Raw genomic sequence first — 118,153 nt, 5'->3', positions numbered from 1 at the left:
TGAAGACCGAGAGGTAAATTCCTCTCGGTTCCTGTTGAAGGACGAGCGGTAAATCCCGCTCGGTTAATGTCGAAGGTCGAGAGGTAAAACCCTCTCGGTTAATGTTGAAGACCGAGAGGTAAATTCCTCTCGGTTCCTGTTGAAGGACGAGCGGTAAATCCCGCTCGGTTAATGTCGAAGGTCGAGAGGTAAAACCCTCTCGGTTAATGTTGAAGACCGAGAGGTAAATTCCTCTCGGTTCCTGTTGAAGGACGAGCGGTAAATCCCGCTCGGTTAATGTCGAAGGTCGATAGGTAAAACCCTCTCGGTTAATGTTGAAGACCGAGAGGTAAATTCCTCTCGGTTCCTGTTGAAGGATGAGCGGTAAATCCCGCTCGGTTAATGTCGAAGGTCGAGAGGTAAAACCCTCTCGGTTAATGTTGAAGACCGAGAGGTAAATTCCTCTCGGTTCCTGTTGAAGGACGAGCGGTAAATCCCGCTCGGTTAATGTCGAAGGTCGAGAGGTAAAACCCTCTCGGTTAATGTTGAAGACCGAGAGGTAAATTCCTCTCGGTTCCTGTTGAAGGACGAGCGGTAAATCCCGCTCGGTTAATGTCGAAGGTCGAGAGGTAAAACCCTCTCGGTTAATGTTGAAGACCGAGAGGTAAATTCCTCTCGGTTCCTGTTGAAGGACGAGCGGTAAATCCCGCTCGGTTAATGTCGAAGGTCGAGAGGTAAAACCCTCTCGGTTAATGTTGAAACCGAGAGGTAAATTCCTCTCGGTTCCTGGGGACGGACGAGCGGTAAATCCCGCTCGGTTAATGTCGAAGGTCGAGAGGTAAAACCCTCTCGGTTAATGTTAAAGGGCGAGAGGTCAATCCCTCTCGGTTCATGTTGAAGGGCGAGAGGTAAATCCCTCTCGGTTCATGTTGAAGGGCGAGCGGTAAAATGCCCTCGGTTTGTCTTTACATGGGAAAAGTTCTAAAACGAACTCTCCTCAACCACCAACAGGAGCGGTAGGAGCTCTCCAATACAGCAAAACATAGCCTCCCTCAAACTCATAAGTCCTATAGTTAACCACGGCTAAAGCCGAACGCTTCACTCAGACTTGGGGGCATGATGTATCATATGAAATATTGACTAAGTGGTTACAAACAACTAACCGGATATTCAGGTAATCTATTTATATCTTATTCTTTTTATATTTTATTGGGCTTATATCAGCTTAGGATCCATGAGGTAAATGATAAATACAAAGCCAGGGCCGAAAGCCAGGTACGTTCCACTTACGTATTATTCCCTCTACGCTACTCTCAAATACTCAATAGTGATAATCATTCACTAAATATTCGACCAAGAGCCGAGGCTCTCCAAATCACACGCCTAACTTGAGCGTCGGAGTATCTTTTGTAGGTACATCCTCCCACGTCAAGAAGGAGACCGATCGGTTTGTGCCAACACTGATCGGCCAATAGTAGGAATTTGGAAGCGAGCGAGCTGTCCAGACACGTCAGCAGTTAGTCTCTCGGTCCCAAAAGTGTCTACCAAAACTCCTAATAATTAAAATAAATTATCAAAAATCTATATTGAACAAGAAGAGAAACATCATATCTCAAAATCCAATTTAGAAAGAATCGAATTTGGATATCGATGCTTCTCCTTCAGGATTTTCATATCCGATACAGGTTTTTTATAATATTAACTTTTATATGCCTTTTATTTATGAACATTAAATATATGTTTTATTAGTTTTCTTTTTTATTAAGTTTTTTAGTTTTCCAACACAAATAAAATAATAAACATAAGAGAAATGCTAACTTTAATATATATGATAATAAGGTGATAAATGAGTAATAATAATAATTAATAATATAATTATATAATAATATTCACTAAACTTCATTAATTAGAAAATAAATATAAAATTTGGAAGTGTAGAATGAAAGCCTGAAACTCTTGGAGAGATAGAGTTAAACATCAAAAATTGAAGAGTGTTTCATCCTATACCTCCAAGATCTCATCCTGCACTTTCAAAAATTATATTTTTAACCTTTTAACATCTCATTCTACACCTCCAACTTTTCCAAAATTTTCATTTCAACTTTAATAAATATGTTTTTCATTTTCTTTTCTTTCTTATTAAAAGCATTCTTTACCACTTTAATAATAATTTAATTTAATTTAAAATTTAAATATTATTTAATATAATTTAATATTTTAATAATTATTAAAATATAATTTATATTATAATAATAGTTATATTAAAAACATAAGAATAAAATAACAAAAATAAAAATAAAAGTAATAAAAATAAATAGTAATAATAAATTTGATTTAATATATTTAAATATATTAAAATATTAAATTAAATAATTATTAAATTTTAATTAAAAACCAAAATTTTAAAAACTTCAGATATTAAAATCCATAAAATATGCTAACACTTTTGCTTTTTATTTAAAATTTAAGAAATATTAAATTTAAACAAAAAGTATTATATTATTTATTATATTTTTATGTTTTAATAATTATTAACATATATTTATATTTTTATAATAGTTTTATTAAAAGAATTAAAATAATAATAACTAAAATAAGAATAATAATAATGAAAATAAAAATAACATTTCATCCTGTATTTAAATATATTAAATTGTATTAAAATATTAAATTAAATTCAATAATTATTAAAGTTCGAAGAAAACAAAATTTTGAAAAGACATATTAATCGGATATAGATCCGATAAGTAATGTTTTGGATATCATCCGATGAATAATTGTTTTCAAAAATTTATTTTTATTTAAATTTTAATAATTATTTAATTTAATTTAATATTCTAATATAATTTAAATGTATTTAAATATTTTATTTAATATAATTTTATTTGATTTTAAATAAATAATTGTTTTTAAAATTTTATCTTTTATTTAAGTTTCAATAATTATTTAATTTATTTTAGTATTTTAATATAATTTAATATATTTAAATATATTAAACATTTTATTTAATATATTTTTATTTTTATTATTATTATTTTATTTTTATACTTTTAATATACCTAATATTATAATATAAATGATATTTTAATAATTATTCAAATATAAAATTATATTAAATAATATTTGAATTTTAAATTTAATTATTATTAAACTGGTATAAAGTGTTTTTAATAAGAAAAAGAAGAAAATAAAAATATATTTTTCAAAGTTAAAAATGAAATTTTTAAAAAAGTTAGAAGTGTAAGATAAGAATAAAATGTTAAAAAGTTAAAAATGAAATTTTTGGAATAAAAAATGAAATGTCAGAAATATAGAATGAAACACTCAAAATTGAAATATGTTAGTTTTATGAACTAGTCCCACGTTTTACTTTTAAAAGAGATTAAAGTCAATTCATAGATCATGGACTTAAATGATATCTCTGCATTTGAAAAATCACTCTCATCCTTTTTTGGATAGCCTATAATCATTAAGCCAAATAAGGCTGAAAAAAAAATGCAACAAATTAAATCTATTTAAATATGAAGTATATTTGAACATACAGTGATGTTAGATTCAATAAGTGGATACTGGATAAATAAAATTGAATAAAATGAATAATTATGGTTGAGTTCATATAGCGAGTTGGAATTTTATTGATATCTAATTCAATTTGAATTTATATTTTAATATTTTTAAATTTGTAAATATATTTTAAATTTTATTTTTTTAATATTATAATATTGTGTTAAAATTTAATAGTAGATTGAATAAAATCATAATCCATTATAATAATCATAATGAAAAATTATACCTGTCATTTATTTTAGTTAAAGATTCACTATATTTATGTAGTTTATTAAAAAAACATTCATTAAAAGAATTTGATTTAATATTGCAATTTCTTCTTCCTCCTTCTTTTATTATTTTTTTGGTTTAATCCTTTTCGACATCCCTATTTGTGTAGGAATGTCTCAGATAGGTCCTCGTTTTGTAAAGTGTATCAAAATAGTCCTTAATTTTGAAAATTGAGATCAATTGAGTCCTTCCCGTTAAGTTGACTGGACGGCGTTAAAAAAATTGATGAGTGGGATGCTGAGGTATCCTTTAATTACGAGGTGGCATGGCATCAGAAGAGTCTTGTTGACCAGCTTTGACTGATTCATAACGTGACCAGTGAAGACCTGCCACATGTCAACCCCTTTCCCACCCAAAATTAGGGTTTCAGATAAGGGAAAGGAGGAAACCCAGAAACCCTAGCCGTCAGCCACCTTGAAGCCACCACCGTCAACCTTCAAATCGCCGCTATCCACCATCCCAGAAACGTGAATCGTATCAGCCACCAGAATCGCGATTCCTTCATCCTCCGCCACCAAGCGTGATTCGATCTCCTTCCTCGCAAGCTTCGCCGCAACCTCCCCCAAACCAGAGATGCAAGCCTCTCCGAATCGCGCCTTTTTTTTCGCATCTCGCAGCTGCTTCGCCAAACCTTAGCGCCACAAAACCGCCGTGAAGACGCTGCCATGATCGCAACCACTAACCTTCATCACCCTCGCACCTGTCAGAGAAAACACGCAGAAACCCAATCACAGAGAAAATCAAAATCGCGCAGCTGTTCGAAAGCCATGGCGCGAATCATCTTCTCCTTCGTTCATCTCCACTTGTAACCACAATCAGACCTGCAAACAAACCTAGAAACAGAAGAGAGCCATCTCCATTCGGAAATTCTGGTGCGAGAAGCGGAGAAAGCATTTTCCCATTCTAACGGCGTGTAGGCAGAGGCACAAGGAGAAGCCCTTTCCCATGGTGGCGGTGAAGACTGGTGCCACGATTATGATTGCGGCGGCTTCTGCGAAGATGCAAAGACGACAATGGTGGCCGGTGAGGCTCGAGTTGGCGGCGGTGGTACGGCGGTGGTACGTTGCGTTTTGATTTACAAATTTCACTTTTTTAAATCTAAAAAACTCACCATTAAGCCAGGTCAATGCCACGTCAGTAACATTTCGTCATCTCAGCATCCCACTCATCAATTTTTTTAACGCCGTCCAGCCAACTTAACGGGAAGGACTCAATTGATCTCAATTTTCAAAATTAAGGACCATTTTGATACACTTTACTAAACGAGGACCTATCTGAGACATTCCTACACAAATAGGGATGTCGAAAAGGATTAAACCTTATTTTTTTTCTTCTTTTTTTTCCATCATCATTGTCGTTATAAACTCTTTCTCTTTTTTCTCTTTTCTCTTCTTCTCTTTTGTCTATGATTATTACTACTTCGATTGTTACTATTATTAGTAAGCGAAAAAAGTCCTCGATAAAGAAAAAATACCAAAGACTTACTAACGATAAAAAATCACCGATAAAATGTTTGTCAATAAATTTTACAAATGAATAAAAAACTTGTCAGTAATTACCAATGACCAAAAATTTGTCCATAATTATTCATTGATAATTACTGACATCCTAAATATGTTAGTAACTATTGGTGAGTAAATATTCGTTGATAATTACTGATTGAGTTTTTCCATCAATTCATATCATGATTTGTTCTTCTTCATTGTCCTTCTCTTCCTTTTTTTCTTCTTCCTTTTTTTCTTCTTGCTCTTCTTCTTCTTGCTCTTTCTCCTTTATTATTATTTGTATTGTTGCCACTATGTTCACCACCTTTGGCCCTTCCTCTTCCTTTTTCTATTTTTTTCCTTTCCCTCCTCCTTCTCATTTGTTGTTACCATCAATCGTCATTGACGTTGTCACTATTGTTACTGTTATCATCATCATCATTGATGTCGCGACAATCTTTACCACTATCGTTGTCATTGCTATCATCCTATTCCTTCTCCTCTTTCTTTTTTCTCTTATTCTTCTCACCAATATCTATTTAATTTATAACATATCTCTTGTCTAATTCGGTGGGGAAATTAATGTTCATTTTACTGATAGATTTCTTGATGGAATTTCTCATCCATTGTTGCCACCATCGATGTTGTCACTATCGTTACCGCTATCATCACTGCTATCATTGCCTCCTCCTCCTTTTTCTCTTATTCTTCTCACTAATATATATTTAATTTATAACACATGTCTTGTCTTATTTGGTAGGAAAATTAATGTTCATTTTACTGATAAATTTGTCGATGAAATTTTAAAAACTTGAATTATCGATGAATTTAACTATGTATTTTCAAAATCAATTATCAATAGATTTACTGACAAAATTTCAAAAAGATTTATGAATATATTTTTTATGAATTTTAAAAAAATGATTAAATATATTTTTAGTCAATAAATTTTAACACAAAATTGAATTTATTTGTGTCGCAAACTAGACAATTTGATTTCCAAACATAAATAAATATATATTATTTTTTATCTATACCGAAATAATTTTAAATTAATATAACATTTTGTATATAATTTATTGGAATGAAACTTTTAATTTGATTCGCATCGGATTGGAACGCTTATAAGCCTCTTGGCTTCTGTCTACATCATGCCTCAATCACGTATATAAACGTTATAAGACTTTATCACAACCATAAAATATACATAATTTACAAAACCACAAATTAGACTTTATTATTATCAGATTGTATTTCTCTAGTTTTTTCTGTCCATACGCAGAGAAGCAAATTTCTCAGTTATTTGTTATTGTGAAAATACAAGCTTTTATTTTAAATTATTCAACAACTTAATCACGGATAGCAAAAAGAGAAAAAAAAAACATGTCTTACATGAGTGGTAGTGGAAAATTGAGACTTATTGACAAACGAACCATCGATGGAATTTTGGTTTTAGATGAATCATTCAAACAATGATGGTGATGTACACAGAAGGTAGAAGGGATATTTTTAATGATGTAATGATCTATAATAAGCATTTTCCAGAAAATTAGATATCTATTTGAAGAACAAAAATTAGATATCAAGTAAGACAAAAAAAAATTATCTTTCTTTCAAAGAGAATACATAAGAAATGAAAGTAAATATAATAAATTTGAGTCTAATTTAAAAAAAAAAAACTTATGAAAGTGAGAGATGAATACAATGTGAGAAATTCAAAAGATAATGAAAAAAAAATCTTAATAATATTTTTATTTTCTATTATATTTGATTTTATGTTTTATTATTAATTGTACTTTATAAAAATTAAAAAAATATATAATTTAATTTTCAACAATTTTTAATATATATTATATATAATTTAAAAAATTTCAAAAAGTTTTGAAAATTCTCAATATATATACACATATCATTTTAAAAAATTTCAAAAATATTTGGGGAAGCATGACACCCTGTAACATTCCAAAATATAGTATTTTAACTATAAATGAAAATATCACACATTTAATAAAATAGATCGGTTAAAAAAAGATAGGATTATAAATTAATTTACAGTCATCCAAAATAATCATAAAACAAACTTTATCTACAAGATACTAAGGTCACAACTATAAATAAGAATGGTCGCCTAAACCATCAAAAGGAATCAATACTATTATAGGTATGACTATTAAACTATCTAAGCATAAGGGAAATCTCCATCCAAAGTCTGCTCCAGTGTCACCTCATCACCCTCTGCTCACACCACTGGATGATCATAGCTAAAACATCAAAACCTAAGAAGAATACCAACAAAATACAAAGAAAAAGGTAAGCTAGTAAAACACGACAGTCCATTATATAATTAAGAATTTCATACATGAATCATACTTCACATAAAACTATGCACACATCTTAAACATGCCAAGACCTAAATTGAACTATCCAAATTTAGTATGAATGTCGAGCTATGACGAGTTGTGCACTTGTGGTGGCCTATACTACTTTGCAAAGTTATTACCAATGAGTTTTACCCTACCACACTCAATGTTAGTCTGGACCACGTCTTAGGACATATTGGAAGCACCTAGACTAAGACTTCTTACTACTCTCACCACATGTGTCAATTCTCTCTACTTGAAAATGAATAACCATTAGAGTGTCAAGATAACTCCCAAGATTGAGCTACCCGTATTCATATTAACAACACTTTGATACAACCCTTAAGAATCCTCCTTAGGACTCTTATACATCTCATTCCATTTCAAACCAATGTATCTTTTAAAACCATATACATAAGTAAAAGAATTAAAAAAACACTTAAGAATACAAACTCACTCGCCCAGCTAGAGGCAAAACAACAACCCTCCTAAGCTGAGTGAAATGGCTTGCTTAACCTCTGTAACTTTCTGCCAAAAAATCCAAATACTTGCCCAACTAGCCAATTATGCTCGCTTAGCGAGAGCCAAAATAATAAGCTCTCCAAGCTAAGCGAGCTGGCTCACCTAGCCTTTGGAACTCACTACCAAAACTCCGCTACACTCGTCCAGCTAGCCAATTTTGCTCGCCCAGTCGGACTGTATAATTCTACAGCACTAAAACTACAAACTTAGTACTTCTAAACCATCCAATACCATTTCTAATCACTTTTCCTAACTTCTAACACTCCTAAATTTGATTATAAACAATTTTAGATTTAAAAAAAGTGTATAACCTATCTTAAACTAATAATCAATTGTTTATGACAATGCATTCACTAAAAAAAACCTAAATTCTCAACTTAGAGACCAAAATTGAAATCTATATGTTTAAACTCATTTTTAAGTAGCTTAGGGACTCTAACATGTGAGAAATAACTTACCAATAACTTCTAAACTAACCAAATTGATTCAGAATCTATAACTCAAAATCACACCACTCCAATCCCCTAAAAATGCTCTTAAAATCAACAAAAACCACCACCAAAGTACTACTACCTCTCTTCTAAAACAAATTTCAACCACTTCATAACTCTAACAACCTTCAAATCACATCTAAACAGATTCTAAGACTTTATTTCCTCTTTCTAGCCCTTTAACTCAAAAGAACTCACACCAAAAATGTAAAATTTGCCAATAACAATTACAACTCAACCTAGTTCAATTCTCTGCCACATTAAACCAAATTAAACACCACCAAATATCTCAACAACAGAATTTATCATACAATTAGAGTTTCGCACATAATCATTCAACATCAACTCATGTGATCAAACTCACTTACTCAACAATTCACATTACTAGCATTTTAATCATAAACATCCAATATCTACAACTACACATCCTAATCAATATCAATTTATGCTTTAACAAATTTACCAAGAACAAGATCTAGCTTCCCTTACCTCACAAAGAACTACTACAACTCTAAGAATGTCCAACTATTACTTCAAATGCAAGAAACTCTATAAATGCTTATAAATCACCAAATTATGATCGAAGTGAGTCCTTAAGACCTCAAATTGACAAGCAATTAGGAAAAGGTCACATAATACCCATGCGACAAAGAATCAACATGCATCATTTTAACTTAAGAGCAGAAGGAAAAATGAGTCGAAACCTATTTGTTCAATACTAAGAACTTATCAGATAAGAATGGAGTCGAAATTTTTTTATTATCGAATTATTTTAAATAAAATATTCGATCTCAACTTTTTAAAACACTTATCAATCTTAGTATTTTGTTTTCGAGGTTCTTAACACTAGATCCTAATGACCTGAACTATATCCACATGAAAGATTAATAATATATTACAAAATTTCTAGAGTCACAATTACTCATAAAAGTCACGCAAATATGTTTTCTGTATTTCTATTTTAATAATTTAAAATAGAATATTCTAAATATAATATCTGTTTCTCCCGCTTTCACAATAAAGGTCATTAGTTTTCCTAAAAATTTCTGTAAACTGTGTAGATAATGATTCAATTTTAAGAAGACAGGAACTTTTATCGGAGAGAAAAGAAAAGAAAAGAAAAGAGCATATTTTCTTAGCAGAATCATATCTAGATTTTTGACATGAAAGAAAAAAAAAAAAAAACAAACCACACATATATAAGAGGTTTAGGAGGGTAGAACGTAGTAAGATTGGTGTGGAGTGATTAGTATCCTCAGATTTGATAGCATTTTGTTTGTGTGGAGGAAAAGGAAGAAATGTGGATCCACCACGTGTTGGAACATAAAGGAGTTTTGCAGGATGAGTTGGTTTATTGGGAGCTTCCATGAATTGCAAACGCAAGGAGGAAGCATAGTTTTGAATCTCTTCCTTCCTCCTTCATTGCCTCTCACTATTTTCCTCCTTCTACCCTATCATAGGACCACCACCTTTTACTTTCTCTTTTCTTTTCCTTTCTTTTCCAGAGCCTCTCTCATCCAGGTTTCAATTATTCTCTTTTTTCTTCTTCTCATGCTTCTTTTCACGTCTGCATGCATCATTTAAAGAGCATTGGACTCTAAAGAAAATGTTGTTCCTATAATAATATGTATTCCAGTTTTTATGGAGATTATAAACTGCATATGAGGTTGCACTTATGAATTTTCTGAATTTCTATGTGGGTTTTCTTCGTTTTGCTGATGTGATTCGTGACTTTGTTGTTTTGATTAAAACGTAAAAGCGATATGTTCATTTTCGTTATCCAAGTTTTCAATTGGGTAACACTCTTCAAAAGTCGATACAGGAGAACTGGATTTTGAGCAAAATATTTGTGCACTTGAATTGCAGGCATTATTGTGGTAGACCCTGTGAGAAATATTGTAGAGGGGCCTCTTTCAAAATCCTCTTCCATGGAACTACAGCCGGAATCCCCAACGGTAATTACTCAATCCATGAACTCACCAAATAATGGTTTTTAATGGGTATGAGAGAAATCTGATATTACTTACACCAATCAATCTCAAGATAACACTAATGAAACCTCCCCAATTGTTTCCTCTCAGGGAAGGAATGATTCTCCAGGATCTTCTCCGAGGTTTTCTAAGCATATCATTGACACAGCTGCTCCTATTGAATCTGTCAAAGATGCTGTGTCCAAGTTTGGAGGAAGGGTTGATTGGAAATCCCGTCGAACCCAAAGTCTGGTGGAGGAGGTATATATATATATATATATATATATATATATATATATATATATATATATATATATATATGTATATGTATACTGTTTGAATCGTATTTATACCTTACATTTTCTTTATGGTTTTGAGTTTGTATGAAGCACCATTTGCAAAACCTTGTGTAGGGAAAAATAGAAAACAACTCGTTATCTACCTCACTTGATTCTCATTGCTATGGGTATGATAAACCAGTAGTTTAACCTTTAATATTTCTGACTCAACAGAGAAGCAAGATTCTAGAAGACTTCAGAAGGGAAGAAACTGTTGAGGAATTGGAAAACACCAAGAAGCTCACAGAAGAACTCAGACGCAACTTAGAAACGGTAGAGAGAGATGAGTTTCTGGCAAAGGAAGAGGCTGAACGTGTGCTTCTCAAAATTGAAGAGATGGAGCAGAGCATTGTAAGTGAGGCTAGTATTGAAGCCAAGGCTGAAGTTGAGGCTGAAAAGGCCTTGCTTAAGGAAGCGCTTTCAGAGTTAGAATTCGTTAAGAAAGAACTGGACTCACTGCGCAAGGAGTATGCTTCTATGGTGAGTGGAAGAGATACGGCAATCAACAATGCAGAAGAAACCGTTGCAGCTTCCAATCAGATTGAAAAGGCAGTGCAAGATTTGACTGCTGAGTTGATTGCAACAAAAGAGGCACTAAAATCCTCACGAGCCGCACACTTGGAAGCCGAAGAACAAACACTAGGAGTTGCTGATGAAGAGATTCTCAATTTGAAACAGGAACTTGAACAAGCAGAAGAGGAGCTCCAAAGACTGAATGAGAAAGTTTTCTCAGTCAGGCTTCTTAAATCTAAACTAGAATCAGCTTCCTCTTTATTACTTGATTTGAAAGCTGAAATGGCAACGTACATGGAATCAAAGGACAATGAGGAATGTTACAAACAACAGAAAGAGGAACTTGGGGAACTAAAGAAGAACATAGAGAAAGCAACTTCTGATGTTAAAAGCTTGAGGGAAGCTTGTATGTCACTAAACTCAAAACTAGAAGAAGAGAAGTCAGTTCTGGTTACCCTTAAGCAAAGTGAGGAAATGGCTTCGACTGCAGTTCTGGATCTCCAAACTGAACTGGAGAAGTCCAAGACTGCCGCAATTTTCCTTGAGATGAAAGAGCATGAAGCAAGAGAAATGATGTCTGAGTTGCCCAAGAAACTGCAGAAAGCAGCAGAAGAGGCTGATGAGGCGAAATCACTTGCTCAGGCTGCTGAAGAAGAGCTGCTTGAAGCACAAAAAGAGGTTGAAGAAGTCAAATCCAGATCAATTACATTAGAAAACAGTTTAGTGGCAGCACAGAAGGAGATAGAAGCAGCCAAGGTTGCTGAGATGTTGGCCAGAGATGCAATCTCAGCATTGGAGAAGAGTGAATCAACTAAAAACAGCAATGAGAATAGCTCTTCCTCAATGGTTACACTCACACTAGATGAATACCATGAGCTCAGCACGCAAGCCTATAAGGCCGAGGAACAAGCCAATGCAAGGATAGAAGCTGCTAATGCTCAGATTAAGCTGGCAAGGGAGTGTGAATATAGAAGTTTGGAGAGGTTAGAAGAATTGAATGAGGAATTATCTCTAAGAAAGGAATCTTTGAACATTGCAACTGGGAATGCTGAAAAGGCCGCTGGAGAAAAGTTAGCTGTTGAACATGAACTAAGAACATGGCTGGTTGACCAAGAGTCACCAAAGGAGCACACTGCTGCTGAAATTGAGCCTGTGCATGAGTCATTAAGTCCTAAAGAAGCAGTTCCTTCAAACAGCACTGAAGATGGATCATCCTCGTATAAGAACAAAAAGAAGAAGAAGAAGTCATTGTTTCCTTCAAAGGTTGTAATGTTCTTTGCAAAGAAGAAAACACATCCAACTAAGTGAATCTAATCCTTCAACTGAAGGTAGTACAAAATGTAACTATTCTAATATCTGAACAGGTTGTGTATTGGTTGCTCATTTTGAGAAATTAATTGTATCAAGTTCTTTGGTTTAAAGGAGGAAATAAGATCAATCAATGTCTATATGGTATAGCTTCTCTCTCATTCAATATTTTAATCTTAACTACAAAATTAACATTGTTCTTATAACATTGAATTGATATAAATCAATAAACTAACTCGCTCATACTTAATAATTACAAAGAAAAAGGTACACAGATGAAATTGAGACAACTTATTCTTCTTAATGCAATGAAAAATACATAATAATTTGGTTGTGTTCATGAAAAAGTTAGCTCTAAGAGTGGATTAGTGACATCTACTTTTAATTATGTAGCACATTGTTTCTATCCAACTTAATAGGCATATTAAAGAGTGTGACCCAATAATGCCTCTTTAATGGAAAGAGTCCAAACTTATATTTATTTGGACCATATTTACATATTATAATTAAATATAAGTAGTTTGGTATGTCAGTCATCATTCTTATATTATTATATTATTATTATACTCTCAGGTAAGTATTTTTCAATAGAAACATAGCCCATGACCCAATGTTGATATTGTTAGTTTTAAAGATTTTGTACTTTTTTGGTATTTTAGGAATGGTGGAAAAAAAAGGAAAGCAACAAGACGTGGACAATGAGTACTTATACTTTTAAAGTAATATTTAATTATTTAGAAAAAAAAGGTTATCAAACACTAAGACGATGCTGATTATCACGTTCATACCTTTAAAGCCATATTTAATTATTTAGAAAAAAAATAAAGTTATTAAACACCAGGACAATCTAGATGATCACACGAGTGTTTATACCTTTAAAGCAATATTTAAGACATCTAAAATCATCAATGGTAGAATCATAAAATAGACAAAGGGGTTCTTCTTCTACTCCGAGATGTCGTCGTTGTCAATCCACTAAGAGCCCACCATCACCATCACCACCACAACCACCACCACCACCAAATTCATCTCTCCGAACCACATGCCCTAATTAGCTATTCTCCACAAATGTACAGTATGACAAGTTGTTAGGTTCCTGGGTTTGGAACCTAACAAGAACAAAATCAAAAGATGGGGATAGAAAGAAAGAATGAGTTTTTTGTATTATTCACAGTATAAGAGACCTCTTTACAAGAATGAGTTGGAAGCATAACCTCCCTGGCTGAGGGCATAACCCCTCTCTACAAGCTAAAACGCATCCTAACATTACACCCCGCTTCAGAACAACCTTGTCCTCAAGGTTGGAAACGTGAGATTTGATCTCCTTGCTCTGCTTCATCATCGTGTACTTGGAACCCTTTGGCAACTGCCCTCCAATTCAGGTCTGGAGGTTTGGGTGGTGGCAATTCCTCCTCCAATAACTTCCATTTTTCTTGGATTTTATTAGCTTCCAGCATTCTGGTCACCTCATTTCCAGAATTATAAGCCGTGAGGAAATGGTTTTCGATATCTTTCAAAGCTTCAAAAAGTTCTCTCCCCTCTACATGTGCCTCACGAACGGCAAGACCCTTCTTTCGTTCGCCGGTCCACCTCTTCACAAAATCTGTCCTTCTCTCCCGGGCATTGATTCTTCCATCCACCTTTCCCTCCTCATCCTTCATTCTAATGGTAAGCCCGTTCGACCAATTACTGAGAGACTGTTTGGATTGTAAGACCGTTCGACCTTTGAATGTAATTGTAAGACCGTTCGGCCAATGACTAGGAGACCGTTTTGAGTGTAATACCGTTTGGCCTTTTACTGTAGCTATAAGACCATTCGGTTCCTCCCATCCTCTTCCGTTCAGGTCTGGCAGTCCTCTCCCGTGCGAATCCGGCAGTCCTCTCACGTTCGGATCCAACAGTCCTCTACCTTGCGGTTCTCTTCTCCATATCTTTATGTCATTCGACTCCTCCCTCTTGCATTCAACCGTTCGTTCTTTGATGACCAAAACCGTTCGGTTCCCTGGCTGACCGTGTATATTCTAGATTGACCCCACACTCTTGGCGGCTCCTGATCGGCCTGGGTGATTGGCCTCGGTCCACTCGGCAACTCCCGATCGGCATGGGTTATAGCGATCGGCCTCCGATCGTGTCACCTCACCGCTCGTTCGTCCCCAAGACGGCTGGTCTTCTATGGCCTCGGACCGCTCGACCAATGACTGGTAGACCGTTTTGATTGTACGATCGTTTACGTTCGATGCTGGGATGTATTCTGCGGTTCCCGACTGCTTACTGGTTGCCACCCTTTCAAAGATGGTACCCCCTTTCCGTTCTTCAAATCAGATCACCAGCGCTCTCTTCAACCCTTCCCAAGAATTGTTCTTGGTTTTTTCCCTCCAAAAATGGAACCAATATGCGGCATACCCCTCCATACTGATAAAAGCCAACTGTAATTTCTCGTCTTCGGTCACCTTCTGCTCCTCAAAGAACTTCTCCGTTCTGCTTATCCAAATCAATGGGTCGCCCCCTTCAAAACCCAATAATTCTACTCGTTTCCTCCAATTGGAAGGGTCGTCTTGATTCCTTTCCCCCCTTCCTCCTCTATTTCCCTTGGTTCCTCCGCCGTTGTCATTCACCGACGACTCACTGGCCCCTTGGCGATGGCCGTTTGGTCGCGATTGTGATCCCCTAGTATCTTCAGGATCGCCTGGATATCCTGCCTCATCGCTTCGCAGTTTTGTCTCAAAACTCCCGTTTCATGTCGCAGAACCACCGTGTTAGCCTTCGTCTCCGCCACTGCGATTTCCACCGCCTCCAACTGACCTTCAACCGTCACTACTCTTCCCTCCATCACGCGCGTACGTCACTCCTCCAATTGGGATCCGGAAGTTTCTTGATTACTTCTTGATCCTTCACCCCCACTCCGATCCGGTAGCGTCTCGATACGACAGTTTCTTGAAACGGCAGCTTCTCAAACCGGCACACCCTACTTCGAATCCGACAGTTCTCCCTTGATGATCCGGCTGGTCGGACCAATTTGTTAGGTTCCTGGGCTTGGAACCTAACAAGAACACAATCAAAAGATGGGGACATAAAGAAAGAATGGGTTTTCTGTATTATTCACAGTATAAGAGACCTATTTACAAGAATGAGTTGGGAGCATAACCTCCCTGGCTGAGGGCATAACCCCTCTCTACAAGTTAAAACGCCTGACTTTACACAAAGTATATTTGATCCCCTATACAGAGTTACAAGAGCTTTATTTATAACAGCTCTGACCCACTACCCCTTTTTTTCAACTCACACAACCGACACCCCACACCCTTAACTCTTAAACTCAATCTATCCTATCATCCTAGATCCTAACACAAGTACTATTCCAAATTTTTTGACTGTGACATTATTGAATCGAAATACATTCTTTCAGACTTTTTTGAAGATCAAAATTTTAAGTGCTACAATCTTTTAACAAATATTGGTCCGGTTGATTTTATCACTCATAAATAAACATTATTATCCATAATTAGTCTAAGTTTTCTACAACATGTGTATTTCTGATGATGAAGTAATTCACATTAAAGTCAAAATAGTAAAAATGACAATAACTTAATCATTATTTTATTCTTTAACAAACACACCTTCTCAAGGAGTCTTTTTTGAAGGAAACATGTCTGGTGAGTAGAGAGATGGTTACTCTAGTTTAGATGTTACGACTATGATTTGTAACCTGAATGAAAACATTACAGATAGAATACTTGTTGGCATGATGAAGGTTGACAGTAGAATAATCCATTATATTATTATATTTTACATTTTAGTTCCCTGTTTGACTAACCTTGCACAATTTTTACTTCAAGGAACATTAATTAGGCTAATCTCATCAGACATTGGATGAAAAAGACATTACGGGATAATGCTCCTCTACTACCCAACTCATTAGCATATTTATGGAGCACTTTGAAGTTCCTCTTGATGATGAGTCTTATATACTAGTTAAAAGGTCTTTCAAAATTGGAGTTGAAGTTATCTATTTGTTTGTTTTTGTTAATAACACAGATGGATAGTGGGTTCATAAACGAGATGATGTTTAGCCAATTCATAATGATTGTCCACCATATCTACCCTGGCAAGATACTTCTTCTGTAATGCTGACAAAAATTTCTTCTGTAATGCTGACAAAAATAATAAAAGACATTTGTGATCTTCGAACATTTATTAGGAAGAGATTTGACAACATTGATGCTCGAGTTGCACATCTCGAAGACAACATGAATTATCTACGTCATCACTTTGCGCCATCAAGATCCTATTAAATTTAATTGTATTATGTTTTATTTAGTATTAAGTTTTTGTACTGACTCTTGTAAATTAATAAAGTACCTTTTATATTAGTATGTGAATTTATTTACTTCTATTGGTGTTCTTTTGTTCCCTCTACTTAAAACTTAAATCTTAATCAATTATAACTTAATATAGTAGGTACAAACCACAAATAAAAAATCACTTTATCAACAACTACATAAACTTTATTTTACAAGTTTTTCTCACTGGTAATCATTCCAAATATAATTGTACGATTATAATGTCCAACAATTTGAATTACATACACTGACAATCAATTACATATTGACAATTAATTACAATAAATATGTAATCGATTACACACTGAAGTCATATATTCCACTAACAATTTCAACATTAATAATCGATTACATGTTTTTGTAATCAATTACAAATGTCAAAATATGTCTAGAGGTGTACAACTTCACATTTTAAAATTGTTTAAAACTAAAATTGTTCAACTCTCCACGACTTCTTATTTAAAGTCGCGTGACAACTACATAATTTACTTATAAACATAATTTTAAAAGTTTTTATCTGCTTCGATAATAAAACAATCATATTTGTCTATAAACTTAAAAAAAAAAAATCGAATTTGATAGTGTTACACATTGCTTGAAAGAAAGGGATGAGAAGATTAAAGTAAAATGCAGACCCTGTTACTTCAAGGACCTGGTAATAAGGCACCAACCTTTCGAATCTCAACTTCAGGTTTTCTCTTCCCATTTTCTGTCTCACTTGTTGCTAGTTAGCTTCTCTTACTCACACCTTCATCATTCTTTCTTTATTTGTTTATTTCTGTCACCATCATGTATACGTTTATTATATATATATATATATATATATATATATATATATATATATATATATATATAATACACACACTGACTATTGGTGAATACATTGGTTCATTTGCTTTTTCGGTGGATTCTTCTCACTTTATTATTGCAACGTAGTTATATTTTTGTTTTGAATTGTATCTCCATTCTTTTAAATAATATTTTGTTAATATACTTTTAAACTATTCACTTCTGAATTAGTAGATTAATTAAGGATGGACTCGATTAAATTATTGAAGATAAAATAAAAGTCTACTTACAAAATACTCTCTAACATTTTATTCTCAACCGATCATTAAATGTCGTTAAATAATTAAATAACAAATAAGAATACTCAATTTCAAAATTCACACGTCCTCTTCCAAACATTTTAGTAATATATGGGTACATATTTAATATTAGTTTTTGCAGAATATAGTTGTTTCTTTATTTTATTTTTTCTCTCTCTTATCTACCTTATCATTTAAGTTTTGTATTTTATTTTTAAAATATTACTGAAAATAAAATGAATAAATAATTTATATATTGTATATAAAGAAAATCCAGAGGGGACAGGTAAAATCTGGAAAGACCCGGTTGCAGGTTCATCAATTATAGAGAAACGAAGGGGAAAGAGAGGGAGAGATAATTGAAGATTGAAACTTGGATCTGTGAGAGAGAAGATGGCTTTGAATCCTCAACTCTTTCCTAATGGAATGCCCGTTCCTTTCGTCAACGAGATGTTTGTGCTGGCCAGAGACGGTGTCGAATTCGATATCGATAAGATTCCTGCCTCTGGGTTAGTTACTCACCGTTTCTTCGATTTTCCATTTGTTTATTTATATATTTCTTCGCTTTCGAATTGTTTCTTCATTCATTTTTTTTGGCAAAGGAATATTTGGGGATTGTCGGTTAATTCCAAGATAGCGGAAAAGAAAAATTAGAGCGGCAATTGTATGATTATAGGAGATTGATATTTCTTCTTTTTATGCTAATATGTGTTAGGTCAGGTTAGGACTCTGCTAACGGGCTATTTGGAACATATGAAATTATTTGCTAATTTTGTTTTGTAGGTGAAAGACCTTCAGGTCCATGTGAAATGTGTTTATTATTTTGTGTGGTTTTTGTGTTTGATATAATTGTTTTTTTTTTCAGAAGTCATGGGGGTCATGTCAAAACCAAAGGAATCGTCTATTTGTCAAATATTCGGATGGTCTTCGTTGCTAAAAGTCCAGATGGGCATTTTACAGCTTTTGATATGCCTTTGGTATGTGTAACTCCTTATGCTGTTTCAGATTGCTAATTCTGTGCAGCCTGGTTTTCATGTTTATTGTTTTTCCTCTTTTACCAAAAGAGTTTTATCCGTTACATCTTGAATGCCATTGTTGTTATGCTAAGATGATTTAATGGACCATTTTCTGTTTTGTTTGTGAATGACTTTATAGCAATCTTTTTCTAGCAGAACCACTTCACTGAATAATTGGGTTTGTATTTTTTTGTGGCTTATGACGTCTGTTATAACTTGTGTGAATTCTGTGATGGTGGAGTTTTAGGCCTGTTGGTTCTCGGGGAATAGCGCATTATCATTGCTTGGGTAGTGCTAACACGCTGAAAACTATGAATGTAGATTTTATTATGTTAGTCTCTCAGATTGGTTGGGACTTGATATATGATGTGGTTATAAGTTTAAAAAATAACTTGATGAGCAAATAATTGTTATTCTTAATTTCTTTTTTGAAGTAAATGTAGATTAGTATAGGTGACATGCGAGCATATTTTAGTAGAGAGAGGATCAGAGAGAAACAACTAGAAGAACTGAGACTTGTTAAAAAGAAAGTTATGCAGTTGAACCATATATATTCCAGAGACCTCTACTCTCCCTTTTGTACCCTCATTTTTATGATTGCGCCATTTCCCTGTACAATTCCCCTTTTAGTATATGAAGAATTTATAATAGAAATTTGACCATAAAACTTGTTGGAATAAGTTAAAATAACTTATCTTTATGGGCTACATACTTCAGGAAGCATATTGTTACATTTGTTATACGTAAGTTCTTTCAAACATCCCTGAAATACAATGACTTGAAATTTGAGATTACGCGTTTTATGTCATGGGTTAGCTGCTTGAAGTTGGATTTTAAGTTACTATCATGAAATTTGAGTGAGTATCTCCATTGGGTTTAATTGGAAATGTGATATTCACTTAATGTCGAACTTCACTAGTGTCAATCTTATTTTAAAGGGAGTTAAGATTAGAAAATTGGGGTAACATGTATATATATTGCTCATCATTTTATTTTTGTATTTGGTTTGTAGATTGTCAAAACATATATATTAATTTAAAACGTGATGTATGCATGCCATTTGTTCTTAATTGATCCTTAGTTCTTCATCAATTATGCAGCTTTACGTCCATGGAGAAAAATTTAACCAGCCAATATTTCACTGCAACAATCTTTCGGGACATGTTGAGCCTGTAAGTAAATAGTTATTTTTTGCTGTACATCTTACTATTTTATTACAAATCAAAATTATGGATCCTAAATCCTGAACTATTTTAATTGCAACAGGTTGTCCCTAATGACCAACACAGAGCACTTTACTCCACACACTCATTTAAGATCATATTCAAAGAGGGTGGATGTGGAACCTTCATTCCCCTTTTCTTCAATTTGATTGCTTCAGTGAGGCAGTATAATCAACACTACAATATGCAGGCACAATCTTACGTGGATCCTTTGCAGGCAGCTCAGACTCCTGTTGATGAGATGATGAGACATGCGTAAGTGAATGATTATGCTTTAAAATTTTAGTCCAAGTTTAAGTTTGTGTAGAGTGTGCACGGTATGATTTATAATGTATAAGCTTTAATAATGATGATTGAAATCATATGCAGGTATGTTGATCCTAATGATCCGACGAAAATATTTCTGCAACAACCCAATTCTGATTCTCAGCTTAGGCGTCGAACATATCAGCCACAGGCAGATGGGGGCCATGTCTGAGTCTGAAGTTACACTGCCATCACTCATCATCGTACTGTGTTTATATGAGCACTGTGTATTAATATCAAAAATAAAATAAAAATCATATGACAGACTAAGTGTGTGCTTGGATGTAAAATTTTATAGAATTAATCTTAGATCAACGTGATTTTATACAATTGATTATAGCTCGAATTGATTTTAGGTGTCATGATTTTTATTTGGATAATAGATACTAGAAGTGATTTTCAGATAATAATATATTTTTAATACTTAAAGAAAATTAAATGAGCGTGTAATTACTATAAGGTATTTTCATTACTATGGATAATTGCTTAGTATGATAATTTGTTATTTTAATATATATATATATATATATATATATATATATATATATATATATATATATATATATATTGACAAATTAACAGAATTGCTCAAAAATTAAATATATTTACATGGATTGATATAGGGATGGTAACGAAGCGGAACAAGATTTACTATCTCGTATTTATTCTTAAAGAAATTATTTTTAAATTCAATGGGTATCATTTTCGTTCTAAGTATATATTTATATATATTTTCATACCGTTTTAATATCAATTAATTAATTTTTGTAAAACAAATAGAAAATTAATATTATTAAATGAAAATAATTTTATTTCTTAATATCGAATACTTATAAAAAAATTATAATTATAAAATACTAAAGAAAATATCAATTAAAATATTTATCAAATAATGTTAATAAAACCTAGTTGATAAAGTTTAAAAATATTTTCAGAAAATATAAAAAGAAAACAAAAAAATTAAATATCTTTACATCAACTTTTAAATTTTAATATAATTTCTTTATTTATATACTAATTAAAATTATAATATAATCACTTGATTAAAATTATACAAAAGAAAAAATTTAAATTAATCATAATTAAAATTAAACATAAATTTTTACCTTTTGAATTTCAATTTGAATGATTATAAAAAATTATGAAAATTAATTAAATTATTATATTATAATAAATAAAATTTATTTATGATTATAGTGATAAAATTACATTTTAAAAATTAAAAATAATTAAATAAAAATATCAAAATAATATTTTATATGATAAAATAAATAATAAATAGAAAAATAATAAAATAAGTGTGCATCTTATAAATAATTAATAGACTATTGTAAAAAATCAATTTAGTCCAATTGTTGAAAGACAATAGAAATTGTTTTAGTTAAACAAAAGCATTTTTCAAATAATGTAAAAATTAATAATAAGAGAATAGGAAAATAATTTTTTTTATATTATTTAATAAATGAAAGGTTTATGCTATATTGAATACTTAAATTAATATTTAAACATTTTCATGCGAAAAAAAAACATATAATAACTAAAAATATAAAAGAAGTAGAGAAATTTTCGGATATACAAATAAAAAAATATTTAATTGATATATTATTTAAAAATAATTGCACAAATAATAAGAAAAAAATATTTAAAACATTGAATGAATTTCATAACAATCTAAAAAATAGTTTGTAATATATATATATATATATATATATATATATATATATATATATATATATATATATAATATGTTACTTGATAAATGATAAGTATTTTAATAATTTAAATGACACGAAAATTAACGTGGAAATAAATATTATAACAATGAGATGAGATGAAAAACATATCTATCTCTAAATATAATTAAAAACAAATTAGATATTATTTATAATCACATTATATCTATATTAAAATAGAAACAAATTTAAACCATATTTACAAAGGGAGATTTATTTGTTATTCCTATAATATATATATCAAATGTAAAGATTGATGTAGTAGTTAAGGAAAATATTGATAATAGGCATGGTTCAGAGTGGTGGCCTGTTCAAATTTAAAAATTTAGTTTAGCTTGTTTGGTTCTTTGCACAGTAAACCTTTGCAGCAACTGCATCCGAGACAGCTCTGTCCATTGAGCAGTGTAAAAGGGTCACCAGCATTTCTTAATGTGAATCTGATGATATCATGTCCCAAGGATGCATCAATAGAAATAACTTGTCAACTATTAACAAACTTTTTTTTTCTGTGGACAAGGATAATATTTTATCTCATAATTTAACCACTGAAATGTATGGTATTTTTTTTTTATATCATATTATTTTACTTCAAACCAAAAGCAAGTCTCAACATTTATATAAGGATGGAAGAAAAAAATAAACATAAACTAATATATTCTACTACTAAAATACTATTTTTTGAATTTCAATAATATATATATATAATAAAACGAAATATTATAGTATTAAAACTTGTGAATAATTTTAATCAAAATAATATTTTCAAACTCATATAGGATTTAATAAAAAGATATCTTATAGTGACAAAATAATATATTATCATGAATTACGTTTTTAAATGAAGCTATTATACTAATTTAAGTATTTTTGCTAAATTATAATTTAATTACAGAAAATAGTCAACATACTTGGATCACATCGTCAACACAATTTAATTTGGAATTAATTTAATTTTGTTAAGATATTTTAAAACTTAAATTGTTATTATATTTATATATTTCTTATTTTTTTATAAATATGACCCTTGTGTTTGACTTTTAAATCGTAGTGGATACGTCCATAAATCTAACGGTTTATATTTTTATTACTTTATAGTTTATTGTTTTGCAATATGATTAGATATGTTAGGTTACATTTTAATTTTAATGAAATTACATATAATATTTTTTCTTCTTATAAATTATGCAGAAACCATATTAATGTATTTTTAAATGATATTAACAAAAATTATTTAAACATTATAAATACATCTAAGGTAAAATTATTTATATTCTTGTTTTGAGTAAAAGAAGTTGCTTTTATAATTAATAAAAGATAAGTAAAACTTAATTTGTGAGAGGAGAATAATAAATAAGTACAATTAATAAAAAATAATACTCAAATAATTGAAAAAAACAGTATAAGAAGAAGAATGAAAGAAGGGCACCAAAATTAAAGGGAGAAGTTTCTCATGAGGCATAACCAGACGACAGAAATAGGCACGCAAATCTAGTCTAGCACAACTTTGTCCTCAAACGTTGTTTATGATGGACGCCGATCCTCTGTCTCAGCCTGAACCTCGTGATTATTTGGAACCTTTCAGGGTTTCAGTTCATCAAATTCTTAACAGAGTCAACCAGGTACTCAATTCCTTCTTCCTATTTTTTTCTTTTTGTTTTGGGCATTTTTCTTTTTCTCATTAGGACTCTGTGAATTAGCTCACCCTAGAAACTTTACTGCAAATGAAATATATCAAACCCTTGCTTTTTGTCTTATTAATTGTGATTTACTATCAGGGTTTTAGTTCAAGTGGGTAGGACTGAAGAGTATGTGAACAACAAGTAGAGAAAATTTTAATTAAAACACATCTAAAGTTTATGCATTTTTTTTTTCATATAACTAATGTAGTGTACGTAAACTAATTGGTTTCATAGAGTGAAGTTAATCAGTACAGATTTTAGAGTGAGGCCTGTACTTGCTGTGGATACTCGATATGTGACAGAAAAAAACAAAGAAGAGACACGATGTCATGGACTTGAGGTAGAAGACAATAATAAGGATAAATGAAATAAATTTTTCCAGTAGTGAATTTTGGTTTTCGTGAGCTAAATTAACTTATGCAAAATCTTTCTCATATTAGCTTCTTCAAAAGCAGACTTTAAGTTATGTATGAACTAGTTTTTAACTTAATAAGAAATTTATTTTCTTTTTTTTTCTCTTAGAAGTGTTTATGGAAAGTATACTCAATCAGACCCTATGCTCACAATGCGCAACCAAAAGCAAAACAACCTGTGAATTGAATTTGTTTCTTCTTCATGATTAAGGCGTGGGGGGTTAAATAGATATATTATCCTTTTGGGTTATCCCCAACACTGCTTGCATGAGGAATTTTCTTTTTTCCCTTTTGTTATGATTTTAATGTGATTTTTATTAAATTAAGTTTCAAATGACTATTATGTAGCCTTTTAATGGCTAGTAGCTGTGGCTTTAATTGATGGGATTTTCTTTTGGGCCTGACTTAGTAATGAGACCACAAGTGAAGCTAATTTGAATTATGACTTTGTTTTGATCAGTTATACAGTTATTTATAGATCAGAATTATTTAATACCCTAGACTCTATGCTTTGTTCTTTCTGCCATTTTTACTAATCTTAACCATAAATTTATAAAGAAGTTGGCTTTCATACTTCCATTACTATTCAGCTGATATGTAAGTGAAGGAATATGTATAACTTTTATATCAATGTTTGATGGTCTAAAGACTCTAAACAGTTTAATATAAATGTTTGGTGCTAAGTTAAAATTTACCGCCTTGGAGTTGTGGGCTTAATGTTAGTTTTTCTTTTTAGTTAAGAAAAATAATCTTATAGTGCCTTGTACAGCTTGAGAAGCAAGTGACTGAGGTTGAACAGTTCTATGAATCCACCGATAACATTCAAGGTAATAATTCTAAAGGTGGCTCACTTGTAAAAGAGAAGGGCAGGGAGAAGCATCCTACTGGCACCAAAAAGCCTATGCAAGATGCATCACATACTGAAGCTGCCGCTGCAAAGAGAATGCAAGAGCTTATGCGCCAGTTTTCCACAATATTGCGTCAGGCAAGCACAAAAATTTTGCAGCATTTTTGTAGTAATCTTTATGAATGTAGTTTTTCCCAAGTCTCCTTATAGTTGGGTTTTCTTTTATAGTTAATGTTATAAAATGTTTTATCCATTTGCGTTGATGTGATGACAAAAGTTAATTTTTAGCTTACCTTTCAAATGAAATGTACTGAACATTTTCAATATTTCTAAAGTCGAACCATGTACTTATGTGGGAATTTGATCCTATTTTTAATGTGAACCACCTAGCTCTTTCTATTACTCTTGAACACTAAATCAAGTATTTGACAGAACATTATTGTGCCATTCAATTCATGTATCTGATCCTGTTTAGTAAGAAAGTATATGGTTGCTTTGAATGAGTGGCCAAGGGGCATTGCCCTTGTTTTTACTTTCTTCAATTACTTCTTATTGTTTACATTTTGATTAACTAGTTATAGTTATACTTGTTGGTTGGATGGGGCTTGTATTGAACTTTATACTGATGGCCTATACTGTTAGAATAATTATTAAGTCTACCTATGATTAGTATAGCAGGGCCTAAAGTAGGTAGTTTTCTTGGGTGTGACCCACCCTCTTACAGTAAGAGCACTGTGGACGTCCTCGACCTCCACGTCCTCCTCCTCTAGTGCCACGTCCTCCTCTTCCTCGCGTGGCAACCATGACAGATGGTTCCATTGTTTCATGAGCTTCCTGAGACTGAGGCACAAGAACACGAAGAAGCCGTGTGGTCAAGCCTTCCAAGGAAGGGACCTCATGACTTGTCAGAAGTTGATCTCTGATGTGATTCAAATCTGGATGCAAAGCACGGAGGATCATCACCATATAATACTTGTCAAGCTTCTTTTTGATATCTTCCGAAGATTCCACTTCCAAGAACATTCTCAATTCTTCCACAGCTGCTTGGGCTTCAGTCATGAAGGAGACCATATCATGGTCTGTCATTTTGAGACAGATGAGCTTGTTTGCGGTATCATAGAGACGTTGAATATCATTAGCATAAATGCTTTGAGCTTTCTTCCAAAAAGTGACATGTCTTGAAGGCTCTAAGAGATATCAAAAATCGGGGTTCCACAGATTGCCACAATAGGACAAACAATTGGAAATCAGCTTGTTTCCATTGTTCAGCTTTGTCAGAAGGTACTTGGCTCCCATCCTGCTCAAGGTGGTTATAATGTCCTTGACCAAGGAACCACATTTCCTCAGCAGCAGACCAAGACCGATAATTCTTTCCGTTTAGCTTTTCGGAAGTGATTGAGGGACTTCCAGAGAAAGAAAGAGCACTTCCAGACGCCATTCTTTGATAAAAACAGGAGAAGGAACCAGAAAAACCGTGAAGAACCAGAAAACCCTGGAGGGTTTCTTAGGGTTTTCTTAAAGGGGAGCTTCTGGACACACCAAAGTTAGATTTTGAGGGTCAGAACGGACAGAGGAGCAGAGGGCGACAACTATGGAGGTGGCGCGGCGACTTTCCGGTGAGCAGAGGGCGGCGCGTGGACAGCACGCGCCTGTTCGCAGCGCACAAAGAGGCTGCGCGTGGCGGAGTGTGGAGGAGAATCAGGCGAGCCCACTGGTGGGGTTGGCTGTCGCGTGAAGAGGCGAACCAGATTCAGTGGTCGCCGGACAGAACAGTGACGGCGGCGAACGGCGGTGGACAGCAGCGGAAGAATGCGAGATGGCGGACAACCAAGTTGAAGAACTTCAAACTGCAGTTGACAACTGCAGATAGTGGCGAGACAACGGCGAACGGCACCGGACAGGTGCAAAAGTGCTGGTGGACAACCCAGGACGGAAACCAGAGCAGGATGAACCTGCTCTGATACCAACTTGAGATCTAAAACAGAGAAAAATAGTTCTAAAGGGCTTAGAAGACCCTTCTCAGTTCTATTATTTATATAGATAAAAATCTGATACAATAGATAGATGGAAGATGAAGAGATTGTCCTAGACTGCTAGGAACAATCATTATAGATAACCCAACACACAACTACCTACTTTAGGCCCTGCTATACTAATCATAGGTAGACTTAATAATTATTCTAACATACTAATTTTTACTTCACCCATATGCACTTGTCATGGTGCTTGCTGATATATCCTGTATAACATCCAAAAGTAAGTCTACTCCTGAATATTTGACTGATTAATTGTAATTAGGATTTCCTCTGTTACACTAAGTCCACAATCTTGTTTTCTTTCCTCCCATTTCATGGTCACACTTTCTCTTAGAAAACAATGCCTAATTCATTGCTTAGAAATCTCCAATTTTCAATTTATGGTTAAAAGATAGTGTCTAGTCTGTACTCAATTTTATTTTATTTATTATGAAGACATTGCTAAAAGGCTGTTTGTTTGTATTTAATTTACTATTACAAGCTTTAGAAATGGCATGTTGATTGATGGTCAAAATGAATTCCCCCTTTTCTGTTAAATATATATTAACCCTACCAAGTTCCTTTGAAAACTCAATAATGATACATTTTGTAGTTTTGCAGATAACTCAGCATAAATGGGCTTGGCCATTCTTGGATCCTGTTGATGTAGAAGGTCTCAAGCTTCATGACTATTATGAGGTAAGGCCTTTTCTTTCTTTTAAAGTTTTTCTCTCTGTTTACCCTATAGTTATATTTTATCTTTTGCCCCACCTATAAGCAAATATGCGTGAGAAATCTTTTTTTCTGAAAAAACGTTTAAATATTGATTTGGTCTCTGTCCAGCAAGTGGTGACGCTGGTTTCACTAATTGACCATATATATCTTTTATAATAATAATATTTTTGCTCCTTGTCTTTGATTATTTTTCTAAAACGAGTTAGCTTAATTTTCTTCCCCTAGGTGATTGATAAGCCCATGGATTTCAGTACAATCAAAAGTAAAATGGAAGCTAAGGAAGGCACAGGATATAATAATGTCCGGGAGATATACGCAGATGTAAGGTTGATATTCAAGAATGCAATGAAATACAACAACGAAAAACATGATGTCCATGTTATGGCAAAGACCTTACTAGAAAAATTTGAGGAAAAATGGTTGCAACTCTTACCTAAAGTTGCTGAAGAGGTAAAATGTTTTCCAATCTAGTTCCTTAATTTTTGAAATGAAGCTTTCTAATCACACATCTTGGGAGAACCATTCTGCAAAAGCTAGTAGTTGTAGTTGGAGAGGTCAGGGCCTTATAAATCCCACACTAAAATTCCATACATTGAATGTGAGACTCAGGTTTATAGCCTTGACACCTACATGAGCTGGTTATGCACTAGCCCTTTGAATAGTTCTGGACAAACCCTATAAGTAGTCCTGTTTCTCCCAAGAACTGTTGATTAGAACTGACTGCCTCATTGTATAATACAAGGATAAAACATGAGGCGGTAGATGTTGATGCTTACACAATGTTATGGGGTAGGTTGTTGGTGCAATGTTGCTTAGGAAATTTTATTTCGTCTACATCCTCTTTGGGTTATTTGTATATTTCTTTTGGATGCACACAATTTCCTTCCTCTTTAATATAATAAATAAATGTCTACTTCATCTTCCTTTTTTTTCTTTGTGATACTTTGATATCATACTCGTACACATCCATGAAATGCTCAAACATAAATAATAGTATTAAATGAGCTTATGAAAATTGTTAGTATTAAGTGGACAACTTTGCGAACTTGCAATGTTTTTAATAGACTTGCTATATCATCCTACGAAGCAGTATCATTAACGGCATTTCTCAACATTTCATTGTTGTCCTAGGATAATAAGCTCTTTCGCACTGTGTGCATCTTTTCATAATCTTTAGCACTAAATCTGCTTATGTGACCCCACCATTTTCTTCATGCAGGTTTTGGGTTATGTTAACATGACCTTGAGTCAAATCTTTGGAAGTTATGATTTTTACATAACTTTGCCATTTTTTTCATATGGTCCTGGATCATGTTCTTCACATAACCTTTTATCTACTCCTAGGAAGTAGAACATTAGGTTCTTCACATGTGTGATCTTCACAACCATTTGTTGAGTCCTAAGAACTTATGTTCTTGGCATAACTTGTTACGTTCCTCATTTGGTCAGTGGAAGTTCTTAACATATCCGTCACATAATCTTGTATTTGTAAAGTAGTATAACTTCATTGGAAAATCTTTCTGCTAATGTTGGTTGTTGTAAACTTTGGATAAAGAAAAGCTATAAGAGAAGTAGTAGAGAAGGCAACGTGACTCGGTTTTTCTGCTGCAGAAGCATATTTTATTTAATCAAATATGACATTTAAATACAATCAAACAACAGAAAAGAAGGATTAGGCTCCATGGTTTTAGGAACTGTTATTGACAATGGGAAAATAAAATCAGAAGCTAACTTCAAATAAAAAACTAACTCACTGACAGCAGAATAACTAATTTGATTTATTCAAACTAATACTTTTACAGAATCTCAGGGGCACATTCTCAACCCTCTTTCTTACTTTGGAGTCTGCAAACTCCCAGCATCTTCCTCAAAAATTCAAAACTTGCAGAGTGAAAAAATCTATATAAACATATCAGCAACTTGATCCTCAGTTTTGCATTAAGTCAGACTTGCATCTCCAATTTATTACACTTCTCTGAAGTAAAATAGCTTGACACTTATGTGCTTTGCCTTCCCATGAAACACAAGATTGTGGGAGATTGAAACAGTTGTTTGATTATTGACAAAAACTTGTGTGCTTTGCTCCTGCTTCAGTTCCAAATCTGCTAGAATATTTCTTAACCTAGCTTGATTTAAAGTTAGAAATTCTGCTAGATATTCAGCTTCTTCTGTGGTTTGAGATATAACCTTTTGCTTCTTTGAACAGCAAGAAAAAGATACCTGAAACCGTACTGAAACAGTACTCTAAACACTCCTCATATCATCCAAGCTACCTGCCCAGTCAGTCAGAAAAGCCAAAGAATTTAAATTCTTCTACCATGTAGTATTTGACTCCATAATTGACAGTTTCATTGATTTATCTTTCTACTCTCTTTGCAGCCTTCAAGTGCAGTTCACTAGCACAGTGCATGTGTCTTCATCTCAAGCTAACAGGAAATAAGATGTCAGGCATTTGTAGATGTAAGACACATTAGGCACCCAATCAAGCTTCTAAAATGAGTTTCATCAGCTTTCTTGGTTCCATCCTCCTTGCAAAAGGAACTGAACAATAGAAAATTTTATAACAAACTGAATTGTATACATTCTTTATTCACTAAACAAATAAGAAGCTTACAAGAGTATTTATAGGTAACTGTTTGCAATAAAAGGTAAGTTGTTAGTAGTAACTAACAGCTTTAGCAGAGTACATACAAAATTTTCTTACAAAATATAACTAAATATACACTCTAACACCCCCACCTCAAACCCAAGGAGAAAATGTTTCAAAAGAAAAACTCTCCAACAAAAGATATAGTTGTTAGTAATTGCTAACAACTCTAAAGAGTACATACAAAACATAACTAGGTATACACTCTAACACTCCTTGGCAAACTTCTGCTTTTGATTCATTGAAGTGTTGATCGATCCACACTCATGCAAATCTTTTTAGAATCTCATTTGCATATTTTTTTTGACAAAACAAGGATCTAGGTCTTTTGAGTGATCTCCATGCCCAAAAATAAGTCATAAGACCAAGATCAGTCTTCTGAAAGATGTATGTCATTTCTTGCTTAAAATCTTCAATTAGTGGTAGGTTGTTTCCTGTGATCCAAGGTAGTCAAAATCAATATCTTACTCAATATTGGAAAGAGAAGTATGGATAGTAAATCAGGAGATCGTAACATAGATCATAATAAGACCCTACAAATTTTCTTGGGCTGGTTGTCATGTGTGGAAGCAGGTGTAGAGGAAGGTGATTGCAAAGGGGCTTGAAGTGGGAGTATTGTTTCCTCTTCATTTTGTTTCCCGTCATATCTCTTTTTGCTTTGTGTTAATGTTTTGAATCTCTAAGGATTGGCATAAAAAATGGGCCATCTGAAATTAATTGTTTTCGTCTCACATTAATCTGGTTTGTTGGGAAATAACAATATTGGTATTGGTGCATATGTTTTTTGTTCTGTTTGGAAATTGACTAAATGTAAAACACTTCCTTTTCCATCTAGTGCTCATCGTGTTCATGTTGATTTGAAATGATTCATAGTGATGTTTAGGTATGTTACCTGTGGCTTCTTATCTGATTATAGGTATTTTGTTACATTTATTAATGAATACAGTTGTTTTATTTGAATATATTTTCTTTGATCCAAATTTGGAAGCCTTGGCTCATTAGTGGGTGGTTGCTCTTCTTTCATCAATCAAGTTACACTCCTCCAATAGATTTTTACTTTCTCCTCAAAGTAATTGATCATTTAAGATGTTTCTGAGATTTCTATAGGGATGACAACTTCAATACCTTAGGTCATTTGAAAAGGTGACTCTCCTAGAGCTGAATGGGGCATTGGTTTTCGTTGTCTGTATATTTTTAAGGAAGGTCCTGTATTGTCCTTTGTCTATATGTCTTCTATCTAAATGGAATTCTTTAATAGAAAAGTGAAATTCTTACAATTTTAGAGGGTACAGTTGTTACAGATGTGACTTTGGTTCTCCACTTCTATGTAATATTACGTTTCTATATTTGCGAATGGTAGGAAAAGAGACAATTAGATGAAGAAGCACAGGCACAGTTGGACATTCAGCTTGCTCAGGAGACAACATATGCCAATAAAGCTAAGGATATAAGCACTGAGGTTGATTATTGTTTGCTAATGTTTTGTTTTTCCAAGCATATCATTAATTTGATGCCTTATAGGAGTACATCAGATATTTTATGTTATCAACTACATATTATTTCAGCTTTATGAGGTCGATATGCAGTTGAAGAGTCTCAAAGAGATGGTGATTCAAAAGTGCAGGTTTGTGTAAAAATCATTTATCATATTTGGTCCGATATATTGCATTTCAGTCTGGAGCTCCAAATGCTTGTTTTATGATAGTATGCAGTATTTTTTTTTTCTGGTCATCTTCCTATGATGTTGAAGGGTATTTTGCATTTTGCTTTCTTTACCGATGTTGGTGACACTGCAGGAAACTGTCTACTCAAGAGAAGAAAATGCTTGGCGTAACTTTAGGCAAATTGTCTTTAGAAAACCTGTATAGGGCATTGGATGTGGTTGCTGAGACTAACCCAATCTTCCAACCTACGGGTGATGAGGTGGACCTTGACTTAGATGCTCAGGTCAATACTATTATTCGATGCTAGTTGACAATGTCAATTTTCTCCTATTTTAAATTTTTTCTGTCCTATCCAATTTAATTTAGTTATTTTGTTAGCATTTTTCTAGTTACACAACATGTTTTCATCATTACACAGAGCGACTACACTCTATGGAGGTTAAAAGCTTTTGTAAAAGATGCACTAGAAGAGCAAGAAAAGATCGATGAGGGTGCAGCTGTTAACCCTAATGATAACCCTGATGACAAGAGAAACAAGAAGAGAAGAGACTCTGGTGATTCTTCAGGCAAGACAAACCCAAAAAGGAAGAAGCTATCTGCATTGTGATTCATTAGTGATACATATAAGGCATTTATTTATTGTGGTTGAGCTGAAGTTGCTGAAGCCAATGAATTGAACAATGCAATAGGAAAATTTTGTAAATCCTTCTATAATTATTTACTGCTATGTAGATGAAAATAAAATTTACAAGTGTGCTTTGTTGGATAGGTCTGCTTTTTGAAGCAGACAAAACTTTTGCAACCCTAATAGATTAGAGTAACGTTATCTTGCCGTTCTGAGGATAATCTCAAGTTTCAGAAAATAATTAAGGCATCTATGCATGTGAATGTGCTGAAGATAATCAACAACTGGCCTGACCTGTTTAATTATGTCCAGAAGCATAGGAATGGATGGAGCAGCTTTGACAAAATCAGGTTCATTTTTTAAATTTTTGGCTGCATGTTAATATTTGTTTGTGTTGTTATGGGATGTAAAATAGGTATACATGTGACTCTGATTGTTTTGTCTAATTATAATTACATTCATTCTAATGCGCAACATTACTCGGAATTTTTTTCTTAGAGTTTATTCATATGATTTCACCAGTCTTGAAGTGTATCAGCATATTGGGGAATTAAGTTTTTAATTCTTGCTAGATCATCCAAAAGGAAAAGAACACACAAAAAATTAGCTTAATATTTTATTTTTTTATCTTTTCTTTTTTTTATTTAACAAAATATAACATTTATTATTTATAATATTTACTCTTAACAACAAAGATGTACATTTTAAAAATCTCTAAAATATGTTTACAATTTATGGATAAATTATTGCAGCTAGATAGAGAAAATGGATACAATGTAGTGATACAATGTATTTTCAAATAGAGAACATTTTATTTGAACTATGACACAGTTATTCAATTCATTCCTTGTTTTGAATGTACACAATCATATGTAGAGAATTTTAAATTATTTTCCGATTTTTATTTGAGCAGTGCTTCAGCTTCTTCGACCTCAACACCACCAATCATATATAAAGTAATGTTGATAGAAGAAAAATGTTTAGAGTTTTGGATTTTAGATTTTTATTTCGATGAAGTGGCCTATTAATTGTTGATGTGGCGTAACAAAAAGGTTCAATGATCAATAAAATCCACAATCTCTATTTTCAAATTATTTGTACTTTTTTTTTATAATTTTTTACCATTAAAAACTAAATAAAACGATATAAAGTAAATATTTTATAAACAAAAGGACTAATATAATTTTTTTCTTCATCACTATCATCATATGAACATACTCTGTTTTACAATTCATTTTTTATTATATTTTAATTTTAATTGAATTGTTTTATCCTTTACTAAATGTTTTTTTATTATGTTATAAAAATATAAATAGGTAATTTTATAAAGATATAAATTGGTAATAACAGAGTTGCACATTGGAAACATGGGTTAAATATGTTTTTAGTCCCTAAACTATCAAGTGAATTTGTTTTTAGTTCCTCTTTTAAACTAAGTTACATTTTGATCCTTCTCTTCAAAGAAACCATAATTTTTGTTCTCCAAACCTAACGGCGTTAAAAAAAGACCAAAGTGGCTAACGGTGGAGTTGCACAATTTTTTTTTCTGACATTGAGTCAGTCTTTCTCAGCTTTTCTCCTTCCCTCTCCCTCGTCACCTTCCTTCCATCTTTCACTCCCTCCATCATCTTCACCAAATCCTCCATCATCTTCTCCAATTCCTCCAAACAAGAAATCCATCACCGCCACCACAATCACCATCTCTGCCTTTCTCAACCCAACATCCCTATTCTATTTACACATGAAAATCTAACATTTTTTATGCTATGATGATCTCTTCAATATTTCTGCTTTATTGGTCATTCTTATCAAATTGAAGAATAAACTGCCCCAAGTTTCCGTTAATGTTAGATACAAAAACATTTGCTTTACAATCACTTGCAGGGAAAGTGAATATTTACTTTTATACTGACTAATCACTTTTCAGTTTTTAGTCAGAACTTTGAAAATAAAAACTAGAAAAGATGCGTCTATCTTTTGTTTTCCCTTAATCCTAAGAGGACAATGTTTATCGAAACCAACAGGCCCATATATTTTTGCCAAAGAAATTATGACTAAGAGCTTATTTCGTGAGATGTTGAACATGAATATTACTTTTAAAATTAGTTTATTTCATGAATTTGGTGAAGCTTATTCTGAGATGATGGTAAAGTACACCTGTATTTGCAGGTCACTGGGTTGTTGTTAGATAACTTAACAAGTTGGGATGCATTGCGTGCTGCTTTACCTGTTGGTACAGTTAGCGGAGCACCGAAGGTAAATTTTAGAACCCTTGCTAATGTAGTTTTTGTCCATCATACGACAGGCACTCGCATTCAGTTATGATATTACGTGTGCTTAATAGATAGAGTTAATTGGGAGGTAGTTATAGCTGAACATTATGTAACTGATTGGATTGTTATAAAACAGGTAAAAGTAATGGAGTTGATTGATGAGTTGGAAGTGGCAAGACGAGGGCATATAGCGGGGGATTTGGAGGCATATCTTTTAATGGCGATATGGACATAGCCCTTGCACTGAGAACCATAGTTTTTCGTACTAATGCTCATTATGATACGATGTACTCGTACAAGGATCATATGAACAAACGCAGAGAATGGGTTGCCCACCTCCAGGCTGGGTCGGGAATCGTTGCTGCAGTGATCCAGCTGATGAGTAGAGAGAGCGCGAGAATAAAGCTGTAGCCCTTGCTTGTGCCATCGATCTTGCAGAATCTTCTTTTGTTAACAAACAATAGTTTCAGTGTGTTTATCATACATGTGGCGGAGGAGGCTGACAAGTTCATCAAGCACCCCTTCTTCCGGAAAATGCTGCACGTGCAAGACCGCAGCTACTTCGACCATCACCACATCACTAACCTCGTTAACAAAGATGCCTATGGCCATACATCCCGTCTTGAAACAAAAGCAATTTCACTCCTTTCATTTTGAGTCTAGGAACAAAATAAGGATGTTGTGTGGGGAGGTTGGGTTAAGAGAGGCAGAGATAGTGATTGCGGTGGCGGTGATGGATTTCTTTGTTTAGAGGATTTGGAGAAGATAATGGAGGATTTGGTGAAGATGATGGGTGGAGTGGAAGATGGAAGGAAGGAGATGAGGGAGAGGGAGGGAGGGAGAAAAGCTGAGAAAGACTGACTCAATATCAGAAAAAAAAAATCGTGCAACTTCACCGTGAGCCACCTCGGCCTTTCTTTAATGTCGTTGGGTTTGGAGGACAAAAATTATGGTTTCTTTAATAAGAAGGATCAAAATGTAGCTTAGTTTGAAAGAGACACTAAAAACAAATTCGCTTGATAATTTAGAGATTAAAAACATATTTGAAATGTTGATTCATTTAGAACTATTATCCTATCAAAACTTTTTACTTTTCCATTGGATTTTCTTAGAAATCATTCTCACTAAATTATTTGGATATATTGCAGCAATAATAAAAAAAGTGGGTGAACTCAATTCATTAATGACGAGAACTTAATATAACAACAATAAACTTATGGTACTCTTGGTCATCAGTCAAAGAGTCTAGGACTAGTATTTACTCCATCTTCCTATTTTAAAAAATGCAATCAATGTGCTCATTCATTCCTCCATGTAAATCAACCTACTTAATTAAACAAATAAATATCTTGAACATTCAAATTATTTTAATATTATTTAATAATATTATAAATTTTAGCATTAATAAAAATGTGAAAATTTTACATGATTAAAAATAATAATAAATTATTACAATAAAAATAATAATAATGATTATTATTGGTAGGTAATATAACAGCCGACCTCTAACTTACTTCAACATTATTACTAATTTTAATTTACAAGTTTCATTTCATATCTAAAAAACGCTCACTCTATATATGTATTTTTAATTTAAATTTAAATTTATAGTGAACCAAACTTATCCTAAAAGTCCCTTTTTGGCCTCTTTAAAATTTAAGAACTATAACTTTGAGAACCAAACTGACAACAACAAAAATTAGAAGGATTAAAATCTAAATTATAAATTTGTAAAGATATGTTAGTCTTAGATGTCAGTCTTATATCAGAAACTCATATTTGAAATATTTATATATTAACATATTATGTATATTTTAAAGTAAATAATAAGACATATACACATAGGTCATGTTTTACTAATTTTTTATTAATAATTTAAATAAATATGTTTTGTGACCTTTCTTTTTAAAGGCATTTTGATGCTGCACAACACACTTTCTTTTTCAATCATAATCATTATGTGAGTGAAGAAACAGAATGATGAGCTCTACCTTCTCTTAAATCTTCTAATATTCACATCACTTTTAAATCTCTTTTCTTTTCTCTTCCTTTTCATTCTATCAAATGCAGCTAGATAATTAGACTCCAACGTCATTCATTCTCAAAGTAATAATATTTTGTACCACATTTTCTTTTTCAAGTATTTCTTAATCAATTTTCATTAGAAAAAAAAGCTAAACAAAATCTATTGATTGTTAAGTTATATCTACATGAAGATCTTGAATATGTGAAATTACTTGACTAAATTATTCTCCAGAACTGACTAAGTAAAGATGTTGTTTTTCTTATACAGATTTTTACTTTTTATTCTTTGAAATGTTTCCCTCAAAGGAATGGAAATAGAAGGAAAGGGAACATGGTGGGTATCACATGCAAGAATAATAATAATAATACAAATGCAAAGTTGAAATAGCAATAGCAACAGAAGCAGCAGCATCTTCTGCATCTCCTTGTTGAGGTGGTTTTCAAAACAAAGGTTTCAGATTCATATCATCATCTCAAGACCAAGATCATAATATATATATATAACAGAAGAACAAGCCCAACATGTCCCCTTTTGATTCTGTTCAGACAACAGCAGAGAGCAGTCACAGCATGAGCACGAGCACTAGTCCAAGTGGTGGTGATGTGCTTCTGAAGTGGGGTCACAGAAAGAGATCAAGGCTCTCCAGGGCTGCCATTGAAGACTCATCATCTTCTGTTCACACCAACATCAGAAGAATCTCTCACTCTGTTCCTCCCAACTTCTCCATGCCGCCGCCGCCACCACCACTTGTTTCTTCTACTGCCTCCAGCGGCAGAGGTAGAAAGCACAGCCCTAGGTATCATCACTCTCATTCTCTATTTACATTCTTAAATAGGTTCAACATATTACCTTCTGTCATAATTAATCATGTCTTGTAAAACCACACATGCGTTTGTGTTTGTGCCTACTTATCTATCTATCTATCTTTCTTGGTATCACTGTTTTTTTGTTTTGATTCAATGGCATTTGAGTTTGGATCAAACTTGTCTGATCTCAACCTTGTTGAAAGTGCCAAAGTGGACTATTTCCCCCTCCCCATTTTTGTCATTCCAAAAATGACCTAATTCTTTGAAACTTTCTTGGATCCCTTATTGTCCCTTGGACTGTACTTTGTTTCCCTTTTATCTCTGACATTGAACATCCATGTTACCAACTGAGATTAGATATAACATTCATATCCAGGCAAAATTTCTGCTTTTTTTATGTCATTCCTTTTCTTATTAACACAACACCTTGCTTCTACTGTTTTCCCAAGAAGGTGACTTTCTTAAAACAGTGTTCAACTTCCACCTATTTGTTTTGGTTTCTGAATCTACATTACAGTGGATCTAAACTTTTGAAGAACTTGATTACTTCTGCTGCTTCAATTTCAAACTAGATAGTCAAGTTTCATGCTAAAAAAAGTTTTTTTTTTCTGTCTGGAGACAGGAATTTGGAAGATCCCTCTTTGGGTGGAAGTGAGTCACCTTCAAGAAACAGTCAGGGGAGTAACCCAGTTGTCTCTAGATCTGCAGCACCAAAACTTTCTTCTTCTGGCATGGAAAGAAGTAGCAGAAGGGTACCTTCTTCTGGATCAGTAAAGTTCCAAAAGCCAAGTGCATTTTCAACAACACAACAAGCCTCTGAGAGAATGAATAATAGTCAAGGAGATTCAGCCTCAGTGCAGTCTGAACAGGAAGCTGGTGTTGCCACTACTCCTGCTTCCTCATCCCTTGCTGCCAATGGAAACAAGGTCAGTGTTGAGGTGATTCAGTGGCCAAGGATATACATAGCTCTCTCAAGAAAGGAGAAAGAAGATGACTTTCTTGCTATGAAAGGGACAAAAATCCCTCAAAGACCAAAGAAGAGAGCAAAGAATGTTGACAGGATTCTGCAGGTATACCAAGAAACACTTGTAATTTGAAAAAACTGAAACAAAATTTAAGAAAAATCTATACATAATTGGTTTCTTTTTCCTCACTTCAGTTCTATGCTTGTCTAATTCATAGAGCAGAACAAATGAAAAATTGATTTCTTGTGATATGATAATTGGTTTACAGTGTTGTTTCCCTGGGATGTGGCTATCAGAACTGACAAAGAGCAGATATGAGGTTAGGGAGAAGAAATCCATAAAGAAGGTATCCAACAATTTTGTTTTAGTTTATGAAATTTCAACCATAAGAATGAAACTGTTGGTGTTTGATAAATCGAGAGACTAAATTTTAAAAATATGATCTTATGATGTTGGATATATCTTGGTTTATTGAGATTGGTGCATTATATGATCTATCATGTTGGATATGCAGCAAAAACGCAGAGGCTTGAAAGGAATGGAAAACTTGGACAGTGAGTCGGAATAGCAGCAGACAGTGATGATCAGATTGCAGAGTGAAAGCTCATGATTTTGTTTTTTTTTTCTCAATGACCATTTTTATTTTTGAATATGTAAATTAGTGACAACCATGGAAGGTAAATTTTGATTTAGTTTATGTAATAAATGCGACAATTACGTTATATTCTTTAATTTTGAGACTATTTTATTTTTTTATCAAATTAATATTAAGAACTGTTTGACACGAATTGTGTTTTAATATTATGTTGTATAATTTTTTTAAGACTTAATATTCGAGTATTTAATTTATCTCTCGATTGGGTTAAAAAAAATCTATATTTAGTATATTTTAAAAAATTGTTAATTTTTATTATTATTTTGATGGACTAAATTGATGGGATAGTATTTCAGTAAAAGACAAAAGATATGAAAAAATGTTGTGCTAAATATTGGAAAGGATTATTTTGTTGTATTGAGGAAGATATATGTTTGAATTCCAATATGATGTGACGTGGCATCTAGAAAACGAGTTAAAACTCTATCTGTCGGATTTCTACTCCACCCAAAAATTCAACACATTTAATATGTTCACGGGGAGTTGGTAGTGGAAGTTCAAAGGATAACAAGATGTTCAAAATGACCATAAAGATTTTCTTTTTTTGGTTTCGTTTAATTTTAATTTAATAGTATATTTTTAACTTTACTAAATTTAATTTATGAAAAAAATAACATCGTGAAAGAGTTTATTTAATAAAAAAAAATAAAGGTTATATAGTCTTTTTTGTATTACTATTGACAAAGGATTACTACAACGTCGTAGAAGTTTGTGGGAAGATGGATTTAAAGTGTAGAGGAATCGGTTTACAAAAAAATGTAAAAGTTAACCTAGTGCAGGGACCAAATTATTAACCTAAACTCTTTAATATTTGAAAACTCCATTAATTTGAATGGGGAGGTAAGATGTTTTTTCCTCCATCCCAATTTTTTTATGGTCATTTTCCATTCTAAAATTTCTGAATGTCAAAAATACATTCCAAAATATGTTTTCCAAACATGTTTTCAGCACAAACTTTCTAAATGGATATAGTATATTTTGGGATAAATTTTTCGAAATATTCCGACATGAAATGTGTTTTGAGAAAAAAAAAAGTTTTCTAAACATATGAAATGTTTTCTAAATTTTTTTCTTTTTTGAAATGAGTTCTTTTAACACTTTCTCTCTTCTTTTTTCTATGTAACAATTGATAACAATGACAACATTAGCATTGGTGGTGTGGCGCAATCCTAAAGGGTTTTTGAGTATTTTTCTTGTATTGTGAGGTGCATGAAGAAATTTGATGGGGGCATGAGGCAATTGTCAATTTCTGAGTGTGAAAAATATATTGTTAAAGTCCATTTCAAAATGAATAAAAAAATATTTTTTTTTATTAAAAATTAATCATATCTTAATGGAGGACATTACAGGTATTTTAAAAAAAATTGTAGATGTATGGTAAAACTGAAGTGCAGGTGAAACGCCCAAATTTATAAAGGCAAGGAAGAAACAATGGACACTGCTTCCTTCACCTCCATGTTTTCTTCCTCACCCCATAATTTTTAAAGTTCCAGCTGTACCCTTATTGGCAGAGGAAATGGATGGGTTTGAACGGATGAAAAGGATGGGGTTGAATGGAAGAAAACGATAGGGTCAAGGGTGTTGCTCCCTCCACCCCCACACATCTCTTCCTCCACCTTTCCTTTACTATTTTGCCCCTCAGTAAAATTTTATTTTTAAAATTGTTGTTTTTTAATTTTATTCATTTATAACATATTTCACTGATAACCTACGTAGTTTCTTGTATGAGTAAAATATTTTTCTACAAAGCTTGGTGATCGTGAAAAGAATTATCAAACAATCTTCTTCTTGTTCTCGGTGCAGTACGTGGTGCAGTGCGTTTATGGTGTAGTGTCCTTGTCGTGGTTCCTCTCCAGGTACGTAGTCATAATCCTTCCAATAATCCTAAACCCTAAATCCTTCCCATACTTCCAATAATCCTTTTAATATCCAAGCCTATAATCCTTGCATGAGCCGCAAAACGTAGTAAAATAAAAACGAAACGTAAAAGGAACACTGCCTATGGACGGATGACATCCTTCAACGGATGTCAACATCCGTTTAAGGCAAAACGGATGTCGACATCCGTTTTAAACGGATGTCGACATCCGTTTTGCCTTAAACGGATGTTGACATCCGTTGAAGGATGTCATCCGTCCATAGGCAGTGTTCCTTTTACGTTTCGTTTTTATTTTATTTGTTTATTTTATTTACAGTAATTTATATTTAAATTTATAATTTTAAATGTTATATATGGTTAGTTTTTAAACGTAATAATTTTGTTAAAATATGAATTTGTTAAAATATGAATTTGTTATAGGTGGAGAAGAAGCTTAACGGAAGAGAGAAAGGTAAACGAAAATGGAAGAGAGGAAGAGGTGCAGAGGGAAGTAAATCAGAAGTTTTAAATAAATTAAAATATTAAAATAATAAAAATAAAAAATTTTAACTTTTGAGGATATAATTGTCATTTTAGAAGGATATAATTGGCATTTTAGAAAATTGGGGAGGTGGAGGAAGAGACGTGTGGGGGTGGAGGGAGTAACACCCTAGGGTCAAATGGAGGAAATTGATGGGTTTAATGGAAGAAAAGAGGGTCGGGATCCATTTATGCTTGCAGCATGGACTTTAAAAAATATCATGAGAGTTGCTTCTTCCACCACCACACATTACTCCCTCCATCTCTCCATTCCCTTTTTGTCCTCAATAATATTTCATTTTTATTTTTTATTTTTTTACTCAACAATCAATCCTTTCGTTAATGGTTCCACCACTGTATCAATGCACCTCCACAACAGTCCACTGATTCCGTTGAATGAAATTCCTTTGGATCTTTTTCTCCCTTTAATTTTTGTTTGCTGAAATTGTGGTGGTGTAGCATGGGGATATTGTGGTGTGTTTGGTTGGAGATAGCATTGATTCGTTGCGGTGCAAAAATGTTCTCTAGTGATTAGAGGCAGTAGCAAAAAAGTTTTGGAGTGGTGCAAGAAAAAGAAGGTGCAAGGGTGGGAGTGCTTCGTCTGGTCGTTGAAGGCGGTCCGCGTTCTTCACAAGTTTTCTGAATATATAAGCCTATCACCGTAACGAATGTGGGTATTCGTTGGAGTCTTAAACGAATGTCAACATTTGTAGACGGATATCGACATTCGTTCAAGGCCAAATGGATATGCTACATCCGTTGAGGCCTGATCGGTTATCTTCTTCCTCTCCACACACAAAAAACGCACAGCGACCAAACATAGAAAATGCACAGGAACCAAACATACATCACACAAGATATTCCAATACATTAAAATTAAAATGAAATATCTATCATGACCAACCTCTCTCGTGGACCCAAAAAATGTACACAGTAGACGCACACACAAAACACCATCATCACATAACCAAGAGACCAAAACGAAGAAGAAAGAACAAATGAAATGGAAATGCTATGGAGAAAAAGGGTTGGGAAGAAACGGATCTGGAGGAGAAAAGGAGTTTGGAACGGATCTGGAGAAGGAGAAAAGTTTGAAAGTGAGAGTTTGGGGAGGTGGGGTTGCGCCACTTTGAGTGAAAATAAGGTAGGCATTTAGGATTTTGATAAAGAGATAAAAAAGTAAAATATTAAAGTAAAATGGATAGTTTTGTAATTAAATTTTTTTTGGAAAGGTATAGGGAGTTGTTGGGATGGTGGAAGGAGCAACTCTCATTGTAATGTATTTTTTCTAAAATACATTTTGAATTTATTTTTAATTTAAAAGTATATTTCAAATTATACAATTTAGAATATATTAATTTTTTAAATTTATTTTAAATTAAGCAATGTAGAATATATTTCTGCATTTGGAAATTTGGAATATTGTTATTTTTCTAAAGGATTAAATATATTTTTAATTATTAAAATTTAGCGTAAAATTGTAATTTGTCTCTATTTAAAATTTTAATATATTTTGGTTTCTACACTTTAAAAAATAAATGGATCTATTATTTTTTTGGATTAAAAAAATTATATCTATTCGTTTTAAAAGTTTGGAGACCAAAATATATTAAAATCTCATACATAATGAATTTTAATTTCACATCAAAATTAAGGAACTAAAAACATATGTAATCCTAAATTGTTTTTATTAAGGGTAAAATGGTATTTACCTTATTTCTCCTTTTTATTTTTTTAATTTTACATAAAGTTTGTGTTATTTAGAAGTCACATTTTAATATCATTATAAGTCTCCTTGGGCACTTTCTTTACTGACGTCATTTTTCTCACATTGACCACATGTGTATATTCTATATGATGACTTTTCCATTTTCTTCTCTCACCAATTCATCGTTTTCACATGATTCTACGTTTATTAACATTTTTACCCTTGAAACAACTTTATCTATAGATAGTAATACGATCCTATCTAGAAAAAATTTATAATTGTTTTTGAATTTGGATTCCTTCTGTAAAATAGATAAGATTAATAAGAGAATACCAAACATATAAAATAGGAATGCAGAATAATAAAAAGATGAATAGATGTCATAATTTAACAAATTCATTAGTCAAGGAATATTCGCCACAAAAATTTCAATCTTTGATTAAAAAAAAAAATGATGTTTTATAATAAGAACCAAGAGAATCTTCTCTTAAATGAAATTAATTTCATAAATTGACCAACCATAGGTGTCTTGTATTTGTCTTTGAGAAATATATAAATAAACTTAAATGTTACAATCATGCAACAGAATGTTCCGGTGTGAACAAAAACTAAGAGGCTTTAATTGATTTGCTTAATAAAATTATGCCTTTTAAAAAATTTTGCTTTTTATAAACTAATTTTAAAACAAAAATTGATTCTTTTTAAATATAACAATAAAGATAAGGAATGTAGGGAAAGAGAAATTTACATTAGTTTTATATTGATTCAAATCAAAAGACTCTACATTCCATTGTTAATCTCTCGAAAGAGGGATTAATCAATCACTAACAAATAACTACAACTTACAATCAGAAAATAAAGATTAAGATAGAAAGCACCTTTCTTGAAGACACAAGAGATGAATAACACTTCTTTTATTTAATATACAAAGGATGAATAACATCCCTTTGACACAAAAAGGATGAACAACACCTCCTTTGACAGACAAAGGATGAACAACTTTCTTAACAACAAAAACACTCAATTACTTAAGATACACTTGGTGAAAGTTTTTGCTCTATCCACACTAAGTTTTTCCAAAGTCCTTTTTCACAAGAGTTTTTCTAATAATCAGAGCTCTAAGTGAAAAGTTAGTTGAAATATAAGGGACTCGTCATCCAACAACATACTTGTCACCAAGCAACTACTCGTTCAATCAGGAAATTTTCCAATCTACAAAACCATAATTAGATGTTCACCAACAAACTTCAAAACTTTAAAAGAAAATTACAATGACTCAAGTATTCTAGAAGTGAACTATAAGCTATAATCATAATTTTTGAGTTTTTAACTTCTTGTATCATCATGAACATTGAAGAGATTTGTTTGTCTTATCTATTACTTATTGATTTTGTTATAAATCCTTTGAATCATCTGTTATATCTCTTTCTATTTTTATTGTGTTGATTTTGGGATAGTCTTATGTCATGTAACCATCATCAACACCAAAGAGTGTAAAAACAAAATTAACTTTTGGGATGTTCAATTTCAAAAGAGATGATAAGCATTAAAGATAGACTTTTTAATTTTTACAAAACTTATAATCCCATCTTGTGATGGTGAACATTTTATATCTCTCACTTGTAGCAATAGGTTTGCCGGGATAATCAAGAAAACATTTGAAGTGGGAATAACAAATTCAGATGACTCGTTAACACGGAATAAGCTTAAGATGCTGATTTCATGGTCTTTTCTGCTCAAATCAACTACGGTAAATAGTTCTGAAAACAGTGACAGATTCCCTAGAGATTGAGGAACTTACGGGTATGCACGATCTTATTCAAAACCCTTTATACGTTAAAATAGTTTATCCAGATCACCTCATTCACATCTTTAAACTTGTATCAACAAATCATAGATACTTTACAGTGAAAGGAAAATTTGATGAATGCCTCAAAAAGAAAGATATTTTGATGCGTGTCCCCAAATACAGATATATAGTACAGCGCATTAAGATGATAAACAATTATACATTTTAATAACTAATTTGTTTGGTCGTTTCTCTTGTATTTGTATCCTATTCTTTTCCATGAATAAATTACAAGCTCCTGGAGCAATGTGCAGAAATAGACCAGCAAGCCCTTGAATACTGAGCGTGAAGGGTTCAGAAGGAGAATCAATCTTCGAGTTGTAAGCATCTGGAACATTCTGCAAACATGCAAAATTGATTCCTTGGTTGGCGATTGTATAGTCCAATAGAGGGCAGAAGCCAAACATCTTCCTCACCAAAGTTCTCCTTTACGAAACTGAGTTGGTACTTGAATCTTTAAGACCCTATAAGCCAGTAAAAAATTTCAGACATAAGTTTAATTATAAAACACAAATAAAAGAAAATTTAGTTAAAAACCATCACAAAAATGTACATAACTAACCAGCCGTTTGAACGATCTATTGAATGAAGTTTTCTTTGAATTCTCAACGTCTGGTTTGGCACGATCAAGAGCCTACAAAACAAGTGCAGTGAAACTCGACACATCATTAAAGGGAAAATGACCACCAACACATATGCCAATGCAGCAGAAGTTCACTTCAACTGTACAAATTTTTCAATGGATAAAATATAGCGTGTGGTATTTTAGTTGGGCCCTAGGATGCCAGTTATATCTTCCAAATTAAGTGCGTTCCTTTGCAACAACCAGAAGCCGGTGTTAGAACAAAATATGAAAAGACAGGGAACATTCCCTGATCATAAAAAGCTTTTCAATGAAGCATATACCTAAACCATTACGTAATATCCAGTATCAAACATATTTTACTGCAATGTCAAACAAAACTGAAGCACTAAAAGATTTTTAGTAATCACAAAGTTAACTTCAATAAGTAAATAAAATGTAAGGGTACCTGAATCAAGGACTCCACACGACGCCGCATACGTGTATGCATAAATCCTTCCGAGCACTGTCACAAATATGCATAACGTAGATCAGGATGCAACATCATTTATGCAGGTTTTGTTAAAAAAAAAAAAGATTACTGGCCAGACAAGTAAGCTTAAGCTTCTCTAACTCTTCCACAATACCCCACTTACAATGGAAGTGATCGAATCTATATTAAACCATATAATCTCTCCATAACTTTCCACCAATGTCCCTCTCTGTTTCTAAATAAAAATTATACTTTAAACAAGTTAAATTAAATGCAAAAGTATTTTTATAGAACAAGAAAATATTTTTTTGGTTTTATTTAAGATCCAATAAAATCCTTCACAGCTAAATATTTCAGAGTAAAATATTTGTTTATCATTTCAAACTATTATTCCTTAAGAGACAAAGATGATAGTTTAAATCCCAAGCTAAATAATGCATAACAATAATAGTTCAGGCAAGAGATGGCAACAACTTCATGATAACAAATTAAGATCAGCAAGTACATTGTCATAACAATACTGAATAATATCTATGCAACTGAAATATTTGGTTTGAAGAAACCCACACCTTAACATGATAGCTAACGTAGGCATGAAAAGTTGACAGATTCCATACTGTACGATCCAATTTATGACCTTCAACATGACGGGGGAAAATAACTGCAGAGTCGACCATATTGCAGTGACATTAGCAAGAGAAAAAAAATCACACACATATACGTTGGGAACCTGACACTAACCAAATGTCACAAATCCTGCATTTGCAGATAATGCATCAGAAGGAACTCCTTTTATTTCCAGTGGAGGAGTAAGAGACCACGAACAAGGAGGGGTATTATGAAGTCCTGCTGTACGCCTGGCTTCCACAAATTCCTAAATTACGAACAAATCTTGAAAATTGAAACCATCAAATCATCCAAGAGTAGCAAAGCACAACACAAGAATGGTTTGCAAAATGCAACAAATTGAGACTTGTATCTCTCTCCCTGCTCTCACTAATCCCTATGACCTTAGATGTGTGATAGCGAAGAAACCATACCTGCAGGAATGAAGTTGCCAGAACAATGTCTATTGAATCGTTGAATCTCATAGGATACACCACAGTCACCTTGTCAGCCTGAAAAAAAAAACGTTTCATCAACTGATTTTTCCATTTTCAAATTAAAAGATTTATTTTTTTTATTTTATCATTTTATTTATTCCCATAGCATATTTGCACAAAACACAAAAAAAAAACACTATTATTTCCTATTTTAACCTTTTAATGGTCATAATTTGATGGCAATTCAATGAAATTTGTAACTTCTAAACTTTGTTTTACCCCATTTGTAATTAATTGAGTTTAATTCAGGGATGTAGTTATTATTATTTTGATCCCTTTTAATTTTTAATTCAGATAGAAGCCAAGCCAAGTAGGTATTAATTCAAGAATATGTGCAACTGTAAATTCGTTGAGCAAATCATAATTCACCATTTGAATTCATTGCAGAGAGATCCTGAAACTTGAAGTAAAAGTGAGGTGGAGAAGATTGTTTCCTTTGGAGCATAAACCTCTAAGTGAATCCCATTTCACTCAGCAAATCTTGTGGAGGAAAATTTTCGGCAAATGAACTTTTGAAGATTCACTCAGTAATTTACAATCCTCTTATTAATGAAATTATAAAACTTGTCAAGTCCCCCTATATTGTAACAGTAACACACAAATAGCATTCATGGGCATGGAAGCCAAGCACTGAGAGATACAAAGAGGCAGAAGAAGACTCTTTAGAGGTTGGGACGCACCCATTGGAGACTCTTTTATTCTCCCTTCTATGATTTGTAATCTTGATTGGTTACTCACCATGAATAACTAATCTACTTTTTGTTGCAATTAAATTTAATAAATCCAAACTCTAATGTATTTATACACATACACACAAGATTTTCTCCACTCATCTTTGTTAGTGATTTATTTAATACTCTTAATGCTTGTTATGTTTGAAAAATCATAACTTGATTCTAGATTTCAAGATTCATAGGAAAAATGATATTTTGTAATGCTTTAAATGGGTCACCTAATGAACCAGATTGCTAGATATAGAGTTTGGTCATTGGTTGCTTATTTTGCAATTCCTAAAGTTGGTTCTTAGGATGATTCAAGAGTGTTAAACTCTAGGTGAGAGAAAAACATGAAGTTGACCTTTCTAAGACAGCATTTATATTGAGAAAAAGGAATTAATACAATAAATAGAGAAAATTTAATATGTTTGAATAACAAAGATATGGGAATAATTAAAAATGTTCCTGATATAACATTTATAATCTAGATATTCTTTTAAATCATAGAAGTTGGATGTGCCTAGCTTGGTACAAATATAATTGATCTTCGGTCCTCTTAGAGACTTGACAAATATGTCAAGTCAGTTTATTATTACTGTTGACAAAGCTAGTGGTGACGTTTCCAAACTCGAATCTTTCTCTTATGAAATGACAATCAAATTCAATATGTTTGCTCCTCTCATGAAAAGCAAGATAGTAGACAATATGTAATGTTGTTTTGTTGTGAAATACAAGGTGCATTTGGGTACTTTCATCAAATTTAAGCTCTTCGAGGAGTTGTTTAACCCATATGAGCTCACAAGTGACTAATGCTATTGCCCTATATTATGCTTTTGCACTTGATCTTACCACAGTACTCTATTTCTTACTTTTCCATGATATTAAATTTACTCCAACAAGAACACCATACCTTGAAGCGGAATGTCTATCACTTGGTGACCCTGTCTAGTATGCATCAAAATATCCATCAATTCAGTATTTCCCTTATTTCCATAAATAAGGCCTTTTCCAGGAGCCTTCTTAGGATTTGTATGGTTGCATCCTAATAGTCTTGACAAGTAGAGCTTAAATATTGATTTACTACAACCACTACAAAAGTGATCTCAAAGCAAGTGATAGTGAGGTAATTTAGATTACTAACTAACCGTATGTATTACCAAGGATCAAAATATAGTCGTCCTTGGTTAGGAATGAGTTTGACACTTGGATCATAGGTGTGTCCATAAGCTTAGTATTTATCACCATGTTTTTCCTATAATGTCAAGAGCATACTTTCTTTGAGATATGACCAAACCATTCTATGACCAAACCATGATCTTTTGATTGAAACTTTTGACCATGATATTGTTTTAGTTGTACAATACCCTTCTTATGAAAGGTCAAGCCGATACAATAGGCATTGCAATCCGAAGAATTTTACTCGGAGAAATAGAGGGAACATGTATCACACGTGTAAAATCAGAGAAAATACCACATCAATATTCTACCATAATAGGTATTGAAGAATTAGTACATGAAATTTTCATGAATTTGAAAGAAATTGTATAGAAAAGTAATATGTATGGAACACAGGATGCATTGATTTCTTTCAAAGGTCCTGATATATAACCACTCAAGACATCATTTTATCACCCTCAGTGGAAATTGTTGAAAATAGACAACATATAACCAATGTCCATAACCTGTTAATTTGTGTATTGAATTAAAAATTGAGAGAAATCGTGGGTATCGGATAAAAACACTAAAAAACTTTCAAGACGGAAGTTATGATATAGATGCTAGATTCATGCCTGTTCGAAATGTAAATTATAGTATTCATTCTTATGTCAATGGGAATGAAAAACAAGAAATACTTTTTCTCGAGATATGGACAAACGGAAGTTTACACTACCTGTGATAACAATATCAACCACATACACAGTGAGACAAATACATGCATGGGGAAAATGACAATAAAACATACACAAAAACACGTGGAGAGATATGAAAGAGGGGATGTTTGGAAATAGAATGGAGTAGGGAACTCTATTTTCAAGTGAAGAAGAATGTATTATGGTACCGAGAAAATAGGTAGTCAAGATAGCATCAAACTAATAATGAACAGGAATATTTGCACCAAGCAATAAGATGCTAGCCGTGTCAACTAGGTGTATGAGGACAAGTAGACTGATGCAAAATTTCATGTTATCTAAGAGTTTAGATAAATTAAAGGAAAAATATTATTTAGCACTATGGTTTTTGTAAGATTTTGATTACCTTTCCAAACTGATTTCAAATTTCATAACGATCTTTCACTAGGTAAATCCAAGTTGTTGACAAACTGGGAGTAGTAGATGATTAGGCTACGCTATTGTTGGATTTCAACCTTAAATATTCATGGTATTCTTCATTAGAGAATTTTGGTTCAGAACCTTTAGATTTAGAAATATTGGTTGTCTTGTAAGGAAAGCCATGTCAAGAGTACCAATTCTCTTGGATGTGGCCCATTTGTTTACAATATATGCATAAAGAATATCCTTTATCACCATGCCTCCTCTAGTGCCGCCATTTCCTTTTCCACGAGCAGAAATCATGACAAAATACTTAGTAAATTCTTGAATATTCATATTCTTAAGAGTTGGAACACGCATGAGTCATGTTATCGAGTTTTCCATAGAAGGAACTTCTTGATAAGTTAAAATTTTATTTGTCAATTTTTTTATCCCATCTAATGAGTCAACTTCCAAGAACATCTTCAGTTCCTCAACCATCGATTGAACTTCACCAATAAAAGACATTATGTCATTATTAGACTACTTAAGAGAGGCCAATTTATTAGCCGAATCATACAGGCTTTGGAAATCATTTGCAAAAATATTACGGGTCTTTTTCCAAAAGGAATTACATGTTTTGAATGACCTTAGTGCCCAAAATGTTGGCCTCTACTAATTGCCAAAGTAGAGCACAAAGCTGAAATAAGTTTTCTTCCACGGTTGAATTTGATTTGGAGGTACCAAACTCCCATCTTCTAAATGATCATGGAAACCTTGGCCAACTCAACTAAAGAATACCAAGATAGATAGTTTTTTCCATTTAAATTTCAAAAGTCATGCAAGGAATTTTGGAAAAAGAGGAGATAGTCCCTGAAAACATGTTGAACAAGGTAAAGGCAAGGACACAATCCATAAATGCAACAAAGAAGAACAAAGGCAACCTAGGCTTTCAAGAGAGAGAAACCTAGGGTTTAAAGGAGAGAAATCGTGATCAACACTAGAAGCCTCACCAAATGGTCCTGGAACTAAGAACAAAAGGGAAAAAAGGGCTCACAGTGCTCCAGCAAGTCAAACAGTGTGGGTCTGAAAAGATTCTGACCACTAGAAGGCAACACATGAGACACGTGTGTCTAGGGCAGCAGCAATAATGGACAGCACGTGATGCCACATTGGACGGGATTCAGATGCTAAACCCTTGGGGCTTGGTTACACATCGGACCTATCATATGAAACGTTGGCGGCAGAAGACTATTTATGCCAATGGAAGCCGCATCGAGTGACCAGATGACAATTCCTTTGTCGGACTGAGATAGGCAAAGTGAGATCAACTCACTCTGATACTAACTTGAGAAAAATATAAAGGAATTAGAATGAATTTGAGAGGGAGTAAATTTCCCTCTCGTAGGATCTCATATTTATAATAAATTTGTATACATCGTATACAATGCATAAGAGGGAAGAATAGAGAATTTGAAAAGATATAACTAGCAATTAGGTACACCACAAAGCACGCAACAACTTTACCACAATTATATCTAAGACTATTTATTTTAACAGTTTTGATACCATCTTAAAAATTAGGTTCATGTTTAACTTAAATCAATAAATCTGGCTTGTGAGGTGAGTGTTATCCCCCACTTATATACATTATTCTGACCTTGTTTCCAGTTAATGTGAGGCTTGGGTTTTTCCAAATAAGATTTTATCCTTTTTAGGATCTGATATGATTTTTCTTTCCTTTATTAGGATCGTAATTGGTGTAAATATTTCAATATTTAAACCTGCCGTTTACCAAATGTAATACAAGGAATGAAATCACTTGTTTCCCTAGTCTTTCAAATCAAATGTGAATTGCCTTCAAAGTTCAAGTTTATTAAATGTGTTTTTTAATTTTCATAGAGAAGCACATTAAATTCGATTATAGGACCTGAGAATTTGTTCACCACAAGTTGCCTTCATAAGATGATATTTAGTTCTTTGCTCCAAAACCAAAGGAAATTCTCACAATTAGAGGAAACTCATCACTCAAATTCAACTTGAGTTTAAGATTTAGAAGATGATGATTGAAGATTCCTATCTAGGAACCTATATTTTCCTTTTATTGATGTTAGCTTGTATCTTTGTTGAAGACACAGATGACATTTTATTGTTAATTATTGTTTATCATTTTTGGAGAATTTATATGTATATACTAAATTACATTAAAAATAAAAATTCCATAACAGTAGTTCTCCCACATCAGCACTTTTCAAGTCTCAGTATATACTGATATCCGGTATTGAAAGCAGTGCTTTCAGTAACAACCTCACTTTTTCCTTAGTATGTATTTTTTTCCTTCTAAGCACACATAGCATGCATATAGGCTTGGCAAGAATATTGAGGAAACAACATTTATTCCTAAAAGAAGTTAATCCTAAATATAGCATGGTTATGGAACTAGTTCTTAATGTAGGAAGAAAAGTGAAAATGAAATATTCCAAGAACCAACAAGGGCTTTAGTAACAGAAAGTTGCCGCAATTATCACACCTGAGGAAAAAGAAAGAAAGACTCATTAGGCCGATGAACAAGGGCAACCAGTGGATCCAGGTCTGGTGCAACAGTCCTTGCAGCAAGATGTTCTAAAACTACTCTCAGTGGTGCACCAAGGACGACCTCTCTTATTGATGCAACTTTTACCATAAAAGCATGTTTTTGATCTGCACAAGTTCAACAATGTTGTAAGAGAACATCAACAACCAAATAATTTAATCAAAATTGCTTTTTCTCTTCATTAAACCAGAATTATCTTTGTTAATATAACAGGAAAATTTGCATAAGCTGACCAATTTCAATAAGTGATGATTAACGAATTCTGAACAATCACCATACATTTTGGGGAGAAAAGCACTCATGTAGCCTTGGAAACTACAACATTAGCATTATTATAATTACTTCTAATAAGTACCAAAGCCCAAATTGATAAAAATATGATTTCGTTAGATTATATAAGGAAATATGATGTGACTTGATTACATCAATAAAGGGATATCTTAGAAAATATTTCTCATAAGTAATTATTGATTTATTCCTTATTACTATACCTCTTCTTTGTCATAAATAAGAATACTCAAGAGTGTACATTACACAACAAATTCATCATATCCTATACTCTTGTTTCTATCTCTCTCAATTAATGTTATCGATACCAAATAATAGAAAATATCAGCAACCCCAAAAATCCTCTATGAAAAGAATATCAGAAGCCATGATGGGTTATAGCGAAAGCATAGCGGAAAAAAAAAGTACAATATATAAATATAGATTAATAAGTAAATGTAGAAATATAATTCCAATGCTAAAACAATAAAAGACAATCATATAATTAATAATAATATAATGTCTAGAAATTTAAATAACAATAAAATCAAATCAAAATACCACCAAATTTAAGTTCCAAACTTAAAATAATATCAAAATATAAGATAAATGTTCTAAATTTCTAATTATATGGTGGATGTTCTTGAATTGCCTCATTTGATTGGCATTAGGGTTGTGGGAAAAAATGATTAAATGCTTAAGATATTGAGAGAATATTCTTGAGTAGAAAAAGAAAAAAAGAAGTTAGGGAGGGAGATAGCACTAAATGAAGAGGAAAATGAAAGAAAAAAAAAATAATAGAGGACTTGTAGTGGAACTAGAGGTGGCTGCAGTAGAAAGACGCCGTGGCAATGGTGGCAGGACATCAACAACGTTGTATAGGAAGATACAAACCTCATCTTACAAGTTAATTTTGAGGTTAAGTTAGATTAAAAGTATACTTAGTCTTATAGTGTTGATTAAGAGGAAACATTTGCTCTATTGACAAAGATGAATACTATTAGAATCATTATTTCATTGGCCGCTTATTTTGATAGGGAATCACAACAACTTGATATGAAAAATGATTTCTTGGGACATTTAAGGAAGAAGTATATATGAAACTTCCTGGTCTATTGAAGAAGGAAATAAAGTGTGCATCTTGAAGAAAGCCTTTTAAGGAGGACTCAAGCAGCTTGGTTTGGTAAACTCCCTCAATTTATGATCTCCACGGGATATCAATAGAATCAAGGTGAGCATACCCTATTCATCAACCATTTCCTAGAAGGTAAATTTACACTACTTTTGGTTTATGTTGATGAGATTATTGTTACAGGAACATGAGAAACAAGTCTTGAAAGAAAAACTTGTTTCTGAGCTTGAAATTAAGGATCTAGGAAAAATGAAGTACTTCCTTGGGATAGAAGTAGGTTACTCAAAGAAAGGCAGGCATCTTCATCTGCCAAAAAAAGTATTTTTTTTATCTTCTCAAAGAAACAAGATTGATTGCAAGGCCACTAGAGCTCCTATAGAACAAAACCATAGAATTGGGAGTGATGAAGGCAATTCTAATGTGAACAAAGGCCCATATCAAAGACTTGTCGGGAAGCTCATTTACTTGCTCACATCAGACCTAATATAGCCTATATTGTGGATGTAGCTAGTCAATTCATGCATGATCTAAGGGAGAGACATTTACAAGTTAGGAAAAGAATCCTTCAATATCTGAAGTCATGTCCACCATGGGGACTATTGTTCAAGAGGAATAGAAAATTGAAAATGGAAGTGTATACTAATTACAGAAGGTCTTTCCACCGAGTGATTTCATGATCTTACATGCAAGCTAGGAATTATAGATATCCATTTACCAACTTGAGGGAGAGTGTAGTTAGTAGGACAGTAAGTGTACTACTAGAAGTTGTTAGATAATGTTAGAAGATTCTAGAGATCTCTTTGTCATCATTACTTTAGGGTTAGAGATCTCCATATATAGAGGTTGATATATTGTTTCAAATCAATCAATTGAATAACAATATCATTTCCTTCAGATTAATCCTTTCATGTGATTCATTTTCCTCAATATAAAAAAAAAAAAAAAAAAAAAAAAAAAAAACATCAATACTATCTCAAAAACACATAGTTTCAGTTCAATGTCTCTCCCTTTGTTGTAGTTAACAAGATGAACCAAAACAAGAAACATAAATATTTAGAATATAGACCCAAAGCATATATGAAACATGACAATATCCCATATGAACTAAATAACCATATTCACTCAGACAACTGCCCACATCCAACTTTTAAATTAAAACAAATAAGTGGTTCAATTATACACTAATTAATATATACAAATACACACACACACAAATATATAATTAAGGTAGGTAAATTTCTGAAGCTAAAAGAGTCAAAATAACATACTAGACCAATGAAAATTTGACACTTGTAATGCATAGAAAAACAGTAGCTTTACTAATTCAGCTTATGAGGAAAGACTCCTCCTAGAAAGGAGGATAGAAAGTTGAGGTGACAGTTTTATACAAAAACTCTTCATACCTTGATTTGCTGGAAGCTTTGACAGATTTATTATTAATGTGAGGTTAAAGCCATCCCTTGGAGGATCAAGAATTTGCACAAGATTACCATATGCAGCTTTTATTGCTTCAAAGGCTCCAAAAGGAAGCCCACGGACAAAAATAGTTTCTGAAGAAGGAGTAGGCAGTGAAACCGATAGCAGCAAAAGATGAGGATTCTTCATTGACACCTACAACCACAGTTGCTTGGTTAATGTGCAACCTAAAACTGTCAAAACTACTTAAATTTAATAAAAACTGTCTAGGGCTAAATTTAACCATACATGTTAAAGAATCAAAAGTGATAATCGATATATTTTCCTGACAATTGTCTCCATAAAAAATGTTACCTGAATATGATATCGAACATCATCAAACTCGACCCAGTGGTGATCCAGTTCAACTCCTTTTTCAAGACTGAAAAAAGTAATCAACATTAAAACTGTGTATATAGTTAAAGTTGAAGTTCACATTTCACAATAATTTGTTAATTGCGAATTAGCATGAAGAAGGGAAACAATAGACCTAGCTGCAAGAAATGCAGTTCAATTGTGGTCTCTTTAGCTGAAAGTGTATATTATATTACCACAAATTGTATAATTAGATGAAACGAAGTCAACAATTACACACTCCACATAAATGTAACAATAGAAAATGTTAAAAAGCTTTGCCAATTACCATCTAGTTTTTTTACATTGAAGAAGGGAAGTAGCTACACTTCATTACATGGAATTTTCTGAACCAGAGTCCCTATTGGATCTCCTTGACTCCAAGCCTATATGCTAGAAGGAAGAATCAAATTTGCAGCAACAAAGTGCCCAGACCACAGTAATCATGTGTGTTTTGACTAAGTCAATTTTTGCAGTGAAAAAGAATCAAGTTTTCATTTAGTGGAATTAATTTTGCGAAAAGTGACATCATTTCATTGTTTGAAGAGTAAAATTGATTCTAGGCATAAAAAGTGATTCCACTTTACCATACAGACAATCAATTCTTACTAGAACCATTTTTGACATATCATTCCCAAATTCAGTTTTTTTAAAACTAAATTTTCAATCTTTCCCACCTTCTGTGCTGAAATTCCAACACAATTTAAATCTGTTATTTCATATTTTACAAAGAAATAACAATAAAGGATTTCATTCTCCATTCTCCACTTTCTTGTCTTAGCAAGGTAGTCTCACTAGTCTTTACGTATTTGTATCCATTAACAATATGAGATTGCTAAAAGGAAAATCAATGAATACGGTGAGTCCAGCATGCCTCCCACCAAGAGAAAATATTTTAAACTCATCGGTTTATCTCATTCAGAAATCAATGGTTGTGATTTTCTTTTATTTTCCTATACTCCTTTTTCTCCCCTATTTCCTGTTACCCCTTTTTAATCTTCTCTTTCTTCCCCACTTCTTCTCCTCTTTCCCCACAGCCCCTTTCCCTCTTCTTCTCAACCAAAACAGCATGCCAATGGCACCCACAACCTCTACAATGTCACTTTCCACCACTGTCACAGCCTCATGGTGGATGTGGACAATGAGTGACATTCCAACACTCACAACAACATACCAAACCCACTGTTCCCTTGTGTTTGCTCTAATACCCAGGTTTTGCCCCATGATGGCAAACCTTCCAAAGGTGTCAATCTCAATGCATTTATCGATGGTTTTGAATTGTTAGAGTTGGAGATACAACAAGCTCACATCCACAAAGCTTGCACTTTAATTGTGCAAGTTGGTTTCTGTCAGGACCTTTTATCAAGACAAATGTGCAAAATAATGGTACAGTAATGGAAGCTTATGCTGCTAATGAAGCTTATTGTGGCATGAAAGGTCAAGCATCAGATGGGACTTTAGAAGAAATGAAGAACAAGAGAAACAATAGAAAAAAGAAAGAGATATAATGGGAATGACAGGGACAAAAAGAAAAAAGTAAAATAAATAAATGAAAATATCATTGTTGGCGTGAGGGAGTGTGTTGGAAGCCCCACATCAACTAGAGATAAGAATAATTTAGAGTATATAAGTGGATGCAAACCTCACCTTACAAACCGGTTTTGTGGGATTGAGTTAAACTTAAAAGTTCACCTCTTAACATGGTATCAGATCTAGGTGAGAGTTTATCCTAGCGATATTTGTTGTTTGTTGGACATATTGTTCAACCCGCTACCAGGCTGCTATCGGACCACCCATTAATGTCTAGTCCCACGCTCGAGATGTATATACCTTGGCGTGAGGATGGTTGTGTTAGAAGTCCTAGATCGATTAGAGATAAAGTCAATTTATAGTATATAAATGGGTGCAACCCTCACCTTACAAGCCGATTTTGTGGGTTGAGTTAGGTTTAAAGTCTACTTCTTAACATGATATCAGAGTCAGGTTAGAGCCTATTGTAGCGATATTTGTTGTTTGTTGGACATATTGTTCCACCCTTATTGTGCCGCTATTGGACCACCCATTAATGTTTAGTCTCATGCTCGAGATGTATATACCTCGGCATGAGGGGTGTGTTAGAAGTCCCACATCAACTATAGATAAGGCCAATTTATAGAATATAAGTGGGTGCAACCCTCAGCTTACAAGCCGGTTTTGTGGGGTTGAGTTAGGCTTAAAGTTCACACCTTAACCATCACAACCACTAACCTCTAAATGAGATGACAGGATAGGTATTAAACACTTATGGTGGGAGACATGTTATACTCCCATCGTAGCCTTCATCAAAAGAAAAATAGATATAACATAAAAACACCAAAGCTCTTTTGTGCCATATGAAATTTCCAAAGAAATTTTTTGGGTGGTTGACATTGTTGTGATGCGTCATCGAATTAATCATTAGTACTATATTTATTGAAAAGGAAAAAAAAAATCTCACTAAGCTTCGTTTCCCTCTCATCAAATTTCCTTACTTGTTAAGTATTCAACTGCACAACTACACCTGTTTTGTTGAGGGTGTGCACCCTTAAACTTCTAAAGTAAGTCCTATATTAGCCATTCTTATTCTCAAAAGTAGGTATCATTGCTTCTCTCCAAATCTCATATCATATTTGGTATTTTCTGCAATTACATTCTGAGTCTGCCTAATTCATTTTGGTGTTCCTTCAAATCTCCACCCCAAGATTGATGCCTTGGACCTGATCAGTAAGGTGTACACTACGAGAAATAAGAGAGTAGTAGAGGGTCAAAACTCAAAGGGAGATTTTTCTTTATAGCCTATTTCTTTTTTTCGCACTCTGAACCAATTTTCTATAAAGCACTTAAGCGGTCTTCCTTGTATGTCTCCATAAAATCCAAATCATCCTGACCATTTTCATGTCAACTTCACCACACCAATATCCCCTTGAAGACATCATTTTTTATCCTATCCTTTCCAGTGTGGAAACAGCCCATCTTAACATTCTCATTTCTAGGTAGAGAACCTAAATTTATAGAAGGCATGGCTTCTAAGTAGAAAAGTACATAGAAGTTAGTGATACTCAAAAAACTAAACTTAGATTCCACTTCTCGCACAACTCTCCTGCTATCTAACCCCAACTCATTGATGAAACTCGGTGTTCTTCTTCCAATGGCAAAACTATAAAGAAACCAGGATTTCAATCACCCTTCTAACCCTCCTTATTCAAGAATTTGTTCATTAATTAATCTCTCTCACATATAGAATCCCTTCAAAAACATTAGAAGAATAGCTCACTTGGTCAGCTTCTCATTTACTATATCATCCTCCCTCGATAGGCAATCCAAAGCCACTAACATTCCCATCCATCACCCAGAAATATCACCCTGGTTAATATATCTGGTTAGCTAAAGAGTGAAATTGCTACCACATGTTTTCAAGTCAAAGAGGAACTCGACCCAGCAGAATCTTTCCAGACTTCAAAAAATCAAACTAAATAGAAATTAGACAAAGGAAAAGAATGTTCCTAAGTAGCACAGACTAAAACTCCATCAACACAAGACACATTCCATTACATACTCCAACATTTATACAAAATAGATTGGATTACCTTCAATCTTACGCTTAACAGTTATCCGGAAAATTATAAGATAATACAAATAGTATTACTAATACAACAGAAAACTGATAAGATAACGTACCTCATGCACATTTGCTATGAAGCTAAAAAGCCCAACCAAAAACCTTAACCTAAATAAACCAAATATCCAGAAGAAAAGGGTGCATTTACAGTAATAGGCATCATCAATTCAAAGATATCGATTTTCAACCCTCCGGAAAGCATTAACCATTGGGTGAAGGGTCACAATTCTTGAATATATCAGTCATATGTCCAACATGCCTTGAACCACTCAACCTTCCTATGATGAAATTCAACTTCAACTTTAAACAACGGTCCGCGAGGATTAGGCTCTGAGAAGCACACTTTTTTGCACAAAGCTTAAACGCTGATGAATGCTTACACATATAACAAAAATAAAACCGACGCAATCACTTATTACTGAGACTCCGCGAACATGAAGTGCTTCCCAATAAGGAAGCCGTCTATGTTTATGTAAATATTCACCTTCGCGCCCTTAACCTCTATGTATCAGACTCTAAAATGATTTGTGGCTATAGAAAAGAAAACGAGCATGTTTAACCCAGCAAGTGTAAGCGAAGAAAAGGAGAAAGAACGTACTTTTGGGCCCGATTCAACAAGGTCTGGAGCAGGAATCTTGAATGAGACTGCAGGAGTATCATGGATCCCTCTCGCGGTGTTGCAAGATCCAAGCGAGGGATTCTTTTCTTCGTGATTGGGATTCAGTTTTGGAGCAGAGCAGAACCAAAATCATGCGTCGTGATGTGATTGATGACGACGATGATTGATTCGGTGATTCAATTGTGCTCTCATGCTGCCATGCCCTATATTAGTTACTACCTTTTCTCTTATGCTATGTAAATATTTTTAAATTCTAACTTCAACTTATTAGACTATCACTAGCTTATATTCATATAAAATAGGAATATAAATACATTGAAAAATACTTCAAAGTAAAGAAAAAATTTAAGTTAACCATTCATTATCATTTTTGAGACCAAAATAGATGAAAATATATTTCAAAAGAAATTAATCTTAATTTAATATAAAATTTAATTTTATATGCGCTTGTTAACCAATTTTTATTTTATTATTATTATTATTATTATTATTATATATATATATATATATATATATATATTAATCCTTGATCTCCAAAATATTTTCCAGAAAGACACCAAGAATAAATTAGGATAGTTAAAATTGTTTATTGGAGAAGTAAAATCAAAATTTTTGTCACACGTTAATCATAAACCCAATTAAGAAATAATTGATGTATCAAATCATTTATAATTTTATATTTTTTTCACACTTTCTTTACATAATCATTGTTTTTAGGTTTAATTGGTCGTTTGGTACTCACCTTCAAGAATGTGTGTCTATTTGATATTCACTTTTTAAAAAATTTTAATTTGATCAAAAACAAAATTTGGGATTCGACAAGGCTGAGAGGACAAGATAAATTAGGATTTAGTTCGCAAAGAAGTGAAAGTTGGTTTGGAGGGAGAGGGTGTACCTGAGGTAGGTTTGGAGGGAGAAGGTTTGCTGATGTTGGTTTTGAGGAAGAGGGTATGCCTAATGTTGGTTTGGAGGGAGAGGGGTCTACTTGATATTGGTTTGAAGGGAGAAGGTGTACCTGGGGTTGGTTTGAAGGGATAAGGTGTACCTGAAGTTGATTTAGATGGAGAGGCTGATTGTCAAGAAGAACTTAATGGAAAGGGAAATTGTCATTGTGAAGAATAAGTTAATGTGCAGAGATATGGCCAGTGTGAGGAGGGTCTCAGTTAGGATGGCTTTTATCTTAGTAGTTGTAATAAGTCTAAACATAATGTTTTGAGTGAAGATGATTTTGTGGATGTTGTATTAATGAAAATGTAGTTGAAGATGAATTATGGTAAGATAATGTTGAAGTTGATATTAGAACTAAGTCATCAATTGGAATGTCATCTTTACATGATAGAGGTTTATCTGACACTAAATGAGAATCTGAAAGTTTAGACAAAGTTGAATTTATTGAGTCATCAGATGAAGATAAAGACCGATATGGGATTTTCTCAATGTCCAAAACTATGGAAGACTATAGATGGGAGCTTGGCACCTACTTCACTGAAAAGGAAGAGTTCGTTGAAGCAATTAGAACTTATGGTGTTCACAGTGGTAGAAAATGAAAGATTTTTAGAAATGACAAACGAAAAGTAGTTGTTAAATGTTGTGGTGCAAAAGGAAAATGTCAATTATATGCTTATTGTGCGTATAAGGCTGCATAGATTACATGGTAGCTAAGGAAAATTATCAACAACCATAGTTGTAGTAGGGAATTTAATGTTCGTCTAATCACTTCAAAGTGGTTAAGTGACAGGTTAGAGGAAACAATAAGATAAAATCTAAATATTAATCTAACTAACCTTCGAAACAAAATTTGTAGGAAATGGAACATTGGTGTGTCTAAGTCTACAACCTTCAGGGGAAAAAATGGCTTACAACAAATTGACAGTTGCTTCCAAGAACAGTTTAAAAGAGTATATAATTATGCAAACGAGCTTCTGAGGTCAAATCATAGATCTACAGTTAAAGTGAATGTGGAAAACAATGAGGACAACCTAATTTTTAAGAGATTATATGTGTGTTTGAAGGTGTTAGATATATTATATTTATTTTATATTTATCTTTTATCTTTAGTTAGTTTGTTATTATTATTTATTTGCATTTGGGCTTAGCCCATATTTTTTCTATTATAAATAGATGACCCTGTGTGTATATTTAACGCAAGGGAGATTAACCTCATACATATTTTTCACTATATTCAACACAGTATCTAGAACCTTATGTTCTTTTGAGAAATTTTTGTTTTGTTTCCTTTGCCATTACATCTGCTGGCGGCGACGCCATCTACCACTAACAGGGACGTTGTCATCTACAGTCGTCGTTTATCACTACCATTACTGGAGTTTCAGTTTTGATCGACGATATCACACGAGATATTCTCGGTCAGGCAACCATCATGTCGTCAACAATGCCTTCATTCGAGTTCTTAAACACTATCAGCGTCTTTTGAAGTTGTGGATCTACTCCCTTTTTCGTCGTGTATGATGGCACGTCTCGCAACGATTTACAGCGTTGAGGTCACTTTTTTTTCTCTTTTAAGTTCATTATGTGTGGTTGCATGTCCCGTCTTCTCTCAAGAAGCTATTAAGAGCATCAATATTGCTTTTCTTCCTTTTTGAGATGTCTTAATTAGAGAATCTTGTATTTTTAAGGTTTCTCTCTCCTATTTATCCATGGCTTCTTCCGCTGATGTCTCTTCTAACCTCTCTTTTGTCACCATTGCGTTTTACCTGTCCATATATGTTTTTTCTCGTGTGGCAAAGATGATCTTTTTCAGTTTATTTATATATGTGGTGGTTATTCAACAATGACATCTTAATCTATTGGGTGTCTACAATGCATTCCTCAATGACGATTTTTAAGAAGATATTTACATGGAGCAACCTCCCAAATTTGTTGCTCAAGGGAAGTCTTCTGGGTTGATATTTTGTATTCTATGTTGTCTTTGCAGATAATTAACAATTTGGTGTCACTCGAGTGTAGAATCTGATATTTTCACTAAGTCTTTATGGATTATATTAGTAATAGGCTTGGTACATACAAATTGTATACACTAGCTTGAGGAAGAGTGTTATTTTTTATTTGTATTTTGGGCTTAATCCATATTTCTTCTATTATAAATAGAGGACTCTATGTATGTATTTAACATAAGGAAAATTAAATTCATATATAGTTTTCTCTCTATTCAATAGAAGGCATGCAAGGATAACTTTATATGTTATAGGCCTATTATTGGTTTAGATAATGTTTTTTTGAAAGGAAAATATGGGAAGAGTTGTTATCAACTATTGTAAGAGACGATGGTGACCAAATGCTTTCTTTGACATATATTGTCGTCGAAGTTGAGAATAAAGAAACATGAACTTGATTTTTAGAATGATTGATTGATAATTTTGGTGGGGTTGAACTATCTTCAAAATTTACATTCATTGCAAACCAACAGAAAGTGAGTTGCATGCTTTTAGTTTTTTATAAATTTATTTTCTTAATTTATCATACTTAAACCATAATATTGTCAATAACTTCTTTTTATCAGCATTACAACAACTTTTACTTTATATGGATGAAAGGTTTTGTTTTTATTAAATATATACAAATTTTATGAAGAAATTCTCTAGAAAAATTATAAATGTCTATTATGGAAGAGAACAACCCACACACACTCTGAAGCGTACAAAACCGTCATGAAAGACATTAAAAAAATTAAATGCAATCATTTTAAAATTTACGATTTAATAATTTTTTAATATTATAATTAAGTCTAATTTTAATGGAAAGAAAATTAATTTAAATTACTTGTAAAAACATAAAAAGCATGAATTGAACTGCAATCAATAATTGCTAAGTTTGTTTTACAATTAGTTAAGAAATAAGTTTTAACCAACAAGTTTTGAGCATATAAAATATAGTTACTTCTCTTTCCATACAATTAAATTCATGTTTAAAATTCAGATACTACTTCTCTTTCTATACGATTCATTTTTCATATTTAAAATCCAGATATTCTATCCTATCTACTCATAATATTTTTCTTTTCTTAATAAAATGTTCTATTTTCAAATATCAATGAAACATATATGTTACATACATTTGTGTTATTCTTTTATAATAATAAAAAGTAATAAAATTATTATTATGGTTATTATTATAATTATAAAATGAAATATAATTTTTTTAATTTTATTCAAAAGAATTTTTAATTGTTTTTCTAAATAATTTTTAATTAAAAATTTAAGTTTAAGAAAATAGTCAAATAAAAGACAATTGAATTTAAAAAGAAATAATTTAAAAGATCATATCGTTAAAATAATTATTTTAATTTAAAAAATTATTCAAAGGATATAATTAGAAAGCATAACCCCCAATAAGAAAAAATCCCCTGAATATAGCAACAGATAGATGATTTTAAATGTATTTAGATTATAAAAGATTAAATTAATCTCTTTAGGAGTTAAAAGGTAAAACTAAGAGAAACGCCATTGAAGTGATGGAAGAAGTTGAAGGTCGGCGAATAAGGAGATTTGTGCCTCAAAGGCTCTCACGCCGCCGTCTTCTCCCACTTCACAGTTCTTCCTCTTCCTCTTCCAACATTTCCAACACGGTTTCTTGCTGGTAAATCACCTTCTTCGATTGTTTCATTTTCCTCCATCTCTGTGCGCATAGAACTTAATTTGTGTAATGTCTAAATGCAGCTATTGCGACTACAAAATCTCCTCATTTAACATACCTCTATTTCTCTTGGGTCGCCGATACTCCAGGTCATATTTTCTGTTCGGCATGCGCGCACGGTTCTGCTTTTTATTCAATATTTCTTACACTTGCTTTGCATGACTTGTGTATCTTATAGGTTTTTCAAAATATGGTTCTCAATTGGGGTTGGCTTTGGCGTCTCTGCGTTATTTGGAGTTTCTGTGGTGAGAATTTTGGTGTTCCTCAATTTTCTTTTTCTTATTAAATGTTTGAGTCGATGGTAAATTAGTTTTGGCAAGGTGCAATACAGCGTCTGGTATTAGTTCTTGAATGGTGGAAATTGTTGTTAAGGTCCTTGAATATACAGTTATTCGAAACTCTAATCAATCCTTGAGTGTGTATTCCATTTGTCAAATTAGTTATCGAGATTTATTACGCGAGGACTAATTTGAGTTGAGCAATGCATATTCTAAGTGCAATTTTCATCATTGAATCACTAGTATGACCAGCCGTACGGTCTTTTTGGATTTTTTTTTCATAGGCACTTCTAAGAAAAAAATGAAATAAACTTTTGCACAAACCCACAAGCTAAATTTAGCTTATGCATAAACTATTTATAAAAGCTCTTTTATACTTGTTTCTCTAATAGATTATCTTTTACTTTGTATGTATTGAGAAGTTTGTCTCTTCTTCTAGAAGTACTTGTGTGAAATTTATTCAGGCTGGTAATCTTTGAGGGACTATTTTGGCTATTTGCTCTGAATATTTTCTTTTTTGGATTTCAATTAATTTGTATAGTACCAAACATGTCCAGATTCTTCTTTGGGAACTAGCCAGAACATTGCAACTCCTTGGTGGCGGCATTAAGCTTGGAAACTTTGCCAGTACCTGGCTGTTTGGTTTACCTCCTTTGGTTGGCAACTTTATTTCTCCTTCCTTTCAAATTTAAATCAGTTTGATATTTGTTTTTTGAATGGAATAACAAAGACAAGGCAAATATGTCAGCACTAAAACACCCACATGGAAAATGTGAATAATCTTTTTCTTTCATGTGCTCAAGAACTTAATAACTGCATCTTATGCAGGTGCCCGGGTTAAGTTTATCACTTGCTGATGTTGGGTACGCTTGTGTTTCTACCATCATATCCGTCTCTGTGCACGAATTTGGTCATGCAGTTGCTGCCACAAGGTTAGTTGTCTTCACATCTTTTGCCTCTGACTAAAACTTAATATTATCATCTATTGTTGTGTTACTGTGTTGATAAACCTTTGGTTTGCTGTCATCTATATTACTTCCTCCTAAAGTATACAAAACATCTTCGTAGTTAGTTATCTTAGGTGAGTGGTTGTTTAAATACTAAATAAGCATTCCTTCTACTGAACTCCTGGTCAAAAGCATTCCTTTTCCGAAACTTTATCTAAAGCTGAAGAAAATCCATGATTTAGATGAACAAAATGAGAAATTCAACTATTTTGTGCATTTTAATTGTAGCAATTATTAAATTAATAATTAATCATTTAACTTAACCTAGTTTTGACAGAGAATTTAGGAGTTTGAAAAATGAAATTCACAAAGTATCTCAATAGTTGTCTAACATACGACTGTCATAATTACTAAATTGTTTCTTAATATTAGAGATATGATTTGATTACATTAAATAGGGAAATTTAATATAACTGACAGGGAAATATTAAAATATTTCCTATTATTGGTTTTGTTTGTTATTATTTTATCTCTTCTTCATTATACCCATGTGTGTACCCAACACGAAATTCATTATAATGTCCTAAAAAACAATTTCTTTATTGTATATTTTATACGTTGAGGCTTTATGAATATATTTTGGGTGCTCCTTATTGCTGTTGAACATATTTTAGCATCAGTTGCAATTGTCATACATGTTTAAATCGTCATCGAGGGTGTATCTCTAATGGTCATTTTAGCTGTAAAGTTTTGTTATTCTTTTATTTAATATGTGACCATGCAAGTACAAGAATTGTATAACCCCGAATTTAGTTTTTGCTTGAAATGATGAAAGCTAGATTCTCATGATTTAACCTTTTCAATGAAAAGCAGTGAGGGAATACAAATAGAATACATTGCCATCTTCATTGCAATACTATTTCCTGGTGCATTGGTTGCCTATGAATTGTTCCAGAATGTGCCTTATTGGACTGGCCTCCGTGTGTATTCTGCTGGCATTTGGCACAATGCAGTTGTAAGTTGAATAGAATAGGATCCGTTGATACTAGTATTAAGGATGGACACTTGAGCTACTTGATAACCTTTTTTTATATGTTCTAGAATTTAAAAAGAAATTGAAAATATATACTTGTTAAAGAAGGGAAAGCAATATGTACAATTTCTTGATTGGTCCAGTTTAATTAAATTTGTCCTATTTCACTAAACTTTTAGCTCATGGCAGTTGCACTAGGTCTAGTTGTTTAAGCTTTTCAGAGTTGATCCTTGCTTGTTGCATCTATGGCCAACTATTATATCATTTTTTATGTTTACAAGTAATAAAATATGATATACCAATCATAAAAAAATCTTTTAAAATCTATGGATCACCACTAAAGTTGCCATCATTCTGCTTCAGTGTTTTTGGAGTTGGTCACTACCCTATGCCATCCAAGGTTTTGGTGATTTCAAGATGTGCCAGTTAAGCTTTTGATTGCCTTTAAATATGGTTCGTTCTGAATTGTCAATAACGCACTCAATTCTAATTGTAAGGGGGAAACCGTTGAGGGAGTCTCTCCCTATTTTCTTGTATCTCTGTTTCTTTTTGTACAGTCTGTTCAGTACCTTTTTCTGATATTTATTTTCAGATTCCGAACAGACTCCTCCAGGTGTTTGAGAGACCTGGTGATGGACTTCTTTAATCAAGAAGTCAAGAAAGCGTGTAAATCACAAGGAAAAGACTCTCACAATGAATAACCTCTTCTTATTCAATGAATGGAAGAATAAAATGTCCCGAAAACAATCAAGGAAGCCTAACCTCCCTCCACTGGACTAAGTTCCAGTAACACTCAACAAACAAAATACAATCTCAATAATCCTGCCCTTTACAACTAACTCCTTATTTATACTCCCCAATACAATCTCAATAATCCTGCCCTTTACAACTAACTCCTTATTTATACTCCCCTTTCCCTCTAACTAACTGCTAACAGAAACTCTCTGCTTCCCGCCGCCTTTATTCTTCCTCACATATACTTTTAGTCCTCTATCACCTGGCCTCTCACTCCCTATTCCACTCCTAAGCAACCCCACTTCTAATTCTTCCTTGTGGTACCTTCTTCCCCTTTCAGTTACGTCTCTAATAAGCTATTTTGTAGACTAGTTTCTGTTACTAATTGATTCAGGCATGCTGAGGCATCTAACATTGAATTAAACCAACTAGGTGAAATTATATACCTGTTAGGTTCCTAGGTAGAGGAACCCAAGAAAACTACTGTAAAACACCAAAGCTCACTGAAAAGATATGGTATTATTGATTCTAGGCACCCATAATAGGATGAATGCCTCCAAGGGACAAAGTTCCCTTCACACAGGATGGTAATGATCCTGTCAACAATTCTCTAGACATCCGAAAACATTTCCTACAAAGAACCCCCACTATATAAAGAAAGACCCACTCAACCTAACAACCCAACTAACAACTAATTTTGTAATCTATTTCCACCTATCATACACATTATATCCTATTATTACACGCCACTGTAGAACAACCTTGTCCTCAAGGTTGGAACAATGAAGCTTTAAGCATGATCTCATGGCTTTAAGCTTTAAGCTTTAAACTTGAACCTACTGGCTACTGTTCGCAAATTCAGGTTTGGAGGCTTGGGTGGTGGTTGATATGAGAGAATTGTTGACTCCTTCTGTTCATTAATGATAAGAACTGCTTCCAACCAAAAGACCTGAAAAACTAGTGACTTCTTGCATGGGTCAAAAATGTACCCTCCTTAGAACCCATTAGATGGGCAAATCCAGGCTCAATATAGTATGGTTTTGAAATCAAGATTAAACCATGTACAGAGACCCGAACCTGTAACATTTTTGAAACACCTGGTTGTCCCTTCTCATTCTCATGGCCAGACCCGGTGTTACGTAGACTAAGGTAAACTTTGCCCGAACTATATTAATTTTGGTTGAGCTGAAACCTACCGAAGTGGTAGTAGACTTCTGAGGGTACAATAGGATAGCTACTTGGGAAGAAAACATCAATAAGGAATAGGCCATCATGATATGGTGTCCCCTCTACCCTAATAATTACTGCCCTAAAAAAATCTATTATTGATTCATAAACGCTAACAAATATTGAATCCGACAAATCCTCCTCCAAAGACTTCCACTCTTGGATTCTTTTAGCCTAATTCTGTGAAATCCCCAAAATTTCATGTGACTTCATCGACATCAACAACACTTTTGGCAACTGCTCCATTATTTCCAACAAAACTTGATTTAACAGTACAACTAGATAGTGGCTGAAAATGAAAAATTTTCTTCGACCACATATCGTTTCTAAATCTAGTTATAGGAAAATGAAATGACGATCCAACCAGATTTGAATGATTCACAGTGTTAATTCCATGTACTGTCAAACTCTCACATAAAATTTCCACACTCCCAATCTGTGTTACTGCTGCCAGAACTCTCACATAACTTGCTTCTCCTGTTCCCTTCAGCTCTCTTTTGTAGAGTTGTTGCCAGATCTTCCCAAGAGAGGTTCTTGGATTTTTGGTGCTAGATCTTGAATCCCTGGACTACATTTTTTTCATTGTTTGGGTGTACTTTTTTTGATCCTTTGGTGTTCTGAACTTCAGAAGCATTTGTTGCCCTTGTTGTTTGACCTTGGGTGTCAGTCCCTTCACATGTGGACAACTCTTCTCCTTCCACCCATGGAAAAATTAGTTCTTCCTCACCCTTCCTAGTTCCATCAATGGCATCCTCTTCTCCTTTCTTCTCCCAATTGATTGAATTTTCTCGTCCACCTAAGGGTTTCTTTGCTTTCTTGATGTCTTGCAGAAGTTCCTCTCTTCTTCCCTTCTTGCTCTGTAAACAGACTTAACTGGGTCGCTCCCTGACACCACTCTTTAAACCCCAGGCCTCAACAATTTTTCTCTCTCCTCATATGGTCTACTACTTTGTGAATATCTTTCTTCCTTCTTTTCTTCATCATTAGCCAAGAACTTTCCTTCTTCAGAGAATTTCTTGCCTTTCTTGATGTTTTACAGACTATCTTTCTCAGCATCCATACCTGTTTTTCCCTTTTTCTCTTTCCTTTCATGACAAATTTCTCACTTCCTTCTGGGCCCTTTCTGTGATTCTTGGATTTCTGCAGCATTTATTTTATTTCTTGGATATTTCTTCTCCATTCTGCTATTACCCTTTTTTATTCGCTGGCCCACCACTCCAAAGTATTGACTCTTCCTTCCATGCTTCCACCACCGCTCCAAAGTATTGACTCTTCTTTCCATGCTTCCACCACTTCTTGATCCGGTAGGTTGGACTAATTTGTTAGATTCCTAGGTAGAGGAACCCAAGAAAACTACTATAAAACACCAAAGCTCATTGAAAAGATATGGTATTATTGATTCTAGGCACCCAGAATAGGAAGAATGCCTCCAAGGGACAAAGTTCCCTTCACACAGGATGGTAATGATCCTGTCAACAATTCTCTAAATATCCAAAAACATTTCTCTGCCTACAAAGGCCCCCACTATATAAAGAAAGACTCACTCAACCTAACAACCCAACTAACAACTAATTTTGTAATCTATTTCCACCTATCATACACATTATATCCTATCAATACCATATAAGTATTATATGATCAACTAAATAATAAACTGACATAAAATCTTTGTAAGATGCTTAGGTAAATTTATATATTAGCATCAAAAGATCATATTGTTCTGCAAAATAAATAATAATAATAATACAAATACGAAATTAACTGAATTAAATAATTTTATATTGATTAAATTTGCTTAGGATGTACCATATAAAACAGAAACTGCATAGAAGTTACCAATCAATATATCACTGACACAGGCTTGGGTTCAATAGTGGTACTTTTGTTAAAATAAAATTGAAATGGTCTTCAATCCAACCATGACTGGCTGTGCGTGGTTCAGATGGTTTGAACCTGGTGTGACAGTTCAATGATCAGTTTTTAAATACTGATTTTAGTTGCTAGACTGAACTGATAAAAGGACTGGCTCACAGTTGAATCAGTTGGCCCGACTAGCCTAGTCCAATTTTCTCAATCGTGATGATATCTATACCATAACTCTAGAATAAATACAACTCATCAAAATCTTGCATGAAAATAATCCTGTATGATGATATTCTAATAGATCTTAAGTAGCGCAATGTGAATTTTGGAAGAAATTTTCTAAAGTTAATTAATTGGTGTAAGTTTCATTTTGTTCTGCATTGGTGTCATTAGATCTTGAGTTTCTATTCTTATAATTTTGGGTGTATCCATGTCTTTAGTTTGATTTTTAATGACCGAGATTGCTAATTTCATTTGTACACCTTCTACAATTTTCTAGTGTTGTGCGGCTTGCGGACTGGCATTATTCTTCTTGCCCTTGATCTTGTTTCCCTTTTACACCAGTGGTCACAATCCCAAGGTACTATTTTTAAAATCATTTTAGGTTTATCATTTTGTTTGGTTCTCATATATCTTGCCCTTTCTTTTTGCATGTTGGTGGCTACATGGGAGCAGGTTTTGAATGTACCCCCAACCTCACCTTTGTCTGGTTATTTAGCTCCTGGTGATGTTATTCTGTCGATAGATGATGTAACCATCAGAAATTCACAAGAATGGTTAAAGCTCAATACGTTGACATATAATGTTAAGCTTAATAATGTAAATCTTTCTCATCGCACTGGAGAATTGGAGACTGTCAATAAAATGAAGGGTTATTGTGTCCCTAGTTTTATGATGGAAGAAATAAAAATCACCAAATGGCTGGGAAATCAACATGTTTGTCCCGGTGAACTTACTGCCTTTGTAAAATTATGCTCCGCTAATGTTACACTTCATGATGGTCAGAATAAAACTGATCTTTTGAACATTGGACGGAGTATGTACTGCATAAATGCTAAAGATGTCGTCAAGCGTAATAGGTGTGGTGATGACAGGGGACTAGCCACATTAAGGGGAGGTGGCTGTACGTGCCTTCAGGTAGACAATTGTTTTAACGTTTATGAACTTACTAATTTATGCCAATGTGTCTACTCTGTTACTTTTACACTATACCTCGACATTTAAGATAATAACTAGCAACTGAATGTTCTTGGATATTTTTCACAGGATGAATTTTGTTTAGCTCCAGTTCAGGAGCCTGGATTGGTGTGGGTTGAGATTGCATATTCAAGTCCTTCTCATGAATGTTTGTCACATGAACAAAACAGATTTCCATTTTCTAAGACTTCCGGCGTTAAGGCAACTAATTGTGGTGGGACTTTTATTTTTGTTGGTGATGTTGTCTCTATGGCACATTCAATTAAGCTAACATCGTATCAGCCTCGATGGGGACCACAAATTGTTGCATACTTTCCAAGTATACTGGAAAGGATATTAATATGGACATTTCATACCTCTCTTGCGCTGGCTCTTTTCAATGCTTTGCCTGTAAGTGATGAACATTTTTCTTCCTTATGTTAGGCATTACCAAGCATATACAAGTAGATATTATCCCTGAATACAAGTTATCAGCTCTATGATGCTTTAGTGTGATATAGAAGACTATCTATAACTTCACCTTTACAGGCTGTTCAATGAAGATAAAAGAGAGGCTAACTAAAAAAAATGAAAAATTTCTGTAGTTGCTAAGCTTTTGAGTAAGTTAATATTAATTATATTTTAGAGTATAATTGACGTTCAGTGGATTATTAGAATACATATACCCTTCTGCATATTGTGATGAATTTAAAGGGTCTGTAGTCTAGTTATAAGTTCGTTGGGTTCTAATTAAATAACACCGTAGTCCTTCTAAAAGGTGTTACTAAAATTGTTAACTGTATGCTCTTTTTGTTGCTTCCAGTGCTGTTTTAAGGATTGTTTTGGGGAGAAAATTAGATCAGATTAATAGATCAGAAAACAACAATAGTCACTTTACTTTTTTAAGTTAGGTTTATTTTTTTTAAGTTAGGTTAAATTAATATGCAATTCAATGAAATATTTGACAATTTTAAATTGATACCTATGTTTTAAAATATTATAAATGGATTCTTAAATGTAAAAATCATTTTTAATTGTGTTGTTTACTACCGTGAAATTAAGGTTTTGCAGGGTTCCCTCAAGCAGAGGACCTAATTGAACATTCTTAAATAGTTCAGGAATTTATTGAAAAATTAAATTAGCTGCATAAAGTGTTTAAATATGTTCAATTAGGTCCCGCTCTCTAGATGGAGTTCTGATGGAACTTAGGGAGGGTCCTCAATAAAATTGATTAATTAGTTCAAATACATACTTACAAACGTTAAGAGAATTATTTAAAAATCTCAAAATAGCCCACCGTCTTACAAATTAATTGGACCATTATGTTAACAGTAAAAAAAGTAAGAATATGAAGGCAGAAATATTCATGTCTGGCCATCTCGCTTTATGTTGCATAGTTTTCACATTTTCTTGAGTAATTACTGTTTAGACAAGGATAACGTGTACTTCATAGCAAAAGATCTAGAGGAAAGGAGCTTGGATTGTATTTATCTCAATCTGCTCATTGTTAATCAAAGAAACTGCTAGTTTTTCTATCTTTTGCTAGTTGACATTTGAAGAAAATGATTTGGTTTGTTTAAACTGCTTTTATTGATGGAATAACCAAGATTGAAAGGAATGTAGAATATGTGAAAGCCTTTTGAAGTTTACTTAGAAGATTCTATTATGCTTCTATTGAATTTCCTCTTATAATGATGATATTATCAGGTCTATCTTCTGGATGGTGAATATATTTTAGATGCAACTTTATCCTACTCTACTTCGCTAAGCTCCAGGAAGAGGAAGAAGGTTCTTAGAGTATGCCTTTTTTGTGGGTCACTTTTTTCTATTATTGTCTGTTTCCGAGAACTACTTCAGTTTTATTTCTTTTAATATCATCATTTATTTAAATTTTTCTTTGATGTGTATGGGAACAGCTCAACACCACCGTGTAAATATTTGGTTCGAAATCTAGATTAACCAACTTTTCACACCCACACTGAAAATCACGTAGCTTTTAACAATTTTATATTCTAATATTTGAATTGTAATTACTAGTTACCGTATTATACTAATTCATAAATATTTTGTCCTGTACTTGAAATTTTCTGACATTTGTGTATGTGTATTTTGGAATCTACAATTAACTTCAAATTTAAAGAATTATAACATGTTTAAGTCTGTTTTTATTTATCAAATATATCGTTATATTACATGTTTATTAGATAGTTTAATGTTACAGGATGGATCAATCTAAAAATGTAACTATACTTTCAATAAAAAATAATTTAGTAAGTATCTCAAATGAAGGTAATTTTTTCATGAATGTATGTATCTTAAGCCTTTAATCTTAAACGTATAAAGTTCAAATTTCACTTATTTATATTCAAAGGTTAATATTTTATAATGACAGTAATGAAATTTGAATTTATCATTTCGTACAAACTATTCAAACTTTTATGGCTTGAGTTTTTTTTCTCAGCTTAGCTGGATGAAGTAACAAAAATCTCTTTTAGCACCTCATAGGAAGGTAAGAGTGATGTATAAGGAGGAAAAAACAATATAATTAAATATTATATTTGTAAGAGTTTTGGTCTTTTTATACCCATCATGGGGTGCATAAAGACATCATGAAGGTGCAGAAAGTCTTTGTTCTAATATTTTGTTGTAATGCTTTTGAACTTATCTGATATAAACTAGACTTCATCTCAAATGTTCTGAATAATTTTCCTCCCATTTTATCCACAAATGCCATCAGGGATTATTCGTTATGACTCTTATTTCTGAAGTTGGTCAATCATCTTTTTGAAATTTCAGAACCAACTTTTTCAATGAAAAATCTTTCTTTTATGTTATCTTCTAATCTTTTCAATGGGAGAATATGATCGATTATATTACCCGCCTATTATAGACTTGACACGAGTGTGGGTTTTCTCTATCAAAGTTGAAGTTGACATTCAACACTCTTTACCACACAACCATGTCTTCATCAAAGCTTAACACAATCACATTTTTACAAATTTAAATATAAGTAAAAAATCTTACATAAATAAATAATAATAATAAAAAAGTTGGATAATATGTAAAAACCACAAAAACTCATAAGTATTAAATTTTAAGATTTTATACTGAAAATAATCTCAAGTCTCTTACATAAACAATTCATAAATATTCAATTTCTCTCCATTCTAATTCAATAAAAAGTTCTATCACACACCAAATCAAGTCAGTCTTATTGTGTAATTGATATAATAACAATAATAATAATAATAATAATAATAATAATAATAATAATAATAATTTTTTGTGTATTGTTTATTAATACTCCTTTTTGAACCTAACGGTACAGAAAACGATGAAAACAAAACTGGTTTAGAAAAAGCAATGTAAGATACTAGAATGAGATGACGTAACAAAAATAGAAGATGAAATAAAAAGGAAGTATACAAGTTTCTTTGGAAATCTCTAGCTTTTGAAAGAGTGTGGACCAAGGATATTGTAGAAATTGAAAAGGTGAAACTCAAAAAAGATTAAAAAAATATGAATTTACAAGGAAAATTTGATCTCAAAGAGTTTCTTTGAAAGAATAGTGTTTGAAAAGAAAAGGAGTGATTGGACATTTCAAAATTTTGTGGATAGGATTTGAAATTAAAATTCAAATTTATATCCTTTCAAAAGTTTGAATTTTTGTGAATTTCAATTTGAATAATTAGATTGAAGTTCAAATTCATGTTTAAGAAAATAGTTATGATGTTTATAAATTAGTTTACTATCAATTTTTATTTTTTAAAACCAATTTTAAATTTTAAAAAATTTAGAAACAAAGATAAATAAATATTATGGATATTAAACATTAAATGTGTGAAAACACAAGAAAAAATGAAGTGAATTTAAAACACTATTAATAATAATAGTACATTTAGTGTGAAACAGCTTTATATAATAAATATAATGGCTAATTAACTATTAATTAGAAATATATAAAATATGGTTTCATACATTATACTCTCCATAAAGTACACTCTCTATGCATATATTAGATAATTTAATTCATAGTTATTAGAACTTTAAAATTAAAAAATGAGAATCATAATTATTGTTTATATAATTTTAAATTAAAATATATATTTTTTTGTTAATCATAAATATTTTGTTACCAATGGACGAAATATTCAAACATTTTAGATGGTAACATGGCATTTTGTTCATTATGGTTTAACTTGAAGTCCATTGATTGTACTGACATAAATTGGAAGAAAATGACATGTGTTTGAATAGATGGAAATTTATAACATATAAGTCAAATATGAAGTAATCAAAAGGAATAAAATTGATTACATATAAAATTGTTAATCTTATGTATCTAAAGCAAATACAAAATAAGTAAAGGACTGAGTAAAATTCAACATAAATGGATGTGAGTATAAGTTAACTTATAATTATTTATATGTGCATGACTTAATATAAGTTTTGAAAGTACAAAATATTTGATTATTTTTATGATATTTAATTTATTTTTTCATGCTCTCCATTAATGTTTTCCTCAAAGATTGACAAAAGTAAACTCAATTATAAACCACGTAGAATACTTAAATATGCACACTTATACATTTGGAACATGAATATACATTCATTTCATTAGTACTAAGCATGTGATAAAGCATTATTCAAGTTAAAGGAAAAGGAAAACTTCTTCGTTTACTGTGTGCTTTAATCTTATATCTTGCTAAAGGAGTACAAGATAAAAACTAAAGTCTGTCTAATATTTTCCTACCAACATAACATTAACACTTTGTTCACTTGAATTGATTTGGGAAGAGTGATAGAATGAATTTGAGATTATTAGAAGATAAATTTTGTTGTTGTTTATTCGAGTGGATTTGGACGTAAGTGAGAGTGGATTTGGAAGTAAATTTTTTTAATTTGTCACATCAATCAAATCCTACACTAATTCCCACATACTTTATTTCCAAATTCACTCTCAGTTACCTCTAAATCAACTCAAATAAACAACAAAAAATTTACCTTCAAATCCTCTCAAATTCATTCAATCAGTCTCTCCCAAATCCATTCAAGTGAACAAAGCCTAAAACTTTCAAAGCAAATATCATTTTGGAATGTAGAAAAAATTTATGAAACCATAAGCGGTTGAATAAAAGTTGTCAAAAAAATTATTAAAAAAACATTTTCCATATTAAAATTCTCTAAAAACTCAATTGTCTATTGAATAATATTCTTCTAATTTCTTTACAACTCATTCCGGAAATAATACATCTATAATGTGTTATCTCTTTAATAATGTGTTGATCACCTAAGAATGTATGTATAATTAATTTCTTCTCCGCCTAATTATTTATTTTACATAATAAACATATACCGAGAGTTCCTAATGCATTGTATAACTAATTTTATGTTAACTTAAAAGATTTATCTACAACTCATCCCCATTAATCTAACATACAGAGAAATAACTCATAATACAATTTAATTGATCCTATTATAAATTATTTCAAATAAAAAATCAATTAAAATTCGAATGTATTTTACTAATAATAATACACTTCCTTAAAAAACGTTTACTACTAATAAATACTTTTAGAAAAAATTAAAAGAATTTTGTTTTCTCTTTCTTTTCTTCTGTTGAAACACAGATAAATTCAGACTTCTATGATTGTTTCAAGTCAAGTCTTGCGTGTAACATTTAAAGTATGAAAATGTTAATCTCATTTAGATATTCTTTACTTTATTCTTCTCCTCTTTCATATATGCTATTTTGTGAGATGTGGAGTTCTTTTTGTTAGTTAATATAAACCATAAATGGCTTTAGGGAGTTTATTCAATGTTTGTGTTAGTAGTGGGTTTTAAGCCTAACTCAACCCCACAAAACCGGCTTGTAAGGTGAGGTTTGCACCTCACTTATATATTATAAATTGGCCTTATCTCTAGTCGATGTGGAACTTCCAACAGTTAGGTTCTTTAGAATTTACATAATCAAATTATTTTATTGAGGCACTAAAATAATGGGATCATGAGAAGGATATCGAACTTTCAATAATTTAAGTTTTAAATGTTTACAAAAAAATCAACAACATTAATCAAAGTCCATGGAACTTCTTGAAGGGCTAATATCCTATCAAGTAAAAATATGTTAGTAAGAGATATTAAAAAACTCACCTAAACTAACTTCAAAGCACCCACTCTAAAAGAACACTCACTTTCACTTATAAACACTTACCAAAATCTAAAAGAAATTTATTTCCCCTCTCTCTTTTGCTATTATTCAAACAAAAACAAATTATATTTATTATCTTAAAATAAAGATAAAATTTCTACATGTATCTAAGATGTCACTTAAACGTTTTATATATTCTGAGCATTGTCACTTTATTTTGTCAAAACTTCGAATCACTAAGTTTATGAATCTTTTTCTTATATTGATAATCATCGGTTCTAATATTATTGATGATTTTTGTTTTTAGTATTTATTATAAGGAGCAATTATATATATAACATAAGTCTAACTTATATAAAGAATATCAATTTTTAACTAAAAATATTAAGATATTGGGTTTATGGATATATTTTTCTTATATATGGTGTTTAAATTGTCTTAAACGTGAAAGTTGAACTCCCACTTAAATTATTTCCAACAAATAGCAATATTTTTAATCCAACATTTTAAGTTTATAAATTTATAATTATTTTTCTTTATGTTATTTTCTTATATATTTTTATTCAATATATAATCTGTTTAATATAAATATATTTCCTTTTTAGTACAATAAAAAAACAGTTTTATTACAACAATTTTAATTTTATTAGTTTTATTTGAATCTATGGTATAATGGATATTATAATCGAGTATGTGTTTGATATCTAATAATTGTCAAATATCTTTAATAAAGGAAAGATTAATGTTAATACATAATTAATCGAAAAAACTATTGAGGATTTCAAATTTTCACAGCAAATAGTAAGATATCGGGTTTATTGTCTACTAACATAATTTTTTCTTTAGTAATAAACATGTGACAATTACTAATAACCAAATCCTTTTAACCATTAAAAAACTTTAAATAAAATTAACAAAATTAAAACTTATATACTAAAATATATTTTTTATTATACTAAAAATAAAATAAATCAATATTCCTTGTATACTATTTACCCATATAAAATTCAACCAAATTTTTACAACAATAAAAATATAATTCAGAAGATATTATATGAACAGAGCATGACACTAATGAATAGACCCAGAACGTGTATTCTGTGAACAATTGAATTATGCTAACTAAAAGACGTGTCTAATCTTAAGTGATTGTACGTGGCTTTGGTAATTGTCAAAGGTTTTAAACAAATAATAACGATACTTTCACAACAATTTTTTTAATAATATTTTAATATCATTTATGTATCATTTTGAAATTGATCTAAAATTATTGCATAATCAATAATAATAATCATAAATATCAGTATATATCAATTACAAGATGATACGTAAATGATATTAACCTAATATTATTAAAGAAATATCGTCAAAAAGAATCGTTATTCTTAAACAAATCAAGAATTTCGGCTAAAAACCATTTTTGAAGGAACAGTATGAGAATATGCAGTGAATGTATCTGACAAAAAGACATTAGGTAACATATTTTGGGAGGCATGGAGACTTGGATGGGCATGATTATCGGAAGGAAGGTTGAAAGAAAGAGAGAGATACGTATTGATGTTTCCGAAGGCAGAGAAGAGAAGGTGTCGGCATGATTCCTGCTATCCTCATCAATGGTCATTGGTCAAATTATACTGCAACATTATTTCCTCTCACATCACCCTCTCTCTATTCTTCTTCTCTATTCTCATTTTTTTTTCATTTTTCTTTAACTGCTAATTATTACAATCAGTATAGATAATAAGTGTGGTAACAATTTCAACCAAAATAAATAACTTTTTATTTTTGTATAAAAAATATCACGGATGTTCCAAACCTTTTAGATTTTGTATATTATAATCAAAATTTATTCGAATTAAATTAGATCAATTTTTATTTTTGTATAAAGTATGTTAATGTAAAATATAAAATTAAAAATGATAAAAAATAAATTTATTTAGATATTTATTTTATTTTAGTGTCTTTTAAATTATTTATTAAAGAAAAAAAGTAACTACACTTTGTCCTATTTTGTAGTAAAATATTATTTTTATAGTATAGTTTTTTTATATACACGTGATAAAAAAAATACAAATGTAATGGTTTAATTTGAAGAGTCTTTTCTTAATATTTAAAAGCAATAATATGTGAGGAGTTTTATGTTAATTTTTATAACATAATGAAAGAATGTCCTCAAATATGAGAATATTTTAATGAGTGAAATATAAAAATGAGACTCGTATCAAATACAATTTCAAAATTATCATTTTTTTAGATAAACATCTAACAAGATTCAAATACCAAATTATGTATTTTTGTTGTATTAGTAACAATAGTAAAACATATAACTTTTACTTATATTATTTTGGCCCTCCAAAATTGTTGGTCAATAACCTCATTTAAATTATAGATAAAACTGACATAGAAAGTAAGAGTGGTGACAATTTCACAATTAAACAGAAGATTTTCTATGGGAGTTATACCTATAATTGACATAAAAAGTGAATGTGTACATTATTTTAAATTAAAAAAAATAGATACTATGTTGGTTGTTCATTATAATCGACATACAATCTTTAATTTTCTTATTTCTCCTTCTTTCTCTTGTCCTACACTTCACTATTTTGGTGGCACATCTCCTCTCTCATACTAACTTTTGTCTTTCCTATAGAGGAAGTGACTTTCGTATTCTCCCTCTCATTCTCGCTTTCACTATGCAAGTTTCTCTCGTTTTAACTCTGGTTAGTCATAAATCCTAATTTGTTATTTTGTTTATTGATTTTGTTATTGGTGTTTATAAGGACAATATCACAATGTGTTTATTGTGTTTGCTATGTCATCGTCAGAGTCTTAGACCTCTTGGATGTGAAGAAAAGGTCGATGAAAACATAAACCTTGCAAATGTGAAGAGATACAAGAAGTGGAGTAGAGCAACGGTGAGTAAAGGTCGAGATAAAACGTGTTACTTATCATTGAATTAGAATTTCATGCAGAATTTAGGAATGAAATGAGAGTGATATTTTCTATGTCAATTATAACATAACTATAATAGAAATAAAAAACTTTCTATACCAACTATATGTATGTATGTTCTAGAACTAATACAAATAACATTTTCTAACTGACATTAAAAGTTTTTGCTACACTAGTGATAAGTGAACTGACTACCATATAAAATTCCAACAAAAGGTTTTAAAATAGTAAAACTCTTTTATGAATATTACGTTAAAATTTTTTGTTAAGTAGTTCTATTTATAAAATAAATAAATATCAATAATTTTTCTTTATTAATGTATTTTAATAAAAACTATTTTAAAATATATGGTAATTTTATGAATAGACAAAAATTTATCAAAATTATTCTCTTATATTTACTAAAAAATTAGATATATTGATTTATGAGTATAAATAACTTTATATTATCATTAAATCATATATTACAATATACAAAATAATTATTTGTTTTATCACCATTTTTCAAACCAAATTTAAAATAACTTGTAATTGCATATGATGGGGAAAAGAATTTTTTCAAAACCATTTAATCGCAAACTGTTATATGTGATAGATTTCATGAACTTTAATAATATATTTTTAACCTATGGTAAGTGTTTTACATGGTTAACCCTAAAGCCGACTATGAATATAAAAGTTTGCATAAAGTAAATATAAATGTATTCCATTATATGTATGAATGAGAGATATTTATGCATGGAATGCAATGAGAGTATTTAGGTAGAATAAGTGGAAAAGTGGGGCCTGGGAGAAGAGACGTAACGTTACATTTGACTAAAGAAAAAGAAAAGAGAGGGAAAGGGAAAGAGATTTGTCGGTGGGGTTAGTGGGCCTGGGCTAGGTTGGGCCCACGGGAAATAAGAGGAGCATGTGGGCGTTACGTGGCAAACTGCCATAACCGACAATAACCGTGACCTTGTCCTTGCCTCGAGTTCCGTGTTGCTTCCTCCTTTGCTTTGGGACCTCCACTTTTTCAGGTGTCACCACCGCATTTCTGTGCTCTCATCATCCATCACTTCCTATCTTTTAACCTCTCTTTTTTAATTACTTTTTAATTTATCTAAATTATATTCTATAACATTCTGCATTTTTGTCGGTTTAAATACGTCTTTTTTTGTTAAATTCCCTGAAGAAAAAAAATGTATCCATGCAAATTTTATAGTTTACTTTTTATTGATGTTAATGCAACACATTTTACGAGTGTAAAAATTTGTTAAACTAACAATGACATTGTGATTTGGTAATCAATTCTTAATGGTGATGATGACAATGTGACATTAAATTTTCATTTGTTGAGCACACTTTTTTTGTTTTTCTGACTAGACTTAATAATAAATGTAATAAATGATTAAAATTAATCAACCATGATTTTTTTTGTTTACAATAAACGGGAAAAAAAACAAAAAATTCATTTAAAATATGGATTTTAGTCCTTCCAAAAAAATGTAATGTGTTCTTAGTTTCTTTATTTATATTAAGAGTAGATAGTTTTGTATTGAGAAGTAAATAGTGTGGTTTTGAATAACCGTTCGAAACTTAAAATATCGTATAAAATTGCAACGAAGATAGTGGGTACGTGTAGCATTTAATATTTAGAGGAATTAAGGATAAATTAGCTTTTCATCTAAATGAAAGATTAAAATATATTTAGGAATTCTGTTCTGGATTGAGTTTCAAAAGCCCACAGCACAAACACTAATCGAGTGGTCCACAATCAAATAACCCAAACTCGCGTAAATAAATCATTAAACAATGGAACGAGAACGGTGTAATCAAAGATAACGGTAACACAGCCTAAAAAATTCACTCATAAATATTATTTAAAAAGAAAAAAAAACTATTCTTAAATAAAAAACAACCGAACTGACAAGTGTGGCTGTTACATGTATTGATGATATTGGATAACCTTATTTAATACAGGATTACATTGAAAAACCCTACGAGGACAAAGTTTGCAATAAAGTTGAGGTCAAGTGGTTACTTAAAAAGTCAATATTTTTGGTAAAAGATTTGACCGACGAAAACACATGTATACAACACACACATGTTGCAGATTTGAAGACTTGAAATCTTGTAAGATTTTTGGATATAATATAAAACGTATTAAAATTTTGAATGTTTTTGTGATAAATAATAATATAATAGATTCAGCGTAGGAGAGAGAAGGTGAGTGATTACGAGAGAAGTTGTGTAAGAGGAAACGTTGATAGATATAAAAAAAAAAGGGATATTATTGTTTTTATACAGCTAACAAAAATTTAGACGTATTTATTTTTTGAATTTTTTGAATTTTTAAATGATGGAAATAGTTTTTAAAAAATATTGTATAGAATTAACAAGACAGGGAGTTGAATGGGTGGTTTTCTTTGTCAGACACAACACAGCACATTAGGTGTAGCTTTCATTCCGACGTAGCGCCACGTGTTTGTTCTCCATTTTTCAATCCTATGAAAGCCCCCTTTTCACGTTTTTTCTTTTCTCATTTAATTCATGACTGCATGCCACGTTAGCATGCCGGGAATTTCTTTTGAAACCTAATCTGTTAAAAAAGGATAATGTTTAAATTTTTGTGTGAGTGTCGTAAATAAAAAAGTATTTTGTGTATGTGCGTTGTGCGTGTATAAATAGAGAAAAATCAGTTAGCTTTCGCGATCTTTGAAAATGTGATGTAGCATAATGATTTTAGGGTATTAGAAAATTGTTTAGCCTGATTTGTTGAAGACTATTACCTTGGTGTGTATGGCGAATGTTGGAAAGATGAAAAAGAAGAAAAGGTTTTGATGGTGCGAATGATAATTATTGGATTTGATTAATGTTTAAAAGGGGAAAGAAAGGAGAGAAGAAAGTTGTTGTGTTGCATAATGGTCCCATTGGGGAAGAAGAGCGTGATATTGGACTTTCTAACTACCATACCTAACCCTTATAAACAGTTCAACACTCTCTTTTGTATTCCTTGGCACACCATGTGGCTTTGTGCTCTGTGGTCCCTTTCACCTCTTCTTCCTTCTCATCCACACGTAAGCTCTACTCACGACACACGCTTTTTTCTCTTTCTTCATTCTCGTTTCCAACATCATCGTAATTGCAACTCATTTAACCATTTTTTCTACTACACACCGCTTTCTTTATTAACTCAATTTCAACTTCTCACTAACTTCCTCTCCTGCTTTTTCCTTTCTCTTTATTCAAAAATACACACATAAAATATATTTTAAGTCTAACTCTTTCTTATAAAATCAAAAATTTCAATCCATTTTTTAAACCTAACTCAACTCCACAATATCGACTTGTAAGGTAAACATTACACCCACTTATATATACTAAATTAATCTTATTTTAGTTGATGTGAGACTTCCAATACACCTCCTTCATGTCGAGATATATATATATATATCGAGTTTGAAACTAAACATTAATGGATGATCCAATAATAGCTCGATAATAAGTGAAACAATATTTCTAACAAACAACAAATATCGTTAGGATAAACTCTAATCTGACTCTGATACCATATTAAGAAATGAACTTTAAATCGATTTTATAGAATTGAATTAAATTTAAAGTTCACTTCTTAACAGAGTGAAATATTAAATTTACCAAATAATAAATTTTATTGAAATAGACTTACTCATAATTCAACAACAAATTTTAGTATGATAAACTCTAATTTATGATTTTGATATTATATTAAAAGAAAATTTTTTAGTTTAATTTAACTTTTCAAAACCAGTTTACAAAATGATATTTATACGAAAGAAAACATGTACGATAAATATGTATAATCTGGTTTATTAATTATGTGTAAAAATATTTTAACCCTAAAGTTAAATGGATGAAGTGGTAGAATGGAAAGAGTGAGGTATTGATGTTTACTAGAATAAGTTTGTTGTTTTGTTGTTGATTTTTTTCATGAGTAGCTACCTACTAATGCCTATGGGCTATGGTTTATAGTCGATAGTTTCTCTGGAGCACATGCAGATGCAGATGCTGATACACCAAACAAAGCCCTAATAAATGCCACTTTTGTCTGAACTCATGGTGGGGGAACACTGTCGTGGTCAAACTTGAGAGTAATAAATTATATATAGTAACAGCAACTATAATGCCTTTTTTCTGTTCCGTAATGTTGGTCTTTCATTGCATCAATTTTAATTAATGTCCACCACAATCAAAGTAAAAAAAAAAAAAAAGAATATTAGTATACGGTAATGGAAGAAGCTTTAGTCAGATCAGATTGTTCTGTTCTTCACGTGATGGCAGTTATCTTCAGAACACACACATGGTAGCATATCTTTCAGGACAAAACCAAATCTTTCTTGTTTTATCAATTTCTCATTTGCCCATCATCATACACAAAATCAAACTCCATTTTCCATACATATGATCATCAAGTTTTCCAAATTTTTATAATCACGTTTAATTATATAATATATGTTCTTATAACGTTTCTTCAACTTATTAATAAGGTACATCTCTTATCTCTCTCTGCATGCCAACGAAATATTTAAATTATTCTATATAATTTAACCAATAAAATATAGAATAGATTATCTTCCTTACTTGAATTAAGTATTTCAAAACAACATTTAACAAAATAGATGTGTTAATAGCAAGTAAAGGAAAAAAAAACAACTCAAGAATATGAATTAATAAGAATGAAACAGAAGAATGTAGCAAGAACATGTAAAACAAAAATGAAAAGATAAAAGTGGACAAGTCTTAGATGGACGAAGAACATGAGACTTAAAGTTGCAAAACTTTCTCCATAATAAGTGTAATGAAAAAACACCACTTTGACTTCTGAGAAATTAAGATAAGTCTAAAGAAGAACATCACTTTCTCAAGTGTTTCAAACTCTTTCAAATTTTCATACATGTCAACGTAAGTGTAGTGTAGCTATTCACAAGCCTCCCATGCTAGCTATATCTATGAAAAAGAAAGAAAATTAAAAGGAAGGATAATTTTAAAAAAAAAACATAGGTCTAGTCCAATTATCAAGATTAATATAATCTTTTCCACACTTATATTCACATTTCATGCATATCACCCGTTCTTTTTCTTCTATCTTTTGATTGAACTTTGATGATCTCATTTGAACTTGATTGGATATTCAACTAAAGCTTAATTACAACCTAAACTACAATTGCTATTTGCATCTAAAACTACAAAGAAATTAAAGGAAACAAATCTAACAATTATTAGTCCAAAATAATAGTTGAGATATAACTCACCATGATGTCCGAGTTTAAAGCACAATGCTAGTCATATATATCTATAAGGTGTTTGATTATAATATTTTTGTGTGATAACCTGATACGTTATCATTTACGAATAATTAGGTTTGAGAGTGTTATTTATTTTACTGGTATTATAGATTCGATCAATTTGATTAGACTATAAAATTGTGAGACATATAAAAAAGAATAAACAGATAACTTACCAAGGAGTCCTACACGTAGAAATTGTAGTTACCATAATTAATAGTGTTTTAAAACTAAGTGATAATCTCACTTAACTAAAAATAAGTTTTTTATTATAAAATGATGGTATAATTAAAATTAATCAGTAATATATCCATGAATATTATTTATAAATAGAATTCAAATTTATTCAATCTAAACAACTAATTAATTATAATATATATTACTTATATTTTATAGTAAATCTGAAAATTTTGAGTATCTGTAAAACTTCTCCCCAAGATTTCAAGTACTTTATATCCATAAGAAAACTATAATCATTATGTCAGCAAGGGTGGTCCCAAACAATATTTTCCTTTAATAACCAACACATACCCCAAAATAGATCAAATAGATTTTAGTAGAGAAACTAGATTAAATATGTGAGCATTCTCATAAAATTAATGCATTATTTATTCAGTATGATCGTATAAAAATGTTTATTAAGCATCTACGTAAGATTGGTTCCGCAGATAATTGCGCCACTGGCTTTGACCATTTCTGCTCAAACAAAATTCGAATTTGGGCCAATTTAAGAAATAATTATTTTAAATAGCCTATTGAAATATTTATTTGATAGCATATGATGACCCTAATTTGGAAGTCACACCACAATTTCTTGTTCTTAGTCGATGTAAAAAAAGACATTATAAAAAGACTTGATACCAAATACATACTAAATTGATTTGTGATGTGAGCCATGAAAATTATTCTAGGAGAGAATCATATGACAGAAAAATTATTCCGAGATAATGAGTTAAAAGAATATATTCTTAAGCCAAAAAGAAGTCAAAAAAGGGCATGCCTCAAAAAATATTGTAATTTTGCCTTTGAATAAGGACATGACTTAGACCCAATGGTCCACCATGTTATACGGATCAAGACATGTTCTATTGTTGTTAAGTGTTACACTCGGTTTAATACAAACATAACCACTTTTAAGAGGCCACTTCAATATAATTAATTATCATATAATAAATAAATAATTAACATTTTTCTCTTCTTATTTATAAAATCATCCTCATGTTACACATTCATCGTATTCATGGTTACAATACTGAGCATATTTTATTCTTCACACTGATAATATATTGTCTGCTTTAAGTCAAAGTCTTACGGATTTGCTTTTGATATTACTCTAAAAGACCTCTTACCAATAGATATATTTTATGTGCATATAGACTCATGTCTATCTCTTATTTTATCTTATGTATAACTTTGTTTGTATGTAAGAGAACTTGTATTTATCACATATACAGCTAATCTTAACAAGTAGATACTCTATGTTAAGGTGAATATATTTGGCTTTGAGTAAAATATTAATTAATCTCTAAATCTTAATTAAGTTATATGTTGTGAGGATAATTAAGTTTAAAAAAAAAATGGGTTATCTTTTCACCTAACGGGTGAGTGATACACGGGACAATATGAAAGATGCAGTTATGCAAATAAGATATATTTATTATAATGTTAATTTTGGTGGTGTTATTATTTAAAGATGGAAGCATGTGGATGATTGACATATCACCAATTCGTAGATCTGAGGTCTCTAAATTTTATATTTTTGTTGAACATGCAAAGTTAGGTCTGCGTTTAACTATGATCACAGTTCCTTCAATAGTGCTGCTACTAAAAATATGTCACAAATTTTATAGTAATAACACATTTTAAATCAAGATTATTATTGGTTTAAATTGATTGAGAATTATAAAATTATTAGTGAAATTTAATAATAAATAAGATTTTGTTTTGTAAATTCTGTGTTCCAGTGGCTTCAAGTAACATGCTTTAGAGTCAGCATATATGCCGACTCTGTGTTTCCTTGCAGCTTGAATGCAAATTACCTACCCGACAACGGTGGGGCACTAACTTCATTGGTCTTTATTTGCTTAAACTGAACACATCAAACTTTAAAATGAAATAATTGATTTTTTTTTTATATAGAAAAGTAGCATGTGAAAATAAATTCAACCCGATTCAACTTATTAATTCTTTAAATTTAAATGAATCTTATTATAGAATCAGTTTCCTTCAATAAGTTAAAATCTATCTCTATTTATATCTATTATAATTTAGTTTTATATGACATTTTAAAAATATTATTTAAGTTGAAAGTATATAATATGAAGAGAAATTCAACGGTCTGTTTTTTCTATGAAATAAATAGTACTATGAAAGCTTGATCTCATTCTCATTTTTTAAAGCTTGTATTTGCTACCATGGTGCATCCTAAGGTGGGTATGAAATGAAGAAGATGGATTGTATAATGTTTGCTTTTCTCTAAAAATATTTAAATGTAAGTCTTATTATCGTGCTCCCATGTGTTATGCACATTTCAACCATGTGAAGTGTAGCATGACTGAAATTATTTAAGTCTTCATTATGTAAATTTATATTTCTATCTTAGAGTTACTATTCTCTTTTTACTTGTAATAGTACGTGTCATTATAATTAGAGCACAACATTATTTTCTATTATATATTAATTTCAAGTTATTATTATAATTAAAAAATAAACTCATTACATTTTTTTTCAATTCTTTTAAATAAGTAATATATGTATTTACAAACATTTTAGTTATTTTTTTATTTCATTCAAATAATTTCATTTTTATTTTTATTTTTTCACCTTCCATCTCTGCATTTTTATTAAAAACTAATATTGTGTTTGTTTTTAAAGAAATACTCTTTTCATATGGAATGAATTTATGAGTCTTCATTTCCTTTTTATTTAAATATGTCCTTTTTTTACTCTCTCAAATCCAAACAAAGCGTAAGAGCGTAATTAATACAAAGAAAAGGGTAGAGAATCTAAAGAAGAAAATTTGTTTGTAAAGGTTGAAGAAGTTTTCACATCATAAAAACAATTGTTATTGGTAAGACAATATTTGCATTCTTTAATTCATTATGATCTTGATTTGTCTTTCATTATTGTTCCCTTAGGTTTGAAAGATTGAGAAAATAATAAATATTTAAATAAAGATATCAAAAGTATCTCACGAAATATTAGATACCTCTAATATTCTAACTTTTTGAAGTATCGAAGAAACTTTATGAAATATTTTAAATTAAGAATAATACCTCTAAAATTGAAGGATGATCATATGTATGATACAAATATAAGTTCTTTGAAAACAACTTTTTATAGAAATTTTAAAAAAATGTTTTGAAATACTCGTATTCTGAAACATGAGATTGTTTCAATTTTAAGAAAATTTGAAAATGAATTTTAAATATTCAATTTTTATAAATGATTATTTTCATGAAATTTTATTTTATGAATGTCAGAACCATTAATCCATGCTGAATGGAATCCATGTGTTAGTGTGAGGGTTTAGAAAATACAGAAAGTGGAAGACATGTGTGTATCTGGTTTGGCCGATCGATTTTTGACGGTAATATATAAGAAAAATTTTCAAACATTGAGTCATTTTTGCATGCACCTCTTCTTTCCAGAATTCTGAGTTTCTCCTCCTCCTTCTCTCTAAAAATCCTCACCTTATCCTTCTTCTGATCATCATCTAGGATGTGTGTGAGTTCTTCCTTGGTGGTAAGAAGTTATTTTCCATCAATCTAGTTGTTGTGTGAAGTGGGTAAGTAAACTCATTCGTTCTTTTTAAGTTTCGGTATTTTCTGGAACATGCAAGCACTGTTCAGCTTGCACGTGTTCTTCATCTATCTTTTTCTGAACCTGTTTCTGTTTTAATCTCTGATTGGTCCCTTTTCACCGATCGGAATCGTAGTGGGTTGCTTTAGAAGTGGTTGTTGGTTAGTTAAAGTTGTTGAAGCTTAGGAAGTGTCTCGTTTATTCAAGGTAAGGGAAGCTAGTGATTTAATTATATTTTTCTGTGTTTGAAGTTGATGTGTGAACGTTTGCATGTATGAATGATGATATGTTTAATTGGATTGTATTCAAATTCTGTGTTTAGCCGAGACTTGTGAACTGGATTGGAGTTCCTATTGTAGAATGTTCGGTCAGTCTGGGTGAGAGAAGAGAGTGTGTGAAAATGTAAGTGGTGAGCAGTGTGTAATAGGTTCAGTGGAATATGTTTGAAATAACTTAGAAATCACGTTTGGAGGGTTAGAAATTAAGAAAAATATTTTGTTTTGGTTTAAGAAGTGTTATTCAGAGATTTGTTTTGTTGACCATTCGGCTGTGTTACGTACTCAGTCATTAACTGGGTTCGGTTTATTGGCAATATTATCTATTTATGACCGTTCGGTCTAATCGCACTGTTATAATATTAAACTAGTGTTCGGTCTGGATAGAGTATATCCAAAAATCTCTAAGTACTCGGTCTAGTATAATATTCGGTATAAGTTTTTTAGAGTTTTCAGTGTAAGTTATGAGTGTGTGGTTTAAACTCTTTGGGTAGGGCTAAGTGTCTAGTAGTTGGTTGCTATGGTGGTCGGTCAATAATAGCGTTCAGACAGTTTCTTTTATTTTGTCTGTTATGAATCGTTCGATTCTCTCGGTTGGGTAACTGTGAAGGTGTTCGGTCTCCAACATTCACATGTTGTCTTTATTTTGTGAATGGAAATATAAATGATGAATGATAGATTGTGGTAAAAATGAGAAGGTTGAACTTTTGAATATTGTGGAAGAGAATTCCAAGGCGGAATATCTCGTGTATGGTTATTGATTTGTAAAGTATGAATATGGATATGCTAAGCTGGCGTTCATCCTGAAATTCTATGAGTATCATTCTCACATAGAGAGAGGTATATCATTTGTGAAAATAGCAGGAGGTCCTACCACCTCAGGGTGCCGAGGTACGTATTATGGGATTAACCTTGGGTAGTAGCTTGATTGGTGTCAGCTGTTACACTACCACAAGTGCAAGGACAACTGTAGCTACATATTCATACAATCCGGATGGTCAAGTCATAGTGTTCAGTTTATATATATTTATATGAATTATGATGTTTTGGTTGTATGTGATGAATTGTATTCATTGTTGTATGATGTACTGTTTAGTTTCATATAGATTGAACTTGCATGAAATGCATATATGTGTTTATAATTAAATTACAATAGCTTACCCTATTTTCTTGTTCTGTCTTGTCTTGTCCGTTCGATTTTCTTTTCTCTTGCGATGATCATCCTGTAGATGTGAGCAGAAGGTGACGAGTGTTCGGTGGAGCAAGTGTTGGAAGGCGAAGATCCTATCGCTTAAGTTATGAGCGCTCGGTCAGCGGTTGTGTATAGTTTTGAATTGGATCGTTCGATCAATAGGTTTAGTATTCCTTTTGTAAATCGATCGGTTTATACAGTGTGTTGTATCACCGTTCGATTTATTCCTATATTTTGTATCAAACTTATGATATGTTGTAAAGTTTTTAGTTTTATGGTTATTTTGGATAACTGTAATTGTTAAATACTTTACTAACTCTTAATGAACTGATCTATCATATTATTATGTGATTAATCTATGATATAGTATTATGCTATATTTTGAGGATGTTACAATGAAAATCAAAGAAAAAAAACATTCATATTTGATCTTGTTATGACATATTAATTTTTCTCTTCTTCAAATCTTTCCAAATTTGAAGTTGACTTCTATTATGAGTGGATAAGCACAACTCCTTAAATTTGACCAACTAGCATCATCTCTACATCCAAAATTTAAACTTGAATTTTGGAAATTTATTTAAGCAAAAACAAATTAAAGATTTTTTAGGGTATTTGGTCATTGAAAGACTTTTTTTCTTTTTCGTTTTTTACCTATTCTTTCCAATAATGATTATTTGATGCACTTATTATTTTAGTAATAAAAGATAAATTTTACGATAACATTATATCTTTCTTCTTCACTTTCTCCTTCACATTCTTAAATAGAAAGAACAAGAAATTTACAACATTTTGATGTTGACAGATATCAACTTGATTCATGGCCTATGAATCTTTCATAGCTCATCTTAAATAAACTTTATTTTAAGGGACTTGAATTGTGAGGAGGTGAAAAAAATGTCTCAACCCCCACTTTTAGAGAGAGATAAGGTCAAGATTACATTGAGTTTGATTGTATGACAAAACTTTAATTAATATATTCTTAAAAATAATATCATCAGCTTAAGTCATATATCTAGTCAGGTTATCCGACTGAAGGCCAAGGGCTAAATTAAATGACGAAATACATTGTTTTACACAAATATTTGAGACGAGACACATTTTAATATTAATAAAAATCAAGTCTTATTAAATAAATCAAATTGACATAAATGAAAAACAATATTTACATCCATACTCCAAACTTACTCAACATAGAAAAGAAGAAAATAAAGACTTTGAAGAGAATATTTATGCTTTTTTCAACACACCACTTTTTTTTAAACTATTTATTATAATTATAAAAAAGTACATACTCTAGGTGTATGACCACCTGATTCTCTCCATTTGATCACACCGTTACAAAATTGAAAGTCACTTTCTGGAAAAGTAAAATGTGCACGAATTTAAAAATACAAACGGTGATGTTCACAATTAAAATTGTCATGGACATTTTGCATAAGTACAAAAAGTTTAGAGAAAAATAATGTAATATGTTTTTTTCCTATTTTAGGTAAGAGACAATAATGGTTTAGTTATGCATTAAGTTCCTAAAATTTGGAACAATATTTACGTTGCCCCCCAAATTTAATTTGTTTTAGTCCTTCCAAAATTGTTTGAAAAAAAAATTATTTTAGTCACCGACTATTAAATTTGAGGGACAAAAATGAGTTTGTCAAGGTTTAGAATTTAAAATTTAAGAATAGATTTTACAATATGATTTTTAGTCTATCAAATTTAGTGTTTAGTTTTTGTTTTTTTATTTTAGTTTTTAGAGTTTAAACAATTTTGAATTTAGAAAACAAAAATTAAAACTGAAAGACAATTTTTATTTTAAATTTTCCTTTCCAGCGATCTCTGGAAGGCTGTTTCGTGTATTTTATTTTCTATTTTTATAACTACTGATAGCCCTATCCCCTTGTAGGAATTTCGATTATTAGGAAGTTTAAAGATGAATTAGTAATCCAAAAGAATTTAGTGCTATACAGTAAAAAGTAAGTCGAGTTTAATTTTGCTAACAAATATAAAATATAGAATTTTGTTAACGAAATGAGAATTTGGTACAGAGAAGCAGTTAAATTTGATTGGATATAATAATTAATATATTTTATTGGAGATATTGATTTTTTGTAAAAAAGAAAAAAAAAAAGAAAGGTATTTTATATGTAGTGAGTTGGTTGGTCGTTAGGTGGTTTGCTTTCGGTTGAAGGATTCTTTGTTTCGTGGGTTGCTTGACTTATCGATATTTGCGGTCCTTTTCTGTTCAAAGGTTTGACCAAATTTTCACGATTAATTTTTTTATTATCTTTTCTTTTCTGTATTTTTTAAATATTTTCAAGAACTTTCGGAAAAGAAGCCAAATCAATTACTCCTCTTTTTGTGAATCCCATTAGCCACACCTCAGAATATCCTTTTCTTCCTCACCAAACTTCCCAGATACTCTTACCATCCACACTTCCTTTTCATTCTATTCTTCATTAAAACCTTATCTCCTCTTTCTCTCCATTTCTTTTTTTTTTTTCAAAATATTTTCTATATCACTTCAAAAATATATTATTTCTTCTGTTCTTCTATACCATGGTTTCAAATACATTAACGATTTTATTCCCTTTTAAAAATACATTGTAAATTCAGTCGTCATTTAGATCAATAAATATTTAGAATTGAACTAACCTATAAGAGATAAAATTGAAGACATTTTTTATTTTTTCCAAATATAAGTTTTCTGTGAATTTATATTTCGAATCAGAGATAATATCAATTTTGTGTCTGACTCAAATCGTATTATGATTCATCTCAGTGATAGAATACTTTGTAGTTCCAGTTATGACTTATACATACCGTATTCTTCTTTTATCTTGAATTTTCACTTATTATTATATTTATTTTTAGTTAGTAATATTTTGTTGGAGTTAAAAATACCTCTTCATTGCTTTCATAAAATTATTTTGATTATTCAAGTATTTGTTAATATATGTTTAGTACTTTAAACGTAGGAAACATGTTTATTTATTGATCGATTAAAGTATAGGATTGATAATTTTATTTAATAATTTAAGAATTACATATATTATCAGTCTCTTGAATTTAAAAATTATATTTATTTATTTTTAAAGTTTAGAACTGAAAATATATTAGTTTAATAAAATTCACATAACGGTTTATAATATATATCGGCTTTCCAAATTAGAACATTTAGTATTATTCTGTTTTTTTGTCTATAAATTTGGTTGGTATGAAATCCATTGCATACATTATATAGGACATTGATATTGACTTTTAAACTCATATATTGTGTTTGGAAATTAATTTTTTAGGAAAACCTTTTTCTTAATTTTTAATAATTATATTGATGATTCTTTTTTGTTTTTCATTTAGCTTATGTTGTTACGTGGTGAGTTCTTTTTTAATTTATCCATAATATTTTGAAACATTATAAACATTACATGCACAAAACCTCACAAGTAATAAAGTGAAAGTTTGAAACATTGGTAAGAGAGATAAAAAAGGCAATCTATATCATGGTTAAATCTTAAGGAACAATTAATCAAAATGATGAATTATTTAAAAACTTTCATTAACAACTAGATAAGTATTCTAATAATGTTTGATAGTGTAAGTACCTCGTGGGATGATATGTATGGCAAAGGCCATATAGGTTTAATTTATTTTTTCTTTTATTCTTCCTACTTTTTCATTTTTATTATGTTTTAAATTTACTCAACTTTTACCTTTCTTCTCTTTCTAATTTTTTAGAATGATTTCTTATCTATTTTCACAAATAAATTCCACTAACTAGAAGGTGACTATATAATGATATCATATTTTTATTTAAGCCACATTCTCTTTTTAATTTGTTTTGGCTTTGTATGTGAGTATTTCTAAGTTTCATAAATTTTCTCAGTTCAAAAATGTTATCCTTTAACCTTGTTAATCTTTTTTATCACTATGATTTAATTGATTTCGTGGTATTTCTTTTACGAGTTTGGTACGATTTTTTTTCTCTTTCTATTATTTGTGTAAGACTCGTGAAAAATATTTATAATAGTAAATTTTACCATTTTATTTGTAATAATAATTTTATGGATAGAAAAAAAATTAAATTTTTGGATATAAAATTATTGTAATTTTAGAGGTTCAAATTTTTAACTTATTCAGAATTTTTAAGAAAAGTGAATAGTGAACAGTGAATAGTGAATAGTAAAAAGTGAATAGTAAAAAAAAAAAAAATTTGGAAGGATAAGAATTCCTACGTAGCATGGAAGGAGATATGATCAGATTGATCAAGTTATTCATTAAAATATTATTTTTAAAATAATATTAAAATAATAAATAATATTAAAAAATTAATGAATAGTAAAAATTTTTACCTATAAATAGAGATCAGAGGAATGAAGTTTTTGCACCAAGAAGTAGAGAGAAATTAGGAGAAGAGAAGAAATTAGGAAGTTTTTGGAGTAGGAAGAAATTTTAGAGTAGAGGTTCTGAAGAGTTTTCGGGGAAGCAAATTCAGAGCAAGAGAAGTCTGGAATAGAGGTAGGGGAGCTAACCTTTCTAAGCTTTTATGTTATGATATAGTACTGTTTTATTACTATTCATGTCTTGAAATTATGTGTGAATACTGTTAATGCTTACTATTTATTTATCTTGAATTTCTGTGTCAATATTATATGCTGTTATTTTGAATCTGTAAATAAGAAATTTGTTAAAACTAGTTGAGGAACACTTTGGCTAAGGAAAGACTTGGTACTTAAGTTGTCCATTGTGACGCACCTCTCTTTCCTGGAAGTCTACTCGACAAACTTTTAACTTAATTCTTGTTGAACAGATTATGTACTGTTAAATTATTATGCAATATATCTCGTTGGAATGAATTTATGTTATTGTGGTAGATACGAAATTGTGAATTTTAATTGTGATGATTGTAATTTATTATATTGGATTTGAATTTATGCATCCGAACATGATATGAGTATTATGGGGAGATTTCGTAATAGTATAATGTGAGTTGAGGAATGTGAACATTGTATGAGTCTCGTGGAGAGATTCTGTATTGATGTGGTAATTGTGTATATGTTGATGTTGAGGGTCCTGTAGTTGGAGGTTATCCTGATACTCTAATAATCATCCAGTCTCAAGTAGAGAAGGATGAATTATGTGGTGAGAGGAGCAGGAGGTCCTGGTCTATGTGCCGGTTTTGGACATAGTGAGGGGACTAACCTTGTGAATGGTATGAAGTATTTTGGAAGTGTATTTGTAAGAAGAAGTAGAAGTCATCACAAGTGCATAACCTCCCGTGACCGCTCATCAACGTATCATCCGGATGAGTGTCTTTTTGGGTATTGTGGGATGAGTGTCTTTTTGGGTATTGTGGGATGAGTGTCTTTTTGGGTATTGTGGGATGAGTGTCTTTTGGGTATTGTGGAACGAGTGTCTGATATGAATTATGGTATGATGGTTTGAGGGTGTATGACATAATTATTATATGATGTTAATATCAAATCAATTATGCATGTTTTATAAATGAGTGTTGCATGTTAGCTCACCCTACTTGTTTGTGTTGTTTGTGTTTGGGTATGTACGATGATCGTATAATTCGTTATACGGGAGTAGATGAAGGAATCTCGTATGATCCAGTACCAATGAAGAAAGAGATTGAAGAATAAGTTAGAAGAATTCGAGTTATATTTAGAAGTTTATAGTTGAAATCTGAGTTTAAAATATGTATAGATATATATCAGCTGTAAATCTTTAAGTGTGAGATTACGGAATGTTACCGTAAATGTAATGTTACAATATATAAATTATGAATTATCCAGTGTGAGATATTGGGATGTTACAATTTGAGAAATAAATGACTGTATGACGAAAATTATTTTGAATTATAAATGAATTTGACTATAATTACGGATTGAATATTGAATGTTATATATAAGATAGGTAAAAGTAAAAGTGATGTTTTATAAGATGAGCTTGAATATTTTATTATAAAAATGTAAAAATTATAAATAGAAAAATCAAATAGTCATGTTTCATTCTATAAAAATCATTATCTCTTTGTACATTATTTCTTTAACTTTTTTTTATATATTTTCTCTAATATTTTTACCAATTTATCAAAATTTTTTAATATTAGATTCTGTCTTAGAAATCTTAATGTAAAATACAACAAGTTTTTTCCGTTCAACATTTTCATCATAGTATATTCATATTTTTTTTCTTGAATTATATTAGAAATTTGACATACATGAGGTGTTTGATACTATATGTGACACTTTTGGATTCAAAATAAATCTTTATTTAAAAAAGATTATTAGGATTTGTTTAGATCATTAATATATATATATATATATAGGGGTTTGCTAACGCGCGTACGCCTGTTTTTCAGTTGGTACATTTTAGCAATGTGTACCGGATTTTAGTAGACAAAAATATCCTTATATATTATGAATTCCAAGTTTTAAGGTTAAGGGTATTTTAATAATTTTCATTTTCAAAACTTAAAAAAAAAAAAAAAACCCCCAAACCCTTACTCACCTCTCTCATTCCTCTCAATCCTTTCTCTTTCATCTCTCTCACTCCAACCTTTTCTCTGTCATCCCTACTCTAATCCCAATTGAAAAAAATCAGAAACACATGCCTTTAAAAAATTTTCTTTTGTAAAGAGTTGAGTCATTGACATATTCACCTTCAAGGCAAAGGTTCATTCAAGATCTCTTCAATTTCACCATCTTCACTAACCTCTCTAATTTCATCATCTGTATTTGTTGAATCATCATCTCTAAAAAAATCCTCGAGGCCAATTACCAATTCTTTCTGATGTCATTATGCTTGTGAAAATTAGATAAAATTATATACGACAAAAATTATAAAATGAAAACTCATTATAAAGTCATTTTTTTGTAAGAAATTGTTTAACAACTGAGTGTTTTTGATTTTTTTCCAGGCCAATTACCAATTCCTTTGATGTCATTATGCTTGTGAAAATTAGATAAGACAAAAATTATAAAATAAAAACTCATTATAAAATCATTTTTGTAAGAAATTGTTAAACAGCGAGTATTTCTGAATTTTGTCCAGGTCAATTACCAATTCCTTTATGCTTGTGAAAATTGGATAAAATTAGATAAGACAAAAATTATAAGATGAAAACTCATTATAAAATCATTTTTTTGTAAGATTGTTTAACAGCAAGTGTTTCTGATTTTTTGAATTGAAGCTACGGTAGGGATAACAGAGAAAAGATTGGAGTGAGAAAGAGGAAAGAGAAAGGGTTGAGAGGAATGAGAGAGGTGAGTAAGGGTTTGGGGGGTTTCTTTTTTTTTTTTTTTAGTCTTGAGAATGAAAATTATTAACTTAACCTTAAAACTTAGAATCCATGATATATAAGGATATTTTTGTCTACTAAAACCCGGTACACATTGCTAAAATGTACCAACTGAAAAACAGGCGTACGCGCGTTAGCAAACCCCATATATATATATATATATATATATATATATATATATATATATATATATATATATATATATATATATATATATATATATATATGAACTGGAGCTCTTGAAACTCTTTAGAGTCAAGAAACCTAGAACAAGTGAAAGAAATTAGTTTATTTTCTAATTTATTCTAAGCTGAATGATTTGATTTAGGTGAATGTTGTAGTTACTATACTTTATTTTCTAAAATCATACAATTCTATCTTGTCAAATTGTGTTTTTAGGAGAGTGTAGGGTATTCGACCTTTGTATAGCTTATTAATGTTTTTGTTTGATTAAAAATATTGAAAATATTAAATTACAGTTATTATGATATCAGTATTAATTTGTAAAATTTGTTATTTTTCTTGATTCTATATAATTTGTTTAGTTGATGAGAATTATTTATCTAGCAAATATCTCAATTAGAGAGAAATAAACTAATTTTTTTATTTAAATTTTCAAACATATTATACTTCACCTAGGGTCTGTTTAAGATGATTTGTTATATATGATGTGTATGATTTGTATATAATTGGAAGAACTCATGTATATATAATTGCAACGTGAGTTGAAATGAGATTTGATTAATAAATTGAATGGGAAACTAATATATGTTTATATTATATAAACTCATCAATTCAATTTGTATTTGTGTAATTATTTGACGACGATGTAATATTTGTGGTTTTTAAACTTGTACATGTATAATATATGTAAGTATACTGAGTATGTTATTTTGTATTGAATAATCTGAGTAATTATATGAAATTGTATTGAATTGAGTATATTATATGAATTGTATAATTTAAGGTTAAGTACCGATACTATATATTAAACCTAAATATAATTTGTAGAATTAAGTACGAGATCACCCTGCTAAAAGTAATTTATGATATTAAGAACGAAATTTGATATTAAAATTATTTATATTTACTTTTAAATGGTATAAATGACGGACCAAAATATGAAATAATAAAAAATATTAGATTATATAATTTGAAATAAATATCCATATGAGATCATATTGGTAAAGGTAATTTATAATATTAGGAAAAAAAAATATTAAAATTGTATTCTGTGACTCAAATGGCCACACAAGCACCCAATTACCAAGTCAATTGCACGGTCCTAAAGAGCAGGATGTAACTAAAGAATGACTGAAGGCAACAGAATTAGCAAGTAAGACCGGACGACCATAGGTAGAACGTCCCGTCTTAGTCAATAATTAGTTTTCCATCCAAAGATTAAGGTAATCAGTGATTAAAAGTATTGGATTGAGATTGGGTCGTGAAAGTTACTGCATATTTATTATTATTGCATTGAACTTCTGTACGGACAGTCAACTGACTTAAGTATCAGAGAACCTTTGGCAGATACACCTCCGGACAGTGGAGCAAAGAGAAGGACTAGAAGTGTAGATACCAGACGACTTCTTAAAAGAAATTGTGTAAGTGTTAGTGATTCCATCTCATATCTGAAACAAAAATTATTTGTCTTTATTTTTCTAGTGATATAAATGAGAAGATTAAAATACAAAATAATAAGAAGTTAATGAAATGTTATTAGAGTTGATTGTGTTTGTAAACCAAAATTGTTTACAATGAATATGGTAAGATATCCGTGTGATTCTATATTAATTGAAATTGATAATAATATTTCAAAACGAATCACATATTCGATACGAATAAACTGTTTTGAGATTATAGTTGTTATATTCCTGTATATTAATTTTAATTAAATTTTTGGTAGCTTATTTTTCTTATATTTTTTATATAATTTTGTTGGTGTTGTAATATACTTAATATATGGAGAACTTAGACAGATACATGAAAGGGTTTTAACTGAGCATAATATTGTTTGTTAGTTGACATTTTGAAATCCTTTGAAAAGCTTTTTTGAATATAATAATTGGAGTGTACAAATGACACATACAATCACATTACTATCTCTGAAGATAATTTTATCCTTATTAAAATTTATTAAACATAATTTTGGTATTATATTATATAAATACATAATTTACTTTTTTGTTTTACAAAATAAACTTGTTTTCTAGAAAAATATATATTTTAATATAGATAAAGCTTCTTTTTGAATAAAGATGTGCACTGTTTCTAATTTTAATTGACCAATTACCATTAATATAATTCTAATAGGCAAAACTTCTTTAAAATCACATCTAATTAGATTTTTTATCTTAAAAATTTTCAATATTCAAAAATAAGAAAAATATGATGGTTTCTTATATAAACATAATATGACAAAAGTTTTTTCAGTTAATTAGTTTTAAGATAAATATTAATGATGTAGCTAGAAGTTTGTTTTAATTTGGTTTAATGTATTAATATTTTTAAAAGAAGTCGGTATAGGTATATAGTTTTTCAACTCTTTTTAGAAAAATATAGTTGAGTTTACGAAGATCATATATATTTTATTTGGAATGATGATTTTTAAAGGTTTTAATTAAAAAATTATTATTTTTATTTTATATGATTTTTTGAATCAATGAGTGATTCTTTAAAATCTTAGAAAAAAATAGACTATTACTTATACTATGTACAACTCAAAATTCTTCATACTTATAGTAAACGAAATCATACTAATAAATTGATTAATTTAGATTTTATTCACATAAAAAGATATAAATGGTTTAATATTTTTCCTGCGTGTATTTATTTATATTTTTTTAATCATAGATATAGTTTGTCTAAATTTCATGAAATATAATTTTTATAATAGATTTTTGGTAAATATTCTAATATATGTATTTGGTAATTTTTTCAAGAGAATATATTTTTGTATACTTTAAATTAAAAAAATACAAAATAATGTTTGAATATAAAATTACATGAAGATATGTTAATATTTATCATATATGTACACGGAAATATATTTATACGTATATGTACTAACATATTTCATAAATTTAAAAATATATAAACTGATATTTACAAACTTAATATAAGGTGTTATTATTACAATGGGTAAATAGTATGCCGACTGATGCGAAAAAAGAGTTAATTATAATTTAAATATGCTTAAGAATTTTACGTCAAATTACAATTTTATTCCTCTTATATATATAGAGAATTACATATTTTTGAAATTTTAAAAACTAAAATATAAAATAAACAAGGGATTAAAATCTCAAATAAGGAATTAAAGAATATAAAAGGGAATTTAGTCACTGTTCCAAAAACAAATACAAAATGTTACGTGTATTCGAATATAGTATAATGACAGCTTGCATTCTTAAACACGAAATTTGATCATAGTCTCTTCATTACAAATAATAACTTATCCAATAATTCACGATATTAATTAAAAATATTAAATTTTGAGTTTCGCATTAAAAAAAATAGCCATTTTAGTGTCGGCAACTTTAATTAATCTCCATCATTGGTCTTTTTAGTGTCACCAACACGCAATATTAGAATCTAAAAGAAAAATAAAATTTTCAAAACAATACTATTACCTAAAGTAGGGGTGAAAATGAGAATTGCCGTTATTTGTTCTTCGTGAAAAAAATATATTTTTGCCTACCCGTAAAAAGTCCCTGTGATAGTTATTTACGGATTAAATACTAACAAACATTTATGGGTATTTTAAAAAAATCATTTTCATTTCAATAAAAATAATAAATAGTAGTACAAAACATAAATTTAAACACGCTTTACTGATTTAATTCCAATAACATTAATTTAAACAAAAATTTATCCTATACAAAAATAAAAAAAAGTAAGTACATTATGTAAAGTAAAACAAAACTATAATTTATAATTGATATTTTCCCTTACAACAACCTTACCGATCACACTTTAAATTTCAAAGAGAAAATAAAATAAATTAATAACAATAGTTATTAGTATTAATTTATATGGATAATAGATGTCTGTAAGAGCGTGGTTATGATCAGAAGAAAAAAAAAGATTTGATACTCCCATTTTTTTTTATTGTTGAATTCATCATTAATCATTAAACCAAAAATTATAATTAAAACACAATATTTTATATTTTATAATGATTTAAATATTAGGATTGGATTGGATTTGTAATTTGATTTACATAATCTATATCAGATAATAATTGATACAGCACGTTAAATGTTAAATATGAATTAAGAAGAAACTACACCCTTAAATAAATGTGGCTATTTAGAAAACGTGTGAAATATCCCATAAATTTATTCATAAACATAAGCATGTAAAAGGGTATGTCTACCAAATTCTGTTCTCCTTTTTTGAAAAAAGATTTTAAATATACATATATTTTTGATTGAATATCTCAATGCAACTTGAACTTTTATTTTCAATATTTTGAAATAATAGTTGAATAAGATGAAATTATTTTTTTAAAAAAAATAGTAATATCTAAAATGTAGTATATGATTAAAAATGTAATAATATATTTAATGAGATGGATAAAATGAAAAATGTTTGGAGAGGAATGGGTGGGTTTGGCCTACCAACCTGGTTCATGCTTGCTGCCGCCCCCACGCCAACCGTGTTAGCGAGTGTGTCCCAGGATTCTCACCTTTCATTTTCTCCCTCCTAATTTCTTCTATGACTTGGAGCTGACACGATGATGTGACCATATCCATTTTTTATTTAATTCATCAAATTAATATTCTCAACTTCTTTCCCACACACACCTCAACCCAAAACATTCCATATTTTTAATTCAATTATAAATTACTAACAGAAAATTACACATTTCTATTATTTATTTTTCTTATTTAACTCTTTTATTTCATTTTTTTACTTGTTTTTATATGCGATTATATGACTGATTTAAAAATAATATTGTAATTAATGTGAAATAACACGTGACTTTTATTATTTTCATTAAAAACATAATGGGTTATGATATGGTTATATTTCCTAATGATTTTTCTTTATTATCTATAATGACAAAAAGAAATAACTCTCATTATTAATATTAATGGAATTCTCTTTGTTATTCAACATAATCTTCATTAAAAACAATAAAAGTCATTTATTGTCTTACACTGATAGTAATATAATTTTATATTAATATTCGAGTTTTCTATTAAATTTATTTTATTTTCTTCTGTTATACTTTTAACACTAAATACTAATTTCAATATTTAAAAAAATATTAAAATCCATTTTAATACACCCAAAGCAGTATATTTTGAAGAGAAAACATAAACAACACAAAAACCACTCTTTTATATTAACCACAACAAAACTTATATTTCTTTAACACTTAATAAATCAAAACAATCCTAAGATAGTAAGTTAGATAATAATAAAATTAAATGATAGATACTCAATTAAAAAATATATATATATTTTAAGTATTTTATAAAATAAAAATGATAAATATGTTTTTATTTTCTAAATTTTGATTAAAATTATTTAAAAATTTAATATATTTTGGTTCTCAAACATTATAAACTAATATATAAATTTTCTAATCTAATTACGTTATATATTTTTTAATTCCTTGTGAAACATATTTTTCAACTAATATTAAAACAAAAACGTATCAACCACTATAAATAAAATAAATATTATCATGAAACGTATTTAATATATAAAAAGATTTAATATAATTGGGATTAAAAGAACTTAAAGTTTGAGAATTCAAATAAAGATAAATTCTAATTTTATTTTAAAATTAAAAAATTAAAAATATATATGATTAACAAAATTTAATAGAAACTTAATAAAAAAATTTCAATTTAACAAAGAATTTAAAACTTGTTTATATATTTAAATTTTTTAAAATTTTAAAAATTAATAAATTAATATTTTAAAAAATTAATAAATTTAATTTTGAAATTAAAATTCACAAAGAATTTTAAACTTAATTAAATATTTAATTTTTAAAAATTTTAAAAAATTAATAAATTTAATTTTGAAATTAAAATTCACAAAGAATTTAAAACTTAATTAAATATTTAAATCTCTTAAAATTTTAAAAAATTAATAAATTTAATTTTGAAATTAAAATTCACAAAGAATTTAAAACTTAATTAAATATTTAAATTTTTTAAATTTTTTAAAAAATTAATAAATTTAATTTTACAATTTTAGTTTTGAAATGAAAAAAAATTATTATCGTACAAAAGTTTAATTTTGATAGTTTTTTAAAATTAACAAGTCTTATTCCACTTCTTTATATTTTTAATTAAAATTGCATTTTAAACCTTATACACACTTTATATATATATATATATATATATATATATATATATATATATATATATATATATATATATTATTTACTTCTTGTAATCATTTTTATAATATAAGTTTTTGTTTCATACGCAACTTTCATTTTTTTCAAAATAAAAGAAATACACAGAAGTACAATTTCTAACCTTTTTTATAGTATTATTAGGCGTGGCTACTTATATTCTTTTTACAAATATTTTTTGACAATATTTTAACATTATTTATATGTCATTATGTGATTGATCCAAAATTACTCTACAATCAATAATAATCATAAACACCAACATGGACTAATCACAAAATGACACGTAGATGAAGTTAAAATATTGTCAGAAAAATATGGTCAAAGAATCATTATCTTATTTTTTATGTTATGTTTTCTTTTTCTGTGACAGTTTTTTTACATTATTTTTTCACAATATAATTTTTTTATTAAATTATATTTTTATTGTTTAATTTTTTTAAAATAAACAAAAATAATCATATTAAAGAACAATTAACATAAACAAAGATAATTATTTAATTTACATAATATAGATAGTCTTTACTCAGATAAAAATATAAGTCATGACACTCACAATATCTATTAAAATTTGTAGAAGTCGTTCCTAAACAAAATACGATTTTCATTAAAAGAATAAATAAAACAAAATTTCATAAGTCATCACACCCACAATATAAATACGACTTCTAAACAAAAAAATTAAAAATCATCAAAACACGTTTTTTTATATAAAAAAGTCATTCAAAATTATCTATATGAATAAAATTCTTTATTGTTTTTGACAACTCATTCTATAACAAATCTTTTAAAATTGACCTATTTTCTTAAAAACACCTTAAATTTCCTCATTTTGATAATCATCCTCGTTAAGAACTAATACTTATGTTAAAATTTAGCTTATGCTTGTTTTAAAGATCACTCTCAGAGTAGATGCTCCTAACTTAAAAGACTATCGATAAGAACAATTTGTAAAGAATTAAAATAGTTTTTATTTTGAAATATATTGATAAATTTCTTTTAAATTGTTGCTTATACTAACTTTATTTTCAGTCCTAAATAAAAAACAAACCTTTGCCATTAATTCCTTACATTGTTAGTGGTAATTTTGTAAAATTATCAAAAGTGAGTTTGAAATTATCAAAAAGTGATTATTCTAAAATTTAGATTCTTAAGATTAATACTACAGTTTGTTGCTTCAACAATTTATTGTAACGGCAAAAACTGTTCAAATATACACACAGATACACGTAAGCACTGCATAGGTTGTCCTCAAATTATTTCTGGTGCATGAATTGTTCTCAAAATTACACCTATATTTCTTTTTTAATAAATGTTGTTTGTTTAAGGTGTATGGTATTAAAATAGATAAATTATTTTAAGTATATGATATGTTGTCGTAAATTCCACATCATTGTATTCCTTAATATATAATAGAATAATATGCTTAATTACTATCTGTCAGAAAAAAATGTAAAGAAACAAAATAACTTTGTGGGGTTAAAAATTGACCTGAGGTCAATTCCCTCAAAAATATATTTCTGAAATAGTTGAATTTCCAAGCAATATTATCAATCAATTAAAAATTATGTTAAATATACATTTTAAAAAGAACTATTATAAAAATAAATAAGTTTATTAATCAGTAGAAAGACAATTTATTTAGATGTAACGATTAATATTTCACGCCTATGCAAGAAAGTTAAAAATAATAAATTTTTGGATATGTTTTGAATAAAAAATTGAAAAGAGCAATTTATTAATTTATATTTTTGGAATGAAGTTTTTTCCGTTATATTTTCTCTCTCATCTCTTTTATGTCTCACCCTTGGAATCAGAAGCAGATACTTTTTTGTATATAAAGCAACCAATATTAGCATCGGTTGCCATTCCCTGCTACTTTCCCTCCTCTTTCTTCAAACTCTGTTTCTTTTTCTACTCTGCATATTTTGGTTGCAACACACAGATTCTGTGTTGCTTGGGCTCTTCTAAGCCACCTGCTTCTGCTACACAGAGTGCAAAAGCAAAAACCATTTTTTCAGTGCTCCGTTTCTCATTGAAGAGAGTGAGGAATAGGAAGGAAAAAGAGACCCCACAATTCAGAAAATGAAGTACGTGCTGGTGACTGGTGGAGTTGTTAGTGGTCTTGGCAAAGGTGTTACGGCCAGTAGTATTGGCTTGCTTCTCAAAGCTTGTGGACTTAGAGTCACTGCCATTAAAATTGGTAAACTTTTCTTCGTTTTCTTCCTTTTTTGTTTTTTTTTTTGTGGAAAAGCAAAGTGGATAAAGCATGCATGCTTTTTTATCCACCAAACTTTAAATACTCTCTCCCAGTTTTCTTGTCAAAAATTTGCTGTCTTCTTCTCAGCTTCCCTTTTTTTCCTTTTCTTTTCCGAGTGTAAACACCACCCAAATCATGTAAGGTTTCAAATTTACGGCAGTGACAGTTGATATTGCGGAAAAGATTGTATAGAAATGTAACCACAATTGTGGTTGAAACAGTGGCTATTTAAAGCTTTTCATCTAAGCATGGACTGTTAATTTGAAGGGATGTTGCATTCTAATTCTGGTCTCACTTTTTTCTCTGCCGTTCAGATCCTTACTTAAACACAGATGCGGGAACAATGTCCCCTTTTGAGCATGGAGAAGTGTTTGTGTTGGATGATGGTGGTGAGGTACACAACTTGCTCTGATTCACTGATTCACCATCCTTTTTCATGCCCAAAAGAAAACCCCAAAAACGTAAAAAAGAAAAGAAAGTTAATTCAAGGAAAACAAGAGAACAATAACAGTGCCAACCTTTCTAAAGTAGTAGTGTCTTGGAAAATAATGAAACTTGACCCTCTTTCTGTTGTAAGGTGGACCTGGATCTTGGAAACTATGAGCGTTTTATGGACGTCAAGTTGACCCGTGATAATAACATAACTACTGGGAAGATTTACCAGGCAGGTTCCTTAGATTATCACGCAGATTTTGAAGATCATTGCAAGTTTTTTTCCTAACTTTACTTTTCTTTTCCTGTTTTCATGACAGTCTGTCATTAATAGAGAGAGAAGAGGAGACTATTTGGGAAAAACTGTTCAGGTCTGGTTTAACCAATTTGTACTGTGTTTTTACTGTGATGATAGTTTATCTATAAACAAAGGTTTTCATGTTGGTCCTTATATTATTATTATTAACACCATGATGACGATGATGGTGATGATGATGGCGTTTTCATCTTTAGGTTGTTCCTCATATCACTGATGATATTCAAGATTGGATTGAAAGGGTGGCCCACATACCGGTAGATGGAAAAATCGGTCCAGCTGATGTATGTGTCATAGAATTGGGTGGAACCATAGGTACAGTGTTGAAAACATTCTTCAGTCTTCTTCACAGTTGGATAATTGTTTCCATCTTATATGTGAATAATTAATTCATTCTATTTATAATAACGTTGATGGGTGCAGGAGATATAGAGTCCATGCCATTTATTCAGGCACTAGGACAATTCTCATACAGAGTAGGTGAGTGATGATACTTCTTTTTTGTTCACAGATTCTGTTTTTGTTGAATAATTAATGTGAGCTGTATATAAATATATAAACAATACACTTTATATTTTGCAGGTGCTGGAAACTTTTGCTTAGTTCATGTCAGCCTTGTTCCTGTTTTAAATGTTGTTGGTGAACAGGTTTGTAATGTCTCACATCTTTTAGATCCTTGTAGAAAATGATTTAGTTTCATCTAACATGGGAAATTACTTTATTATTATTTTGTTCAGAAAACAAAACCAACCCAGCATAGTGTTCGTGCACTGCGAGGTCAAGGGCTGACTCCACATATTTTAGCATGCCGCAGTACAATGGTTAATCTCTCTCTCTCTCTCTCTCTCTCTCTCTCTGCAACAGAGAACATGAAATAGGATTGGTGCAGACGAATTCATGTAGTCAGATAACAGGAATAGTTAGATGAAGATAGGATGACTCACATCTGTAATGCTTCAATTTACTAAGATGAGATGTGAGCCGTCTGATTTTTATCCGACAGTTCCAGTTCACCAACCGCTTGATTGCATGAAAATCTGAATGTAGGGACAAACACATACTATGATGCACAGAAGGAACATTCAAACTTTTCTTAACTGTAAAATTTTGTAAGGTTCTAACCGTAACTTGTTTGTAACTTGTTTCAGGTACTGGATGAAAATGCAAGGGGAAAACTCTCTCAATTTTGCCTAATTCCGGTATGAGTTTTTAAGGATAAGCATTCTGATGAATATGTTTGACTTCAAATCATTGTGTCTGCTTTGCAAGAGTTTTCTCTACTGAAGCTTCATGTTTACAGGCGCAAAACATTATTACCCTTTATGATGTTCCCAACATCTGGCACATTCCTTTGCTTTTAAGGGTATGTATTCCTCTAAAACTGCTGAACTCAAATCATCTTATATCTGTAGGAACCATTTCTTATGAACTATATTCTTCTGGCTTATATAGGACCAAAAGGCTCATGAAGCAATGTTTAAAGTGCTGAATCTTCAGGGGTTAGTTTCACAAACTCAAATGTTTGTTCTATTGCCTGGATCGGGCTTTTATGGATACAAAGAAGTTTTAATCCTTTATTACTCTTGTAGAAAGCTTAAGTTGCAGTTTTTTTGAATGTATACAGTGTAGCTAAAGAGCCTAATTTAGAGGAATGGACTTGCAGAGCTGAATCTAGTGATTTGCTTCATGAACCAGTGGGTTTCTTTTCCAAAGCTGATCTATATTATCCTTGATTTTTGGCAATAACTATATATTTTTTTTCTTTTAATTGGCAGGTTCGTATAGCCTTAGTGGGGAAATATACATGCCTTTCAGATTCCTACCTCTCCGTTCTAAAGGTGGAGTTCAACTTCATGGCTGTGTTACTGTATTATAGTTTCAACATCTTTCAAAGAGTAAAAGACATAAGTTTCTTTTAACATCCCACCCTGCATAATTGTACCTAACTGTCTTCTTTATGATGTGCATTCCTATGCCCTTTTTGTTAACCATCCTCGTTTCACACACTCATGTTATTTGATACTTTATTCATACTGATAAAAGTTGATTTGATATATAGTTTTGAAATATATTAAAATGTGAATAATTTTATTATCTTATTATTTAAAAAATCAGGATAATGTAAAATTATAACTCAACTGTTCGATTGATAAAACTTATATTTTTTTTAAGGTTATTAATAGTTTGCAAGATTTACATTACACCACTATAATTTAAATATATTTGTATAAGCATAAGTTTGCTAAGTTCGCTGATGTACCTTTAATTATTTACTTCAGGCCTTACTGCACGCTTCTGTTGATTGTAAAAAGAAGCTTGTTGTAGACTGGATTCCAGCTACCAACCTTGAAAGTGCAACTGCAAAAGAGGTAAGACCAATTATGATCATTATATCACAAGCATGTTTTGTTTATTATTGTTCATAATAGAAATTTCAACGACGTGTTATTGTTCAATTTTGCAGAATCCTGATGCATATAAGGCAGCATGGAAGTTATTGAAGGTTTTCCTCACAGTCATGAAATTAACCAGTCTATATTGTCAATTTCTTCATTTTCAGTTATCTAACTAGTCTTTGCCTTCAGGGTGCAGATGGTGTGCTGGTTCCAGGAGGGTTTGGGGATAGAGGAGTGCAAGGAAAGATTATTGCAGCTAGATATGCCCGCGAAAACAGGATTCCATTCCTTGGCATTTGTCTTGGAATGCAAATTGCTGTCATAGAGTTTGCAAGATCTGTTCTTGGTGTGCAAGATGCTAACAGTACTGAATTTGATCCCCATACCAAAAGCCCATACATCATATTTATGCCTGAGGTGTCTATACTTGCTTATTTCACTCGAAAAATCAGAAAATAGATTAAAGAAACTGTCCTGTATCTTATTTTTTATTTACTTGGACTGTTTGCTACAGGGATCAAAAACACAAATGGGAGGTACCATGCGCCTTGGATCAAGGAGGACATATTTCCAGACCAAGGAATGCAAATCTTCGAAATTGTAAGCATTATCACTGCATTCAATTTTTTAGGACATTTTCTGTGCTTACAATAGGAAATATGAATGAGAGTAATTTGTGCATGTTATGACTGCACTACACATGACTTGCTACATTATTTGGCTCCCACGGTGAGATTTATTAGGTTTTTAACCCTTTGACCCTTCATAGATATGGCTGCAAAAGCTTCATTGATGAGAGACATCGGCATAGATATGAGGTATGAGTGTTGCATAAAACTATCTTGTAAATGTCAGTAGAACAGAAAATGATCTTTTCATATGCAGGTGAACCCAGAATTGGTATCTCGCCTTGAAAATGCAGGTCTTTCTTTTACTGGGAAGGATGAAACAGGTCAACGCATGGAGGTATGAACAGTCTCATATGACTTTTTGAATTATTATTACATGCATATCCTTTGCTTATTTGCTTTGTCATGCTACAGATTGTTGAGCTACCTAACCACCCATATTTCATCGGAGCTCAATTTCATCCTGAATTCAAATCAAGACCAGGAAAACCTTCTCCTTTGTTCCTAGGTAATTCTCTGATACATGTCCGCATTGTGCGTGCACTTTCACATTTTGCAATGTAGCTTCTAAATTTCTTGTTGATCATGTCAAATTCAGGGTTCATTGGAGCAGCATGTGGACAATTTGATGCTGTCTTACAGAGGTCTTCAATTTTTGATAATAGTCTCTCAAAAGGAGTAGGCAGTGACATCTCTGCAGTGAACAAAACATACAAAAATAAAACTGCAACAAAGACAGGTTATAGGACTGAGTTTATATATGGGAGTTGCAACGGGTTGCATTTCTAAATGTTAACGGTGTTCCTTCATCTTTTAGAGTTTTCAAGTTAATTGGTTAAATGTTGAGGGCTTTGAGTTGTGTAGGAGAGATTGTTTGTACAGTGAATCAATTGAACCTTGGTAGGTATAGAGTTTTCAGAGGATACAGAGAAGAGCTTACTCCCGGTCTTTTTAATGGGACCAGCTCATCTAAGTTTATAATGGTTTGATTGGGGAACTATGAAGCTTGTCTTATGTTTCAGGCTATGGAAACTCTTGGTTTTGTAAAGATCTTAAGCAGACTATAGAGAAATTCTTGTGAGCTTCAACTATTTTCTTATATTTATTGTAATGTCAATTTTCTTGTCACAATGTTTTACAAAGTTGTTTAGTGAATGAAATCTCAATTATTTCTTCTTGATCATTTCATGGTTGTCTACTATGGTTAGACCAAAAAAATCTCACACAAACATCTACAACTGCAAATTTTTGAATGATGACATATTGTTCATTGAAAATGACATCCTAACACTACAACATTTTAAAACATGGTTGGAGAGTTGTTTCTTAATGAAAGACTTAGGCAAAGCATCCTTTGTGTTAGGAATAAGGATCTTTAGAGTGCATATATTGACACTCAGTATGCATGATTCCAAAAAGGAATTCTCCTGTGTCACATGTCAGTATTTGTTCATCAAATGAAAGGGAACACATAAATAAGATTCCTTGAGCAAGGTGAACACATTGATGCTAGCTTCAGAGTTCAAAGTAGAAGACAATGGTCAATTCTACTATAAAATGGGTCTTGAAGATTTTGATATTTCAAGTTATAGTCAAGAATGAAAAAACAAATAAATATTTAAATATTCCTATCCATAAACTGTTTTAGAATCACCTATTAATCAAATTCAACTAATTGAATTTATAGAAATATAAGTTATAAAGGAAGAATTGGGATGATTTAGAAATAAATTACAAACCTATTTTAAAAAAATAAAGAACACACAGAAGTTGATTAAGGAAATGAAAAAAAAAACACAAAGAATGTGATTAGGCTAAGAATCAAAGTGAAAAAAAAAACACAAGGAGACCAAGAATCAAAGTGAAAAACATGGATCAGATTCAAACTCAGATATGTGAAATGGGTTTCATACCTATTTTTTTAACCCTTCAAGAACACACTTAGTTGAATCAAGAATAACATATATGATTCATGCTTGAAAATACATGAAAAGGAAACAAAGAGCTATTGCTTCTTGCACCCCAGTTTTCTTCATCCCACATCCCATGAAAGCAGTAATTCCCAAATTACCTCTCATTAAAATTATAATAAAAATCCCTTCGTATCCTTATTTTTAATATTTTTCAGATTGAATGTTTTAAAAGGTATTTTTAAGTTCAAAAATATATTCCAAAATACTCAATTTGAAAAGTATAAAAATATAATTCTGAATGGATATTCTAAAAGGTATTTTCAAATTCAAAAATATCTTTCAGAATATTTGTTTTAATTTTTTTGTTTATATTTTGAAATAAATAAACACTTCTTTCAGATTTTTTTTTATGTTTCAAAAAGTATTTTCATATTTAAAAAAATATTTTAAAACACTTATTCCAAAATTAAAAAAAAAAATTCTAGAACAAGTAATCCAAAAGACCTTTCTGAATAAAAAAGTAAAATGAAAAAGATTAAGACAAGAATGTGAAGAAAATGGCCGCTAAACAACGGGTTCAACGTAAGTATAAGTGAAGATTATCCAAAACTTTTCGATCCACATACAATATTCTTCATACTTACATGCCATAACACTAGGCTCCTTTCTTCCTAAACTAAAATAAATTAATTTGGTATTGTTATGATTATCCAAAGCATTATAAATTTTGAGGCGTTAGTTAAGGATATTTTGAAGATTTTCTTATTTAAATTGTTCTTTCATTTAAAACATATGTATAGGTTATGTAAATAATTTAGACATTTTATTTAAATAACGAAATTAACAAAATTCTTTAACAGATAAAAGGTTTATTAAGCTTTAGAAAACTCACAATGCACTCAGAAAATAGACGGTTAAGAGTAGATAAATGTATTAAAATAATGAGATTGAACAATTAGTGTTATAATAAGCTAACAGTATAAATAGAAGTTTTAAAACACTTAGCTCATTATATCAGTACACTATATCTCTCTAAAAACTCTATTCTCTACCTTTTCTTCTCCTTCTCTCTAAAATTTCTCACTAGTGGTTAGCCTGATCGGCGATCAGGAGCTTCCTAGGTGATCTTGAGATCAAGGACTTCCTTTTCCACTAATCAATTTCAGGTTTAGAGCCGGTAAGTTTATCTCTCTTTGATTCTTGAAATTTCTGCAATTTCTGGTACATGAAAACACTGTTCGATTTTGCATGTGTTCATCGGTTCTTCATCTGGGTTCTGATTCTGTTTTTGGTTCGGTGGTTGGTTTTCTTTCACCAATCCAAAGTCTGTAGCCTATCCTAGGATCACTTGCGGCTTAGCAAAACTGTGAATAAGTTTAATTCTGTCAAGATGTGCGGTTCGGTTAAGAGGTAAGGGGAGCTAGTTAATTTAATTGGTTGATGTGTTGTTGAACTATACTATTGTGTAATGTTGTTTGGAAGTTTGCATGGGTATATAATCGAATGATTATGTGAATTGTATATTTGTATTAGATGATATAACTTGTGACCTTGTTAAACTATTCAGCTTTGAGTGGATGATGCTGTTCTTGAGTGTGTTTGAGGAAGTGGAGTAGCAAAAATGGGGAATTGGGGTTAGGTGTTCAATTGGTCACTGGGGAGAGCTTAGATAAGTTATTTAGGACTTGTTAAAATCCTTAAGTCACTCAAACTGTGCCAAAAATCAGTAGAATTGAATTTGAGTCCTTAGGTTGATAATTATGCAGTTTTGGATCGTGAATCTGGTAGCAGACCCTTTAGAAAGGTTTAGACATCCTTGGAATAATGTAAATTGGTATATGATTCATGTTTGGAAGATTGGAAGTTGGGAAACATGTTTCGTCTTGGTAAATGTTATCGTGTTCTTAATTCTACAGAAATTCTGCAGAATTATGCACAAAACTGAGTGTTCGCTATTGACCGCTCGGTCAGGTACTTGGTCATTAAATAAGGTTCGGTCTCATTAGAGTCTTACCCACTCATGACCGTTTGGTATTAGGTGTGGGTGGTCTTCCTCTAGTGTTCGGTCTTAACTGAGTTCTACTTCTTAGAGTTTTTAGTTAATGACCGGACGGTCTTGTACTAGTATTCGGTCTGGTATTGATGTTTTGTCTTAATTGTGTTCGGCCTACGATGGACCTTACCTGTTAATGACCATTCGGTCATGCTTTAGTGTTCGGCCATTTCGTTAACCTTACCGAGTATGGACCATTCGGTCCTGTTCAGTGGATAGTGAAAGACCGCTCGTTCTTACACTAAGTGTTCGGTCTAAGTTCTTAGTATTCGGTCCAAGCTCTAAGTGTTCGGTTGTTATAGTGTTTGACCCTGAAATTGTATTTGGCTCATGTTTGAGCCTTATTCTTCAAATTGACCGTTCGGTCATATTTATGGATGATAGTCGTTACCGATCGGTTCTATACTGAGAAATCGTTCGGTCTCTAACATTCACAGGGTGTTCGGCCTTGTCTATAGGTTGTGTTGATCTTTCACGTTCGAATGTGCTCAAGTGTGGTGGAGGTTCTCCTGTTCGGTTTGATTTTACTTAAATGTGTTACAAATGAAGAAATATGATGGCACTAAAGTATGATGTTATTTAAAGTGTGGCATGAATTGAATAGTATGGATATGAAGGAGTATTCCAGGGAGGAATATCTCAAGATTGGTTATTGAATGGTAGAGTATGAATGTGGTTATGCTTAACTGGCATTTATCCTGATATTTTGTGATTACTCATTCTCAAGTAGAGAGAAGTAAGTCATGTGTGAGAATGGTAGGAGGTCCTAGTCCATAAGGTGAACTTGGACGAAACAGACTAAACTCGGGTGGCAGCTGTTGAGGGCATCCCAGCTACTACATCACCCAGATGCAAAAACGTTGTAGCTACACAGAATTCATACAGTCCGGACAGTCAGAGTAAAAGTGGTCGGTCATTACATGTATTATACGTTCTGTCATTGCTGGAAATATATGTTTGGTTGTTGCATGATTGACCTGTTGATTTATCTTAGAATTGTGTGAATTATAAGTTTTACTGAATTAATTAAATTACACTAGCTTACCCTTATTTTTCTGTCTTGTCATGTTGTCTGTTCGGTCGTCTTTGTCATTGCAATGATCACCCGGTAGGTTTGAGCAGAAGATATTGAGGGTTCTCTGGAGCATGCACTTGCTGGAGAGGATGGTTTCCGCTAAGAGTAAGACCGTTAGGTCTTGTGCTTGTTTTTGCAGTTAGTATAGGACCGTTCGGTGTAATACACTGTTTGTAGGACCGTTCGGTCGATACACTTCTTGTATGACCGATCGGTCTGTTTTTATAATTTATATTAGTGTAGATTTCGATAAAGTTTTTAATTTATGATTATTTTAGGATAACTGTAAGTTAGCTTTATTTCTATTTTATTGTAAATGTAAGGATTCTTAAGTATAATTTACAACTATATTTTTTGGATGTTAGAACAATCACATCAACTTATTTTATTTTCCTTTTTTTTAAAAAGAGTCTAATAGTCATATTGTACCACTTATATTTTTTCTAAAAATTAAAGGATTCACTCTGCTGCGTTGATATTTTATCCCTCTCTGTATTCGTTGACACTAATAAAACGTGTATAATTAATTCAAATAACCTGAAAAGGTTTCATTTCTGGACTTTATAATTAGTTAATATTAAACAATATCCCTCTAAGTAGAAAGACAAAGTTAATATCTTCACTTCTAAAAATATCGAAAATACATTATAATTTTCATGAAATTACATCTTGAATATATCAGTGATTGTTAAAACGATAAATTAAATCTTTTTCAATTTTAGAATCTTATTTAGTTTTTTCTTTTTCTTTTTTTGCCAAAACTACGCCCATTTGTGTACATTTTGAACAATCTTCTGCTAAAAGTTGTA

The 118,153-nt window shown here is 31.2% G+C and overlaps 8 protein-coding genes across 10 annotated transcripts; 6 read left to right on the top strand and 2 right to left on the bottom strand.

Annotated features, from left to right (window-relative positions):
- The first annotated feature begins 9,936 nt into the window (after positions 1–9,936).
- LOC124840536 (protein WEAK CHLOROPLAST MOVEMENT UNDER BLUE LIGHT 1-like) lies at positions 9,937–12,951 on the top strand. 2 transcript variants are annotated; one of them, XM_047316603.2, is made up of 4 exons: positions 9,937–10,194; positions 10,540–10,628; positions 10,755–10,904; positions 11,156–12,951. In XM_047316603.2, exons 2-4 carry the CDS (start codon positions 10,602–10,604, stop codon positions 12,800–12,802), a joined length of 1,824 nt encoding a protein of 607 aa, XP_047172559.2. In that variant the 5' UTR covers positions 9,937–10,194; positions 10,540–10,601; the 3' UTR covers positions 12,803–12,951. The 2 variants fall into 2 exon arrangements, with proteins under 2 accessions (XP_047172559.2, XP_087960660.1); XM_088104534.1 differs by lacking the exons at positions 9,937–10,194; positions 10,540–10,628 and having other exon boundaries at positions 10,760–10,890.
- Positions 12,952–18,511: 5,560 nt separating this feature from the next.
- Positions 18,512–21,105, top strand: LOC124840539 (classical AGP protein). Of its 2 annotated transcripts, none has more exons than XM_047316608.2 (5): positions 18,512–18,739; positions 19,099–19,207; positions 20,347–20,418; positions 20,513–20,724; positions 20,839–21,105. In XM_047316608.2, the coding sequence occupies exons 1-5, from the start codon at positions 18,624–18,626 to the stop codon at positions 20,945–20,947; spliced, it is 618 nt and encodes a 205-aa protein (XP_047172564.1). In that variant the 5' UTR covers positions 18,512–18,623; the 3' UTR covers positions 20,948–21,105. The 2 variants fall into 2 exon arrangements, with proteins under 2 accessions (XP_047172564.1, XP_047172563.1); XM_047316607.2 differs by having other exon boundaries at positions 18,513–18,739; positions 19,096–19,207.
- Positions 21,106–23,939: 2,834 nt separating this feature from the next.
- On the top strand, positions 23,940–33,630 carry LOC124840531 (transcription factor GTE1-like). Its single transcript, XM_047316595.2, has 8 exons — positions 23,940–24,127; positions 25,370–25,585; positions 28,084–28,161; positions 28,423–28,647; positions 32,205–32,303; positions 32,410–32,468; positions 32,641–32,791; positions 32,927–33,630. The coding sequence occupies exons 1-8, from the start codon at positions 24,032–24,034 to the stop codon at positions 33,113–33,115; spliced, it is 1,113 nt and encodes a 370-aa protein (XP_047172551.1). The 5' UTR covers positions 23,940–24,031; the 3' UTR covers positions 33,116–33,630.
- A 1,060-nt stretch (positions 33,631–34,690) lies between these two features.
- LOC148206657 (uncharacterized) lies at positions 34,691–36,193 on the bottom strand. The gene is given in 4 exon segments (XM_088108410.1): positions 34,691–34,859; positions 35,291–35,408; positions 35,541–35,591; positions 35,594–36,193. Coding segments are annotated over 4 exon segments (405 nt in total). The 5' UTR covers positions 35,661–36,193.
- A 1,524-nt stretch (positions 36,194–37,717) lies between these two features.
- On the top strand, positions 37,718–39,991 carry LOC124840528 (Serine/Threonine-kinase, putative (DUF1639)). The gene is made up of 4 exons (XM_047316590.2): positions 37,718–38,228; positions 38,861–39,308; positions 39,472–39,549; positions 39,718–39,991. The coding sequence occupies exons 1-4, from the start codon at positions 37,954–37,956 to the stop codon at positions 39,769–39,771; spliced, it is 855 nt and encodes a 284-aa protein (XP_047172546.1). The 5' UTR covers positions 37,718–37,953; the 3' UTR covers positions 39,772–39,991.
- A 5,899-nt stretch (positions 39,992–45,890) lies between these two features.
- Positions 45,891–61,222, bottom strand: DIS2 (Arp2/3 complex, 34 kD subunit p34-Arc). Its single transcript, XM_047316591.2, has 10 exons — positions 60,973–61,222; positions 56,699–56,765; positions 56,332–56,539; positions 53,467–53,636; positions 47,909–47,986; positions 47,610–47,742; positions 47,438–47,529; positions 46,845–46,901; positions 46,376–46,447; positions 45,891–46,277 (listed from the first exon to the last, which is right to left on the bottom strand). The coding sequence occupies exons 1-10, from the start codon at positions 61,032–61,034 to the stop codon at positions 46,242–46,244; spliced, it is 975 nt and encodes a 324-aa protein (XP_047172547.1). The 5' UTR covers positions 61,035–61,222; the 3' UTR covers positions 45,891–46,241.
- Positions 61,223–65,427: 4,205 nt separating this feature from the next.
- Positions 65,428–74,998, top strand: LOC124840533 (Peptidase M50 family protein). Its single transcript, XM_047316600.2, has 10 exons — positions 65,428–65,589; positions 65,670–65,735; positions 65,825–65,891; positions 66,482–66,580; positions 66,753–66,856; positions 67,745–67,886; positions 72,229–72,309; positions 72,405–72,866; positions 72,996–73,316; positions 74,613–74,998. Exons 1-10 carry the CDS (start codon positions 65,465–65,467, stop codon positions 74,775–74,777), a joined length of 1,632 nt encoding a protein of 543 aa, XP_047172556.1. The 5' UTR covers positions 65,428–65,464; the 3' UTR covers positions 74,778–74,998.
- Positions 74,999–108,125: 33,127 nt separating this feature from the next.
- On the top strand, positions 108,126–113,486 carry LOC124845621 (uncharacterized). The gene is made up of 21 exons (XM_088104533.1): positions 108,126–108,473; positions 108,845–108,924; positions 109,108–109,194; positions 109,283–109,333; positions 109,476–109,593; positions 109,702–109,758; positions 109,861–109,925; positions 110,016–110,099; positions 110,427–110,477; positions 110,579–110,641; positions 110,731–110,777; positions 110,903–110,972; positions 111,054–111,116; positions 111,558–111,647; positions 111,743–111,781; positions 111,864–112,091; positions 112,189–112,274; positions 112,444–112,492; positions 112,560–112,640; positions 112,718–112,811; positions 112,902–113,486. The coding sequence occupies exons 1-21, from the start codon at positions 108,356–108,358 to the stop codon at positions 113,090–113,092; spliced, it is 1,812 nt and encodes a 603-aa protein (XP_087960659.1). The 5' UTR covers positions 108,126–108,355; the 3' UTR covers positions 113,093–113,486.
- The last annotated feature ends 4,667 nt before the right edge of the window (positions 113,487–118,153 follow it).

This window comes from Vigna umbellata, chromosome 1 (assembly GCF_029865625.1).
Source record: "Vigna umbellata cultivar VRB3 chromosome 1, Vumbellata_1.0, whole genome shotgun sequence".
Classification (NCBI taxonomy): Eukaryota; Viridiplantae; Streptophyta; class Magnoliopsida; order Fabales; family Fabaceae; genus Vigna; species Vigna umbellata.
Note: the sequence above shows the minus strand (reverse complement) of the source record. Positions and strands in the feature narration are given on the sequence as shown.

Excerpts from the sequence above, each read along its gene's own strand:
- LOC124840536 (XM_047316603.2), top strand. The coding sequence starts at position 10,602 with ATGGAACTACAGCCGGAATCCCCAACG. Across the intron at positions 10,629-10,754 it reads TACAGCCGGAATCCCCAACG|GGAAGGAATGATTCTCCAGG; the intron begins GTAATTACTCAA and ends GTTTCCTCTCAG. Across the intron at positions 10,905-11,155 it reads CCCAAAGTCTGGTGGAGGAG|AGAAGCAAGATTCTAGAAGA; the intron begins GTATATATATAT and ends CTGACTCAACAG.
- LOC124840539 (XM_047316607.2), top strand. The coding sequence starts at position 18,624 with ATGGCTTTGAATCCTCAACTCTTTCCTAATGGAATGCCCGTTCCTTTC. Across the intron at positions 19,208-20,346 it reads CAGCTTTTGATATGCCTTTG|CTTTACGTCCATGGAGAAAA; the intron begins GTATGTGTAACT and ends TCAATTATGCAG. Across the intron at positions 20,419-20,512 it reads TTTCGGGACATGTTGAGCCT|GTTGTCCCTAATGACCAACA; the intron begins GTAAGTAAATAG and ends TAATTGCAACAG.
- LOC124840531 (XM_047316595.2), top strand. The coding sequence starts at position 24,032 with ATGATGGACGCCGATCCTCTGTCTCAGCCTGAACCTCGTGATTATTTG. Across the intron at positions 28,648-32,204 it reads TACCTAAAGTTGCTGAAGAG|GAAAAGAGACAATTAGATGA; the intron begins GTAAAATGTTTT and ends TGCGAATGGTAG. Across the intron at positions 32,469-32,640 it reads ATGGTGATTCAAAAGTGCAG|GAAACTGTCTACTCAAGAGA; the intron begins GTTTGTGTAAAA and ends GTGACACTGCAG.
- LOC124840528 (XM_047316590.2), top strand. The coding sequence starts at position 37,954 with ATGTCCCCTTTTGATTCTGTTCAGACAACAGCAGAGAGCAGTCACAGC. Across the intron at positions 38,229-38,860 it reads GGTAGAAAGCACAGCCCTAG|GAATTTGGAAGATCCCTCTT; the intron begins GTATCATCACTC and ends GTCTGGAGACAG. Across the intron at positions 39,550-39,717 it reads AGAAGAAATCCATAAAGAAG|CAAAAACGCAGAGGCTTGAA; the intron begins GTATCCAACAAT and ends TTGGATATGCAG.
- DIS2 (XM_047316591.2), bottom strand. The coding sequence starts at position 61,034 with ATGATACTCCTGCAGTCTCATTCAAGATTCCTGCTCCAGACCTTGTTG. Across the intron at positions 47,530-47,609 it reads TGCAGGATTTGTGACATTTG|TTATTTTCCCCCGTCATGTT; the intron begins GTTAGTGTCAGG and ends TCGACTCTGCAG. Across the intron at positions 46,448-46,844 it reads GTGTGGAGTCCTTGATTCAG|GCTCTTGATCGTGCCAAACC; the intron begins GTACCCTTACAT and ends CTTGTTTTGTAG.
- LOC124840533 (XM_047316600.2), top strand. The coding sequence starts at position 65,465 with ATGGAAGAAGTTGAAGGTCGGCGAATAAGGAGATTTGTGCCTCAAAGG. Across the intron at positions 66,581-66,752 it reads TGTTTGGTTTACCTCCTTTG|GTGCCCGGGTTAAGTTTATC; the intron begins GTTGGCAACTTT and ends CATCTTATGCAG. Across the intron at positions 72,867-72,995 it reads GTGGCTGTACGTGCCTTCAG|GATGAATTTTGTTTAGCTCC; the intron begins GTAGACAATTGT and ends TATTTTTCACAG.
- LOC124845621 (XM_088104533.1), top strand. The coding sequence starts at position 108,356 with ATGAAGTACGTGCTGGTGACTGGTGGAGTTGTTAGTGGTCTTGGCAAA. Across the intron at positions 110,642-110,730 it reads ACATTCCTTTGCTTTTAAGG|GACCAAAAGGCTCATGAAGC; the intron begins GTATGTATTCCT and ends TGGCTTATATAG. Across the intron at positions 111,782-111,863 it reads CAGCATGGAAGTTATTGAAG|GGTGCAGATGGTGTGCTGGT; the intron begins GTTTTCCTCACA and ends CTTTGCCTTCAG.